The sequence below is a fragment of the Mesoplodon densirostris genome, chromosome 6 (genome assembly GCF_025265405.1).
Source record: "Mesoplodon densirostris isolate mMesDen1 chromosome 6, mMesDen1 primary haplotype, whole genome shotgun sequence".
Lineage (NCBI taxonomy): Eukaryota > Metazoa > Chordata > Mammalia > Artiodactyla > Ziphiidae > Mesoplodon > Mesoplodon densirostris.
In genome coordinates this window covers 12,553,362-12,695,886 of record NC_082666.1, presented here as the reverse complement: position 1 = coordinate 12,695,886, position 142,525 = coordinate 12,553,362, and the positions used below count along the sequence as shown (strand labels likewise).

At 46.7% G+C, this 142,525-nt stretch overlaps 3 protein-coding genes across 7 annotated transcripts; 1 reads left to right on the top strand and 2 right to left on the bottom strand.

The window, feature by feature from the left end:
* Positions 1 to 2,428: 2,428 nt before the first annotated feature.
* On the bottom strand, positions 2,429 to 25,137 carry LHX6 (LIM homeobox 6). 3 transcript variants are annotated; one of them, XM_060101186.1, is made up of 10 exons: positions 25,054 to 25,137; positions 23,830 to 23,901; positions 23,257 to 23,439; positions 22,782 to 22,903; positions 13,707 to 13,927; positions 11,527 to 11,627; positions 11,215 to 11,310; positions 10,823 to 10,997; positions 6,677 to 6,780; positions 2,488 to 2,508 (listed from the first exon to the last, which is right to left on the bottom strand). In XM_060101186.1, the coding sequence occupies exons 1-10, from the start codon at positions 25,135 to 25,137 to the stop codon at positions 2,488 to 2,490; spliced, it is 1,179 nt and encodes a 392-aa protein (XP_059957169.1). The 3 variants fall into 3 exon arrangements, with proteins under 3 accessions (XP_059957170.1, XP_059957171.1, XP_059957169.1); XM_060101187.1 differs by lacking the exon at positions 6,677 to 6,780 and having other exon boundaries at positions 2,429 to 2,508; XM_060101188.1 differs by lacking the exons at positions 6,677 to 6,780; positions 25,054 to 25,137 and adding an exon at positions 24,701 to 24,751 and having other exon boundaries at positions 2,429 to 2,508.
* Positions 25,138 to 34,604: 9,467 nt separating this feature from the next.
* On the bottom strand, positions 34,605 to 55,864 carry RBM18 (RNA binding motif protein 18). 2 transcript variants are annotated; one of them, XM_060101137.1, is made up of 6 exons: positions 55,726 to 55,864; positions 52,959 to 53,087; positions 45,998 to 46,124; positions 42,966 to 43,052; positions 41,184 to 41,269; positions 34,607 to 37,553 (listed from the first exon to the last, which is right to left on the bottom strand). In XM_060101137.1, exons 2-6 carry the CDS (start codon positions 53,069 to 53,071, stop codon positions 37,394 to 37,396), a joined length of 573 nt encoding a protein of 190 aa, XP_059957120.1. In that variant the 5' UTR covers positions 53,072 to 53,087; positions 55,726 to 55,864; the 3' UTR covers positions 34,607 to 37,393. The 2 variants fall into 2 exon arrangements, with proteins under 2 accessions (XP_059957121.1, XP_059957120.1); XM_060101138.1 differs by lacking the exon at positions 55,726 to 55,864 and having other exon boundaries at positions 34,605 to 37,553; positions 45,998 to 46,171; positions 52,959 to 53,075.
* Positions 55,637 to 112,074, top strand: MRRF (mitochondrial ribosome recycling factor). 2 transcript variants are annotated; one of them, XM_060101136.1, is made up of 8 exons: positions 55,932 to 55,946; positions 58,231 to 58,356; positions 60,655 to 60,866; positions 67,657 to 67,812; positions 72,045 to 72,163; positions 79,511 to 79,602; positions 101,211 to 101,370; positions 110,831 to 112,074. In XM_060101136.1, exons 3-8 carry the CDS (start codon positions 60,683 to 60,685, stop codon positions 110,906 to 110,908), a joined length of 789 nt encoding a protein of 262 aa, XP_059957119.1. In that variant the 5' UTR covers positions 55,932 to 55,946; positions 58,231 to 58,356; positions 60,655 to 60,682; the 3' UTR covers positions 110,909 to 112,074. The 2 variants fall into 2 exon arrangements, with proteins under 2 accessions (XP_059957118.1, XP_059957119.1); XM_060101135.1 differs by lacking the exon at positions 58,231 to 58,356 and having other exon boundaries at positions 55,637 to 55,946; positions 110,831 to 112,073.
* The last annotated feature ends 30,451 nt before the right edge of the window (positions 112,075 to 142,525 follow it).

Here is a 142,525-nt window from a genome sequence, read left to right as displayed (position 1 = left end):
ACGTCGGAGGGATCCGTCTGTCTCCAGCATTTGCTGGGCTGAGAGCCCCCCTTGGACCCTTCTGAGCCTGCAGGGCTGGCACGGGGCCCAGCAGAGCGCGGTCAGGAGTGGGACGGAGGACAGCAGCCAGCCTGATTTCCTACACAGCTCAGATTCGAGAAGAAGCCCACCATGATGCCTTTACAACGCTCAGTTTCCTAGCTGGGAAACAGAACCAGTCTTCCGGGAAGGGGTTTCACTGTCTAGCAGCCCAGATATTCTGGGGGCCAGGCCTGAGCCTGAGCCCTTAACCAGAGAGCAGGAAAGAAATGGAATCCCATCGTGCTCCGGATGTCAGTGCCAGCACTTCTACTTGCATTAACTTTATTTATTACACAAATAAGACATTTACAAAGCACAACATGAAAGGTATGTAACAAAACAGACATTGGTTTTACAAAAAAGTGCTTACAATTTTTTTCCGTGTGTGTGTTTTCCTCCTTTTGTTTTGTATTTAAATAAATAGTCTTGATGGCCTGTACGTTCCCAGGCGGTTCTAATAGGCTAGTGGAGACGTGTCTGAACCGCAGCATGCTACGACCGTGTGATCCACGCAAGGAACAGACCCTGGGGGGAGGCTCAAGGCAGAGTGGGTACTGGGTGACCCTGGGCATGGCTCGGCTGGCCGCTCACCACGTCAAAGGAAAGATTAGAGCTCCCCAGTCACCAGGAACTGGGCCCAAGCTGCTCCGGTTAACATCAGCTCCAAGGGTAGGGCCAGGCACACTCTGTTCACTGGGTGGGTTCTGAACCAAGCTGCACGGATCACATTCTGAGGGGTGTCTTTCCTTTGCCCTGAGTCAGCTGGAACTGTCTTTGAAAGGGAAAAGAAGCAAGTTCCCTTCTTGGGCTGCACCCGGGCCCAGCCCTCCGCCAGGTCCCAGAGCAAGAACAGCATATCGTTTTTCATTTTAAGTGCCAACTTCAAGCATGTGGATTCCAAACCCTTATCCAGACTCAGCGAGATAGAGAGTGCTGCAACTGATGAGTGATGTCTGCCATGGGTGAAGCCGGGACAGCAGACACCTAGGTACCATGAAGTTGCTTCCCCTGTCCTAGAGTCTCCTTCCGAAAGCAACGTATCAGGTTAATCAAAGCCGGAAGGAGGACTTGGCCTGAAATATGCTTACTAGCAGCCTCTAGTGGGAAATGCATCAGGACACCCAAGTCATTCTCAAATTACACGATTAGCTTGGGACAAACGGGGTCCCCTGAAAACACAAATCATGGTCTTGTGGAGCCCAAGCCCTTTTGTCTGGGGTGGAAGAGCTGCAGCAGGACAGGGTGGATGGGAGCACAGCTGTGTCTGGCCTGCGTTCTCAGGAGTGGGTGGGACTGGCTCTGGGCAGGGTTGGTGGGGAAGCCCAGAAGTGCCAGCTAGAATCCCGGGCTTGGTACACTCACCTAGGCAGCAGGCACCCTCTTTCTACTCAGAGGTGGGTCCAGAATGAAAGCTCTGCCCTTTCCCTGGGCTCTGTTCCCCAGCTCCCCCATGAGAGGTCCCCCTAAAGAAGACGTGGCCCAAGCACCCCCATCAGGAGTCAAGTAGCCAACAAGGGTCCCCAGTTCTAACTTTCCAAGAGTTCAGAAATGTCACCACACAGATCAAACACCACCTCTGCTATGTCTCCTGCACATATGCTGGATAACTAGGTGAAAGCAGGGTCCCCAACACACACCCCGAGTTTCCTCTTTCCTCTCCTTAAAATGGCTAGTGCTTCTCCCAGCCCAGCGTGCCGCATCCTTCTCCTGGGCCTCCAAACCAATGGGGGTCCTTGCCCAACCCCACCCCCGGCCCCCACTTTTCCCCCTGCCTCTTGGTCTGGGCAGGCCTCCATCTGTGCCCTATTGGGCCTCTCAGGGTTGGTCAGTGTCTCTTCTCTCTCTGAATTAACTTGACATAACCAGACAGATGGAAATGATAAAATTAGAACATAGCTTTCCTTTGGGGACACCCCACAAACACTGTAGAGTCTTCCAAACAAAAGCAACAGAGTGGATAACATTGGGGGTTGTCGGCTATTCAGAATTCAGAGATGGTTCCAAGGAAGTAGTAAATAAAGGCCAATATGGAAGGAAAGAAAACCTGTAAATTGGAAGGCTGTTGGCGTCGTGCGATTCAATTCGGCCTTTTGCTATTGTAATCAGCTTAAGTTGAAGACGACTCCTGTCTAAATGGGAAACACAGGCTGTTGTTTTCACCCTGGCTCCAAATTTCAGGGAGCTCTGCCTTCAGGGAGGAGGGCTCCGCGGTGCTCCTGGCGGGTTCTGGTTCTCGGCAGGAGAGGGGAAGGCCAGGCCCAGGGGCCCAGCTGGTGGTGGGCAGGATGGTGGATGAGGGGTGGAGGCAGAGCGGGTGGATCCCTGGCAGCGGCTCGGACTCCGGATTTCAGCGGCTGAGGGGCAGCTGCCGGGTGCCCATGCTCAGTTGCGGAAGTGCCGGCAGCGTTAGTACTGAAAAAGGATGACCTGCAAGAGGAGGGCGTGGGAGGGGACTGAGCCGGGGCCTGCCCCGCCTGGTAGCGCCCCAGAAGTCCTCGAAGGCATGGAGAAGGAGCAGGGCCCAGGGCCCACATCTAGGTTCAAATTCTGGCACAGACACTTACTTGCTGAGGGGCCCTGGGCAACTCACTCCCCCTCTCTGAGCCTGTTTCCTCATCTGTAAAATGGGGATGACAACACCTCTCTCTCAGAATGGGGAGGATCTGGTGAAATCCAAGAGCAGCAGCAAGTGTCTCCTGGGCACGGTACCCGGCACTGGGTACAGTGCACACTTGCATGATTTCACAGAAGCCTCATCTCAGCCCGAGGGTGTCCCACCATCATCTCCTCTTTGCAGGGGAGGCCGCTGAGGCCGGGGAGGTGAAAATCAGTGAGCCTGCGATCACACAGCCAGGAAGAGGTGGACCCAGCACTGCAACCCAGGCCTAGGCTCTAGAACAAGCTCTCTTCATTAGACCCACTGCCTCTTCCTCTCCAGGCCACCCTGACAGTTACCAGCGGTGCCTACCAAGCACCAGGCAACAGGCCAAGCCCTTCATGCAGCCAAGCACCTCGACAGGCAGGTGGCTCAGACACGCCAGGTGCCTGACACACAGTGGGTGTGTTCCCAGGTCTCAAAGAGAAAAGGTGGCTGAGCTGGGGTCCGGTCTGCCTGACTCCGGAGCCCACGTCACACGGCCTCGCCCACTCACCCCACCTTGGGCCGTGCTCTCCTCTGGTCTCTGGGATGCCTGCCTGACTTTGGACTCTTCTGAACAGAAGCTCTCTCAAGAGGGATGACTCTGAAAGACCCTTCCCCTCCATAAGCCTCAGTCTCTCCATCTGATCGATGACGGCCGGGCCCTGATTTCTAAGAGCCTTCCAAGCTCTGAACTAGGGGATCTGGGCCCATGACCGGGAATAAATGTGGTCCTGGGGGCTTCCCTGGTGGCGCAGTGGTTGAGAGTCCGCCTGCCGATGCAGGGGACCTGGGTTCGTGCCCCGGTCCGGGAGGACCCCACATGCCGCGGAGCGGCTGGGCCCGTGAGCCATGGCCGCTGAGCCTGCGCGTCCAGAGCCTGTGCTCCACAACGGGAGAGGCCACAACAGTGAGAGGCCCGCGTACCAAAAAAAAAAAATGTGGTTCTGGAAGCTCACAGGCAGGTGCGGCCAAATGATGATGTGGTGGAGGCGGAGGGTGCTACCCCAGATGCTCAGAGCACTGTTCTCCCGGCCAGGCCAGTGCTGGTCTTGATGAGTGGGTTCAAGGGGCGGCCCCGGGGGGCCCTGAGTCTCCTCCTCGCTAGGCTGGCTCAGGCCCGGAGGGACTTGGGAGAAAGCCCATGCAGTTCTGCACTGACTGGCCATACACACAGCCCGCCAGGCTGGCAAGATGTGGACAGAAAAGGTCCCTGGCCGCTGGCAGGAAGGTCTGGCAGTGAGAGGGCGGAAGGTCATGGAGGAGGCGGAGACATTTTTCTGCAGAGCCGCTGGACACGAAGTTGGGGATATGGCCCAGCAAGAGAAAAACTCTGGCTCAGCAGCCAAACCCAGGGGCCAGAAACCTTCCACGGCCAAAGCTGCCAGACCCCAGACCAGCTCATCCTTCAGGCTGAACCAGACATAACCACAGGCTTAGCTGAGAAACCAGGAGACGAGGGCTCGCCTCCAAGAGCTGAGCCCAGCCCTAATCCGTTGCAAGGCTCCCCTCTCCCCTCCAGATAATGCTCAGGCCCCTTGCTTGAAGGTGCAGGGCCTTCATTATGTGACCTCCTGTCAGCTCCCACCCCACCCAAGGCCTCAGCTGCACTAAACCCCCCACCATCCCTCAAATCCAGGTCCCTGCAAGCCTCCTTGCCTCGGCATGGGCTCCTCGTGTCCCCTGCTTCTTCCCGAGAGCTGGCCATCCCCTCTTCTGAATCCTCGAAGGCCATGTGCATCCCTCACCGCAACTGTCCTGTCAAGCTGGGATGTGGCTGCGTGCCTCCTGCTCTAAGCCACCCACCCACTCCCTGAGGACAGGGGCCACGCCAGCTCGCCTCCGCAGTCCCGGGGCCAGGTCTGACAGCATGAACTCTCTCCCACAGGACGGGGGCAGCTCCGAGGCAGGCAGTCCTAGGATGGAGGCCAGCTGTACCTACGCTCACTGTGTGACCCTGGGCAAGCTGCTGCTCTGGCTGAGACCCCGTTTCTGCAGTTATGAAATGGCGTCAACCATAGTCATCCTCCCAGGGAGACAGTGAAGGGCGAGGTCAGAGAGAGCGCTGTGTAAACTGTAAAGTGCGGCACAGAAGGAGGTCACTACTGAACCAGGCGGACTTCAGAGTCTGACAGACTTGCCGCATCCCCGGACAAGTCGTGTCACCTCTCTGAGCCTCTGTTTCCTCATCTTTACCATGATGACGCCATCCTCATATCCACAGGGTGATTGGGTGGCATCAGACAACACGTGTAAAGTGCTTCAACCAAAAGCAGCCCTTCCTGTATGACTGTCTCGGAGGGGACGTTCCTGGGGAGTGCTCACCCGCCACTGGGGTCTGTGGGATTTGGGGCTGAATATGTACTACCATTGACTTGTAAACCTACTGGTCCTACTGGGCTGTCCGTACCTCCGCACCATCTACTTGCCCCACGGTACCCAGCACAGAGCCCAGCACAGAGCCTAGCACACAGCAGGTGTTTAATTAGGAGGCAGAGTAAGAGGGGCTGTCCTGGAGGAGTAGTCCCACACCTGTCTGCCTGCCAAAATCACTGGGGCTGGGTATCACACCCGCAGATCCCGGGGTCCCATCCCAGAACTCCCCACCAGCTCTCTAGGGGCGAGGCTGGGGAATCTGCATCCCTACAAGCTGCCCAAATGATGCTGAGGCACATGAAGACTGCACTCAGCTCAAAGGCCTGGCTGGCCCTGTCTCCCTGGCCCAGCACACCCAATGACTCCCGGGGCTCCCTGTCTCTCCGAGGACCACTATAGTGATGCTTCTAAAAGAGGCCTCCAGGGCCGACCACGGTCCATGCGCCTTCACCTGGCAGCCCGAGGCCCCCGCCTCTCACTCTTTTTCCTCCCAAGCCTGTGTGCCAGCAGCACTGGATTGCTCTGGGTTGCCTGAGAGCCGTGGCGGCTCATGCCTTCCCGGTTGAACACTGAGGTTCAGACGTGCCTGCGTCCAGGAAGCCTTCCTGTGTCTCTCCCGAGCTGCGCCCCACCCCCCAGCTCCCTTGGCCTCTGCGTCGCAGTTTGATCACCCTTTGTTGTAACTGTTGGCCTCCTCGAGGACAGGGACTATGCCTTCCTCATCTCTCTGCTCCTGGCAACTGACTCGGGGCTCGCGGGCACAGTCAGTACATGGTGAATGTCGGCTGAATAAGTGAACGAATCAAGGCACAAGTTCTCATTCAGGCTCTGTGACCTTGAGCCACCTGGGCCTCAATTTCCCCGTCTCTAAAATGAGAGGGTGTCTGAGAGCGGTGGCTTTCAAGGCTCGCTGGGAAGTGTCTGGGAGCTGAGCCAGAGGTGAGGGCCCAACTCACTCCGCAGTTTCACCCAGAGCAGCTCCACCCCCTTTCATCTGCATCTTGTGTTATGGAAAAGAGTAAACAAACAGGTTCCCAGGCTTAAAACAAAGTTTTCAAGCCACTGGACTGGGCGATGTCCAAGCACCCTTCTGGGTGTCCAGTCCTAATGCTTCAGACAACCAGAGATCGGGTTCCACAAAGGAGGCCTTACCAGTTGACCACGGTCACTGGCTGGCCTGCTGTCCCCGGGCCCCACCAGCTCGGGATATTCACTCCCAACAGACAGGAATACAAAGGAGGAAGTAGGAGAAACCCGTGAGATCATGGGAGGCGGGGTGGTGTGTGATATAAGCCCTCCTCGGGACCGCCAAGTTTGAGCAAAGTTAACTAAATCCACAAATCTGAAAAAGAGAAGGCCAGCCATGGGCGGGCGCGCTGCGAGGAGGCTGGCCGTGCGCACTGAACACACTGGCGCCTGCCTGAGGGACCACTACCTCGGGGGCACAGTGGGGGCCTGAGTGTCTGGGCAGAGGGTCTGCCACAAAGTGGCATGGTGCCTGCTCAGCGATGAGAATCCTGCCAGGAAGCCATTCCTGGCAAGGTGGCTCTGACCCACCCGACCCAACCCGGCTCCGTTTACCTTCTCACCCCGGTTGGAGAGTGGCCCATCCATGTCGGCTTTGAGGTGGACGGGGGGCGCGGTGTAAGGCAGCCGGCAGTGCACCTGCCCACACTGTACCTGACCTGTGGACGAGAGGATGCCTTGGAGTCCATCCCCCAGCCTCCATGCGGGATCCCACCAGCCCCAGGCTCGGTAGGCTGGAGCCCTGGGGCCAGTTTCACCTCTACCACTTACCAGCTGGGTGGCCCTGGGCAAAATTTCAATAGGGTACCATTTTTCTACGTGAAAGTCTTTATGAGCTATAAAGTGCTACACGATAACTGTCTAGCTCACTGATAAATAAACATTCATAAATGAGTATGTACAGGCACCCCTATATTCACAGCAGCACTATCCACAATAGCCAAGACATGGAAACAACCTCAATGTCCATCGACAGATGATTGGGTAAAGAAGATTTGGTACATATATATAATGGAATACTACTCAGCCATAAAAAAGAATGAAATAATGCCATTTGCAGCAACATGGATGGGCCTAGAGATTATCATACTAAGTAAAAAGTCAGAAAGAGAAAGACAAATACCATATGATATCACTCATACGTGGAATCTAAAATATGACACAAATGAACTTTTGTGCAACAGAAACACATTCACAGACATTGAGAACGGACTTGTGGTTGCCAAGGGGAGCTGGGTGGGAGAGAGGTGGAGTGGGAATTTGGGGTTAGCAGATGCTAACTATTATACATAGAATGGATAAACAGCAAGGTCCTACTGTATAGCACAGGGAACTATATTCAACATTCTCTAACAAATCATAATGGAAAACAATATAAAAAAAGAATGTGTGTCCGTATATATATATATATATATATATACATACACACATATATATATGTGTATATATATACACACATATATATGTATATATATATATATACACATATATATATAACTGAATCACTTTGCTGTACAGCAGAAATTAACACAACATTGTAAATCAACATCGAAATTAAAAAAGTAAAAAAAGGAAAAGAAACGAATATGTACAGAACACCTCCTACATGCAAGGCTGTATCCCATCCATTAGAATCCTCCCTTGGTGCACTGTACCTTCTTATCTCCCAAGAATCACCAAGGCTTTACCCCCATACCCTAGAGGACTCTGCACTCATGTCACCTTCTTTATGATGCTCTCCCTGACCATCTATTTACAATTGCAACCCAACACCAACCCTACCCTCCCTGTCCTCCTTCTCAGCTTTATTTTTCTTCTTTAGCACTTACCATCATCTGACTTACTGTATATTTTTATTTTTTATTTGATATCATCTGTCTTTGCCAGCTATAATGCAAGCTCCAATGAGGGCAGGAATTTTTGTCTGTTTTCTAGATTCTAGATCTTTGTGGATTTCCAGGATCTAGAATGAGGCATGGCATCTAATTTGTTGAATGGGTCTCTGTACAACATCTAAAATGGCGGTGGCGGGGGTGGGGGGATTCCATCCTTATGCCTGACCCAAATCTCTCATGCTTCAGCCTCTTTACCACTACAGTGGAGAAGTCTATGGCCTTGCTCTTCTCTGCACTTCATCCTCTTTGGTCACAGGGGAAAGAGCTCTGTACAGAGACTTACAATTGATATGTAACTTAGGACAAGTCACTGTTCCTTTCTGAGCCCCAGTTCCCTCATCTGTAGAATAAGGTGGTTGTATAAGATGGGGGATTCTTAACCTGGGGGGTTTTAGGGGTCCACGAACAGCCTGAGATTACATGGGAAACTGTGTGTGTGTGCATATTTCTAGAATCTGATTCCAAAGCTTTTTATCATATTCCAAATTTGGGGGCTTCCCTGGTGGCACAGTGGTTGAGAGTCTGCCTGCCGATGCAGGGGACGGGTTCGTGTCCCGGTCCGGGAGGATCCCACATGCCGCAGAGCGGCTGGGCCCATGAGCCATGGCCGCTGAGCCTACGCGTCCGGAGCCTGTGCTCCGCAACGCGAGAGGCCACAACAGTGAGAGGCCCGCGTACCGCAAAAAAAAAAAAACAAAAAAAAAACCAAGTTTGAAGTCTCCAGGAAACTCAGGAACCTGTGGATTTAGTGAACGGCGAAGAAGACTGCTAGGGTGACCTTCAGTCCTGCAGCAAGAGGCAGCGGGTCCACACACCCTTGATGCCTCCTGCCCTGAGCTGGGTTCGCCTTAAGGGGAAGAGGAAAGGGCACCTCAGCCCCATCTCTAGGTGTCCAAGACAGTTCTAGACTTGGCCAACAAACTGTGTGGGCAGAGTCCTGGCACAGCTCTGGAGGCCATGGCCCCACTCCCCACGGGGCCACCTAGATCCGTTACCAACTCCACAGCAACTGCCGGCTGGTGGCCCAGACTCCTGGTACCTAGAGAGCCCCTGGTCCTTGGCTCCTTTAACAGATGAACTAGATCGTCAGTGAGCTCTCTGCAGCCTGAACATGTCATTGTTTCAAAAAGAAAGGGGGGGAAAGTCCCTCCTACTAAGCAGATGGTTCAGAAATGGAACAGAACAAAGAGACATGGTTTCCAACTGACAGCCTGGCGCAGTGAGCAGGACTCTACACTCTCAGCTCCACCAACCAGAGCCACTGCCATCACCACAAGGGCAGCTAGTACTCATCCAGCACTTACTAAATGCTGAGGATGTTAAGTCAATGATCTCATATGATGCTCGCAACACTGCTTTGAGATAGGTATTCTTTCCGTTTTTTAAAAGAGCTTGGATTCTTACTGTCCTCATTTTTTACAGATGAGGAAACTGGAATTCAGGGATGCTAAGAAGCTTACCCAATGTCACACAGCTAGTAAGTGACAGGGATGGGATCCGAAGCCCCACAGTCTGATGCTAAAGCCCACATTCGATCATTAAGGAACCTGGCTCCCACTAACTTACTGTTGGCCCTTGGTTTCCTCATCTGTACAATGGGATGGTGATGTTTAGAAACATGTGGCAGGACAGTGCCTGGCACATGGCAGGGACTCAGGACACAGCTGTGCTCTCCCTGACCTCCCTTCTCTTTCCCTTGGAGCCAGAGAGGGAGGGTTTGAGTTTGTGGGTATGTTGTCATCACTGCTATATTTCTGGTCATGCCCAGCTTTGAGGAAACAATCAATAGAAACAACCTCAAAGGGAAAGAAAATCTGTGATAAGCACCTGCTCAACAGCAGATTCACTGAATGTCCATCCCCCAGAAATGCACAAGGCTACTCTCTCTCTTTCCCCCAGGTTCCTGCTCGAAGGTCACTCCACCACAATCTGCCACCCCCTCTCCACCACAGTGCTCAGTCCCCACTGACATGCCTGCCCTCCATCCTTTATTCTCTCTCCCCCCTCTCCCATCCTGCAGCGTGAGCCTTGGGAGCACACAGGCTTTGGTCTGTTGTGTTTTCAGTTGTATCCCAGAAGGCACAGAGGGCACTCAAAAAATATTTACTGAACACATGAGTGGATCCTCATAACCCTGTGAAGTAGGCATTATTAATGTCCCAGTTTACAGATGAGGAAACTGAGGTTCAAAGAGGTCAGGTGATTTGCCCACGGCCTCACAACCTTGGGTACTCCTGCCACCCTGGCTTTCTTCTGCAACCCCAAACGCACCCATGCCACGCTTTCTGCCTATATTCGGTTCCTCTGCTGCCTGCACCCCTATTTCCCCACTCCTTGTGTCTCACTAATTCCTACCTATCCTTCTGGTCTCAGCCCACTGACAGGCAACATCTCCAGACACTCCCATCCAGCATCTTGACTACAGGAATTACCACAATTAACACCACACGCTCATCTATCTCGTACTGTTCCATGTCTCTCCCTCCAGAACCCAGGCTCCCCAGGACAGGACTTTAGCCATCTTGTTCTCTCCCTAGTCTCCGGGGCCTGGCACAGAGTGGATGTTTGGAAAGTATCAATATTTTTTGAACGGCTTAATGGCTTGCCTCTACTAAGGGTCGAGCCCCTCTAAGGCAGAGCCGGGGCACTTAACTCCTCTCCATAACCACTAGGTCCGAGGGACTGCGGAACCTTCGTCTGCACGCACGAGGCTCATCGAGGCCTCCCCACGCCTCCGCCGCCCACGAGCGCTCATCTACACCCCCTCTCCCACAGGCCGGGCGACCGGGCTGTGGCGGTCACTTACTCTCAATGTAGCCGTGCAGGGTGACCATGCGAGCCCGCTCGGGGCTGCTGAACGGGGAGTAGTGGATGTCGTCGGACAGGGCGGAGGGGAGGCGGGACGGCGGCGCCCCGGAGGGCGGCACGGGATGCTGTGGTGTGTGCTTTTTATGACGCGCCCGGCAGTTTTGAAACCACACCTGGAACGACAGCCTCAGCAGCCTCAGCCTCGCGGAAAAGAGCCGGACGCGCCGCCGGGGGACCCCAGGCGGGACTGCCTCGTCGCCAACTGAGGGAGGGCGGCCACGTGCGCCCCGAACCCGCGGCTCCGCAGCCCAGCTACGCGCTCGAGGGCCCACCCCCAAGGTCCCTAGGCCCCGCCCCAGACCCGAAGGCCCCGCCCACCCCCGGCCCCACCTGGATGACCCTTCGGCTGAGGCCCGTCATGTCCGCAAGCTTCTGCAGCGTCTGCGCGTCGGGGTTGTTGTCCTGCGCGAACTGCGCCTGCATAACCTGCCAGGCGCCGCGGGGCGGTGAGGCACGAGCCCGCCGAGGTCGCCAAGGCCCCGGCCCAATCAGAGGCTCCGGCCCGGAGGCCACGCCCCAGACAGCTACAGCCCCTCCCCGCCACCCGCGGGTCGGGCAGGGGGGCGGAGTCAGGAGGCCCGTTCAGCACCGCCCACTCCGAGGCCCGGCCCACACCCGGCCACTCGCGGCCCGCCAAGGTACCTGCAACTGCTCGGCGGTGAAGGACGTCCGCGCGCGCTTGGCCGGCTTGGGCTGACTGTCCTGTTCCGAGGGCACTGCCCCCTCCAGCGTGAGGCCGTTCCCTGAGGGCGACAGAAGTGGCTGACCACGCGTCCCCATCTCTTCTAGTGGCAGCCTGGAAAGGACGGGGTGGGGGGAGCTGGTCCCTGGAAGTGTCGGGAGCGGAGTTGGCTGGGAGGGGGGATCCCAGGGTCCTAGTCCCTGAGCTCAGTCTTTGGGGAAGGGGCTTCCACTTCTGAGCGTCTGCTCAGTACCAGACGCTTCTCTTTCGGTGTGCCCTTTATGTCTCACAGCCCTGAGCACGAGCGACATTATCCTCGTGTTACAGCGGAGGAAACTGAGGTTCAGAGGGAAGAAAATCCCAGCTCTGGACCTTTCGACTGGTATTCTGACAGCTGGCTGACTCTAGCGCCCCAAACTGGGCTCCCTCCTTGATAAACTGGGGAAACCAAAAAAGGTTGGAAGGATATACACCAAAGTGTTAGCAGGAGGGAGTGCAATTATGAAGACTACTTTCAATGTTTCTGCAACTTTTGAAGTTTTTTCAGCAATCACGTGTCTCATCACCTTGTTTCTCTAAGGTTTAACTTTGTTAACTGGAGTATATGTTAGTTATTCTCTTTCCATTTACATTACTTTTATAATCACACTAAATGTATTCCCATTTTAGTTTTTAGTACCTCCTTTTTTGGAATGCAAAGGTAATAACATGCTCCTTGCCAAAACCTCAGAAAATTCAGATAAGCACAAAGAAGAAAATAAAAATCTCCAGGAATTCCACCACTGTTCATAATTTTTTTAATTAGGAAAAACACTAAACAAACGCTCCAACGTACATACATAGAACGAAATCTGGGAAGATAGACACTAAAATATGAGGGGTGGTGGCGTTCAGAGTGGTCTTTATTTTCTTCTTTTTGCTTAACCATCTTTTCTTAATTTTCTATAATGGGCATGTGTGTGTTTAAGATTAAAAAGTAAACCAGTAGCCAAAACTGAGGGCTGGTCAGTAAAGGAGTTCTGAGACCATAAGCCTTCAGGTTCCCTGCGTGGTAGGAGTCTGGAGTCAGGCCTGACTGTGAGAGCTGGAGTGTAATTGGCAAGGTTGTGACTAGGAGTAGTCCTGGTTGGTCCAGGTATGGAAGGAGCCTGGAGTCACTCCTGAGCCATGGTGTGGGGGAACCTCTAGCTCCTGGACTTCCATCCCAGCTCCACAACTGACTTGCCCAGTTACTTGCAGGTAACTTCAGAGCACCCCAGCTTCACTTGCTCCCCACCTAGACCCACTCAGCCCTGATCCTGGCTGGAGAAAGTGATGGCTCTGCTGTGGCCATGGCCAAGAACACTCTGGGGACGTCTCACTAGTTCCTCCTCAGAGGCACTGGGGATGGGGCAGGCACTTTATGACTCAGCCCCCATGATCCCAGGAAGACCTGGACCCTGTCCCTGAGCCTAAGTGTCTTGGGAAATCACAGTATCAGAGCCAGAAGAGATTTAGGGATCTTTCTAGTCCAATATCCATCTTGAAACTAGGGAGACTGAGGCCCAGAGAGAAAAGGAAACTTTGTATGTCAGCGCAACATGCCAGAAGCAAAACTGAAGCTTGGGTCTCCAGACTCAAAGGCCTCTCTCCTTACAGGCCAGGATGAAACCCCACCCCCAATCTCTGGCCTGTAGCTGCTGCGGTGGGAGTTGGGAGAAGAGGGTCACTTCATCTCTCGCAGATGGGCCCAAGCCTGGTTCCAGGAAACTGGAGGGGATGAGCCTCCAGGCCAACCAGAACTGTCCAAAGGTGCAGTAGGCTGCCCCATTATGAGAATCATCTCTAGGGATCACTGAGTGCCTCTCGGCTTTACAGCACATCGGCTCATCTATCTTTGAGGTGTCCTACCATCAGCCCCATTTTACAGATTAGGAAACATAATTTGCAAGGACCGGAAGTGACTTCCAACTTTCAAGCAAATGGTGGAGCCAGAAGCGGCCAGATCCGTGTGCAGCACCCCCCCATGCTGCCTCCAGGTGATAGAGGGGGCAACTGGCTCTAGAGGAGTGTGGGCAGTCCCTGGGGTGCTGGGGGGGCGGGTCAGAGAGGGCTGGGGAGCCGAGGGGCGGCCAGTTTCTGGGCGGGGCAGGTTGGGTACCGTTCTCGGCGGCCCTCTTGAGATTCTCAATCATGGTGTCGTAGTGGATACGGCAGAGCACCTTCTCCTCGACCAGGCCAAACTCCTCGCCCGTGGACAGCTGGCGCTTGCACGAGAAGCAAGCGAAGCAGGCCAGGTGGTAGGCATTGCCACGTGCCCGCCGGACCCAGTCGCTGGCGTAGATCTGTCTGCCGCACCTTGCGCACTTGGTCCCAAATCGGCTGAAGGACACGGGGTGGGAGGGGGGGCGAAGGGGAGCGGGGGGCGAGGCTCAGACAGGCCATCCAAATCCTAGTGGCCCGGCCGTGCCCAGGTTCCTGAGGGCCTTCACGCATGCATTTCCCTTTGCCTGGATTCACCACCCCCTGCAGCCAAGTCCCACCTAGAAGGCAAGCTGGTAGGTGGTTTTTATTTTCCTCCTGGTGCTTTTCTGAGTTTTCCAAATTTTCTTCAATGATCACTTAACATTTGTATATAGTATTAAACTGCTCATTAAAATATAAGTGTTAGGGAAAATTTAATAGTAGTAATAATATAGGCAGATTTATGAGCACTTAACCACTTGCCCAGCAAGATTCTAAGTGTTTTATGCTGATCATGCCAAGTAATCTTCATTTTGCAGATGAGGACAATGGGGACCAGAGAGGGAAAGTAACTTGCACAAGGTCACACAGCTTGCAAGGATAGAACTCCTAGCCAGTATGACTCCAGAAATGAATAAACTGTAACCCAGCTGTAGAGAAGCTCAGAGTTTCTTGGAAGCATAGGCAGATATGCCCTTACTAGCTTTGTGACCCCGGGCACATTGTTCAACCTCTCTGAGTTCTCATTTTCCTTGCCCTGGGCTGAACTAGGTGGCAACAGCAGGTACGGCTATTTGTTTACTGCTTTGTAGTCTACTAAGTAACCAGCTAGTCCCAGACTCTGGAGTCCTGTGTCATTCTAACAAGACAAAAAAGCCCAGATCAAATGCCCCACTCTCCCTTAAGCCTTCCTCGATTCTGCTTCTTCCCCGTCTCCCTCCCCCTTTGTGCTGTGGCTATTTGGGTGTGGCTACCTCCACCACCAGACTGGGAGCCCCTCCAGGAAGCAGCAGTCTGATTTGCCCTGTCCCAGAAGTCAGCCCAAGGCCTGTCCCCAGAGCACCAGGGAAAATTTGTTCTTGAAGTGAATGACTCACTCTGTGACCCTGTCCGGACCCTCTGAGCCTCAGTTTTCCCTGGTGCACACTGTTTCAGGGAATGGTGCTTTCACCCATCCAGCCTCTCAAGCTTAGAAACCTAAATCATACGCTCCTCCCTCTCCTCAATCCCCCATCCAACCAATCATCAGGCGCTGTTGGTTCCCTTTCCTAAGTATCTCTGGGACCCATCTCCTCCTCACCACTGCCACCACTGCCCTCCTAAACCAGGCTCCCACCATGTGCCCCTCACTGCCAGTCTCCACACCCATCCTCCCCATACTGGCTACAGGGAAGTTTCCAGCATGCACAATTTACCCTGTCCGCTGCCCTGCTTCAAATCCTCTGGTGGCTCCACTCTACCCTCAGGATCTGGTCCAAGATCCTTGGGAGTTTACAAAGCTCAACAGACCACATCCTCTCTGGCTCCTCTCCTCCCTAACCTTCAAGATCCCTCACCCTACACTCAAGCATGAGCCCCAGTCAGCTACAGTGGAAGGTTGGTTCCAGGTCTTATGGCCCCCTCTGAAGCACTTTCCCACCCCAGGCCTTCGCACAGGCTGTTCCCTCTTCCAACCCTCCTCCCACACCCCCAGCCCCACGGCTCCCAGCACCACCTTCTCAGCAGTGATCACACCGGTCTGTAAATGTCAGGTTTCTTGGCTCTCCCCTCCACCCCTGGCATTCCTGGGGAAGGATCTAGAAGATTTGCCTCTGTGTCCCCAGAGGCACATTTCCACCCAAAAGAGCACTCGGAAATGCCTTCGAGTGCGTGGAGGAACCAGCCCAGCAAATGCGCCCCGGTTACAGCCTCGCCTGCCTTGGCAAATGCAAGCAACTGCCGGTTGAATAAACGGTCTCGGGTCGAACTAAGTGCAGCAGAGCGGAGGCCTCTGCCAGCCCCGGCTCTAGACGTACCCCCAGTGCCATGCCGCTCTGTCGGACAAGGAGCCCTAGGGGACCCTGTCGGCGGGCGGCGCGGTTCGCTCAGGCAGCGCTGCGCACCTTTGCGGGTTCGGTCAATTGCCCCCCAAACAGAAGTGGTTCCAGACCCTGGAAATTCGGCTTCCCCAGCACAGCCCGCGGTCTCCGTTCCCAATCTCTCAGTAAAAAGGAGAGGAAACCGCTTTGCCCACCCGAGCCTCCTCCCGCCGAGGGGCCAACCCCAAACTCCGAGGTCCGGCTCAGGATTGGGAGAACTTCCGGGCCTCTGAAGGGAGGAAGAAGGGCCAGCCGGGTGCAGAACCCTCGCTGCGCTCCAGGGTCCCGGGGCGCAACTCCTTCTTTGCATCCCCCTCGCCGCAACCGCGTGAAATGGGGACTCTGGCACCCAATTTGCACACGTGGAATCGGAGGTTCGGAGTGGACAAGTGACTTCGCCAAGACCACACGGAGTGTGGGGCAGGGGTTGAGGTCCCCTCCGAAGTGCAAAAAAACCCCTAGAACCTGCGAAAGCAGCCCGGACGGGAGATGCGTAGAGTTGAATCCCGGTGTATGAACAGGAAAGGGGCCTGGTCTGACCGAGTCGCATCCCCACTCCGGGCCTTGGGACCTGGAAAGTCCCGCGCGCAAGGCATAGGAACCCTCAGGCTCCGGTAAGCTGGGAGTGCGTTGCCAGGGAGCTGAAAGAGCCGGGAGGCGAAGGTCCGGGCCCTCAGAGGCAGGCAGGAGCCGTTGCGTCTCCAGCCTGTCGTGTTCCGGGATCAGTGCGCTGAGCCAGAGTGTAACACCTCGGATCCTGGCGCTTGGCTCTGCGGGATTCCTCGTTCTCGGCCAAGACGCATCCAAGACTCTCCCCGCGCATCCCCGATCTTCCCGCTCCACGAGCCCCGACGCCCGGGCGCGTTCTGCGCCTACGTTGGCGGCTCACAGTGCCCTCATCCCCTTGCTCTGAGGCGGGAGCCGCTAGCGACCCGTCAGCAACTTTGTCACCCTCCGTGTGTCACCCTAAATGCCAGGAGCTGTCCCCAGCTCTCGGAGCTCCCTGCGCTCGCCGTGTCTCCGCCCAGTCAACGAAATCATCCTCCCGCTGGATCCTTGGATGGGGTTGGGGGGTCGTTTTGCAGTTTTCGGGCCGCTCCTGAAGCGTGTCCCCCACCCGGGGAAGGGGTCAGTGGCACAAACAAGGGGCACGAGGAGGCTTACAGATCCAGGCTCTGACAAACCGACAGACTCCTTCCCAGGCGGGCTGCGAGGCCCGAGCCGCCGGATTCCGGAAGCAGCGAAATCGGCGGCGGAGACAACGAAACTTCAAGAAAGGGGTGCTCGGGAGCTGCGAAGGGAGCGCCAAAGCGATTAGGGGGCGCGGCCATCGCCCGCCACCCCCAGCCTTGTGCGCGCCCCTCCCTGGGTCCCCGCGCGCGCCACGGGGCAAAGGCTCAGAGCACAGAGGCGCTTTGAGGATGGAGAGATGTCGGACGGAGGCTGCGCATCCTGGCAACTGCCGAAAGGAGCGGAGTGGGCCACGCGCACCGCCTTGCCCTCTCTCCCCGGAGCAGGGAACGGAGACACCTGGGTGCTAGTGGCTCTGCGGAGCGAGCTGTGCGCCTTTGACCAAGTCAGGCTCGCCCTCCCGGCCTGCCTCTCCTAGATACCGAGTAAGAGCTCGGAAGTCATTGGTTGGGTGAATGAGCCTCAACGAAAGAGCCCATCGGAACCTCACTGCGACCCCTGCCCATTACTAAGCTACCCCTTTTCTGCATGAGGAAACCGAAGCTCAGAGTGGGAAGGCCAGTGTTAATTAAGAAGCTAGTGAGCCAGGGCGCTGACACTCAAACCAGGCTTCCCTTGTTTTGCGTTCGGGACGCTCGCTTGAGGGCCTTAGAGCGAGTCTACGAAGCAAACTGGGGGGATCAGAGGTGGAGTCCTTCCTATTCCTTCTGCTCCTCCCCTTCCCGGCAAACCGTTCGGAGAAGAAGCCAGAAACAACAGAACCAGCAACTAAGAGGTTAAAACGGCCCACTCCTCGGAGGTCCCAGCGCAAGGCCCCTCCCGAACGCCTCTCTCAGCTCCCCCAACATCTGTCCCCCAACAGCTGGCGGCCGCTGGGCTGCTCTCTGCCGCGGTGGGGGGCGACTTCCCAGCTCTGAGCCTCCCGGGGTACCCTCGCTCCGGGGGAGGCGGTGGGGTTCTCCCGCTGGAGTCCGCGGTCTGAGCTTGGGTTCGGGGGGGCAGGAGGGAAGGAAGGCTGCGGGTTGTCCTAAGTGTCTCGCGCCAAGCTGGGGACAGCAGTAGGCAGGGCCCCTCCCAGGCCCAGCCCGGGGCACTCTCTGAACCCCACCCGCATAAACACAAGGAGAGACAGTTAACCCCTTACTCCCCACTCCGAGGGTCAGGAGGCAAGAGGGCTAGAGACCCTGGTGACCCGATCCTGGCAAAGTTGCTCCAGTCACTGGGACTCTGAGGTCACTTCACTCCAGCCCTAGTACTCCCAGGGCCCACCCATGGAGAGTCACACAGCACAGCAGGTGCTCCCTGTGGGAGCCCTAGGGCCATGGGGGGTGGGGGGAGGAGGCCTTTGCCATTGCATGGGCCCCATCTTGCACAGGGGGGCTGCTGACATGTCTCGGCTATAGGAGAAGAGTATTGAGTATCTAGACGCAGGGATGGTGAGTCAGGCAGCCACGGGGCTTATCCCAGTTCTGCCGCTTATTAGCTGTGTGACCTCACCACTCAGGGCCTCAGTTTCCCCTCCTATAATGTAGGGATTATGACAGTAGCCTACTCACAGGGGGGATCTCAGGAGTCAATGACATAAAACAATGAGATGTAAGGGGTTAACACAGTTCCTGGCTTAGAGAAGAGCTCTGTACAGTCTCCTGACAGCGTCCTCGCCCCTGTCTGGTCCCTCTTCCACTCTCTCGCTGGTGGGACCCTGGGTACAGCACTTTCCACTCTCTCAGGACATCATCTCCCCCACTCTACAATAGGCAAGACGCTTCAGGAGGCCAGGAGCTGGAAGGGCACTGCAGATCAGTCCATGCCTGCCTTTGGAGGGCAGCAGCCACAGGTTGGTGGGCAGGAGGCAGCCGTCTGGGGTTTTGATTGCTGAGGGCAGTGGAGACATGAATGCCCCAGAAAGGAACACTATTTTTCCCCCAGGACTTTTTTTTTTCACTTCTTGGAAGAAAATAAAAAGAAAAAACAGTCTTAAACCAAAAAAGTGAAGAAATTAAAAGCAATACACATTTTCTTGGTGGTAGTTTTTTTTTTTTTTTTTCTGCTAGGACTCGGGGTTAGGGGAGGTGGGAATCTGGTTGAAGCCACAAAGGCTGGTGAGGTCCCTCTTTGGATGGCAAATGGAGAAACTGAGGCAGAGAGGTCCAGCGACCTCACTGAGGACACACAGCCAGTGGAAAACCAACCCCTTCCAACAATGCAAAGCCAAGAGCAGCAATGGACCTCTGGACCACCTCCCCACCCAGGCTCTGCAGCCTCCTGCCCCGATGAGTTTGGAGTGCCTTCCTAACTTCTAGCTTCCTGAGTCCCCAACGCTGCCAGCTCTGCCAAAGGAGATGGAAGAGGGGTCTACAGGCCAGTGTCAAGGAGGGGCAAGTTAGGGGATAGAACTGAGAGGAAACTCTTCCCTGGATAAGACCAGAGCCAGAGGACCTCGGAAGCTACCAGTGCCCCCTCCAGGGGGTCTTGGCCACTTCCTCCCTCCCTGCATCCTGTCCAGAGATCTTGGCCTCTCTTTGGGGTGAGTGCTCCAGTCCACTTCCCATCAGACTCTCGACCTTGGGCTTCAGGAAACAGAGGGCTAGAGGATCTGAGCGCTCAGCCCTTCCCTGAGCCCCAGCTCTAGAGAGGGGCTCTGTCTCCCATGCTGCCATTCCCGCTCTCTCCAGGAAGGGCTCCTTCACAGCGGCCTCCCAGAGCCTGGGCTGCCACGCCAGGCACTCAGTAGTCCCTGCCTGGCACTCCGCCTGCTTTTTTCTCTCCCTTTCTGTGGGTTTTATTATTTTTGTTACAGGTGGGACTGCCAGGGATGAGTTATGCCTGCAGGGAGACCTGGCTGGGGGAGAAATGATCAGAAGAGCCACAACTCTTCTCTCATCCCAAGGAATGTGAGCTTTTATTCTCTCCATTTTCTTAACCAAAAATCTGTTTTAGTTTTGTTTTGAGGGCTCTTGTCACTGCTGGAAAAGGATTAGCGTTCAGAACCTGCAGCCCAGAACTGGCCCATCCCCATCCTTGCTCCCCAGACTGCCTGAGGAAACGCCATCAGGTGATTATGCCTGGAATCCTGTCACCAATGGTGACAGTGGTGACGTCCATAGCACCTACACTTTAGGGAGCCTCTACTGAGCCTTCCTCCCTTCACTGGCCTCCTTGGCAGCTCAGAGAGATAACCCTGATAGGAGGACACTGAGGGCAGAAAGATGCAGTGATTTGCCCAAGGTCACACAGTGATCCAGGGTTGGCCTGATGGAGCCTGGTCTCAGTGTCTCCACAACAGCTGGACATGCCATTCCCCACCCCACCGCAGTGGGAAGGGGGACTCCACAGCCAGCGAGGTGCTAAACAGTGAGATCAGGATCTGAGTTTTGACTAATCCTTGAAGGTCTAGGAAAGCACATCAACCAAGGGGGCTTGGTCCAGCCCGGGCATGAGCTGGGGTTGGAGATGCAGCAAGGACATGTGGCTCACAGGGTGGCAGGTCTGTCCCCACCAGGAGAGCAAGGAGAGGGGGCCAGGCCTGCCTTACTCTACGGGAAGAGGCCTGCTGGGTTCCCCAGGCCTCAGCCGTGTCCCTGAATAGCTGATGAACCCAAGGAGCCCTGAAAGAGTAGCTGGCTTGTTTTGTTTTGTTTTTTTTTTTACCAACTGGAGTCAGGCCTAGAGCAGGGCACTGGCTACACAGGGACCCTAACCTCCTTCTCCTGCCCTGGCCAGCTAAGAGTCAGATGGGACAGTGGAGGGGAGACATCACACTCTGGTTACACACCACACAATGATAACCCCACTCTCACATACACACACACACCACAGCCCACATCCACAAATCCACATTCACCTCACACCGTTGAGCCCCCAATGCCTGGGTTAAGGCCGTAAGCAGAAATGCTCCCTCAGAGGGGGTCTGTGTGGCGGGATGGGGAATGAAGGGATTTCAGAATCCTCACCTGCTCACCTCCAGATCCCAGTCCAGGTGTAAACTTGTCCTGACCACCTTGCACAACACATACACACACACACACACACACACACACACACACAGTCCCGACATTCACACAGCCACACACTCTCTACACTCACACATAAACTAAAAGACAAATGCTTGTTGTAAAGGAACACCTACACTGTCCACACACCCCTCACCCTGCTCAGTGACACATTCCCCCAGCGCCACTGCACAGATCCGGACAAGACAGACACACAAGCATCCTTGAGTCCCATGAATCCCAGGCCACCTGGCAGAGCCGCCCCTCCCCATGCACACCCCAGCTGCACTGCCACTCACAGCCATGCACCAGGAAGAGTCCGTTTTTCGAACCAGGCTTCCTAAGGTTTCCTTAGAGTACCCCAGCTCCCAATGCTGCTAGCTTCTTCCCAGATTCAAGGTCCTCTCGTTCCAAGTTCCCAGAGACTCAATGCCGGGGAAGGGGGCGGCACTGCCTTCTACTGCATCCCCTGACTCAGGGGATCTTTCTGGGGCTGGGGTCTTCCCAGGAAGACAAGCCATGACCTCTCCCGAGGCAAGGATGGGAAGGATGTCGGCGGACTGGGGAGGGGGGGTGGTAGTTATAGGGGAGTAGCTTTCTCCACTTCCTGAGAAAGCCCTTGGGAACAGGCATGCGGCCCAGGAACCAATCCCACTCTACTCTCTTTGGACTCTGTAGGCCCGCTGGCCGGGCTTCAGGCCTGCTTCAAGCGTCCCGCCGGGATCGGGCCGGCAGCCGCTGCTCCTCTGACCTCGCAGTGACCTCGACCCCGTGACCGGGTCAGGCCCGAGCTGCGCGGTGAGAAGCCAGGCGCAAGCGGCGCAGAAGCGGCAGGAGGACTAGCCGGGCTGCTGTTGAGAGCTGAGCGGCCGGGACGCGGCACCGCGGCACAGAGAGCGCAGCCCAGGGTGATCGTACTCGGGGCCCTGGCTACGGCGCCCGACTCCCCCTTCCTGTCCCGGCGGCCCAAAGTCAGAGCCTAGACCCCAGAGAGGCTGAAGCCGGGGCCCGAAACGACGACGGAGCTGGGACTGGAACAGGCGCCTGGGATTCAGGCAGAACCCAGACTCGAAACACTATACTCGAGCGATGCCGGGGTCTGAGTTGAGGCGGAGCCGGAGACCGAGGTCGGGAGTTAGATCGATGAGCTTGAATATGGGTTCGGATCCGAGACCGATGCGAGGCTAGTGCTTGGGGCCGGACCACACTCGAATCCAGCCTCGAACCCGGCCGGGGTAAAAGCCGAGACCAGAGCCAGGGCAAGAGTCTGGAACCCAGCTCAGGGTCCTGCCCGGGAGAGACGCCGGCTTGGCTGGAGTAGGAGTAGGGTTGGAACCCAGAGCCGGAGCGCACCGGAGATGCAGCCAGGTCGGCTGGGATACGAGCGGATCGGGGCAAGACGGGGACATCAGAGCTCGACCAACGCGCTGGAAGTCGGAACTTGAGCCTGAGACTCGGGCAGGATCCGAGACCGAGCCAGAGACGCGACCAAACCCGAGTGGGCCACAGCAACCGGAGGCGGATCACCGGCCCGAACCTGTGCTGGCACCCGCGCTCGGCCTGGAGCTCCTGGTTCGTGGCGCTGAGAGCCGGTGGGCTGGGCCCTCGCGGCGCGCCAGAGCATTCGGGACGCGGGGGCTCCGGAGCCAGAGACAGCGCGTCGCAAAGGCGGCCTCCGCGCGCCGGTGGCCTGCCTGCGGCGACATTGCTGGCCCAGCGGCCGCAGCCTACCTGAAGTAGTCCATCTTGCAGAAGATTTCCTTGTTCTTGATGTAGCAGCTGTTCTGTTGCCTCAGCGACGTGCGACACACGGAGCACTCGAGGCACCGCACGTGCCAGATGAGGTTGTTGACCTGGGGAGGGGGTGGAGATGGGGGGCGGCTCAGCGCGGGCCTCTTTTCACGCCCGGCCCCAGCCTCCCCGGCCCCATTTGCAGACCGATACGCGGAGCTCTGAAGGTACACGGCACTTCCCCACTTTTCCTCTGTAACACAGTCTCAGGGAGGTAGAAATCAACTCTGCCCATTTTTCAGACAGGAACCCGGGAACGCAGAGAGACGCTACGATTTGCCCGAAGCCACGCAGTCAGGCAGGGCTGAGCCAGGTTTCGAATTTAGTGGACCTGGCGCCGGCATCGTTTCCCTGCAGTCCTCTGGGTTGCAACCCACACCCCGCCAACACACGCAACACTCCGCGCCTGTCTCACCTTGAGCAGATATCGGTCCAGGATCTCGAGGCCGCAGCTGGAGCAGATGTTCTTGCCGGCAGACGGCACGGAGGAGGCGGCAGAGGGCGGTGAGCAGACAGATGGCGTGCTGGGCGTACAGGGAGAGGACCGACCCTCGTCCTTGTCCAGAGGGCCTGCTAGGGCCTCAGCGTCCGACTGAGCCTGCAGTGGGGAAAGAGGGAGAGCCGCTCTCTGAGCTGAGGGCTAAGCCTGGTGCCCAGCGTTGCTGCTGCTTCGGAGACAAATCTGGGGCCTCAGAGAACCAACTAACAACGAAATGCCCCCGAAACGACAAGCCACGGGCTACAGGACAGGAATGGAAGGGCCTACTGGAGAGACAGGACGGCTCCAACTTTTAGCACGCGCTTCCTAGGTGCCAGGAGCGGTCAAAGCTCACCTTCCCGGCCAGAAAACCGAGGCTCAGAGAGGGGCGGCGCCCTCCGGCAGTCCCCCAGCGCACGGGCAGCTGTTCGGGGCCGGAAAGCCGGGTCAGCTCTCCAGGGCCCGGCCGCCGGGAGACCGGGGACCGAAAGCAGGGCCGAACGAACTCACCATGGCGGGCGGCGCGGTCCCTTCAAGGCAGCGGGTGGTCGCTTTGCAGCCGGACCCTGGCTGGGCCATCACCTGGGGGAGGGGGGAGGGAACGCAGGCGGCGGCGGCTGCAGAACTGGCTTCGCGCAGCCTGAGCCCAGCGCCTCCCCGCGCCTGTTATATAAACCGGCGCGGAACAATGAGTCCTAACTTTGTAGTGGGCATTTAAAGCCCTTCCCCACAAAAGCGGTGTCTCTCTAATGAAGCAATTTGAATTTGGATTGGATTTTTTCCCTCTCTCTCCCCCTCTCCCTGCACTTAACCCGTGGCTCTTGAAGTAATCGCTTAGTTCCCTTGCAATACAAGCCTCTGAGGGGGGAAAAAAAACACGCGCACACATACAAACTACCTGCAATTAGAAATTGTCGTGAATGCCCAAGATAAGAGGTAGCCAGAGTGTCAATTCCAACTGTCAATCAGTGAGATCCATCAGGCCGCCCAAAGAATTGCAAATTTGATTTTTTAATGGTAGTAATTAAAAATCGAATTTTTTCTCCCTCCACCCACCCCCTTCCTCGCTCCCTTCTCCTCCTCTCGACACAAAATGCAAAAAGGAGAAAAGAGAGAAAGAAAGAAAATAAAGAGATGGGGGGTGGGCGCTTGAGGAAAATAAAACCGGGAGCGTTGGGAGCATCAGCCCGTCCACCCCGCGCGCGCGGCGAAATTGGTGCGGCGATACCGACTCGGATCCAGGAGCCTTTCGCGGGCCAGTCGGAGGGAAACCCGGAGCAAAATAGGGGCTAGATCGGGGCCGAAACGGGACCAAAAAGAGAAAACGGAGGCGTCCAAAAAGAGGAAAAAGCACCCTCCAGCCCCTCGGAGCGCCCGGGACCGGCCCCGCGCCGAGATTCTCAGCCTTGCGCCCGCACAACCCCCGGCGCATTGGCGCTATCAGCGCCTATTCAGACGGACAATACCCGCCTCGCCTCCTCTTGATTCGCCTGTGTCTTTGCTAAATCGCTTTTTGAGAAATTCCTTCAACATTTGCATAATGTGTTCCCGCTTTCCGCGCCCCCCCCCCCTGCGCTCCTGCATGCTCACACACTCACATACACACGCTCCCAAGCGCACCCCAGCACCCCTCCGCTCTGCGGCCGCCCGCCACCCGGCCCGGCCCGGCTGGGTCTCGGCCCCTGTCCGACCCCGGCCCGGACAGCTCACCCACTCGCTCTCTCGCTCGCTCACCTGGTCGGTGGCGGGGCCGCCCTCGGCCGGCAGCCGGCAGCCCTCGGGCAGCGCCGGGGCGGCGTTCTCATGCTTCCAGTACATGGGCCGGGGAGCGGCGGGCTCAGCGGACGCGCAGCGCGGAGAGCCGCGCCAAGGGGGGCCACGGCCGCAGCGGGAGCAAAGGCTGAAGCAGGAGCTGGAGGAGAGCGGAGGCGCGGGCCCCGCCGCCCCGGGCCCGGTCCCAGCCGCAGCCCCCGCCCCCGCCCCGAGCCCCGGCCGGTGCGCAGCCCTGGCCTCCCTGGCTGCCTCCGCCGCGGTCTCGGAAGAAGGTCCCGACAAACTTGGAGAGGCCCCCGCCCCCTCCTTCTTCTCCTCCTCTCCCTCCTCCTCTCCCTCCTCCTCGTCCTCCTCCCCCTCCAGCTGCGGCGGCGGCTGCCCTGCCGCTGGAGCCCCGCTCGGTTCAAGATGAGTCATGCGTGACCAATCCCCTCCCCGCCAAGGGAGAGCGAGACACAGCGAGGCAGCGACCCAGAGACACACACAGACATACAGACACACAGAAACTCAGAGCTGCTGACGGAGAGACTCAGAGACACGCTGACATACAAAGGCACCCTCAGGCACACACGCACCCAGCTCTCACCACCGCCCCTCCCTCAAGGGGCACCCACAGACCTCAGGCACAGCCCCACTTACTGGTACAAGAGGGACCCATGGTCACACCTTGGGCCGAGTTGGTTTTCATATAAAGTCACACATTATACTCCGTTGATGCAATCCATGCCTCCTACGTTTGTGTACATCTGATGCAAATGATGACCTGTTCGCATCATTTACAGGAGCACAAGACATCTACACATACTCACACACCTGCGCAGCTGCCTCTGCTCCATAACAACTAAAGAGCACACCAGTTCCTCAGGGCTTGGGCTACATCCCATCCTAAATGGGATTGGGCTCGGTTGGGGGGGGGCTTCCCCTGAATTCTCCAGGGAGGGATTGCCTGGGACACCCCCTTCTTTGCAGAATTTGCTGAGCTATCCAGTCTAATGCCATCTCACCTTCTCTAGGGCTCTACTGATAGTGAGAGAGGTGGGGAAAGCGAGGAGGCCCAGGCATTTAGATAGGAGACACAGCCCCCAAAGACTCAGACACAAAAGCCTCAAACTCAAAGACAAGGCCTTACACACACTAACATACCACATACATGCACAAGTGGACACTCACAGCCTCAATGCCCTTCCCACACAAACTGAGCTTAGGGAGACATGTAAATATACATCATCTTCTGAAAACAAACATGCACACTTAGATCTGGCCCTACAGACACTACACACCCCACCTCCGCCAAGTCGCACATACCATCACCTCCCTAACTGCCCTCATTTACAAATGTAAACTCCCCACACGACTGTTCTTACATGTGTACACACATCCATAGTTAAGAGAGCACAGACTCCCATGGAGCTCCAAACCCATGGAAAACCCCGTGTCCTCGACTCAGACACCCTCAGATATACACACATATCCCTACAGATGGCAAGGTAACCATTTATAGGCAGAAACAAAACAAACAAACAAACAAAAAGAAACAGCCTACACACCTCTGCAGACACAGGATTCCCAGTAGTCACGGCTTCAGTCATGCACACACACAGGCACTTCCTAACAGACACAGGCAGACAAGGGTATCTTCCCTCCAGTGTAATACTAGAGACTCACACCTGTATCCTCGAAAGAGACAAATATCTGTTTACAGACACCAAGGTACACGAAAATGGCCCCAGCCTCAGCCAATGGCCTTTCCCACTGCTGCATTTCCAGCCATTTATTGCTCTCAGATACAGACATTCAGAGTGAAAAGTTTCTCTTTGGACCCTAATCTTTTTTTTAATATATAAATTTATTTTATTTATTTATTTATTTTTGATTGCGTTGGGTCTTCATTGCTGTGCACCAGCTTTCTTTAGTTGCGGTGAACGGGGGCTACTCATTGTGGTGGCTTCTCTTGTTGTGGAGCATGGGCTCTAGGCATGCCTGAGGCATGGTAGTTGTGGCATGAGGGCTCAATAGTTGTGGCTTGCGGGCTCTAGAGCACAGGCTCAGTAGTTGTGGCACACGGGCTTAGCTGCTCCGGGGTATGTGGGATCTTCCCAGGCCAGGGATCGAACCTGTGTCCCCTGCATCGGCAGGTGGATTCTTAACCACTGTGCCACCAGGGAAGTCCCTGGACCCTAATCTTTTCTACTAAGAGCATAATTGCAATGTGAAAGCTGGTGCATATGCACACACATACACACGCACCCTCAAACATCCACATGACCACAGACGAACAACATCCTCCTCCTCAAATATCTTTTTTGAACATAATAAACCCAGCAGCCACTCCTTGGTACTTTACTCCAGGACAGGCTTAACATTTTACAGTCATGATTTTATTATTTTTTTTCACAATAACCCTATGAGGTAGTGTCTCTTCTTGTACCCATTTCACTGATGAAGAAACTGAGGTTCAGAGAGATCATGTGATATGTCCAAAATGGTGCCACATGGCTAATAATTGTCAGGTCCCAGAACTCAAAACCAGATTCATCTGACATCAGACTTTATGCTCCTGATTTCTAGGCTACATACATGACCATGTCCACTCTATGCATACACACAGACACACATGTGCCCCCCCCCACACACACATTTTCCATATTATCTGTCAAAAGACCTGGATATGACTCCTGGCCTCATCATTTACGGGCTAAGCTTGCTTTGTCATCTTCAAAATGGAAATAATGGTCGGGCGACTTTATCTCCTTGTTCTCCTCCCCTCTGGGTAGCTGGGGGAAGCGGGAGGTCATTGAACATTATATGAAGCTGCACATATGTCAGATGTGTGAGTGCAGAAGGACTCCAGGAAAGAAGAGGCCATGAGGATGGTACTGGCTTTGCAGGCAAGAGGTGCGGAGAAGGCTTGAGCTAAAATGAAAGGGCAGATGAAATATGGATGCATTCATGGGAGAGAAGAAAGTATTCCAGGTAGAGAGATGACAGCCAAGATTCAGAGGCTGGACAAACAAGCTGTTGTTGTCCTATGAGAAGGAACATGAAGGATTCACACCATAATTATTATTATGGTAATAATAATAATAATAATAATAAAACAACTGTTTATTGAGCACTTATGTGCCAAGCACTGTTTTACATGCATTATCCTCTTGACCTCTTGCAATAACTCTCCATGGAGGTTATATTATTATACTTATTTCATAGTTGAGGAAACAAGCTTCCAGAAGCCTCATTTCAAGCTCTAGCACTCAGACTCCAGAACCCAAACTCTTACCTACTATGCAGTTCTGCTCCTGAATTCTGATATGGCACTCAGAAAATCAAAACTAGAATAACAGGCATTAAACTCAGTAGGGAAGCACAAATACTCTGGAGTCGAACTGCCAGGGTGCCAGTCTTGACATTGCCCCTTACTACCTGGAGGACCCTGGACAAGTTATTCAGCCACTCTTCAGTCTCAGTTTCCTCATCTGTAAAGTGGGAATGATAGCAGAGTGCACTTCTTATGCTTGTGAAAATTAAGCAAATGATTCATGTAGAAGGGCTCAGAACCGTGCCTAGCACACAGAAAGCAACCAGTAAATATTAGCCATTTTTACTATGGACTGGCTGCCTTTTCCAGTTGTTATTCTAGTAGGTGCCACATCAAAGAAAATTTTTATGGAGGAAGGCAGGGCATAAGTCAACCAAAGAATCAAATATTCTCCTGAATAACTGCAGAACCATTATTCCAACCCAGGGCTTGCCTGACTTCAAAGAGGACAGAAGTGAAATTGATCTGAAAGAGAAATCTCTTCCAGCAACTCCTGACTCCAGCAGGAAAGAGAGTCCGGATAGGAGTGACCTTGGCAAAACCAGGATTAGCAAATTCAGTACATTCTATCAGAATCCTGGGGTTCTTCCTATGGGAGACTGTGGGCAGGTCACTTAGCTTCTCTGAGCCTCAGTTTCCTTACTTGCAAAAAGGGAATAACAGTACTTACCTCTCAGGATTGTGGTGACAATTAGCCATATATTAAAAACTAATATTTTAAAAGTGTTGCCTCTACTTCTGGCACAGTGTAAGTACCTTACGTGTAAAACGCCATCAGTAGCCCACATACATAATGTCATCAGCATCCTACATGTACAACGTCCTAAGCACCCTGCATGTATAATGTCTTCTAGTTCTCACCTCAGTCTTTCTCCTGGTCACTAAATAGGATGTGGTCATCCCATCCCCTGGGGTGAGTTTTGCAATCCTCCTCCACCTGAGTCACAGTCCAAGATTTGGGTTTAAAAAGAGGCTTCATTAGTAACTGGTGAATTCTGTGGGAGCGCCCCCAGCAGCGGTTCCGCCCCACCGGGGAGTAATTCTAGGAAGGTAATGTGAGCTGGGGGAGGCTGGAGACCCAACTTCACATTTATTTACTCTGACAGCTAAATTGGTGAGCACGGGGGGACATCAGATGAAAGGCATTTCAGAGTAAATACTAAATACAATATTTAAACATACGGGTTGTGACAAATGGGAGGAGGTGACAGGAAAAGACACGGGCAGCGCTCCCCTCCCTGGCTCAGGACCCAGTCCTCACCTGTCACCTTCCTGGGCACTTCCTGTTTGAGTAGAGGAAAGAGCACAGGATGCGGTACAGACCACATGACCCTAGGCAAGCAATTGACCTCTCCTGGCCTCGGCGTCCTCATCGGTAAAATGTGTGTGTGTTATTTGAATCAGATGATTGTGGAAGTGATGGAGAGACCACTAGCCTTGGAATCAGATAGACCTGAGGTCAAATCCCAGCCCAGTCACTTCCTGGCTGGGTGAACTTGGACAAGTCACTTATCAGCTTCCTAAACTCTGGGGATAATAACCTCAGAGGGTACATGAGATAATCAGTGTGCAAGGGCTTTTAGACTTCAAAGTATATTGCAAATGTGAGCAGCTGTGATCACAAAGTTGTTCAGTCCTCTTTCAGTTCTGACGTCCACTGTATCAATTCAAGTCAGCAGACATTTATGAAGCGCTGACTCTGTGCCAGGCTCCAGATGAAGGACAGGGAACAGTAAACCATGAGGAGCCCAGTCTACAGGGCGAGAAGAGAGCCAGCATTTGCAGTGTAGTAGGACAGGTGCTACACAATGGGGAGCACAGGTGCTAGAGAAGCAAGGAGGAGGGGCATTGAAACTGGCTCACGGGGTAGGGATTAGAAAAGTCGTCCTAGAGGGGGTGACCTTTCAGTGCAGTCCTAAGGGATGAGTAAGTCTGAGGCAGGCTAGGGCTGGGAGGGGTTGGATCAGGATGGAGGGTGGGAGCCCAGTCAGTGGTTTGCAGGGGCAATGTTGAGAGATGAGCTGGGGAGGTGGCTAGGAGCCAGATCGGGGAGGGCTGAGCGCTGAGTGGAGGAGCTGGGATTCCTCTTGAAAGCTATGGGTCTACGAGTCAACAGTTCTACAGGAAGCAGCGTCCTGTCCCTGCAGACGCAGCATGGTGCAGTGGTTAGGGAATCTGGGTTTGGAGCCAGGTCGCCTGAGTTAACACCTGAGTCTATTACACACTGGCTGCGGGACCTAAGGTGGGTGACAAACTCCATGAGCCTGAGTTTCCTCAACCACAAAATAGGCCTTAACAGAGAACCGATTTACAAGTGCTGTGATGATTCCAAGAGAGAAAGATGAATCTCTGAGTTGAGAGGTTGGCACTGGCCTGGCATCCAGTAAGCACTCAGTCACCGAGTGCCATAGTCATTGTAAGAAGAGGATGTAATGGGGCACAGGAGGCTCTAGCTAACTGGGGTGTCCTCAAGGGGCTAGATGTCCCCTCCTCAGAGAATTCTGCCCTGGCTACACTGTTCAAAATGAATCTCTCTTATTAATCTTTTTCCAGCAGAGGGTAGATGAGGCTTAAAAGTAGGCTAGCCTGGGATAAGTCTTGTATAGCATGCTAAGGCATTTCAACTTCAAAATATAAACTGTGAAGGGCCATGGTCAAACTGCGGCCTTGGAAAGATGACTTAAGCAGTGGCTTGAGGACAGATTTGAAGGGAATGAGTCCTTCCCTGAGTCCTGAAGATACTGCAATAATCTAAGGGAGAGGTGATGAGGCAGCTTCAGGGACAAGGATGGAAAAAGGGCATATAATGAAAAGCTCACTATCATATGTCACTTTATTATGTTATATATGATCATATATTATATACATTTATAACTATAACAGTAACACATCCAGTTTCCTAATCTTTATATATTTAAGCTGTATATGATTTTACATAGGATCCTATATAAAATATTGATGTAATATATGATTCTATATAACATCATATATAATTTTAATATATAAAGTTGACTATTTAGGAGACTGGATTTGGGGAGTGGGGGAAAGAAAAGTGTCAAAGAAAACTCACAGGTTTCTAATTTTTAATTTATTTTTAATAAACATTATGTTGTTCCCAAAGACAAGGAACACAGGAGCAATTGGGGAGCGGCAAGGGGGAGTAACGAGCTCGGTTTTGGTTCGGGTACCAGGGGAATATTCAGGTGGAGGTGCCAGGGGTGAACCGGACAGATGGGTCTGTAGCTCAGAGGAGAGGCTGGGACTAGCTCAGAAGAGAGAACGGAACTTCAGAGACATCAGTGCAGGGATGGCAGTTGAAGCCAAAGGAGTTGAAAATTTCCAACATCCAGGATTAACTCCACATACAGAAGAGAGTCAACTGGTGTACTTTCCGAGTTCACAGGGAAGCAGCTTGTCCTCAAGGCTCGTCTATTTTCAGTGAGAATCATTTTTTAAATTATAAATAAATAAATCTCTATATAGATAGAGTGATGAGTCCTAAAGCAGAACCAGGCACTTAAGAAGCAGAAAGGCAATGAACTGCCTTTGTGGGGGGTGTGTGAGGATGGGTAGGGAGGTGTCTGATAGACAAATGGGGTCGAGGTGCACAGAAGAGACTTTGCAGGTAGAAGGAACATCTTATACAAGGACACGGGGAACTGGAGGTTTTATGGTGTTGGGGTGTACAAGCAGTTTTGTCTGGTTAGGGGGAGAATGTACATTGGGGCACACTGCAGAAGGCCTCATACTCCTGGCTTATCCTGTGGGTAGAGGTATTCAGAAGTGTCTTAACTCCCCTTATAATGAGCTCTTGTGATCACTTCACTGGGCTTTGTTCTCCCTCCGACACTCTTCTTAAACCTTTTGCCTGGCTAGTGTTGAAACACCCTTCAGCGCTCAGCTCACCTGCGGCTTCCCCTGGGAAGTCACCTCTGCCCTCACCTCCCTTTCCGGCTTGGTTAAGTGCCCGCCTTCTGCGCTCCTGCAGCTCCCAAATCTTCCCTTTCTCAAGGCACACGATAGTGCACAGGGACCATGCCTCCCCTCATCTTTACACCTTCCACGCCTGCCGTGTGTAGATGTTTGAGGAATGAACCACTTTCCTTTTGCTGAGGTCGCTGGCCAGAATTTTTTAATGGGGAGAGGCCTGTTTTCAGCAAAGGTAAACTTAATTTTATTTTTTAAGGCTAAATTTTAGATTCTATTTCTACCTTAGAAAGGTCACAGGGCATATCAAAAATAAAATGCCATTCTGTATAATCAGAAATCCTAGCCAAGTAAGACTGAAAGCAGGGGAAGGAAGATGCAGCCCCATGTCCTGGGAGAAATTCTGAGACGTCTGTTTTTTTTTAACTTGGGATTCAAGTCTCTCTCCAGAGACCATTAAGGAGAGCCTGCCTGAGAACGAAACTAACCCAGAGGAAAACACAATCAAGAGATAGACAGATTCCTGACCATATCATTCGAACACCTGGGCTTTTTAGTTCCCTGAGCCAATAAATTTCCTACCAGAAGGTAGCTGGAGTAGGGTTTTTGTCACTTGAACTGAGTCCTGACTAACCTGCTTGCACAGCTGGGGCTAGAACACCAAAGCTCTTTGGGTCTTAAGTTTCCTCCTGTACAGTGAGGGAATTTAGCCTGCGCTTGTATAGTTTTTTTCAGTAGTGATGCTACTAGACTTGGACAGCCAGTTAGGGGGTCAGAGATGTGATAAGGAACTGACACCATTCTCTCGCCTCTGTGCTGCTTTTATTCTCTGCTTTTAACACCGGAACTGTTGACACTGCAAAGGTTTAGAAAGACATTTCCACAAATGGAATATACTTTAGAGCAGCGGTTGGCAAATATTTTCCATGAAGGGCCAGATGGTAAATATTTTAGGCTCTGTGAGCCATACAGTCTTTGTTGCACTAAACTCTGTAACTGTAGTGGGAAAATAGCCATGGACAATATGTAAATGAATGGACATGGCTATGTTCCAATACAACTTGTAGATACTGAAATTCAAAATTCATCTAATTTTCATGTGTCACAGAATAGTATTCTTGACTTTTTCCTCAACCATTTAAAAATGTAAAACCCATTCTTAGCTCTGTGGGCTGTATGAAGAGGGCACAGCTCAGTTTGCTGATGTAACGAACACCAGACTAGGATTCGACCTAACGTTCTTCCGTTAACTACATGATCCTGGCCAAGTCACTTTGTCTCTCTGGGTTTGTGTTTTTTCCATCTGGACAGTGAGGGGGCTACTTGGGATGGCCTTTCAAGGTCCTTCAATTCTCAAGTACCACGATTCTGATTTTTCATCAACAAATATTTATTAAGCCTCTATACATACCTAGCATTGTTTTCAATGTTGGGGACAGGGCAGTGAATAGAATCCTGCTCCCATAGAACTTACATTCTGACGGAAAAAAAAAGAAAAAGAGAGAAAATGAGTTTGTATATGATGTTGGGCAGTGATAAGGGCTATTTAGAAAATAAAGAAGGGGAAAAGGATTAGGAAGTGACAGGGCTGTGATTTTAGAAAGGGAGGTCAAGTAGCCTCTTGGACATTGACCTTTGAATGGAGACTTGAACAAATGAGGGAGTGTGGGCTCTGTGAGCAGCCAATGCCAAGGCCTCGTGGTAGGAGCTCCCTGTATTCAAAGAATAGCAAGGCCAGTGTGGCTGGAGCACAGTGAACAAAAGGGATAAATACGCTGTAGGGTCAGGCAGGTTGTCAGCGACAGGTCACTTAGGGCCTTCGGAGTTAGGTCTTTGGATTTTATTCTAGGTGTGATGGAAAGCCCTTGAGAAGGGAATGGCACACTCAGATTTGGAAAGGATAGCTTTGGCTACTGTGGAGGCAGGGAGATAATTAGGAAGGTACTGCAACAGCCCAGGCAAGAGATGACAATGGTTTGAACAAAAATGGTAGCACTGAAACGTGGTGAAAGTGCTTGGATTCAAGATTTTTTGTTTTTTCAAGATGTATTTTGAAAGTAGACTTGGCAGGATTTGTTGGAGGACTGGGTAGGAGGAGCAGAAGAGAAAAAGAGAAATCAAGGATAAATATGATGGAATCAAATCAAATTTTAGGAACATAATGATTACATAAAGGAAATATTTAACATTAACTTGTAAGGTAAGAATTAATCCTATTCTTTTATATAGTAGTATTAAAAAAACACAGATATACTTGGTGATTTAGAAATTAACTGTACATACCTTAATAGACAAGGGACAGCTCTAGAATATATGGTTTTAAAAACTTTGGCCGTTGATTTTTGATATGCTTTGAAAAATCTTTCCTCATGTGATTCTTTTCCCTAATACTGAGATGCCAATTATAGAAAATCAACAGGGTAGGGTTATAGTTTGCATTTGATAAAATAGGAGCTGAGATTAAGAAGATATTTCCCTCACTTCTTCACTCTTGTACAAATCAAAATTGTGACTTAATTTTAGCAAAACAGTAAACCAATAAATAATTTTAAAGTACAGGTAACTTCATAACAGTTGACCAAGTTAACAGTTACATTTTACAAGCCTTTCATCAAACCGCTTTCAGCATATTTATGACACACACATTTATTCTTTTGAAACCCCTACTTTGAAAGAGGGCCTAAGCACATCATCACACTTCAGGGGACTTTCATTAACAACTTCTTTTCAAATAGATTTATAGTGAGAACAGCTAGTCTCTTTTCTCATCTCTAACAGAAGTAGGCAGGCAGAAAAGGGGGACAGAACTGCCTCTGAGGTCTGAGAAGGCACTTAGAAACAGCACCCCGCCTGGACACACTGGCCCACGTCCTGAGGGGAAACAAGCCTCCCCAAGAGCCTTGGTTTTCACTGCAGGAGGTGGACGAGAGAAGACACAACCGCAGACACTGTCTTGCATTTATTCACACAGAGGAATAAGAATCGGTACAAATAACAAACATTGCTTTAAATACAAATAAATAGCTCTGGTTTCTAAAGGAAACAACTCTAGATAATTCAATGTTAAGTATTTTCTAAGTTCCTATTAAAAATAGAAGACATTTTGCATTAAATAAGTCCTACTCCACCATAACTCTCTGAGGACTTAAGGATAAAATGGTGAATTGTATGCTCTCAGAAGTCACCAGAAAAATGGGAGATAATGCTCCTACCTCCCTGACCTATCCCCCAAATGGAAAGAGAATTACTTGCATCTTAGACTGAGCTCATAAACGCAGGAAGTATTTAACATTTAAAGATATCTGAAAAGTTTTACCTTGGGAAAGGTGATAAGAATTTCTCTGAACCAGTTCTGTGAATTCTGAAGCCTCACTATGCTGCAGTTTTGGTTCAAGTGTCTTAAATTCATTTATGCTCATAGGAAGACTTAAGTTCCTATAATGAAGGCTTCCTCTTGCTAGGAAAAATGACGGTAAACAGTCTGTACTCACTAAGAGTGGCACGTTGGGTAACAAAGTGATTTACCTGGTAAAGAAGCAATGGTGCTGCCCAATGAAACAGTCTGTCAACCTTGCACCAAAATGACCAACCAACACTGCTGACAGAAACACACTCCCAAATCTGTTGATTTCTTTTTCTTTCTCTATTGTTATATTTAAAATGTTCACAGAGGCAAAAAATATCTGGGGAGAAGTAGGTTCTAAAAATGAAGAATCATTTTAAAGTCATGCAGTCTTTCAAGCCTTTAAAAACCACATAAAACATGAGGTCATTACAATCTCGGTGCCAGAGCAGTGCCTGCTCCATTGACTTTCTGTGTCCACTGCATGTCCCCACCTCACCCCACATAAGAGAATTTGATTTCTTCTACTCAGACCTCTACACAATTATTCATAAATAATATGTTTGTTAGAGATCAATATAGCAATGTTTAAGTTTTCAAAGAAATTTTGCTTTTCTATTTAGATTGACCATGATACAATTCCAAATAGAACATCCTCATGCTATTAAAAACAATCTCATGCAATAAATGCAGTTTTAAAAGTCCCATATTAATAATGACATTTGGTATTATAGAGGCAGGATTATTTAGATTCTTAAAAAATGATCCCAGTAGAAAAACTGGATTTCCAAACAGAACTTCCGTTGTGGTATAAAATGCTAAATTTCGGGGCTTCCCTGGTGGTGCAGTGGTTGAGAGTCCACCTGCCAATGCAGGGGACACGGATTTGTGCCCCAGTCTGGGAGGATCCCACATGCCGCAGAGCGGCTGGGCCCGTGAACCATGGCCGCTGAGCCTGCGCGTCCGGAGCCTGTGCTCCGCAGTGGGAGGGGCCACAACAGTGAGAGGCCCGCGTACCGCAAAAAAAAAAAAAAAAAAAAAAAAAAGCTAAATTTCATTCTACAGTTTTGTCAATGCAAACAATTTTTTAAGATATACACCATGTTTTCCTAGTTGGGATTTTGAAACAATAAGCATAATTCTTAAACAAATTACCACAACATTTGCTCAAAGAAACAGCTCTTTTTGCCAAGAACCTTTTCTTTTAGTCCAGTTGGAGGGATTTCCATAGAGAATTCTGGAACAGCAGTTCTGAACATGATTCAAAAATCTCTCACTTCCCTCCCTGTCTTTTACTTCTTCTTTATGTTGTAAAGACACTTGAGTACAGAAAAATGTTTTTTTTTTTTTTTAAGACGGATATTAATAACTTAAGTTTCCTGATTTAAATAGTAACATTTTTTATGCTTGCCTTTCTCTCTGGCACACTATATAATGTTTCTGGAGTTACAAATCCAAACAAACCAGCCAACTAGAGCATCCCAGTGTTCAAATCACAGTTTTGGATACAATCCTATTTATTCTGGATGATGCTCAATTCCACACATACTTCAGGGAAGAAACATCCATAAGAACATCCAAAGACGTTATGTTACCAAATTCTAACACGTGACTGTGCTCTGTCGGATAGTACCATTCACAGCTACAAGCACAAAGGCAGAGGATTTCAGGTGTGGAGACCAATTTGCTTTTGCTGTTATGGTAATTCATAACCATCATCTTCGAGATTTCCAAGCTGTTCTAGAATAAGGAGTAGTCCTTTTTTTATCTGGTGGCTTGAAGTAGGAATAAACAGGTGCTGCTGGATACTCTGCATCAGGGTTTTCTGCCATCATTTTCAGCTTTGCTTCAATGGCTTTTATCTTTGCAGTGACACTGGAAAAAGGACAGCAGAGGATCAGAGTGGGTACATTCAGAGAATACCTGTGTCTTTCATCTTCTTTGTGCCTCTTAAGCATATCAGAGTAGCAACAAGATACTCAAACACAAACATGCAAGCATTTCATAGAAAACACATATAAAGGGCTTCCCTGGCGGCGTGGTGGTTGAGAGTCCGCCTGCCGATGCAGGGGACATGGGTTCGTGCCCTGGTCCGGGAGGATCCCACATGCCGCGGAGCGGCTGGGCCCGTGAGCCATGGCCGCTGAGCCTGCGCGTCCGGAGCCTGTGCTCCGCAACGGGAGAGGCCACAACAGTGAGAGGCCCGCGTACCGCAAAAAAAAACAAACAAACAAACAAAAAAAACACATATAAAAACAATTAATGTTCTCATTTTAGGAAAGAGATCAAGTCTGGTCCATCTATTAAGTTTTTTCTGTAAGACACTGTTAGAAGTACTTTGCATATTGCTACATTTAAACCTCAGACACCAACACTGATCAGCACCTTAGTGTCTGTAGATAGTAGGCACTCAAAAATAATTTGTGTAGGAATTCAAAGCAGAGTCTGGAAGAGATGTGTACACTCATGTTCATGGTAGCATTGTTTTTTTCATGGTAGCATTATTCACAATAAACTGTGGAAGCAACCCAAGTGTCCATCGAAGTATGAATGGATGAGCAAAATATGGTATATACATATGCTACAATGCGGATGAACCTGGAGGACATTACGCTAAGTTAAACAAACGTTAAAAAGTTAAATACTGTATGATTCCATTTACATGAGGTACTTAAATGAGTAGTCAAAATCACAGAGACACAAAGTGGAATGGTGGTTGCCAGGCACTTGGAGGAGGTGGGAATGGGGAGTTAATGTTTAATGGGTGTAGAGCTTCAGTTTTACAAGAGGAAAAGAATTATGGAGACAGATAGTGGTGCTGGTTGTAAATTATGAATGTATTTAATACCGTTGAACTGTACACTTAAAAATGGTTAAGATGGTAAATGCTATATTATGCATATTTTACCACAATTAGAAAAAATGGAAGAAATGATTCATGTACGTTATATTCTTCACTTTGCAGATAAAGAAAACAAGGCATAGAAAGGTTAACTTAGCTAGTGTTATACCGCTAGTGAGTGGCAGAGTTGAGATTTGAATACAACTGGACTCCAGAGCCATACTATGAGTTATTATACTGTACCACCTTCTGAATCACTAAATAATAATGGGAAAAAAATCCTGGAACTCCTACAAAGTCGCTGTTTACTGACAAATGTGTGTTTAGGCTATCATTTAGAGTGCTTACAATGAGCCAGGCAGTGCTCCAGCATTTTACTTATATTGTTTCTAATCCTCGCAACAATATTGCAAGGGTTTTGATCCACATTTTACAGATAAACAAATGCATAGAGGTGGGGATTCACCCAAGGTTCACACAGCTAAGAAATTGTGGAGCCAGGATTCAAGCCCAGTTTATCATCAAAGCCCTTGCTTTTTCCTCTCCATTAGGTTGGGAGCTGAGTAGCCATGTATTAGAGAGAAGGGGTGAGGAGACACTGCAGAAGTTGTGAGGAATTCCCTTCTGATCAAGGTCACTGCTATCCCTGGACCAGAATGCAAAGCACTTAGGCAGAGTATTTTTTGGCCCACGACTCCCTTTGTTTTCCATTCTGATGCTGTCAATGGTCTACAGTCCAGGACAGAAACTTGGGAGGGAATGTGCACATGGCCTTTTAGAGATCCTCAAAAGGCATACATCTGCACATACTCATGACTTTACATCAGCAACGTAAAATTAAAAAACTAAGTTGCAATAAAAAAGAACCCTGAGGTCTCACTGAGATGCATTCCAGCACCTTTTTCCATTAATGGAAAATTAACAGCCAGCCATTCATTCTGTATGAGTCACAGGGAAAACAACCTTCTCTAATTAGGCATAGATGTTAATCGAAAGATGTAAACTGAGGTTCTCTGGATTAAAAAATAAATGGAAAACACCAGGCTAGATTATCTAGTAAAAAGAGCAAACAGTGAAAATAAGAAACTAAAGACATGTTCACTGTACCACGGAGATCACCAAGCATAGATGCAGTCGTCCCTTCCTAACAGGAGTTAGATTTATGAAAACCTCCATGAAACCCATCTGTGATCAAGGAGGTTTAATCTCATGGAGAAAATAGGATAGCCAAAATAAGTTCCCAATGAATCTACAGAAGTCATTGGTTAGGGGGAAAAAAATTGGGAGTATAAAATAAAGCAGCACGAAATTAAGAAATATCAATGATATTAGACAAATTAGTAACTATAAAATTAATTTTAATTTACGAATTTTATCGCTCCTGAAAACATTTCAGGATCACCTTCCCCTGCAGTTTAATGAGATGCTTGTACATCTGTTTTGTTTGGTGCAAATATATAGGAAAGTTTTTTTTTTTTTTCCTGTCTGGCCCTCTGTCCGAATAGGCATCATTTTCCTGACTTTATGACATTGTTGATTTTTTTTCATTTTTATTGGGGTATAATTGATTTACAATATTGTGTTACTTTCAGGTGTACAGCAAAGTGAATCTGTTATACAAATATATATATATATATATATATATATATATCCACTCTTTTTTAGATTCTTTCCCCATATAGACATGTTGATTTCTGATCCTTATGGAACACTGATGATCTTTCACATATCTTCTTCCCCTCCCCTGGAACAGGCTTTAGAACAGTAGTCCTGCATTTACAGCCTGGAGTTTCTTTAAAGCAGTAATTAAAAGACTGAATTTTTAAGTCCAGTAAACCTGTCTTTGAATCTGGACTCCGCTATTTGCTACCTGCGTGATCTTGGCCAAGATATTTTACCTCTCTAAACTTCAGTTTCCTCATTTGTAAAATGAGTACAAGTGTACTTTTACCAGAATTTTTATAATTCAGTGACATACGGCATGTAAAGTGTTTAGCACAGAGCCTGCTTCACAGTGAGCTCAATAACTCCTGGCTTTTGTTATTGTTAACATTTCTCCCTAGGCTACAATGCAAAGTAAACCCCTCTACTTCTGCTCACCCATCTACTTAACTTCCGCTTTCTCTACTCAACCCTCAATTCCTTCTGTTTTGAATTAACTCCAAGGAAGGAAATGATAATTTGTACTTACTAGAACCAAAACTGTTATATTTGCTGAAATGGTAGATAAAATTAAAGTGCTACAAACCCAAATTGTGTATAAAGGAACTCATAGTTGGGGAGGAATTCGTGTATAATGACAAATGCTGAAGATAATCAAGGCCTTATTAAAATGCCTGTTCTTATGGCAAGGACTGAATCTACTTTACCTTTGTATTCCCAGTGCCAAGTATAATGGCAGGTACATGGTAAGTACACCCAGCCTCTTTTGAGTGTATGAATTCTGTAAATGGCTGGTACACACTCTTAGGGGTACGGGAGGAGGTGAAATGTATATATTCTGGAGACTAACTGAACACACTTCTCAGCGTGTCAAAAGTTAGTAGATTCCACTCTAAATTAAGAGTCCGAAGGTTTACTAGAACGGGAATGAAGGTTAGAATGAAGAGATGGCTCAAGCTCTTGCATACCTGCTTGCGTCTTCTTAGAGTACACTTTCTTACCTTAGGTTAGACTGGGTGGGCTCAGTGCTTGAGGATGGCTCAAGACTAATTGGAAGGACCTTATCATTCTTGTTATGATCGTATCTCTGCAAGTAAGAAAAAGGCAAATTACCTCACCTGGGCAGAAACCAGCCCTCTACTGCAGTGCATGTGCTCAGAAATCCTAATCCCATCCGTGTATCGTTAGATTCTTTTTCGACAATCTTAGGACTGCTTTATGTTTAGAATTAATGTAGACGTCCAGACAGGTTTGGCCTAAAAGTTATAAACTGAGAAATTTAGAAGAGGCTTCCCATCTAGCCATTAGTCCTCCTTATTTGGTAGGGAAAGAATTTCAGCCTTTAGATTTGCAGATGATACAGACACACAGCAGGATTGCCCTCTCACATTCTTACTCTGTCATACATCACCTCTTAGAATATTTATTTTGCTTTATTCCAAGCACTTTAAAATTTTGCTAGATTTTTGCAAAGTACCAACCATAACATTCAACTCTTAACAGATCTAAGTGGAGAAGAAAAGTAGTAACAGCTTTCAGCCACTGATATAGAAACCATTCTCCAGGAAGAGTAGTTTATTTGATGTCAGGTAATTATATACTTCTTTTAAAAGGTAAATACAATATTAAAGAGCAATCAGGAGCCTCTGGTCGAAAAGACGTGTAGGAGAAGAGAACTGCAGGGCACAGAGATTCTCAAATGAAAGACAGAACGAAGGATGATTTATTTCTCTTGCGTGTCTTTTCAATGAGATGCAGAATGAGAAAATGACAGCCAGTCTGGCAAATGAGACTTGATTTTCTTTTGAGTAAAAAAGCATTTGGTAATTCTCTTTGCTGTTTCTATTTTTAAGGCAATGGGTCCTAGAAATTGAGAAGGCTCTGTGATTACCTGGAATACTCATAAAGATCCAAAGGGTCTGAGCTCTGTTTTTCAGCTTGGACACTGAACTCAAATGTCTTATTTCTGTGACTCTTTACTGGGAAGCTTGTTGGGTACAGTCTCTGATCAAAACTCATGCTCATTTAGCTAAAGACTGAGGCTCCAAATCTAGTTGTCACAAATCTTTTTGTAGGCAGGTCTGTAAAGACCACACTGCAGGAGGAAAAGAATCAACTTTGGGGATTACTCCAGTGCACATACTTCACCTGTGCTGGCTGTAACAGAAGACTGTTCTTTTTTTTTTTTTAAAGTGGTTGTAGCTTTTCCAGTGCATTTTCCCAAAAGAACAACTAGGAGATGAACACGGCAGTTCACCACTGCTTGGGCCTTGGAGTCAATACAGACACTGCAAAGTCCCACAAATAACTCTTAAAATCTCTGGAGTAAGGAAATGTCAGTGCTTTAAGCACTCTTACAAACTACCCATTTCGCAAGCATTTAGAATAAACAATTTAAACTCTCCAAAGAACTGAGAGGCTGGGAAGAGTCTAAAAACGCCTAAAGCAACTAATTTTAAAAATAAATACATTTTTTCCTCCAAAGAACAACCCCCACCAAAAAAATGATAGAGGTCTGAGTATACATATCAGTCACATGGAAGAATCAATCAAAAACAGAATCTGTGGGTATGCGGAGAGAAACGACGAAGGAACTTAATCCCTCCTGAGATGTTTCTCAAAAGAAAAATCTGGCAACACACATGGTAAATACAAGTAGGAGACCAGAGTATGACTGTTCCAGATGTGCAGAGGCTTGGATGCAAATGGGCAAGTGGACAACTGTCTTTCGGAAGATTCATTTAGGATGAGCTGATGCTGTCTTTCTAGCCTGTTAGACTTACCTTCACTTGCGCGTGTGCCCATCGCACCACCAGCTTCTTAGACAGAGCCAGCTTGCCATTGAGACACTGGATGGCTTGTTCTGCTTCCTGTTCAGGAAAGGGATTAATGTTAGTCAAAGATTCAAATGCCTCACCAGCTTTGATGGCTGAATTTCTGTTTTGTTAAACAAGGGGCAAAGGGTTTACAAGAAAAAAAAAAGGCAGAATAGTAAAAAGGGTATGAGTTTTTGCAATCTCAGTCAAACAAAAATTCAAATCCTGGCTCTGCCACTTACTGGCAGCGTAATATTTAGCAGGTCAGTTAATCTCTCTGGATATTATCTTTTTCACCTGTAAAATATGGACATTGCTTGTTCCTCAGTGGTTGTGAGGAGTCAAAGACCACATGTAGAGCATGGAGCATATGGTAAGCACTCAACCAACGGCAGCTTATTAGCTGACCATTGTGTTGCCTATTGGGTGATACCTTTCTACATACTTCTGTTAGTTAGAGTAGCACCTACTATGTCAAGAAACTGTACTCCCCCAGGGACTCTGAAACTATATCCTGGACTAGGGCTTATACTCCCTGAATCCAAAGTGAGAAACAGTAATGGCTTCAAAGGATATGGGAATGAAGGAAACCAGGCCGGAAAAAGCAGGAGTGAGTCAAAGAGACTACGAGCAAGGTATCTCTGTGGGCTAATCTCTGCACCTGGTTTTCAGAGCCACAACTTCCCTGACCCTTTCCCCATCAGATATAGGAGCAACGAGGTTGAAAGGAATTCCTGAGGCTGGGTAATAGGCACTCTAGGACATTCCCAGGAAGCCTGGCTGTACTTTTCCATCCTGCCAAGCCTTCTCTGCTCCATTTGTATCCATGAGGCATTCGGCCAAGCGTAACCCACGTTTACTGGGAATGAAGAAGCCCTTAAGGAACAGGAAGAGGAACAAGGAGAGTCTGAGGCTCAGTGTAGGACATTCCAGTCTGGTTTTCCCAGTGACTCTCTTATTCCTCTGGATCCCGCCGGCATGACATTCAACAAATACCTGAGTACCTACTATGTGTCAAGTGTTCATCACTGGCATCCTTGCCTCACTATGGCACGCAAAGTTAGGACAGATGAGACATTTTATTCTTAAGTTTCACTTAGTGAATTAGAATTTACGTGACACTCTCCATTAATTCTGTAGCATCAACAGTCCCAAGATGACAGCAGGTGATAAATGTTTTAAAAAATAATTTCCCGTCTCTGTAACTTGTTTCAAAATTCATGTATCCAACAATATTATTATATGCCAAATGTGTTTTCATATAAACCCTCACCTGTTCTCTCAACTTCCTAAAAGGTAAGGAGGGTGTGTGTTTTTAATCCCCATTTTTAGATGAAAACTGAGGTCAAAATAAGTTAAAGAGACTTGCCCAAAGTTAATAAATAAAAGAGTCAGAAATAACAGGCTTTGTGACTTCGAGTTTAGTGTCTTTAAACCGGCACCTGTCCTCAACATGACCACTGATTTTAGCTGTCTGTAAGGATCCTCAACGTGCTCTATCATTAGGAAAGAATAAAGTATTTTAAAATGCTAACTATATAGAGCACATTTTCAGTTCCCTCAAAACAAACCTTGAACAATTAGAACAATAATGAATCACTTACTGCCTATCACGTTTGCAAAAATTAGGGGAAATTTAAAAAAAAAAATCCCCAGCACTGGTAAGGACAAATGACACTCTCAGTTTCAGAACATCCTGACACATCACTTCTTGACGGCAATTTGGCAGTCATATTACAAAAAAAAATTGTGGCCTATGTGATACCACTCCATTTCCATGAATATAGTAAATATGTACATAGAGCTAAAGAGATGTTCACTGCACTGCTGACACATGTGGAGATTAGTTACGTAAATTACCATATGTTCACGGAATAAAATATTATGCAGTCATCAAAGATGACACTGGTTAGTTTTTAAACTGAGGTCTAAATAATAAAATGTATTATAGATATAGATCAGTGAATTTTTACATATATCTACAGCTACACCAGTGAAACCACAATATGATACAGAATGTTATCTTGATGTGTATTAGATGACAGAAAAAATTTTAATTTTCTTTCAGTGGTAAATAGGATATATGATTCTGTTTCTGTGTTATAAGCTGCACATATTTTTCTTTTAAAATTGTGTACATGTGTTTGTGTGCGTGTGTGTGTGTATGTGTGTATGAATGTGAAGAAAGAAGAAGGGACTACAAAGATATACAACTAAATATTAAAAACTGATTATTTCTGGGTTTTAGGCTAATAAATGAAATTACTTATCTATATTTTCATCTGTAAGAAACAGGTATCACTTTTGCAGTAAGAAAAACATCCAAATACAATTATTATTAATAAAACAATAACTAGGCAATGTTCTCACACATAACTAATAAAGTTATAGAGCTATAAGCACTGTCCCCATATTTAATAACATTCAAATTCAATTCCTTTATCAATGCATGTCCCCTCCAAGGACTAAATTTTAATACGGATCCATGGATACATCATGGTTGAAGCTGGAGGTTCTCTTTCTCTGTATAAATTCAAATTTGTCCACATTTATTCTGAGACATTGAGAAGAAGGATACACTTTTAAGAAATAAAAATAAAAGAGAGTTTGTGGGCGGCTCACCACAGACAGGGAGGGCTTCTGCACCACGGGACAAAACTACTGAAAGAAAAGGAGGCTTTGTTGGCCAGCCACTAAAGGAACAAACAAAAGAGAACAGGGAGGGGCATGTCCATGTGCTTAATGTGGGCATCCCAAAGCATCTGGACAGAAAAGTAGGTCAGCTGCCTGAGACTGCCAGCCTGGGGAGGGTAGACCTTGAAAGCTGTTCACTAATTCAGTTGTTTACCGAGGATCTCCTTTAGGACTCAGAGCACAACACAAAGAGATGAATCAGACATGGCTCCTGCCCACAAGGAACCACTATTCTAGTAGTCAAGAGGGATGCACAGATAATTATGAGAGTATAAGTACTGGGAAAGGGGGAGAAGTTCAATTACCTGCTTAGTTTCAAAGTTAACGAAACAGTACCCTCGAGGCTGTCCCTCCAAAGCACCTGACTTGTGGAAGAGGAAGTCGAACTGCTTCACCGTGCCAAACTTCTGCAGGAGCTTGAGGAGGTGGTATCTATGGAGAAAGAACAGCCCCTGAGACACTCTGGGAATTTGGTCAGCCTGCGAGATAAAAGCAGGAGATAATTTACCCCAGTGATAAAATCTCACATCACTGCCCCCTGCCTTCCTCCAAACTGCCGTGTTAGTTTATTTGGCAAACAGAGTTGTTTGCCTCTATTTGGAATGGGAAGTAGAATTGTCATGGCTATGTGTCTGTCCAGCACAAAAATACTAAACAAAAAAACCACACCTAACAAACAGCTGTCTGGCCCACAAGCACCGTTTGTTTTTCTTTTGGAGAACAGCTCAAAAATAGTGTCGATTTATTTATTTTCAATTTCTTGGCAATGAAATAGTATTTGTGAATAACTACAACTCCATCAGAAACACACACCCACACTCCAAATGCAAAAGCCAACCCTACCTCAAAAATAAACAAAGTAACACATATACATTCACACAAACAAAAAAACAATCCTGGAAGACTTCCCCATTAGCTTTCACAGTTAATCATTAGCCCCAAATTGCACTTGAGACAAATTCTGCCAAAAGCCAAACCACAGCTAGTGGCACTTCCATAAGTGCTTGAGAGTTTCCATCCCTGATGTGACCGAATGACAGGACCCCGTGGAACCGCAACGTGACGGAGGCTGGTCTCACACAGGCAGGGGAACCTGGCCGGTCCTATAAATCACCCCACTGCAGGTAACTACCCAACCTCAGTTGCTTCAATACGATTTATGCTCTGGAGTGTGGCTGAATAAAGAATCTAGCTGGCCAAGGAAGGCATTTACTCCCGGCAGGAGGTTTATCCCAAGCTCTAGCTTGCCACTCTGCCCCTCACCCTCTTCTTGGATTCCTTTCTCTAAAACTTACTTGGTTTCTATAGAGCTTTTAAGTTATTCAAACAGATGTGGCCTTAACAGGTTGCTGTGGCCAATCTCAATTCCGACTTCCTGTCATCTGATGTAAGGGTGAGACAAACCAACAGCTCTCCCGTTTCCTTTTCCTTTGGCCTTCCTCCTGGCATCCTCCACGCTATTCAAATGGAGTCAAGGCTTTCTCTAAACAATGCTGTCCCTGTGATACTAAAAAGGTATCAGCCCACATGCTAAATCTGTTATTACTGGGAATTCTACCCCACAGGGAGTCAGTAAAGCTGTCTTTACAGCCACATTTATATTCACATTGTTTTCTAGGAGAAAACTCATCAAGATTTTATTCTTGAGTAAGAATCTCCTTTGGGAGGCAGAAAGATATGAAATGGATCATAAGCTACACTAAATTTGAGACTAATGCACATCAACAAGCAAGCCCATTATCCCGGATCAGGTCCTGACACAGTGGAGCAAGGAAGACATAACACAGGTCTTATACTGGGGCAGGGTGCAAGGATCCCAAGGCATACAGTGGATATTAATCTGGTCTTTAGATCTGTTTTGAAAGAAAAAACAACCATAACCCTCTAGTTTCCAAACTCTCAAATCCTATCACGATACCTCAACTGCTGGTGAGAATGAATGAGGTGATTCTTCAGGGGAAAGGGAGACACCTAAAGTGCAAATTTCTGGTTTTACTTGGTTTTCTGAATACGCTTACAGCAAGGGTGGGTCTCTCAAGTGCACAGATGGGCTAGAAGAATCTCTCTCAGGGTCTTTAATTCACAGCTGCTTCTTCCACTTACTATACCCATTCAAACCTCAACACTGCACCAGTTGCCATAAATGGTGGGTCATATCTGTTTTTTAAAAAACAACCTAAGGGCTACTGTGGGCCGGTCATCTTTTCATTAACTCCATTCTGCTTAATAGCAGGAAGGTAAGGCGATCGGCATTTCCTAGGAAATGAATTTTAATTTACTCAGGGAAAAAAAAAAAAAAAAAACTCCGACAGATTATTCTTTGAAAAGCTAACAAATGCGTTCTGCCCGAGAAGTGCGACCTTAAGATTCCAGGAACATCTGCTTAGGTCCGTGTCTTTCAACTTCTCCAGGATTTCTTTCCTTGTTTGATAATTTCTTGAAATTATCGGAACACCGAAACAAAAGGAATGAAATGTTTACTATTTTGCTTCCTGGAGATGGAGACTGCAAGCTCTGATAGTGAAAAAAGCCTGAAGAATCTTGCTTTCACATCTGCAAGCACTTTCATCTGCTGCTGAAGTATGGGAGAGCTCGCTACTCATCAGAGCCTTGCTTCACTTAATGAAATGTGGGCCCTGCAGCCTTCGGGAGCCGGAGAATTAGTACACCAGTCCCATACATATTTCTGCAACATAATTAGTGTTTTCTGTAATGGGTCTTTAAAATGGCCTTCCTGCCTAATGGCACAGAGGGAATTAGTCTATATGAATTAGATTAGGTTAAGACAGACACCTACAAACGTGTCAAGTATTGTAGTATCAGGTACTTGGACTATCCAAATGAATACAACTAAGTCTCTGTCTTCAAAGACCTGACATTCTGGTTCGAGGAGAAAGAGATGTAATCAAACAATTTTAAAAGTGTGAAGCTTGCACACAGAGGTATGTACGTGAGGACACAGATGAAGAGGACCAACTAGGCAGGCAAGGTGGCAGTTAGTGAATACCCTGTGTAAAGACATAAAGGTGAAAAAGACTGATCCAACGGCAGACAGTGGGGGCTCTTAGACAGTAAGAGAAGAGGCTGAAAGGCAGGCAGGGGACAGGTTGGGAAAGATGTTGTGTGCAGGAGGGAATTTTAATGTGATGCTGTAGGTACTGGGAAGCCAATGAAATGACATTTAAGATTCTTTTTAATGCACAATTTGTTTTAGAGAAAATTTTTTTCATAAACTTACAGAAATTATTATGTGGTGGGTCTTTATGTTCTATGCCTTATATGTTTTTAAATGGTCTTACTTTGTTTCAAATTTTAAAAAGCAAATAGTAAAGGCTGTTTTATGCAAACCAAAGCATGAGAAGCAGCACACGTCATGGAGGAAAAACAAGGAATGGGCTGAGAGAGAAGCGGGCGTGTCTTCAGGGGGAAACACTCTGTTCTTACATGCTCATGCATTTATAATCCCTTGAGTTTAGCTCTGAAAGTCTACATTAGAAGGACATTCCCACCCAGGTGGCTCTCCATTGCTTTTAAGTTTACTTAATAACGCCAGGCCTGACCTCCTCCTCTCCACAAACTATGCCTCTTTCCAGCTATTCCGCTGGCCCGTGTGGACATGATTCTTTTCCATTTCTCAGGCAAGAAACGTCAGGATCATCTTTAGCTCTCCGCTCCTCTTAAGTCACCTTCTTTATCTCGCTGACTCCACCCAGTGGCCTCCAAGCTCACTGTCTCTCTCTAGGTGATATTAATGGCAGGTCCGCAGCTAATCTTCATCTTCAGTCTTTGCCCCTCCTATTCATCCTAAATACTGATGTCTGATTTTCCTACTAAAACATCACTTTCATGATGTTGGTCTCCCGCCAAACACCCACGAGTCTCTTCTACGTGAAATTCAAACTTGTCTGAATAAATTTTATAGATCCTGTCTTAACCTGATAGCATTCTCTCTCTCCAACTACTATTTTCATTATCGTTTAGTATTCAACCTCCCCTTTAGTCAAAAAGGTCTTCCCGATATTCGACTCATCCGTAACAATACTCCTTATTCCTACTTATATTCCTTTATTTATGATTCACCCTCCATCCAGAATGTTCTTTCTTTTAGAATTTCTACTGGCTTTGTCCTCTCGCATGTTTCTCCTTATGCATAACGCAGTGGCTATTAATTTGGCTTTCTATACAGCACATTTAATATTTAAAAAAGAAGGCAGTATTAACCCTCTCAGAAGAAACCATGGTATGGAAAATAGATGTCTAAAGACATTAATTTGTTCAGCTCCTCTATTGAAGGCACTAGTAATGATATTTAAAGTTGTTGTTTTTACTCTTACAGTTAGACTGGGTCCCATAACATTTAAAGGAAGTCCTTACAATGAAAAATTTAGAATACTTTAGGTTATGACTGTCCAGTTACAGGGGTTGTTAGAATATTTGTGCAAAGAGCCCTCTATTAGGTGCCAGGAACTTAGTGCTATCATTAACTACCTAAGTGAACTGAGTCAACTCCCTCTACCTTTCTTTACTTATAAAGTAGGGAAATGTTGTCTGTTCTACCTGCCTCACAAGACTGTTGCAAGCTTAAATAAGAGGAACTAATGGTTAGAGCTAGGAGACATTTCCAGAGCATTTAGTTGAACAGTCTCACTTTATAGGTAAGAATTATGAGATACAACATAGTTGAGAGGAATCCAAATATAGTGGCAAGAACATAGGCTTGGAATCTGCTATCTCCATAAATAAGAGTATGTCATCATTCCCTTAAATCCAGATCTCTAAGATCTATTTAGTTATACAGATATTCCTGGCATGTAACATGGTCCTAAAATGGTCAGTATTGCAACTACAAAGTGAACAGAGTACCAGGGTGGTAGACAGTCGGTCAGCAATGCGTATTCTGTTGAGAAGAGGCTGATGGACATCCTACTATAACTTGAACACAACTCAGATTAGTACCAGGCACACACGCACGTAAGATGAATAGAATTATTATAAAATAAACTTTGAAAAACTGAGTGGAAAAGGTTTTTTTCTTTAAAAAACTTTTGTCAAGAGTCATTAGAACTTCAGAGGTTTGGATTCAAATAATATTTTCTGAGATTGGACTATAAGCTGGGTACCACATGTTCACACAAGTTTCATCATGCAGCCCTTCAATGTTTGGGAATGACTGTATTTTAATAATTAGTCTAGGTCCATCGTTACCTACATCTTGAAAGGAACAGGATCTAGAAGTTTATGTATTTCAAAAACTTGGAAGAAAATCACATATTTCTACAAGATGAGACCTACCTTACTATAATGTTAGGTTTCTTTGCTGTAGTTAAGTAAATTAAATGAAGTAACACTATGCATTTCATGCTAACCATAAGCTACAATTGGTAGTTATGTCATTAAGAAGGTATTTAATAAATCAGTTTGTTTATCGAGAAAATATTTTAAGACAAGGAATCCATAGATGAAATACAGTAGAAATGATCTCTGGTAATACAGAGGAGGGAAGTCACAGGTGGAGCCAGCAAGGCCCTGATCTGTAGTCTAGTACTGGATGTCCACCTTTGTCCTGGTATGAGAAGAGCAGAGATACCAGTGGGAGAGTTTTTGATTCAATGTTCCTGTTAATGCTCTAACTAAAGAAAACGTTCACATACTCCCACTTATGACATAAACTGAGGTGGCAGATGCCCATTTGAACCTTCCTGTCAAGCAGCAGGATACAATTATAACAAGAGTATCATTACAGGGAACCGCAGCTGAAACAATGAACATTGTTTCCACACTCCAGATTTCCATTCAGACAAGAAGAGGTGGGAATGGAAACCACTCTTGGAAGCATCCTCTCACAGCCTGGGTTTTAGATGATGGAAACAGCTTCTCTGTTTAATTCCCTCATTAACTGAGAGCTCGGGCAGGTTCACACATTCATCCTCAAAGCCGTAAGCCATAAAGAGAGCCGAAATAAATGCACAGTCTATATTTAAGGGCCCTCGTGACCAAGGTAACATAATTAGGGGGCAACACACCTTAAATACCATCATAATTTCTAGAAGGACCCAACAGTGTCTACACTTAGCCAATTTGAGCCTGAGCAGGTTTAAGCAACTGAACATTCTGTCATGATCCTGATATGTTAGTTTACATCTCTTTCCTCTCTCAGAATCCCAACTCCGTTATACGCCTCCTCTCACCCCAGACTCCAACAAGCAGATTCCCTTGTTTCCTCTCTCCTTGCTTTTAACACTATTCCACAGGGAGTAACTTCTAGGACTGAGGCTGTAACCCATGCTTGCTTTAAGTGTTGACCCCAAACGGCTCAATCCACTCACGCTTGGCTATCCTGCCACCAACCACCACCTGCCCCTACCAAACGACTGGGGGAAGGAAAAACCTCTCAATTCTCTCTGCTAAGAAATTTCACTCCACTAAGGAAAGAGTGGGGAGTCAAGACAATTCAATGAGCTTTGTCACCATGGACAAGGCACTTCTATCTCTTGGGCTTCAGTTTCCTCTGCTGTAGGATAAAACAGCTGGAATATATCAGAGTCTTTCAAGGGTGCTCCACGAGTCCTATAAGTGACTGCCAAAGAAAGGGTGACTGCGGCCCAAAGGCACTGGGTACAATACACCTTGTCCTCCCTTTAATCAGAGCAACTCTGAGCTTTTATTTTATACCTAGGTTCTGTACTTTAATAAGACAAGGCTCCTCAGATTTAGAAACTTTGAAAACTGCCTAGCATGGCACTTGGCACAGAGTAGGCACTCAAATCATTTAATGAATGAATGAAAACCAAAGTTACTGGGGTATCTCTAAGATTCCTTCTGACTTTCCTTGGTTCCATGGCTGCTTAACATGAATTAGAGTCAAGTGGTACCTCTCTGCCTTTTTGTGAAAATACTGATACTTCTTCTGCTTGTTCCTTCATTTTGGGGAACGAAAGTATGCCCATGGCTGGTTTTAGGAAATAATTTCCTAGTCACTGGGTACAAGGATTTGAAAGAGTTGAAAATTAGGAGAACATCTTAGGCAAGCAGGAAAAACAAGTAATATGTGGTTTAAAGGGTATCCAAGTCCGTGTCTATGCAGTAGAAGGTCCAAATGTAAGAAAAATGACAAGATGACAGACTATAACAACATAGTCCCTTCAAAGATAATTAAAACGTAAATAAAAGGGCCAAAATATAGCCTATATCCCTTGAAAATTCTTCTGAACATCCTCACAAGCACCCCAATTTTGTAGGTAATGAATTAAAATATATTAGACTCACTCTGTGATTTTGGGGTCCAGGTTGCCAATCCATAACCGGTGCCCTTCCTGTAGGGAACCCTCTGAAAGGATGGATGCATTCTCCAGGGGAAGAGTTTTGGTTTCTGCTTCCATCAATCTCTACGAAATACTAAAGGAAATGTGAACATTCAGACAGGAAAGGAGCAACATGTTGTGAACATGAGACTTCAAATTCAATTCAACAAACATTTATTCAAGGAGGGCATGCCCTGGGCAGTCCTTCAAAGGCTTCAGTTATTCCACAAACAGGGCCCCAGCACCAGTTCCCTTGGGACAGCTCCTCCAGCAGCCAGAGAGCAAAAGCTTCCATTTAAGGTGAAAGGGGTGTGGTTCTGTGTGTAGAAACTAGTGTTTCTCTTCTGAAGCCAGAGGCTGACTGGGCAGGAGGCCAAAGTCTCTACTACTACATGGTACTCCAATTCAACAACCGTCACCCAAAGTAAGCCTTGGAAACCACCAGAAAGTGAGTCTTAATGACACTTAAGGGTATGGGTGGGGAAGAACAATAATAAGTAATCAATTAGCTATTATCATGTCTAATATTTTGGGAGACACTGGGATGAAGAGACTAACTTGCTCCGTAGTTATTCCAGTTCCATTATTTACTAGTTCTGTAACGGTGGGCAAGTTACTTAACCACTCTGTGTCTCAGTTTCCTCATTTGTAAAATGGGGATAATAAAGAGCTATGCAGATTCACTGAGTTAATACACCAAAAACATGAAGAACAATAAATGCATGGCACCTAAGAAGCATTCAATTAATGTTAGCTTAAACTATTACCGACTTAGGTCCTGAAATGTCTCATCTCACAGCCACAAAAGGAGGATGAGGGTTACGATGCAGACAGAAGGCCTGGTTTCAAATTTTGGCATTTCCATTGGAAGTCACTTCACTCTTAGCTTCAGTCTCCTCACCTCTACATAATAAACCTTGCCCTGCTTATAACTCAGAGTTGCTGAGAAGACCAAAAATGACACAACAGATGTAAAATAAAGCTTTAATGTATGATGTGGTAGAGGAAGAAAAATAAAAGGGCTGGGAAGATGGCAGGCTGTGACAGACTTTAGAACTCCCTGCTAGAGAAAACATGTCCTGTAAAACCAGAAGTGCTTCCGAGATCAGTGTTGCAGGAACTGTGTCTTAGTAACAACAGCTGACATACTGAACACTGCCATTACCTCTTATTCAACTCAGCACAGCTTATACAGGCTAGCACACAGCAGCCCCTAAGGTAATTGTTTGTTAAATGTGTTTATCTACCTCCACACATGAGGGTATTTTTCTTCCTCTCTCATTCACATGTTCAATCTGTTCCATAATGTGAGACAAGCAACTAATAACTGCTAAGCCCTGGGCAATGTGCTGAAAATAGAGAGATGAACAAGCCATAGCTCTTGCTCCTACTTCCTGGGAGAAAGGTAAAACAGGCATAAAAAGAATCCCAGGTGTGGAAACTGGAGAGGAGAAATACTTTGTCCTTCCCTTCTACTTACAGATCATTCATTCAAAAAATTTTTATAGAACCTCTATTTTCCAGGCAGTGTGTAGGTACTGGGGACAGAGCAGTGAACAAGCAAGGTCTCTGCCCTCTGGATGCTTATACTTGGAAGAGGGGCAGGACAAGACAAAAGCAAAATAATCAAGATGTAATTTGTGATAAGTGCTGCAAACACAGTTAAGCAAGGGGATTTGACAAAGTCTAGGGATGGGCTACTTTAGAATTAGTGGAAAGGGAAGACCTACAGGAGATGACATTTGAGATGAGACTTGAAAGATAAAATCTTCTGATACTCATGCCAACAGGAAATAGTATCACACGAGGGAGCCATTTTTAGTGGGAAGAGTGCAGGATATGGGGCCAAAAGAGAGGCACTCAAATCCTGGCTTTTGCACCCAGTTATTTTGTGACTTTAGAAAGTCATGATTTCCCCTTAAGTGTCCCCTCCTCAGAAAAGCTTTCCCTAATAGAGCACAGCATCCTGTTAGTCTCTATGACAGCTACCTTTTTCTTTACACATAATACCAGCTCAATGTATCACATACTATTTTATCTTCTGTTTCCCTCACTAGAATGTAAGTTACTGGAGGGCAGGGCCTTACCCATTTTGATGATTCTATTCCCCGCACTTAGTACACTGCCTAGCTCCTGGTTGGTACTCAGTATTTACTGAATGAATGAATGAAACAAGCCACTTCCCCACTCGGAGCCTCAGTTTCTTCCTCCTTTCTACAAAGGGCATAATTATCCCTATCTCAAGGGTTATTATGAGGCTTAAATATGACAATACACGTGACAGCTCGGCACAGCACTTCTTGAGGAACGGTAAAGTGTGGTAAGTGATTAAGATGCCATATGACAATCAAAATCCTTTGGGTTCGCAATGGCGACAACCTCTTATAGTCACAGAATTCACAAAACGCTCCCGCCCACACCCCCTCCCCCGCTGAGCTACAACGACCCTGGAAGCCACGAACAGTCATTTGGGGAAACTGAGGAGCAGAGAAGCAGGCGCTTGTTCCTAAAAGCTAAGGGTAACGGTGGGGTCAAGCCTGGAATCCCGGCTTTCCGATCCCTGGCCGCGAATTCCCATATGCGATGGGTCATTACTCGGATTGTTATTTCCGGGCCAGGAGCGGGACAATCCGGGGCGGGGCCTGAAAAGTCGTCTCTCTAGGGCAGCCTCCTCTGGGAGTCCCTCGCGGGGCCGGCGCTAAAATGCAGAGGCGCGTCGCGGCCGGACTCACCTCGTCACCTCGGCGTAGTCCCCTCGGCTCATGCCCCCAAAGCAAGCCCCGACTCCGCGGTCAGACAGCCCTCTAGACGCGTCCACCTCAGCGCCGCCAGCTGCCAGGCCGCCCGTGACGCACTACGCCTGCGCCGCCGCCCCGCCCCGTGACGTCAAGACGCCGCGACGCCGCCGTCGCTGCGGTCGTGCGAGTCTTCCTAGTAGACTGGGCGCTAGCTGGTGAGTGGCCTCGGCACGGCCTCGAGGCACGCGCGGGGCTCGGGTGCCAGAGATCTCTACTCAAGGACCTCTGGGGGACTGAACACCCGGACGCGTTCCATTCGTTCCGGCTTGACCTTTACGGCTGGGGGCGGGGCTCATCTCATCAGCTAGGAACTTCCAGGGTGGGAGGCGGGGCTTACTAAATAGGGGCAGCTACTTAGTAGCTTGCCACCTGGCTGGAGCATTTAATTTTCATAACAATCTTTTAGGGGTAGGTTTTTTTTTTTTATAGAATTAAGTCCAGACCCTTTATTTATTTGGCCGCGTGGCATGTGGGATCTTAGTTCCCCAAGCAAGTATCGAACCCACGCCCCTTACTCCCAGGGGAGTAGGTATATTTAATCCCCCATGCTGGAGAAAGGGAAGCTCAGAGAAATAACTTCATCAGGGTCACGTGGCTAGTGAATGATGGCGCCCAAATTCCAAAGCCTCAACTTTTAACCATTACTCTGTGCGGCCCAGTGGCAAAACAGTTGTCATTTGAATAGCCCTTCTATATTTATAAAGTGCTTTTGCAGCTCTTATCTTATTCGATCGTCCTGATAACCCTGATAAATATTATTGTCATCTACAGCTGAAATTGAGGCCCAGAGATTTTGACCTATTGAAGGTCACATACCTAGGAAGTGCTGGAACCAGCACTGTTTCCCAGGTCTTCTCTAAGCTTGATGCCTTTTTCCTGTCACCCCACTCTCTCGCATTCTCAGAATCTTGGAGAGCTTTATAGTTAGATAGAAGGAAAACCTAGTCTGACCCTTCGTTTTGTAGTTGAGGAAAGAAAACCTAGGTAGAAAAAATGACTTGATACAAGTCTCAGGTCATCAGCAGAGCTTATACAAATGCTTTTTGAATACAGGGTAGTTATCAATCTAAAAAGGATGGCTGGCAGGGAGTGATGAGATAGGAATATTGGAATCCAGCCCTCCTAGCTCTTAGGCAAAAGCTCTTTCTCCACGTGTTAAAGTGTCTCATCCTTCTTTTGGCTGTGCCAGGGACATGATCCTGCATAGAGTCAGATACTATAAATGCCTTCACATGGCACTGGATTTAGAGAACATGCCCTATTATCTGTAAGTGAAAAATCTGGCAAACCAAGAGTTAATGGAAGCAGTGGGAAGTAGAGCCTAGGACCTACTGTCTGAGGCTTAGATTTCAGTTTTGGTGCCAGCATTGTGACCTCGAGGAAGGACTTATATCTTTATAGACTTTCGCTCATGGATTCTTCATATTTATTCAGTGTCTCCTATGTTCAGGACTGTGGTAGGGACTGGGGATGCAGCCGTGAACAAGACAACCATAGATTAGTCCTTGTACTGCTTATAGTCTTATGGAGGGAATTAGACAATGGTCAAATAACTACACAAATACTAACTGGTATTGTTAAAGTAAGTGCTATGAAAAAGTACAGGGTGCTATGAAAGTGGGCTATAGGACATTTGACCTATTGAGCTAGAGGAGATAGCCAAGGAAGGCATCCTCTGAGGAAGTGATGCTTAAGCTGAAATCTGAAAGAAAAGTGTGAGGTAGTTCATTAAAGAGGTGAGGAAAGATCATTCCAAGTAGATTCAACAGTATTTTTGAAGACCCTGGAGCAGGAAGAGTATTCAAGGAAATGAAAGATCAATTTGCTTATTTGTAAAATGTGGGTGATTATCACAACCCTGGTTACTGTTGAGAACCAGGTAGCACATGAAAGTATTTTATAAACAGCAAGGGCCTGCGTGTGTGCACACCCACATTTATAAAAGTCTACATATCATAAGCTAATATACAGCTGGATTGGTAGGGGTTGCTGGGACAGTGGATAAACTAGGACTTTGTGTTCCTCATCTATTTCGTTACAGAATTAAAGTGCACCTTCTGTGAAAAAACAGGAAAATTCAAGTTTTGAGAACCTCGACTTTGGATAAAGAATATGTGCTTCAAGTAGTTTTAAAAAATATTTCAACAGTTGGAAAAGTAATGCCAGTAATTATACTGCCTTATGTACACAATCTAGGATAGTGTTTAAGAGCACAGACTCTGGAACAGAAGTGCCTGAAATAAAATCTTGGGCGAATTATTTATCTTGTGCCTCTGTTTCTTTATCCGTAAGATGAGTATAATAATAAGCAGGTTATCGTGAAGCTCAAATGAATTAATATATGCAATATATCACTTAGAATTGTTTCTGGCACATAGTTATCACTATATGATTATAAGCTGTTGTTTCATTATTATTGTTATAATTACCTTTTTAAAGGCTCATTAATGTCACCATGAGAAAGATGCAGTGGAAACTGTAGCTCAGAGAGGCTGATGATCTCCCTAAGGTCACACAGCTAGTAAATGGGCAAACTGAGATTCCAGTTCAAGACCGCATCCAAAGGTCAGATATTTCCTGCTGCATATTTTTTTTCTGAGTGTAGGTTAATTTTGTTGTATAATACTTGGGCTCCCATAATGGTTCCTTTCCTCGACCTTACTTCTCTGCTGAACTGAGTGTTAATATGCATGTTCTTAAGGTAAAGGGTCCAAGGGATTGCCTTTATTGACCTTCCACTTTGAAGTTTCCTGACTTCTGTGCAATTAAAATATACGCCTTAAGCATTTCAGCAGTGTGGTTTATTTATAGAGTCGTCTTCCGGTTCACGTGTACCGGGTCTGCTTTTGGGTGAGTTTTCTGTCAAAGGTTGTTTATTTCTACCCCATTTTGATTTCCTGTTGCTTTGTGGATTGGTATTATGACCTGCAACAGGAACACCAGGAAACCTGTCTTAGTGAAACAGCCAGATTGAGACCCTGTAGATTAAAAAAAACCACACTATATTATACAGCCATATTTGGATATAAGTGTGGGTTAGGCATTGGCTGTATTAGGCAAAAACCTAGATATAGAAACCTCACTTAGAGGCACATTTCTGTGAACAGTTTTGCTGCTACAGGGCAGAACTATTAACTCCATGCCCTTGGTCAGTGACAGTCTCTTTGAGCCTCAGCTTCTACATCTATAAAAAGGAGATTATTATACTCTCTTTGTGGCATTTTTGAGCGGATTAAATGAATAATATGGGTAAAGCAGGCAGCCCATTAATAGTAGGTATTAATAATGTAAAAGGGGAGAAATTTTTTATTTTTTTATCTAGCTCTGTCTTTACTGACGTCCACGCACTGATCACTGACATTTAGCATCTCTTGCTATTAAAAATTCCATCAGGAGAAGTTATTTGCCTTTGTGCAACTCATTTGCTTTTCTTTAAAAAATAGTGATAGTGATAGCCAACTTTTATTAAACAGGTACTATATTCCCGGCACTCTACTAGGTTTTTAATTTGCATTCACTATCTCATTTTACTTTAAGAACGGGATTTTTGTTCTCATTTTGCAAATGGGGAACGTGATGCCCAGTAAGTGGAATGAATTGCCCAAAGTTGAAATTTATATCTAGATGTGACTGACTCTAGGCTTCCTTGTACTTTAGTAATGACATGTGCGATTTCTTTGTTGTGTCTGACCCTGGCATGGAAGTCTTTGAAAGGAAAGGTGACAGCTGTCAATAGGTACCCTTTTGGGAAACTCCTGCTGTCTGCTAGAGACTGTGCCAAGCGTTTTACTGACATTAACCTATTTATTCTTCCCAAACCTAGGGAATAACTATAATTATCTCCGTTTTACAGTTGAGGAAATCAAGGTGCGGAGAGGCTCAGGGGCATTTAGTCAGTGGTGGAGGTGGGATTGGATTCCAGGCCTTCTGGCTGCAAAACCCATGCTCTTATTCCGTCTGTTATACTGCATCAAAATTTTAGGCTGAGATTTTTAATTTTTTTAATGAAGTATGGGGCTGTTTTTCAAAGACGGTATCTTCCAGGTATTTGATGCTAATTGTGCTTAATTTTTAGCTGAGTAATAATAGCCAGATTTCTGGCAGAAGCTATTAATGCTACATTTGCCAGTAAGCTAGAACTGTGTTCTATCCCAGAGGTAGCTGTAGGCTCTAGCATCTTTTCCATGGTCAAAGCCCTCAGAAGTATAATGTGTAACTTGTGTTAACACCAAAGGAGGGTGGCATTTCCCAGAGCTTTAGTTCTATAACATGGAAGACCTCAAACCTCAGCCATGCTTCAGACTCACAGTAAAGTGCATTCTAATTGGTAATCGGTGCGTAAGGAACCAAAGAAAATTTTAATTCAATGCTGTTGTGTGAATTTTCCAGTCATTTTATGCCTGTTGAAATGATTTTATTTCATTTAAAGTCTTCCAGCGCTCTGCCTTTCCTCTTTATAGTATAACTTTATCAAGATTTTGTGCCTTTTTCTCCTATAAGGGTTTAATTACCATCGTGAGGGATTTAGTCTGCTCTACATTTACTTAACTCTGTTCCCTGTGTGCTAAGGGGCATTTGCTGTAGTGGAAAGAGCATGGCGATTTGGAGTCCTACAGACTGTGAGCAAGTTACTTAAATCTCCGTGAGCCTCAGTTTCTTCGTAGTATAAAATGGGGCTAATCATATTAAGTTGTACAGATGTTGGGAGGAGGATTAGAGATAATGTATTTAAGTTACCTAGCACATACTCAAAACTGATTGATAGACTCGAGAGGATTTGCTTGCTAACTGGTACAGATTATTTTCTGAAGTTGTAATAGGGTCTGATTTACTTTGATCTCCTTTGTGTCTTGTTCTTTTTAGTGGGTGTTCACAAGAATTGTCTTCAGTCATGGCCTTGGGTTTAAGGTGCTTCCGCTTGGTCCACCCTGCCTTTTGCAACTCCCTTGCAGCCTTGACCAGACCTGTTGCAGAAGTTACGCTGAAGACAGTGAGTGGAAGACAGAATGACCACGGGCAACACCTGGCCTATCCAGCTGTACCAATCCGGCATTTCGCTACCAAGAAAGCCAAAGGTAGAGGCATGACCTCCTCACCCCTGTCTCATATTTAGCCCTTGAATTATCATAGCTGGAAGGGATCTCAGAGATGTTCTGAATTTCTCCCCATGCCTCATGAGGAAATGGTATCTCAGGTGGTTCAGTTGATTAGCTTAAAAGGTCACAGTGACAGAGTTGGTATTAGAACCTGTTTTGTCATTGCCATGCCGCCTTTTTGTTATTATGGCTCAGAAAATGCCTAATTTCTTTTAGATTTAGAATTGCAGGTATAGGTGCCAAGCAAATCCGAATACTTGTGGCAGGGATCAACCTGCCTTCTCCTTATAGGAAGATCTGCATTGGAAATAATATTAAAAGCAGAAGGTTGTTGGGTGAGGAGATACTAGAGCCATGGATTTAGATGGATGATCTTAATGGCTTGTGTCATCCAAGAATGAGACCTTGATACAACTCAGGTCTCAGCTTATATGTCGCTTCCTCAGGGAAGCCTTCCCTGACCTCTTAGGCTGGGTCAGGTCCCTTGTTACATGCATTTGTGCACACTGTTACTTTACCTTTAATGTACTTAAGCACAGCACTCATTAATTAGTTAATTATTGTTTGTTATGTCTTCCATACTGGACCCTGTGAGGTCTATGTCTTTCTTGTTTAGCAACTAACAGAGCCTGACACATAGTATGTATCAAAAAATTTTGTTGAAGGAATGAATGAGTGACAGAAAATTGTCAAGCAGACCTGCTATTTGCAGTGGTGGGTCAGGGATTCCACTCTTAAGGACGGTGCTTGAAATACCCTACTGAATATTTTTCCCACTGCTTTTCTTTTATGGTTTCATGCAGACCTTTTCCTTTTCTGTTAATAGGAAAATTAACAAGTTGCCAAAAGAGCTTTAATGCATAGAAGCCTTATATTCAGTTAATAACTTTTGATCTATAGGTTGCATTATATTTTTTTAAATTCACATACATTTAATAATTTAATTTCATCCCTATAATTATCCATTGAAGGAATTGTAATTATCCAGTGAAGAAATTCTTCTAATTACCTAGTGAAGCACAGATTTCACCATTTTGCAAATGAGGAAACTGAGGTCCATATGTAAGACATTTGCCCATGATCATATCGAGTTAGTGGCAGAACTGGAATCCAGGTCTCCTGATGTCCACAGCATTGAAGTTTTCTAGTGCACTAGACTTTAGCTGCAGCATATAAGCAGCATCTTTTCATATTTCATTGGCTATTCAGTTTTTGTCTTCTTTGATTGCCTCTTAAAAAGTTGGTTGTTTGACTTTTTCCTTTAGATTTATTGGATTCTTTCTATATTAGGAATGCTGATCCTTTGTTGATTGTATATGTTGCAAGTATCTACTTTGCCTTTTTACTTTATGATGTCTTTCATTGAATATAAGTTTCAATGTAGTCATATTTTTCAGTTCTTTCTTTTATCATTTGTGCTTTCTCTGTCTTGTTTAACAAACCCTCAACTATCTGAAAGTCATAAAGCTATTCTTCTGTATTTTCTTCTAAATCTTTTAAAGGTTTTTACTTTCCACATTTGGGTTTTTAATCCATATGGAATTTATTTCTGAATATGATGTGAGGCAGGGAATCTAATTTTATTTCTTTTTAAAACGGGTAATAAGTGTGTCAACCTCACTTATTGAGTGGCCCTTCTTTACTCCCAGATTTGTAATGCTTCCTCTGTCATATGTCAGGTTTCTTTATGTGTATGATTTATATCTGAGTTCTTGATGTGTTGAACTACTCATCTCTCCCTGCACTAAATTCCTTAATGCCTGAATCACAAGTCTTGAATCTAGTGATACAAATCTTTCCCCTCAGAACACGCTAGCTTTTTCTTTTTCTTCTTCTTGGCCTTTTGCTCTTCTCTATGAAACTTATATTGTCAGGTTTTCTCCATAAAGATCTTGCACAGTTCTTTAATCAGGTTTATTTCTAGGCCATCATCATTTTTGTCACTTTTGTATATGATGTTTTTTAAAGTAAATTTTTGAGTGATGTACACAGAAAAGTACATATATAATTGTAAGTGTATGGCTCAGTGAATTTTCACAAAGTGAACACAAGCATGTAACCGTCACCCAGATTAAGATATAGAATGTCACTTGTACTCTGGAATCTTCCCTCGTGTCCTTTTCAGTTGTCACCCTTCAAAAGACAGCCCCCTCTCTTGACTTTACCACCACAGATTTGTTTTGCACTTTTTGAACTCAAGATGTATTCTTTCATGCCTGGCTTCTTTTGATAGCAATCTACATGTGAGATTTGTCCATGTTGTTGCCTGTAGTAGTTGTTGGTACATTTTTATTTCTTTATAGTACCCCAGTGAATGCGTACACCACGATTTATGTGTGTTTTCTATAGTTGAATTGCTTCCAGTTTTGAACTAAAATAAATAATGCTGCTATGAACATGCATTTTGGTGCCCATATGTATGCCTTTCTGTTGGGTGTATAACAAGAGGAGGATTGCTGAGCCTTTGGTTATGCATATATTAAGTTTCAGTTCAGTTTCAGAACATACAATTCTCCAAAGTAGTCATGTCAGGTTACATTCCTTCCCAGAGTGTTTTAGCTTTCTATTTGCTAAATACCCACTGTACGCTTGTGAACACTTGGTATGGTCAGCCTTTTTAATTTTAGCCATTCTGATGGGTGTGCAGTTATATCTCATTATGGTTTTAATTTATATTTCGTTGATGAATAATGATGGTGAGCACCTTTTATTTGTTTATTGGTTATTTGGATATCCTCTTTCCAGTCTTTTGCCCATTTAAAAAAATTGACTTGTAAGAATTTTAATGTATTCTAAAGATAAGACTTCTGCATATATATATATGTATTGCTGATAATAATTGCCTTTTCACAGTGTTTTTTTAATGAACAGAAGTTCTTAATTTTAATGTAGACCAGTTTATCAATCTTTCTCGAGTAGTGCTCTTTTTTTCCTTTTTAAGAAATTTCCCCCTACCTTAAGGTCATAAATATATTCTGTATTATTTTATACAAGATTCATTGTTTTAAGTTTATATCTTTTTAAAAATTGTGTGTTCTATTTGGTTGCTGGTGAATAGGAATACTTTTTTTTTTTTCTTTTTTGGCCATGCCATGCAGCTTTCAGGGTCTCAGTTCCCTGACCAGGGATTGAACCCAGGCCACAGCAGTGAAAGCCCAGAATCCTAACCACTAGGACACCAGGGAACTCCCCAATTTTCTCTTTGTTCTTGAGTTAGTATTAGTAAATTATATGTTTATAGGAAGTTCTTGGCATAAAGTTGTCCATAATAGTCTCTTAAGATTATTAAAATCCCTACTGTTTTGATGACTGTGTCCCCTTTTTCTTTCTTAGTATTATTTATTTGTGTCTACTTCCCTTTTTAAAAAAAAATTATTTATTTATTTATTTTTGGCTGACTTGCGTCTTCATTGCTGCACGCGGGCTTTCTCTAGTTGCATTGAGTGGGGGCTCCTCTTCCTTGCGGTGCGCGGGCTTCTCATTGCTGTGGCTTCACTTGTTGCATAGCATGAGCTCTAGGTGCGCGGGCTTCAGTAGTTGTGGCCCGTGGGCTCAGTAGTTGTGGCTTGCGGGCTCTAGAGCGCAGGCTCAGTAGTTGTGGCGCATAGGCTTAGTTGCTCTGCAGCATGTGGGATCTTCCCAGACCAGTGATCGAACCTATGTGCCCTGCGTTGGCAGGCGGATTCTTAACCACTGCGCCACCAGGGAAGTCCCTACTTCCCTTTTTTAATCAATTATTTTTGACAGAAGTTTGTCAATTTTATTCACCTTTCTACAAAAAGAGCTTTTAATTTTTTTGATCTCTCTTTTAAAAAACTTTATTGACTTCTGTTCTATATAGTTTACTTCCTCCCATGTTCTTGTTCTTTTTATATCCTTTGAGCTGGACAGTTAGTTCATTAATTTTCGACTTCTTTTCTTGTAAGCATTTAAGGCTGTAAATTTATAAATACAACTTTAGGTACTTCCTACAAGTTTTTGTTGTGTAGTATTTTTATTATTGTCATTTTAAATATTTTAAAATTCCACTGTGCATTTTTCTTCAGTCCATAAGTAGTTTTGAGGCTCAGAATTGTTATATTTTTCTGGTGAATTTCTTCTGTTTTTATGAAGTGCTCCTCGTTGTTTCTAATAATGCATTTTGTTGTAAAATCAATTTGTCTTAAATTAATATAACTACACCAGCCTTCTTTTGATTAATACTTGCTAGGGTTATAATTTTCTGATGCACATACATTAAACTTTCTGTGATCTTATATTTTTGTAAAATCTCTTGTATATATTATATACGACTAGATTAAAAAAAATCTTACTGAGAGTCTCTAACTTTTAACTGGTTCTTTGGTCTGGGTACTTGTATTTCTGTTATTTTATACTACCTCTTTATTGAGGTTTTCATTGTTTCTTCTTTTCTCCTTTCTATTGGATTAATCAAGTTTCTTTATTCTTTTTTCATCTCTGCTGATTTGGAAGGTATACATTCTATTTCTTATTGTTTTGGTGGTTACTTTTAATTTCTTTTATATGTTTTTATAAAAATAAAGCACCTAGGGCTTCCCTGGTGGTGCAGTGGTTGAGAGTCTGCCTGCCGATGCAGGGGACACAGGTTCGTGCCCCAGTCCGGGAAGATCCCACATGCCATGGAACGGCTAGGCCTGTGAGCCATGGCCGCTAAGCCTGCACGTCCAGAGCCTGTGCTCTGCAATGGGAGAGGCCACAGCAGTGAGAGGCCCGCGTACTGCAAAGAAAAATAATAAAATAAAATTTTTAAAAAAGCACCTATGGAAAAGTGCAGCTATCATAAGAAAATAGCTTGATAATTTTCACTTATATAATTTTTACTTATGTAATCAGCACCCAAACCAAAAACCAGAGCATTCCCAGCATGTCAAAAGTGCCCTTTTGCTCCCTTTCAGTAACTTACCACCTTCTACCCTTTGCAGGTAACTATTATTCTAACTACTAATGATATAGTTTTATCTGTTATACTGTTTAGTATATGCTATTGTATCTGGATTTTGCACTGTACAGTCTGGATTCTTGTGTCTAGCCTCTTTGCTTAACATCATGTTTGTGAGATTCATTTAAATTCTTCTTTGTAGTTGTAGGTCTTTTCCTCTTACAGTTGTATAGTATTTCATTCATAAAGAATATTTATCCATTCTAATATTGATGGGCATAACTTAAAATTTTTAACATGCATACTTGGTTTAACACTAAAGTTGAAGATATTATTTCCATTGTTTCTTGCTTCTGTTGTTGCTCTTGGAAATTATTTCTAGCTTCTATTGTCGCCATTATTCTAAATTTTGATCCTTTATGTATAATTTGTCTTTTCTCTGGCTGTTTTCACAATCTCTGTCTTGGTTTTCTGCATTCACAAAATGTCTAGGTATGAATTTGCTTTTATTATCCTATTTGGAACTTGTGTTTCTAAATCTGAAGATTCACCTCTTTCATCAGTTCTGACAATTCTAAGCCATTAGCCTGTTAACTTAAGACCAGTGAGATTTCAAGCAAGATGGTGATACAAGCAAATAAATGTTCAAAAAAATAAATCACTCTGCTGCTAACTGGTTGGTTACTTTGGGCAAAACATTTAAATGTCTTGTGCCTCAAATTTCTCATCTGTAAAACGGGGACAATAATAATCTCTGTTTTCCCTCCGTCAGAGAGCTGCTTTGAATATCTAAAAGAAGAATGTACAATTTGCATTGCAAATTGTAATATGGTATACAAATAGCTCAGGATCTAGCTCACTGTAGATGTTCAATAAAATTTGTTGTGAATGATCTCAATAAATGTTTGTTGAATACTTAATAAATAAACTAGTGTAGGATAATATTATTTAAATATTTTTATTCTTTTTCTCCTTCCCACACCCTCCTTAAAGAAATGCAAGACTATTTGTAATACTCATGGGAGTGATCTATGCATATACACATTATAGATGCATATGAAAAATCGCTATGTTGGTTTAGATATAAATTAGAATTTTATTCAGTTCTCAGTATTGTTGCTTTCTAAAATATACGCCATTGTCACTACTACCAGTGGTGTTTAATGTTGCTAAACTACTGTTGTTTTTATTGTCTGTACCAGCCATCAGATACTTTGCATATCCTTGTCTTATGATTCATTTTTAAATGAATTAATATATTTTATGTATCTCCAATTACATTTTATGAAGACAATTTAATGGAAAGTTCATGGGTTTAAAATTAGGCACATCTGGGACCAAACCTTGTCTTTACTATTTCATGACCTTGTGACATTAGGCAAAGTCACTCTACCTTTCTCATCTTCTGTTTATTTTTCTGAAAAATAAGGAATTCATTCACTTATGGAGTGTCTGCCATGTGGATAGTGCTCTTTTAGGTATTTGAATTACTTAATTTGTATCCTTGCAGCAACCTGGCAGTATAGATATTATTCCTGTTTCATAGGAAAGGAACCTGATATCAGAGAAGTAGAGTAACTTGCTCAAGGTCATAAAGGTTGTATGCATTATAGCCCATATTTTCACCTGGGTGTCTCATTATAAAACCTGTGCCTTCACTAATATCTGAGAAAGTGCTTTGTGTGATGCTGGGTCCCAGGTTGACAGTAAGTGTAGGCTCTTTTTTAGGGCCTACACTTAGTGACAATGTTCTGTAATTTTCTAGCACTTGGCTTTTTTCCCTGCACATAGTAGGTATTTCTTAACTCACTGTTTATTGTCTCTGTTTATGCTGCTGTTTTTTTAATTCATTGAATGTTGACTTTCTAGCCAAAGGGAAAGGACAGTCCCAAACCAGAATGAATCTTAACAGTACCTTGGTTGAAGATATAATCAGCTTGGAAGAGGTGGATGAAGAAATGAAGTCGGTGATAGAAGCGCTCAAGGATAATTTCAATAAGACTGTCAATATAAGGACCTCACCAGGTTAGTGACTGAACCTGTGTTTTGGAGAGGGGCATAGTGGCAAAAACATTGCTTTGGCAGAGCTGGGTTTTAGTCCTAGCTTTATCACTTACTAATTGGTGACCACGGGCAGTTACTTTACTTCTCTGGTTTTCAGTTTCCTTGTCTAATTCCTACTTTCTAGCTTTGGGATGGGTAAATAAATGAGGTAACATGTGTAATGGTTCTAGCACAGTGTCCAGCACATATTAACACTACATTTATCCATTTAGCAAATACTTGCCTGCTATGAACTAGGCATTGTGCTGGTATACAGTGAACAAAATAGGTATGGTCTTTGTTCTCATGGAATAATACTCTCAAAAAATGGAAATTTTATTATTGCTGTACTCTATACACTTGTAGGTATTTAGTCTCATAGTAACTGACATCTTTGGTCTGATTTTTCCAATTTGTCCTATTTGGCCGTTCTTATAGCGTACTGGGAACCAACTGGCTGGAGACCTGCCCACCTGAGGCATTTCTGTACCCCTGAGCTTGACCAGGAAGATTCCGTTTGGGTTAATAACTTCCTGAAAGTGGCTTTCCTAAGTGGGAAATGTCAGAACTGTCTAAGAGAACTGTTTGCAGATGTGATGGAAGAAGTGAGTTGTCAGCTAATGGTGCAGGCAGGCAGGAAAAATCCAATTGCTGTTAAATTGGCCTTTTGGAAATTGTCATCATCCTAGAGTCAAGCCCGGGACCCCCTCGGAAAGTATCTGTGGGAGCTTGCACTGCTCCCACTCACATCTTGCTTGGGGTAGTTCACAAGGAAACTAGAAGGTATTTCATGAACTTGTTCTTAAGAAAACCAAGTGAAAAGTATACGGCTTCATTTATAAACACCAGCAGAAACATACAGAGTTCAGAGACGAGATCCAGTGTGAAACCAGAAGACCATTCCGTCATTTGTCAGCCCTGGACTGGGGCATTTCTGCCTTTGCTGACAGTAGAGCGTGCCATTCAATCTCTCCCAACTGTTTATTTTAAACTTGCTTATTATTTTAGGTATGAAGCTGATAAAGTGCTTTGTCTCCCCTGTGCTTTCTGCCCTGTTAACATTCTGCAGCCGAAACCAGAGAGCGGTTTGAGAGGAGCTCGGGGAGAAATGTGATACTTAAAATTAGCCAGCAAGCTCCACTCTTGTTGAACTTAAAAAGATGATGGGCCTGGAAAGAGGTTGGGAGTGTAATTTGTTAAATGTTAACCTCTGCGAAAATGAGGGGCAGGAATGAGGCTGAGGGAGATTCTCGCTGGGGACAGATTGAGGGAAAAGGATTTGATGCATTATGTCGATACGGATTTAGGGAATGGGAACCACCACAACTGCGTACTGAAAAGCCCATGTTGGGACTTCTGTGGCAAAGGATCTTATGGCAAATCAGGAAGGCTGAATTAAGATCCGTTTTCAGAAGGCCTCCCATTGGTATTTCCTCTTTGCTTCTTTCTCTTCAGGGTTATGTCTGTGCAATGTTCTGTGTAGAAATTTGGGCCATGAAGAGACTTGGGTGAAACAGGCTAAAGACTGGCTAAAGACTTAGCCAGTCTTTTATTTTATTTTATTTTTTTGCTAGATTCTTCCATACCATCTTTCATTACTATCTGAACCAGCAGGCACTTTTCCTCTTACACGTCCATCTACCAGCAGTTTCTGTCTCCAAGATAGTTGATTGCTTTTAATAGTTGTCTAAAATACAGGTTTATTTCTTTGTTCATTCTTGTCCTCTCATTCATTCATTCATCCATCCATACATTCATTTATTCATCAAAGCATTATTGAGCACTTATTCTGTGCTGACTAATAGGTGCTGTAGATACAGAGAGAAAAGACATTGTCCCCACCTTCCAAGAGCCTAGATCCTAATGTGAAGGGATAGACAAGTAAACCAACATGTGTAAAACCATATAGCAAAGCAGAGTGGTGAAGACCATGGCTTTGGAGTTGATCACACCTGGGTTTGAATTCAGGCTCCATTATTAAGAGCTCTTGTGACCTTGGACAAGTTATACTCTGTGCCTCAGTTTCCACATCTGTAAAATGATGGAGCTGTCTCATAGGGTTATTGTGATAATGAAAGCAAACAAATTACAGAAAGCATTTAGCACCATGTCTTGCCATGGGAAGTGTTCAGTAAATATTGGTTGCCATTATTGTAGAAGTATGCATAGCATCCTCGGGAGCTCATAAAGGGTTTGTAATCCAGCCTAGGAGGTCAGACAGGATTTCTGAGATTAGATACAATCATAGCTGAGTGTTAAAGAGTGAGCAGGAGTTACCTGAGCAGAGAAGGGCATCCTCAGTAGAAGGATCCTTAGGCAAGAGAGAACAGGCTGTATTAGAGAAATTGTAAGTAGGTTAGTTTGGTTAAAATATAGGAGAAAGTTGAAAAGTAATAATAATAGTTAGCATTTATTGGGCTATTACATATGCCAGGACACAATTATAAGTGCTTTCCATAAACTCTTTCATTTAACCCTCATAACAACTCTGTGAGAGAAGTATGATTTTAGTGCCCCATTTAGAAATCAGGAAACAGACGCCCAAAAGGTTGAAGGGACCTTCCTAAGGTCACACAGTCAGGAAGTGGCAGGGTTGGTATTTGAACCCAGGTCACTGGTTTTCAGAATCATGGACTTTTCCAGATTGAAGCCAGTGATGTCAACAGCGTTCTATCTTGTGATGGTGAATTGAGTACTGTGCTTCAAATCAGATCTTTGGGCCATGGTATGGTACTGCATTATTCTAACAACCATTTGCTGGGACAACTCCCAATTTGTTTAAAAAATTGACCTCCAGCCCCTGACCCTTTACTCTTTGTGTATCAGAATGAGCCATCTGTGAGTGGTTCTTAAAGTGAATGGTAATGTTTCCTTCTAGTTTTCATTTGCATAGGAAATCAGGGAGTTTGAATAACACCCTTTTTCCATCTGTAACTATATACTTGCCTTCTTGACAAGAAAATTTTGCCCAGGGTTTTCCATAATTCAGATAGAGACAAAGATCAGATCCAGGATAACAGTGAAGTGGTCATAGTTGGTAGGGGTTTTTTTTTGTTTGTTTTATGTTTTTTGTTTGTTTTTCTTCCTAAAGGGAATCTAAGTGCCAAAATCAAGGTGGTATCAGGGAGCAGCTCCCAACCTGGCTGCATGTCAGAATCATGTGGTAATCTTTAAAAAAACTACAAGCTCCCCCCAAATCACAGGCTCCCAAGCCCCTGCAGAATCAGGCTGTCTGGGGGTGGGGCCCAGGAATCTACGTGAAAAGCTCCCTGGGGATTCTGACGCACAACCAAATTTGAATTCCACTGATACGGGAAAGAGCCTTGATGAGAATTGGAAGCAAGCACACCTGAGCTGGAGCTTGGCTCTCGCTCCTTTTCCTTCGTTAGCTCTGTGATTTGGCCCATTTAACCTCCCCAAGTCTCTTTCTCTGGTGTCAAGTGGAGACAGTGATAGTGTTACAGACTAGTTGTGAAAACTAAAAGGCCTAATAAGTGGTGACTATTTTTATGTTTATTTTTGGTGCCTGTGGTATACTTGCTTGTTTATATTTAGTTATAATCCTCACTTTTTTTTTTTTTTTTTTCGGTATGCGGGCCTCTCACCGTTGTGGCCTCCCCCGTTGCGGAGCACAGGCTCCGGACGCGCAGGCTCCGGACGCGCAGGCTCAGCGGCCATGGCTCACGGGCCCAGCCGCTCCGCGGCATATGGGATCCTCCCAGACCGGGGCACGAACCCGTATCCCCTGCATCGGCAGGCGGACTCTCAACCACTTGCGCCACCAGGGAGGCCCTATAATCCTCACTTTAATCCTGTAAAGTATTTTTTAATTGAGTTGGAAACCGAGGTACCAAGAACATGACTAACTTGCCTGAGGTTTCATGTTAGTAAACGGCAGTGTTGCTGGAGGGGTGACCAGCCCTTTCCAGTCTCAGCTCTCAAAGTCACGTGTCACAGGAAACCGCTCAGGGCCAGGCAGAGCGGGACTGTTGGCTGCCCTGGTGCTGGTAAGCAGTTGCAACCTAGTTTTGTCAACCTTTCAAAGCTCCTTCCATCACATGACGCCACTGCTCCTGTGGAAGCCCCTTGAACCATCTTGCCACATTAGTAAGGGATCCCTAAACATCAGTTGAATCGGAATTGATAGAGACTTAGATATGGGGCTACTAAAGTCCTTCTGAATTCGAAGACCCTTTATTTCATTTTTCTTTTAGGATCCCTTGATCATATCACTGTGGTAACTGCTGATGGGAAATTTGCTCTAAACCAGATTGGCCAGATCTCCATGAAGTCGCCACAGCTGATTTTGGTGAATATGGCCAGCTTCCCAGAGGTAAGGTGGCCTTGCTAAAGGGGTCCTTCTCCATGGTCTCTTTTGGAATGCAGGAGGCTGAGTCGAGTCAGGAGAACGTGTTCCCTCTAGTTTGGGATGAAACAAGAGAGAAGGCATAATAATGGGAACTTCAGGATAAGAAAAGCTCTCTTCCTGTTTGTAAATTCCTTTTCTGTTTAACTCAAACACTATAGAGGCCAGGCGAGTAATTTGGATACTGACACGGGCCCCATCTAAGACGAACGGTAGTGGCAGTGCAGTGATGGGAAGGGCCGGGGTAAACTGTAGCTCCCGTGCCCTGTCTGAAGGGAGCAGCCTTTGCCCAGCTCTTGCTGATCCTTCCCGGGCAGAAATGCAGGCCTGGTAATTAGATATTACCAGGCGTTAAGATGTTTGTTTACAGAAGAAGCCAGTAACCCCAATTTTTATATAAGATCTTTGTTAAATGTTGATAACTAATTCCCTTTTTTGTGTGTTTTGTTTTAAGACTATGACAAAACCTAATGGGCCACGTTTGCTCTGTGGGCCACCAGTCTGTGACTTTTGCATTAGTATTTGGAGCAGACCTTTCCAGGAATTCACATTCCTTTCAAACTGGACTGACCATTGCAGAATATTGCACAGAGCACAGTGCTTCCAAGGCTGGAAGGTGGGTTGCATTAGATCATTGCAACCTGGAGGCTATGATTTTAAGTCTGGTTGAGGAAGGTAAATGGGTTTTTCCTTATTGGTCCAGTAAGAATTGACCTGGATTGGGAATCCTTGAGGACCTGGAATCGGGTCCCACCTGTCCCGCCAGCTGGCTGTTTGACCTTGTGTAGGTTGCATCACTTTCTGGGTCTCCCATTTCCTCATCTGTTAATATGAGGTAAAGGAATCTGAAGTCTCTCCCTATTCCGACGGTCTGTTTCAGTAGTTCTAGCCCAAAGACAGAGACCAAAGTTGAAACTGCTGGATTTGACAAACTGGGTTAGAGATAATGAGTAAGAGAAAGCCCTTGCTATGAGCAGGCTGTTTCAAATACAAGGGCTCTTGTAGCTGATGTGCTGGGCACATTTGTGAGGGGTATTACTCACTACTCCACCAATCTGTTCTCTATACGGCAGCCTGAGCGAACTTGTAAAGATGTCTCTCGGATTATGTCCTTCCCAGGCACCGAGTTTATCAGTGGCTTCAAGTAATCTTTAAGTAAAAGATGACTGTGGCCTAGAAGGCTTTGCATGAAATGGCCCCTGCCTGTGTCTGCAGATTCTCCAGTCTTGTGCCACTGTCACCCTTGCACACGGCTCTAGCCGCACTAGCCTTTCAACTCCTCAAACCCTTTGCATCCTCAGGGCCTTTGCATATGCTCTTTCCTTTGCTCGGAACGCTCTTGTCTGGCTAATTGCCACTCAAATTTTGGATCAGAGCTTACATATTACTTTCTCAGGGAAGTCTTCCCTAATCTACCCAATCTCAATTATTCCTCCACATTCACCACTTTTACACAGCACAGTTCTTTTTCTTCATTGTACTTGTCATTATCAATAGTTATACAGTTATTTACATCTTAATTTCCCAGCTCACTTTCACTAGATTGTAAGCTTGGAATGTAGGACTCATATCTAACTTGCTCTAACTTACTCCTAGCACTGTGCCTGACACATGGATGCACTCAGTAAATTTTCCTCAAATGGATGAATACGTGTCATTAGGTTGATGGAAGGGAGACACTCATTCCTGGTGTCACCGAGGAACAGAGTAATGGACAAAAAGGGAACTGTCAGCTCTTTCCCTTCTGGCCCCTCTGAACCACTGAGGCCTCTCTGCCTTGTTCATCTAATCCCACAGGCACTGCGGGCCAATTTAGGGAATAGCCTCCTAATTACACAGTTTGAAGACCTCATCAGGCAGATTGCTTTTCAGAGCCAGCCACTTCTGTTATTAAATAGCAAATGGCATTCACAGAAGAAGCACCTGATTGGCCACCAGAGCATCTTATGAGGCAGGAGGAGGTATTAACAGCTTAATTTTTTCTTAGGAAGTTGGAGTATAGCTTCATTTTTCAAGCAAAGCATCTTTGCCATTTCTCCAAGTTGAAATTCTGTGGGTTTTGAAAAAAAACATTTACAGTCATCTCACTAGAGAGGTTCTTTCCAAGGCCAGAGTGAGGAAGTGTGAGTTACATTGTCTTTTGAATCCCTTTATCTCATCTGGTGTATATATTAAACAAATAGCTCCAACTAAACATTTCCTTCCTCCAGTTTAGAAGCTGTCCATGCAGTACCCAGGTTTATAGCTTCAAAATGCTGAGCTAATCCTCACTGTGTTTATATAATTCCTTTCTGTTTCATATGCGGTTGGCTTTCTTCTCAAACCTGAGCATTTCTGTGTCATGCCCTAGAGACATGATGCAGATTTACATGCAGAATCTTTTCAGATGCATCAGGGACAGAAAACTGCGTTGCATTTGTTAAGCATGTGTCCTGCTTGATAAATGATGCAGTTGCTGCCGTCCATAAACTTGCCTGCAGCTAGAGTTAATGATTGGAAAAAAAGAAGGGAGTAAAAAAACCACAGCATGATTTGAACAAGGCAAATGAAAAAAAAAAAAATTCTGCAGGCTCCATTATTGCTCTTGTGGCAGTAAGAAAGCAAATGTGTGCTGAGTGTCTACGGTGTGACCAGGCACTGCTTTCTCATGTTTTGCTTCATGTGATCAACACGGATACTCTTTATTTTTTAATTATTATTATTATTATCTTTATCATTAAAAAGTGTTTTTATTTATTTTATTTAGTTATTTATTTTTTCACATCTTTACTGGAGTATAATTGCTTTACAATGGTGTGTTAGTTTCTGCTTTATAACAAAGTGAATCAGCTATACATATACATATATTCCCATATCTCTTCCCTCTTGCGTTTCCCTCCCTCCCACCCTCCCTAGCCCACCCCTCTAGGTGGTCACCAAGCACCGAGCTGATCTCCCTGTGCTGTGCAGCTGCTTCCCCCTAGCTGTCTATTTTACATTTGGTAGTGTATATATGTCCATGCCACTCTCACTTTGTCCCAGCTTCCCCTTCCCCTTCCCTGTGTCCTCAGGTCTATTCTCTAGTAGGTCTGCGTCTTTATTCCCGTCCTGCCCCTAGGTTCTTCATGACCATTTCTTTTTTTTAGATTCCATATATATGTGTTAGCATACGGTATTTGTTTTTCTCTTTCTGACTTACTTCACTCTGTATGACAGGTCCATCCACCTCACTACAAGTAACTCAATTTCATTTCTTTTTATGGCTGAGTGATATTCCATTGTATATATGTGCCACATCTTCTTTATCCATTCATCTGTCGATGGACACTTAAGTTGCTTCCATTTCCTGGCTGTTGTAAATAGAGCTGCAATGAACATTGTGGTACATGACTCTTTTTGAATTATGGTTTTCTCAGGGTATATGCCCAGTAGTGGGATTGCTGGGTCATATGGTAGTTCTATTTTTAGTCTTTTAAGGAACCTCCATACTGTTCTCCATAGTGACTGTACCAATTCACATTCCCACCAACAGTGCAAGAGGGTTCCCTTTTCTCCACACCCTCTCCAGCATTTATTTGTAGATTTTTTGAGGATGGCCGTTCTGACTGGTGTGAGGTGATATCTCACTGTAGTTTTGGTTTGCATTTCTCTAATGATTAATGATGTTGAGCATTCTTTCATGTGTTTGTTGGCAATCTGTATATGTTCTTTGGAGAAATGTCTGTTTAGGTCTTCTGCCCATTTTTGGATTGGGTTGTTTGTTTTTTTTGATATTGAGCTGCATGAGCTGCTTGTAAATTTTGGCGATTAATCCTTTGTCAGTTGCTTCATTTGCAAATATTTTCTCCCATTCTGAGGGTTGTCTTTCCGTCTTGTTTATGGTTTCCTTTGCTGTACAAAAGCTTTTACGGATACTCTTTAAAATTAAAGTTTATTCCATTTTATAGATGAGGGAACTGAGGCTCAGAGAAGTAGAACCTCTTCTGCAGGTTCACGCTGTTGTGGTAGAGCCAAGATTTGAGCATGGGTCTGTTGGACTCTAAAGGCTGTGCTCCTTTCACCATCCATTGGTTAATTCCACAAATATTTTTTGAGTCCCTGCAAGTCAGCTGTTGACTGGAACCCAGATTGTCAAGGATTTGTTCAGCTGTCTACAAAAGTTTCATCGTCTTTTGTCCTGTAGCGTAGACAAGCACATAGACGCGAATGAGTTAGGTTTATTAGTTTAAGAACAGTAATAGCAGACATTGCTAATTGATCGCAGCACGCTTGCCTGCCTGACCCCAGGTGGGGTCTGTGATCTTTCTCGACCCAGTACTCCAAGCAGCTGCAACCAGTGAGTCAGTGTGATCACTGGAGAACAGCCTACTTGTGGGCATCCCTTTAGTGAGGGGATAAAAGCTAGGAGAGGGAAATGCGATAGAAGTATATGCCTTTTTGTCTGAACCACGAGTAGTTCAGAAGTCATGTTGGGAAAATGACTGTAATTCCCTGAGTTTCTGTATCCTTCCATATCAAACTAAAATATACATGTTTAGAGTATTTTAGAACTACCTCTTTTAGTAGATTTCTTTGCAAATGAAACCTCTCTTGGTTCACATTTTTTATGCATGTGAAAGGACACAGAACATGTATAAAATAAGGGTTTTTTTTGTGTGTGGGGGGGGTTATAAACATGAAGTAAAAGTAAGGAGATGAGCTTTTCTAGCAGGTCTGAGTCAGTGCATTAATGTACTTACTCAACAAGCTTTTACTGAGCACTTACCACACACTAGGCCCTGAGCCTTGGACTGGGAATATGTAAATACTGAGACATAGTTCCTGCCCAGCTTGGAAGCAGCAGTGGGTACTCCCTTGCTTGCCTGGGAAGGCTGTGTGGCAACACTTGGGTCAGAGGGTGAAAGGAGGGTGGTGGTGGTGGGGTGATCCAGCTGAGTTATCAGTCAGCCAGTGAGAAGCTTCAGAAAAGGAAGATTAGGAGACTTGAAATCAGGCCGCTCCTTCAAAGTGGTCATTCTCCTTTTATTGTTAACTTTAGAAATCTGTGTTTCATTTTATTATGGAAGATGGCAGTTTTCTTGCAGAGGAAAATTTCATTTCTTCATCCAGCTCTTTTATTTACCTTGGCCATACCCTTTATACACCAGACCTAGTTCCAAATTCTTTCTGGCTATTAGAAAAAAATCAAATTCCCTGTGCCACAATTACTGAATACATTGAGCTAGGGGATCTGGAAGGTAACAGAGACAAAGAAAGTAACATCACTGGATGGAGAGGTAACTGGAGGCATGATGGGCGAGGTCTTCACTCCCTTGCTCTTGGTTTTCAGGGACTGTATCTCTTGTATGAGGGATGTGACCTTTACCAGCAGGTCTCTGCATTCGTAAGGAAGGGACTGTACCTGGTTATGTCCAAGGTCCCTTCCAGCTCCAGTAGTCTATGGTCAGAGGTACATTTTAAGAATTTACAGTTTTGGGCTTCCCTGGTGGCGCAGTGGTTGGGAGTCCGCCTGCCGATGCAGGGGATGTGGGTTCGTGCCCCGGTCCGGGAGGATCCCACATGCCACGGAGCGGCTGGGCCCGTGAGCCATGGCCGCTGAGCCTGCGTGTCTGGAGCCTGTGCTCCGCAGCGAGAGAGGCCACAACAGTGAGAGGCCCACATACCGCAAAAAAGAATTTACAGTTTTAAGCAGTGGACACACTGTTAAATTCTGTAGCCCGAGGGGATGATTTGTCTGCATGTGGAATGCTGGTTTGTCTTTTTGACCTTATGATAACATGTCATGTCCCTGTAGAATTCAGGTCATTTAAAAATGAAATGGATGTGGTTTTTAGGCACTCCCTTAAAAAACAAAACAAAACCTGGAAAAGTAAAATAGGTGTGCAGCAAACCCCATTTATTTAAACCAGAAAGTCTAGGGAGGAGCTCAAGGCTGGGAATTGGCTCTGTGAATCCAAGCAATGTGGATTGGCTCTTGTCAAACCTAAAATTCTTTTGAAAATGTCAGAGGCCTTGTTTTCATGAATTCCACATTGTCATGCCAGTGAAATTATCTGTCTTCCACACTGCTTTCTTTTATGCTTTAGGATTGCAAGCCAGGTGTGGTTATAATGTTGCTTGAGGTGAGATGAGGCACTTGGGGGAAATCAGTGTACCAGTGTGCCACCTGGCACGTTAGAGAGCAAGGCTGTGTCAGAGAGACCCTGGAGGATGTCAGGACAGCAGTGCATCAGGGAATAATATTCAGTATTCTGAAATAAGCCATAATGGAAAAGAATATGAAAAAGAATATGTATGACTGAATCACTTTGCTGTACAGCAGAAGTTAACACAACATTGTAAAACAACTATACTTCAATAAAATAAATTTTTTTAAAAAAAGAGGGACTTCCCTGGTGGTGCAGTGGTTAAGACTCTGCGCTTCCACTGCAGGGGGCATGGGTTTGATTCCTGTTCGGAGAACTGAGATCCTGCATCCCGCATGCCTCGTGGTGCAGTCACCAAAAAAAAAAAAAAAAAGACAGCAGTGCATCAGCTAAGTGATGATATCAGCTCGTCGTTATTTGGGGGTTTTGTGCGTTCTTCATTTATTGAATACGTTTATATAATAGCGCCCCTTGCCTGGGTGTTACAGGCACCCCGGCACAGAACAAGATGCATGGCTCACGTTACCTCATTTATTCCTCTTTGAGGTACAGTACCGCAGGGTCTCAGATTACAACATGGAGGCTCAGAGAAGTCAAGCTTGTTGCCCAGGGTCACATGGTTAGCAGAGCTGGGATTTGAGCTGAGATCTTTCACGCTACCTTTCTTGGTGCACACACCAGCAGAGATTCATTGCTCATGCCACAACATGAGTGAGGTTGGTGTGAGCATAGATGCGAATGAGTTAAATTTATTTACTCATTTCAAATCGGCACTGGTATATTTTGAGTGTAAAATGTCAACTGGAATTTTTAATGTGTAAAATCTTTCAGCTGTCTTTACACCAGTCTTTGCACAGATCAGCCCTCCTCCCTTGAGGATTTATTGTGGTTTTGATTTGTGTTGCCTCAAACCATTGAAATCTTTTCAAAGAAGCAGAGCTGTTTTCTTTTTCTTTTTTCTTTCTCTTTGCTTTTTCCCTCCCGCAGTACACTAGTACCAGGAGTGGACATAGTTTGCTATTCAGCTTGATCAAAGCACTCTACACCAATGTAACTTCCTGATCTTACTGGTAACAGAACTAAATGTTTCCATGTTCTGCCAAGATGGGTTGCCAGTTATCGATGGAGGGCTTTTGCATCTGGTAATAATTATTTACTAATTCTGTTTACCTTTTGATCTGGTTTTCAGTGTACAGCTGCAGCTATCAAGGCTATAAGAGAAAGTGGAATGAATCTGAACCCAGAAGTGGAAGAGACGCTAATTCGGGTACCCATTCCCAAGTACGTCTGGCTGAAATTCACATATTTTGACGTAATGGGGCAGTTGTCTTTGGAAGGAAACCAACACTCCATGATCCTTTAGACTGATAGCGTACTTTACCTGTACGTCTCATCCTGGCAGACTCCAGCATCTTTTGAGATCCGGTTTACTTATTCAGATGCAGCAGTGAATCTGACAAAGTTCTTGTCCTCATGTACTTTACATTCTGATTGGGAAGATAGGACACATAAATAGAGAAAGTCATTCCAAGTAATGAAATGCTGTGAGGAGAGAAAAGGCAATGTGATCCAGTAGAGAGTGCCTTGATGAGAGTGATGGTGGCAGGGACAGCTTTAGCTGGGGAGGACTCTAAGGGAAGTCACATTTTTACTGACAGTTGAATAATGAGGAAGAGCCAGCCTAGGGGAAGAGCTTTCCAGGCAGAGTGAACAGATAGCCCAAAGGCCCGGAGTCCGAAAGACCTCGACACTTGTAATCTCTAACCCAAGTTCCTTGAAGAGTCATTTTCCCATTAATCCTCACTTGTTGAAGAATTTTAGGCATAAGAACAGAATATTGTTAATTACGTAAATATATAGAACTTAGAGTTCCAAATGCATCAAATGTATGTTTATTTTTAAATTAAAAAAGAAATGATAAGACCTTGGTATATTTGATGAAGAGAAAGCCATTGTGTCTGAAACACAGTGAGGGAGGGAAAGAGTGGGGCTGGGGGTGATGGGCTGGTGAGAGGACGGTGCTTCAGGCATTACAGGCCGTGGTGAGGAGTGTGGGCTGTGCTCTCATTGTAGTGGGAAGCCATTGGAAGCACTTAAGCAGAGGAGTGATATGATCTGATGTTGACTTTTCAGAGGTCTCTCTGGCTGCCAATTAACAAGTGGAATGTAGGGAGACAGGGCAGACGCAGGGAGCATAGTCGGGAGGCCACTGCAGTAATCCAGGTGAGATACAAATCTTCTCACGTTCCATAGCAGGCAGAATCAGTTTCTCCTTCTGTAATCTCATTTCTTAGTTGTTTCTAAACCCCTGTTCCTACACAGTGCCCCACATCTAGCAAGTCCCAAATAAGTGTTGAATTCATTCATTCAGTCACTCAACAAATATTTATTAAGCACTAACTACATGCCAGGCCCTTTCCTAGTTGTTGAGATAGGGCAGTAAACAAACAACAAGAAGTCCCCATCCTCCCAGGGCTTTCTTTATTGTCGAGTAGGCACAGTAAAAAGAAAAACAAATAACTACGTAATGTAATGTCAGGTGATGATAAGGACTATGAAGAAAAATAAGCAGGCTAAGGGGATAGAGAGAGTTGGGGGTTTTATTGTAGGCAGGAAGGTTCAGGAAGGAAGTGACGTTGGAGCAGAGACCTAAGTGAAATGAATGAATGAAGCTTCCAAATAACTAGAAGTGGAGTGTGACACTTGTTGAGTCATTGTGTGCCACACATCATCCCGTGCTCCTTTATATAGATTGCCTCATTTGTCACGCAATCTCTGTAAAGTAGGTTTTTCCCCAGGTGTGGAAATTTAGGCTCAGAGAGGTAAAGTAATATCTCTGAGGTCACACAGCTTATGCTGAAGCTGAGGCCTAAACGCAGGTTTAGTTGATTCTAACGCCTCATGATGTACCTGTGCTAGCAACAAGAATTAATACCAACACTGAGAGCCCAGGAACTTTCCCACTGAACTTGTTTCTTGCTTTATGGCCAGAAAATGGCCTCCTTATTCCATTGTGTACTCGGTACTCTGTAAGTCAGAATTAACACTCTGCTTTGAAATCATGTTATTTGGGAGCAATATAACCTAGTGTTTAAGAAGCAGATAAACCTGAGTTCAAGTCCAGTACCTGTTTGCTTGGTTAGTTCATTGATTTGCTTAGCAAATTTTCTACAAATGTGTAATGTTCCAGCCTCTGTGCTGGGTGCTGGGGATGTACGTGGACCTGATGTTTGCCTTTGTGGAATTCAAGGCTGTGCCGGGCCCCTTGTTTATATTACCGGCAGCTTACTTGTGGACTTTACTGTTACCCATAGTTTATAGATGAACAAATTGAAATTCAGAGAAGTTAAGAGACTTGCTGAAGATCACATGGCCAGTTAGTAGCAGTCAGGATTTGAATCCTGAGTTTTTCTGTTACCAAGTCCAGGCTCTTTCTCCTGCACTCTCTATATATAGATGGGTAATTCTGGAAAGTGCCAAGTGTACTCATGGACATCAGAAGCAAGACTTGCAAGTGGAATGGATAGTAGTCAGCAGCTTTATTTTTTCGTTCTTGCTCTCCTGTCTGTGAAATCTTGGAAAAGCCACTTAACCTCCCTGAGCCTCGGGTTCCTGATGCACAGGATGGAGGGGTTGTTCTCAGTGGTCTGCCAGGTCCCTTCTGGAGCTCCAGAATGCTGTGATGCTGTGAATTTATGCCACTAAATGCTCGTTGCTGACTTGGATTCTTCTTAGAGTGGCCCATTGTAAATCATATGTTTCTTTCAAAGAGCTCGTTGATATAACGTGCACCTCTGCAGCCCCACATGAGTTAATGATTGCCCTTGTGCATTGTATATAAGTTTGAAAGATCAGTGAGTTTAACTTGAATTTCCAAAGACACGGGGATCTGTTACATTATATTTTGCATTATTTTATGTTGGTTAATGGGTGTAATCCAAGAGAAAGTTGACGGACCAAAACCGTCTGCTCCTGCAAACCTCATTTTTTATATACTTTCTTCCCTTTGACAAGGTGGTAAGGTCATGAGGCCCCTCACTGAATTATACGTTTGGTAGTTTTCCAGATAAAAAATGAATGATCTGTTCTTTATTATGGAGGCTGTGTCATGTGAGAGGATAAAGGCTGATTTAGATGTAAAGGGGACCAAGGTTTTTATTTGGTTTTGGCAGTAACTTCCATATGACTCTGGGCACGTCACCCTAACAGCTTGCTGCCTTCTAGCTCCTTATTTGTAAAATAAATGAAATAATACATAATGATAGCTAGAGCTTTGGTGAGATTAGCAGAGAAAATAGATTAAGTAGCGTGATCTCCTTAGAGGAAAGAAGCTATATAAATGTAAGATACTAATATTATCTCAGTAGACAAATTTTTCCATATATACATAATTTGACTTTAGGAGAAAAGGGAAGGAGTGAGGAAGGGGACGGATATGTTGAGTACCTACTATGTACCAGGAACTGTTAGGTGCTTGACATATACAGGAAAAGTGGAAAAGTCTAACGGTTAAATTTGTGCCTTGTATCACAAAAGCATGAAATTGAGTTCTGACTCTTCTGCTTTTTAGCTGTGTGACAATGGCAACTGTCTCTACCTCTCTGAATCTCAGAGAGCTCTTCTGTAAAATATTTATGGGACTGGCCTTATATAGTTATTGGGAGATTCCAGTGAGATAATGTGCACAAAGCTTTTGATGTTTAGCAAGCACCCAGTTAATGCTAGCAAATGTTCCTTCATTCCTTTTCATAAATAGATAGGCGCATCCCTCCCTTCAAAGGATGGGGAAACTGAGATTCCAAGAGCTGAGGCATTGGCTCCAGGTCACGCAGCTGGTAATTGGCAAAGCTGCAAGGAGGAAAATAACACACTAAAGCTTATGTTAGGAGTTTGGGAGGTGGGAGGGAATCAGAAGCATAAATTCCCAGTTTCTGATGCTAAAATTTCAAGTTTAGTTCTATAAAAATTTACCCTTCCTGGGCTTCCCTGGTGGCGCAGTGGTTGAGAATCTGCCTGCTAATGCAGGGGACATGGATTCGAGCCCTGGTCTGGGAGGATCCCACATGCCCTGGAGCAACTGGGCCCGTGAGCCACAACTACTGAGCCTGCGCGTCTGGAGCCTGTGCTCCGCAACAAGAGAGGCCGTGATAGTGAGAGGCCCACGCACCGCGATGAAGAGTGGCCCCCGCTTGCCACAACTAGAGAAAGCCCTCGCGCAGAAACGAAGACCCAACACAGAAAAATAAATAAATTAATTAATAAACTCCTACCCCCAACATCTAAAAAAAAAAAATTTACCTTTCCTGGTTGATTGTGATTCTTCCTCTGCCTAATGATAGTCTGCAAGTTTGCTTTTTTGCCTTCACTCTGGATGATGCCCAGAGCTAAGTTGTATTTTCAGTTGCAACAGATCTCAGCTGGTACCTCACCCTCATCACACTCCTCTGATTCTTATATTCTTATTTAAATGAGTCTACTGAGTACGTGACTCTTCCTATAATCTGCCTCTGATCATTTTGGGAGGTAGGCGGAGAATAAATCCTAAAGCCATAACAGGTCAAACTTGGAGCCTGGGTGGTGCATATCACCAAGCCTTCTTTTCAAAGCCTCTGCGAATCCAGCTGTGTGTGGGGCTGTGTGCAAGTTTTTCTCCTGGCTGTCCTCAGTAAAATGACATTGGACCTTACAGGCTCTGGGTTACATTCATCCGCAGTGACACTGTATATAGCTTTTGTTTTCTTCTCTGGCCAGTGTTCTTCCATTTAGAGCAGTCCGTCAACTGGACGGATTCTTTGAACATTCCTGTTAATCAAGATTCACTGAAATAGTTTCTTCTATTTTTCTTTCTTATTTATGTAATCAAGTTCTGGGTCCTATTTATAAACCACCTGCACTACAGGTGTAATGCCTGGAGGTACTGTGCTGAATGCTTGAGGGTTTCTCCCTGAATTCTCACACCACCGCTCTGAGGCTGGGAGACTGCTCTTTTGCCTACTTGCCTGATGGAAGACCTGAAGCTACCAGGAGTCAGTGCCCACTGTCATAGGGCTACCAAGGGGAAGAAGCATGATGGAACTCAGGTCTTATTTACTGCCTTTTTCCCTGTTCTTTTCTCCGGATAGCAGCTTTTTCTGGTATATCAGTCTTGCACTTCTTAATCAGGGACCCTGAAACGTTTTGAGCAGTTTATTTTGATCAGAGGCCCCACCCCATTCACATCTTTATTATGCCCCCCAAACAAACAAACAAATACTCCCTTACTTACTGTTTTACCAAATATTGATGAGAAAACCACACAAAGTAGAATGAGGGTGCTTTGGTTTGAGAGCACTGAGTTCATGTCTGGCTTTAAAGAAAGCTGTAAGGAATCATGAATTCACCAAAGAAATGAAAGTGCTTAAGACTGACTCATTCCCCAGTGAAGTTGCATCCTTCCTGGATTGTCCTCCTCTTTCATTATTTCTTGTCAGTGTCTGCGTTGGTTTTACTTTAAGTAGGATTAAATAAAAAAGTACCTCCATCCTATTCTCCATAGAGCACTACTTTTAGCACCATGATTTTCCAGATTTTTTTCTGTGCAACTTCAGACATGTGTAAATCTCCTTCTCCATCTTTCTTATAATGGTATGGGATTATATTACATGCACTCTTAGGCAGTTGCTTTTCTTTTTTAAAAAACTTATTTATTTATTTATTTTTGGCTGTGTTGAGTCTTCGTTGCTGCACGCAGGCTTTCTTCTAGTTGCAGTGAACAGGGGCTACTCTTCGTTGCGGTGCATGGGCTTCTCATCACAGTGGCTTCTCCTGCTGCAGAGCATGGGCTCTAAGCACCTGGGCTTCAGTAGTTGCGGCACGTGGGCTCAGTAGTTGTGGCGCACGGGCTTAGTTGCTCCACGGCATGTGGGGTCTTCCCGGACCAGGGCTCGAACCCGTGTCCCCTGCATTGGCAGGCAGATTCTTAACCACAGTGCCACCAGGGAAGTCCCTGCAGTTCCTTTTTTTAACTTAATGCGTCATTGCTCTCTCTGAGGAGAGTTCTTCCTTACTCTTTTTAAGGGATACGTAGTGCTTGCACGTTATGTATAACATTAAATCGTTCTCAATTGTTGAATATCTTGGTTGTTTAAATTTTTTTCTCTTTTACTAACAGCGTCATAATGATCTCCTAAGGATCTTCCTGTTCTTCTGCTGGGAGTGGGAAGTGGTAGAGGCGGGACTGTTACTGGGGAAGAAGTGAATGGAATGTGGGGGGCCTTGGTGTAGCTTTTGTTCCTTGATTGTCTCAGTGCTTGTTTGCACCAGTGTGCTGCATATTGCTGAGCTTCTTGGAGGCATGGACACTTCAGGGCCAGACAACCATCTGCAACACACCTGAGTGACACCTCCAGTGGTCCTCAGAGCCAAACTTGACGTCAGTCTCTTAGGAAACCCCATTGATATTTGAAGGGCCTTCCTGGCTCACTGCATGGCAATAATAATATTAAACAAAGTGACTACTTACTGAGTGCAAACTATATTCTAGGCCTTATGCTATATTATTTAAGTCATTCTGTTATTCCCTATTTTTTATACATGAGCTAAGTAAGCCTGAGAGAGGTTAAATAACTTGTTCAAGTTCATTTAGCTAATAAGGATAGAGTTGTGCAGGATTTAAATATGGGTCTGCTTGACATCAAAGCCTATTCTTAACGTCTATGGACCTCTGAGAGCACTTTTTCTTTTTGTAATAAGGGGCAGTAATTGGTACTTTAAAATTTAATTATATACCAACCCAAAGCATGTGGAGCATAAATTGCCAAAGCTTAAATCAGGATGCATAATCTGAAGTAAATTTATGTGCCTCTTTTTGGTGTGAGAAGCACTCTGGAATATAAAGTATTTGTTTTGTTTTGTTTTTTTTTTTAGTTAACTTTATTGAGGTGTAACTTACATATAAAAAATGAACCCATTTCAAGTGTACATGATGATAAATTTTGACAAATATAGGTCAAATATATATCTTGACTGTAACCACCATCTCAGTCAAGATATAGACCAGTTCGGTCGTCCTGAAAGTTCCCCATGACCCTTTGCAAGTCCTCTGGCCCCAGGTGACCACTTAACTGTGTTTATGAGAATATAAAGTTTTTATGCTGAAATGTGAAACTTCTAGGGTATTTGTAAATTTATTCAGCAGATATTTATTAGCACCTACTATGTGTCAGGCATAGTTCTAGACATGGAGGACACAGCAGTGAATAAGCTAGACAAAGCCTCTGCCTTTGTGGAACTTCTACTGGGGAAATGGACAGTAACACACACATGCAGTGTGTGTGTCAGCTGGCCATAGTTTTCTCTCTGTGGAGAAAAATAAGACAGTGAAAAAAATAAAGGATGTCATAGATGGAGGTGGTGAGCTGGTGCAGTTTTAAGTAGTGTGTTCATGGAAGGCTTCGGGGGAAGGTGATAACTGAGCAGAGAACTGAGGACATGAGAGAGCAGACTAGGCTTATACTCAGCACTAAGGCAGAGGAAGCAGCAAGTGCAGAAGCCCTGAGGTGAGAGTCCACCTAGGGTGTTCAGGGAATAGTGAGAACACTCGTGTCTGTAGCAGAGCAAGGGAGGGGAGAGAAACAGGAGATGAGGTCAGAGTGAAATGGAGAGGCCAATATCATGTAAAGTCTTTCTATTAGTCAGTGTTCTCCAGAGAAAAAGAACCAACAGGATATATATATATCCATACACACACACACATATATACATACATATATGTAGATAGATAGATGGATGGATGTATATGTGTGTGTGTGTGTGTGTGCATAAAGAGATTTATTATAAAGAATTGGCTCATGTGAATATGGAGGCTGACAAGTCCCAAGATCTGCAGTCTTGGGAGACAAACTGGGGACTCAGGAGAGCTGATGGTGTGGGTCTGATCTGAGCCTGAAGTGCCTGAGAGCCAGGAGAGCTGATGGTGTAGTTCCAGTCTAAAGGCCAGGAGGCTTGAGACCCAGGAAGTGCTGATGTTTCAGTTTGAGTCGAAGGCAGGGAAAAACCATTGTTCCAGCTTGAAGGCAGTCAGGCAGGAGGAATTCCTTCTTATTCAGGGGAATTCCCTATTATTTTTGTTTTAATGCAGGCCTTCAACTGATTGAACAAGGCCCACCTATATTGGGGAGGGCAGTCTGCTTTACTCAGTATATTGATTTCAATGTTCACCTCATCCAAAACACCCTCATAGAAACACCCAGAATAGTGTTTGACCAAATATCTAGGCACACTTGTGACATATAAAATTAACCATCATAGTCCTAATAGACCCTTAAAAGGATTTTGGCTTCTACTTGCAGTGAAATGGGAAGTCACTGGAGGATTTTGAGCTGAGGAGGGACATGATCTGATTTAGGTTTTGAAAGGGTCATTCTGCCTGATATTTTGAGAATTATACTGTAGGAAGGCGAGGGTGAAAGCAGGGACTGGTTAGGAGCTATTGTAGTAATCTAGGTATGGTGCCTGGACTAGTGTGGTAATGGTGTTAGTTAGAAGTGGTCAGATTCTGGGTACATTTTAAAGGAAAAGCTGCCAGGATTTGCTGACAGATTGGTTGTAAATTTAGGAAGAAGGAACTCAAAGATGACTTCAAGGTTTTTGGCCTGAGCAACTGGAAGGATGGAGTTGCCATTTACTGAGATAGGGCAGATGTGGGAGGACAGGCTGGGTGTGAGGGAAGAGCAGGTTTTGTCCATATTTATTTTGAGATTCTACTAGACATTCAAGTGGAGAGATCAAGTAGGCTGTTAGCTATGTAAGTTTAGAGTTCTGGTGACAGGTGTGGGCTCAAGAGAGAAATCTGGGAAGCATGAACATGTAGAAGAAGCCATGAAATTAGATGATATTATTTTAGAGAGTAAATACTGATAACGAAGAGAAGGGTTTGGGAACTGAGCCTTGGACCGTCCACATCAAGGTTTATGGGTCAGGGTGATAAGGAGGAACCAGCAAGAGAGACTGAGAATAAGTGGCCATAGAACTAGGAGAGTGTGGGGTCCTGGAAACAAAGGAATTGTTTTAAAGGGGAAGGACTCATCAGCTACACCAGATATTGCTGACGGGTCAAGGAAGAGAAGGTCTAAGAATTGATCATTGGATTTAGCAACATGATTTATTTATCAGTTAATCTCTGGGTATAAAGGAAAGTACAAGGGCTTTGGGGTTAGACAGACCTAGGTTCAAATCCCCGTTCTCTCATTCTCTGGGTATATCAGCTTGGGTCCTTTGAAAACAGATGCCAGGACAGAATTAGATGTTCAAGAGATTTATGGGCAGAAAGGCCTGTGAAAGAGACAGGGTGCGGGTCTGCCACTGGTGAAGAAAGGAAAAGAGGAGGACTGGGTAGAAGACGCCTCACACTGCAGTACATTTCTGAGAAGGCCAGCCGGGCTGATGGGGCGTTCCTGAGCGAAGATTGCCCATCAAAGGAGTCCCTGTGCCACGAGTGGCCATTGGCTGACAGTGCCCTGGGGAATGTGCTCACTGTGGTGACCTTGGGCAAGTCAGTAAATTTTGGAAGCTTCAGCCTCCTTATCTGTAAAATGGGCATTATTTCTATGATTTTTTTGAAGAATAATGGGATGTTATATGCGATACTCCTAGTGTGAGGCCTGGTGTGTCATAAACTTTAATTCCTTTTTCTTATAGTATTTGTTATTATGTAATTCTCCTGGTTAAGGAGTTCTTGGAAACATTCTTTTTCTGATTATTTGGGAGTAAAACCAACGATATTTTCTTTCTGTTTGCTGACTGCTCTTTCAGTCCTTAACACTCTCTTTCCCTCTCTTCCTCACTAACACCCTCCCCAGCCCCATGTTCATTTTTTCTATCTTTTCCTCCATTTTTAGGGGTGGGAGGAGTTGAGTCATTATGTTGTAATTATCTTGGAATTTAAGTTGCTCAGGAACACACTGTAGTTTGTTTGTTAATGAGTACTTGGTTTGTTCTTTGAATATGAATTACGGTGACCAAGACCTCCTGGAAGGTATATCCCAAAGAAGCAAATCCCCTGACTAGTCCTGCCTGTGGTGTGAGGTTTGCATAGTATTTCTGGAAAGGCCAAGGGACCTTGGCTCTTCTTGACACCCTCAGCCCACTGAACTGCTCCCCAAGGCCTCACAATTGTTGGATAATTGCCATCATTGGCTCCCACTTTTCCTTCAGGCGTTGTTAGTGATGATAGACCTTACGCCTAGGCCAGGCTCCTGCCCTCAGACTTTGTTCCAAGGTGACAGCATGGAGGAGAATTCTTGGGATCGGACCAGGCAGTTTCACCAGATTACAGTTAAAAGCCCACATTTTATTTATCGTTTCATAAGCTGATGAATATTTGAGTTGTTTCCACTTTTTGGCTATTACGTATAATGCTGCTGTGAACATGCTTTCAGTTCTCTTGGGTATGTACATACGAGTGGAATTGCTGGGTCATGTGATAAGTCTGACTTTCTGAGGATCTGCCAAACTTTTTCACAGGGACCACACATTTTACATTCCTACCAGTAATATTTAAGGATTCTAATTTCCCCATCTCCTTGCCAGTACTTATTGTTGTTACTGTTATTGTTATTATTATTACCATGCTAGTGGGTATGAAGTGGTATCTCATTGTAGTTTTGACTTGCATTTCCCTAATGTTAATGATGTTGAGTATCTTTTCATGTGCTCGTTTGCCATTTGTACATCTTTAGAAAAATGTCTATTCAAGTCCTTCACGCAGTTTTTAAATTGGGTTGTTTGTACTTTTGTTGTCGAGGTGTAGGAGATCTTTATATGTTCTGGATACTAGACTCTTATCAGATATATGATTTTCATCTCTTTAATTATAAAAAATAATACACATTTATTGCAAAAATTCAAATCCTACAGAAAAATAAAAAGTTATTTTATTGTTCCCCAAATATTCTTCCCAGAAGTAACTGTCGGTAAGTTTAATATATATCCTTCCAGATTTGAAAAGATGCACACACACACATACACACACACACACATATTTAATTTACATAAATGGGATTAAGTATCTGCAGTGCCACAACTTGCTTTTTTTGTCTTAACAGAATCTTCTATACATCTTTTCATGGCGATCTCACTGTTTTTGTGCCCGCAGAGAAGTACCGTTTTGAGATGGGTATAATACAGACGAGGAAACTGGGGTTCAGAAAGTTAAGTACTTTGTTCAGGGTCACAGATTAGAAAGCAGAGGTGTCATTATTCAAATCGAATCTGTTTCCAAAGCCCATGTTCCTGCCACACTATCACATTGCTTTTCGGGCTGCTGACCTGGAACCTCCCTCCTTCTAGCTCAGTGGCCTCTTTGTCTAGCTCCTGTATTGCTCTGTGGATCTCGTACCAGGGATAGTGTGTATAAGGTGCACATTCTAGGAAATATTGATAATACCCTTTTTTTCCATGTCGCATACATATATACCTTTAGTGATGGTGAAAGAAAAAAAAATCAGAGGAGACCGCCCAATGACCTCATTTGGGCTGGGGCAGCCACCAACTGCGTTTGAGCAACTGTAGCTGCTTTTCCAGCCCTTTCCATGCCCGCTGCCTGTTCGCCATCACTGCTTTCCAGGACCGTTCATTCATTCATTCTGCTGGAGGACTTCCAGCACAGTACGTTGTTTCTCTCGACTTCCAAGCCTGGCGAGCCTCCGTGCAGTTTTAGAATGGCTGCTTTCTCTTCACCCAGCCTGTGGCTTTTTAGGAGAGCTTCCTACTATTCAGGTCCCAAGTGTGTGGAATGAGGGCCCCCTCCCTGCACAGATGTTCTGTTTGAAACACACAAGAAAGTGCAATCAGGAATCAAGAGCGGGGCCTCCCTGGTGGCGCAAGTGGTTAAGAGTCCGCCTGCCGATGCAGGGGATACGGGTTCGTGCCCCGGTCTGGGAGGATCCCATATGCCGCGGAGCGGCTGCGCCCGTGAGCCATGGCCGCTGGGCCTGCGCATCCGGAGCCTGTGCTCCGCAACGGGAGAGGCCACAACAGTGAGAGGCCCACATACCGAAAAAAGAAAAAAAAAAAAAAAAAAAAAAGGAATCAAGAGCGGAGCATGGGCTGCGGAGAAAGTTGTCATCAACACCTGTGCAGAAGCTGCGCCCAAAAGGACAGGCTCCTCCTCCCCCTGCCCCTCTTCTGTTGTCACGCTTTGTGTCCTGCACCTACTTACAGAACCTGGCAGTTGGCCGCTGGAGATCAGCTCCCTGTTCTACTGCCCACCTGTAGGGACTCGCTTTCTCCTTTCTCCCCGCTGTGCTTAGACTTGTAAGGAAGCTGGCGGAGTAGCAGTGAACTGCGTGTCTAAGCAGGCCTTAGTGAACGAGCAGTGCTCTCCACGTCACTGCAGCTAGTAAGATTAGCTGCTTAGATTTGTCTAGCACCAGCAGGGAGACCTGGAATTCACGAGTCAGGCTGCACTGGCCTCAGATCCCAGGTCTACCAGGAACTTGTTGTGTGGCCTTGGGCAGGTTACTTGATGTGTCTGAGCCTGCCTTTTCTAATCTGCAAACACCAGGTCATAAGACCACTCATGTCATAGGAATGATGTGAAGGTTCACTCAGCTAATGCACAAAGTGTGCGTCACCTCAGAGCCTGGCACGTGGGAAGAGCTCTGCAAATGTTAGTCACTGTTAATCTGATTGAAGGGGAGTGGATGGCACTGGGGCTAGAGGACTAGGCAGTTACCCGCGGGCCCTTGCTGCGATCCTGTTTCCTCCTTCTCTCCCTATCTTGCTTTATTTTCTTCATAGCACTTATGTGTCGGTTTATAGACTTACGTGTACTCTTTCTCTCCTTCACTAGAATGTGACTAGGCCATTTGATTTATCTCTTGTTAAAATAAAATACAGTGTGTGTTTGTGAAACAAACAAAAAAAAATGAATGTGAGTAGGTGGAGCTTCGTCAGTTTGGTTCATCGCTGTATCCCTAGACCCTGAAACAGGAGCTAGCGCGTAGTGAGGATAGTACTGCAGTCAGTGTGCCCACTGCGGTTCCAGGTGCTATTGGTATACTAACTGCTCTATTCATAACAATCTTTTGAGGTAGGTATGTCATTACCCCGATTTACAGATGAAGACGCTGAGTCACAGGGGAGGGGAGTTCTTCGTGCCCAGTGTTACTCGGTTAGTAAGGGGAAGGACAGGCTCAGAGCCTGGGCCTGTAGCCACTCTGCTCTGCCCTCTCTCTCTAGTGGGAGACTTCACTGTTATTTTTATTACTGATCTGATGGACAGCTTTTAAAATAGTCAGTACCTACACATGCAGAATTCTTTAACCAGCATCTGTCATTCGCTCTTAACACGAACTGTGGAAGAAGAAAGGTAACATTTTTATTACTCCCCCCGCCCCCATTTACAGGTGAGCAAACAATAACAGATAGTGTTTCTTGAGCGCGTCACCATGACCGGCACATTTAGTAACTCCTTTAATCCTTACAACAATCCCATTAACTTAGTGGTATTATACACATTTGACAGATGGGAACACTGAGGCAAAGAGGTGAAAGTACTTGCCCAGGGCCATCCGTCTAAGCAGTGATAGATCTGGGCCTCAAACCCTGTCAGTCTAGCTTCAGAGACTGTTCTCCTAAACACTTCAGTAAACACCCTTCTTTGTGATCTAGAGAGGATAAGTTAATTGTCCACGGTTACCCAGCCTCTAAGTGGCAGAGCTGGGAGTGGAAGTCAAGTCTGCCTTGACCACCAAACCTGTGCTCTTTGTCCTGTACACGAGAGCTGAGGTAAGAGTTACCTCCACATATCCCTGGACTTGGGTTTCCAGCCTTCTGTGGTGACAGGGAAGGAGAACATGAGTGACTTCATCAAGGTCACTCAGCTGGGAATGTGGAGTTGTGACCCCTGACCTCAACCTCATCTCTCTTTCCATCATGCTGGGCTGTATTTCAGGATGGCATGTCTGGTTTAGCCAGGCCTCAGTCACAGGACAGGCCTTTGAAAGCAGGTGGTACCCACTTGTGTCCCCAGAGAAAACCGAAGGTACTGCTGATGGTAGAAGTCCTTCCAAAGTGTGTGTATGATTTCCTTTGGGCTAGAAGGACATCTCGTGTCTTTATGAGACATGTAAGACAGGCTGGTGAGCTGGTGGGGTGGGGTAGGGTGGGGATGGGGGGTGGTGAGGAAAGAGGGGAGGGAGAATTGTGTCCCTAGGAGCATAGGAAGTCTGGCTGGGCTACACAAACAAAAACATTTCCTTCGGGGCCAGCGGCCCCAAGGCACTGGGCAGCGCCCACCAGCAAACAATAAAGCAGGGCATGTGTCTGCTGCTGATTGCAGGCCGATGCGTTGTTGGCGGGGAGTCTCCCAGCAGCCCAGCGCGGAGGTGGGCAGCAGCCTTTCTCTTGGTGGAGCTGTCAGAGATGCGCTTCCACAGGCTGTTTGTTCCCTGGAAGTGAGGCACCCTTCTCCCTCAGCCTCCTGCCTCCCGTGGCCCCCATGCCCGCCCTCGCTCTTCCCGTTCTGCCCCTCGCTGCCCACCAGCCACTCGGTAGCCTAAGTTCCTAGTGACTGAATCCATTTTGACTGCCTTCTCCCCGAACGCTCGCATCCTGTCGTCCCCCAGCCTTGGAGATTCTGTAGTAAGGGAAGTGGCCACCCCGCACTGAGCTGCTGCAGTGCATACGCACTGGCCATGTGCCGAGGCCTTGCCACCATCATGTCATGTAATCCTTGCTTCCACCCTCTTAGTAACATTCTTACTTCTATTTTACACATGAGGAGACTGAGTCAGGGGAAGTTGAACAGCACGCTCACGGGTCTGAAGCTAACAAGTGGCAGAGCAGATGCCAACTTAGGTCTTCCTGGCTCTAACACGTGTCCTTTCTACCTTTTAAAGTCCCCTTTTTTTTTTTTTTTTTCTTTTTGCGGTATGTGGGCCTCTCACTGTTGTGGCCTCTCCCGTTGCGGAGCACAGGCTCCGGACGCGCAGGCCCAGCGGCCATGGCTCACGGGCCCAGCCGCTCCGCGGCATATGGGATCCTCCCAGACCGGGGCACGAACCCGTATCCCCTGCATCGGCAGGCGGACTCTTAACCACTGCGCCACCAGGGAGGCCCTAAAGTCCCCTTTAAGTGACCAAAGATCCTTTTGAAGTCTGACATATTATATTGGGCTGGCCAAAAAGTTCGTTCGGGCTTTTCTGTAAGATGTTAACGAAAACCCAACCAAACGTTTTGGCAAGCCCAATAACTGGTTTTTACTGCACTTGCCACGCTGAGCATAGCTTCCTCTGATGTACACCTGATGCATGGCTTTGCACATGTCCCATTCTCGTTGAAGCCATAGGAAGTATCATTTCAGTCGGGGGACTCTCTGCTTTGTGAGTTACCAGAGGGGCATGCCCCTCGGCTTATTGTTCACGGGAACATGCTCAAGGAATCTTGCAGGAAGCCCCCATCCAGGATGTTACTGGAAGACCCGCTTGGTGGAGTTTGTACAAACAAAGTGTGACCCTCCCAGCTCAGCCAAAACCCCTGCCTTATGCGGGGAGGCTCTCTGACCCTGGTGGAAAAGGCTACTGTCTTCATCACCCAGCCGAGAAGCCGCTACAGGCTAGGCCCTGAGCTCCCCATTCACGGGCCTAGAGGCTTCTGGGCAGACTTTCGCCATATCCTTAGATCTGGTTTGTACATTGGTTTCTGCACAAAATACAAGTCTGATCACATTTCCTCTGCCTCACTCAGACGTCTGTGATATCCCACGTTGTTCTTAGAAACAATCTACTAAGACTCTTTCTTTTTCTCTCCTTTTTTTCTTTTCTTTTTATTGTGGAGAGATATACATTAAAAATCTACCGTTTCAGTTATTTTTAAATGTACAGTTCAGTGGTATTAAGTACATTCACATTGTTGTGCAGCCAATCTCCAGAACTCTTTTCGTCTTGCAAAACCGTAAACTCTGTACCCATTAAACAACAACTTCCCGTTCCCCGATCCCCCAGGTCCGGGATAATCGCTATTTTACTTTCTGTCTCCATGAATTTGACTATACCAGGTACGTCATATAAGCAGAATCATATAGTATTTGTCCTTTTGATTCTAGCTTATTTCACTTAGCATAATCTTTTCAAGGTTTATCCATGATGTAGCATGTACCAGAATTTCCTGCCTTTTTAAGTCTGAATCGTAGTCCACTGTGTGTACCTACCCCATTTATGTGTCCATTCATCCATCAGTGGATCTACTAAGCCTGAATACGGCATTGAAGGGCCTGCGTACTAGTCTCGCCCTTGCCAGCCCTGCCGGCCTCCTCACTGGGCACAGTCTTTCTCCTCTGCTTTCTGTGCTGCGGCCACACTGCCTTTCTTCAGTTCCCCCAGAACTTTACCTGGAAAAAGGCCTTCGTTTTACACGGGCCATTCCTTCTAGTGGGAATGATCTTCCCTGGCTTCTCCACTCTTCTTCATCTTAACTTGAATATCCCTTAACTTAAATATCTTCACATTTTCTTCTGGAGTCCCACAGGAGAGCTTGCTTAGCCTCCTTTCCCCTGCTTATTTTCATAGAGCTCAACATGTCTTTATTACGTTTCTTACCACTGTAACTTATTGATTAATTGTGCATGTGTTTGTTTAATGACTGCCTTCCATGCCAGACTGTAAACTCACTCTGACATAGTGACTGGACTGCAGTAGGTGCCCAGTAAATAGCTGCTGAATGAAACTACAAACGAAGTGAATGAATTAATACCAGAAAGAGAAAAATTCATGGCTATATGCTGGGAACATTTGGATTTTTAAATGTACACAAGATGTTAAATTACTAGTCAGATCTCAAAAAGTCATCTTGCTGGAGCACAGATTGTTTGCCCTGTCATCTCTCTGTTGATAAAAACTTCCATGAATAAACTGTTCATTATTTGAAGATGCCTCCACAGTTGCCAAAACATAAACAACAATAGCAGCAAAGGCAGCTTACATTTTCTGATTGTTTCTATCAGGCTTTGTACTGTGTACTTTCCATATATTATCTCACCTAATCCTCACAAGATCTCTGAAAGGTAGATGCTGGGGGTTTTGTTTGTTTATTTTCACTTTCTATTTCCAGATGAGAGGACCAAGGCTCAGAGAGTTTAAATCGCTTGCTTAAGGTCACTCAGCCAGTAAGTGGCAGGTGCAGAAGTGGAGGGGCATCAGGGTGGGATGGAGCACCATCCCCTCCCCTAGCGCCCTTCCTCTCATTAACTGAAAGAGCTTTTTATCTGTTTTATAAATGGGGCGTCTGCCTTGGTTTTCTTTGAAGTCAGGGTTTTGTGGCTAAAGAAGAATTTGGAAACTCCAGGTCTACAGAACAAATTTGACCCTGATGCACTTTTTTCAGCCTCATGCCTTCCTGCCATTACATCTCCCACTGTGCTTCTGCCTGGAGTGCCCTTTCCTTTCTTCTGCAGCTGATGAGTTATTCTGCGTCTCTGGGACATTTTCCAAACCTTGAGACAGAATGAGCTGTACTCTCTGCATGCTCCTCCTGCTGAAGGCCTGTCCATACGTCCTAGCAGCAGTCGTGCTCTTCCTAAGTAGAGGTTGACAAGTTTGTCTACACTGCTGGACTGAGCCTCTGGAGAAGTTGGACCAGGCCTGCCTCGTCTCTGGTGCTCCTCAGCCCAGCCCGGGATCTGGCAGGGAACCCCGGGGCCTCAGCCAGTGCTTGATGAGTGAATGCATGCCAAGTGCAGAGCCGGTGCTCAGAACCAACCGGCTGAGCCCAGAGCCTGGAATACAGCTAGCCTGTACTCACAGAACCCCGTGAATGCGAGATGGAGACGATCAGATGTATTAATCACTGGTTTGGAAAGGAATTAAACTATTTCCGTAATATAGTATGTTTCTTTTCTAAAACAGATGTGCCCTCATTGTTTCATGAGGAAGTAATTAAGTGTGTTTGATTAAAACATTCATAAACACGATCAAATTTATTCAAGGCTACTATATGCTGCTATCTTTATTGTTGGTACTTTATATAATGTTGTGTGTGCATCTCCCAATCACCCTGTAAGGTGTTTTTATTATCTTCATTTTAGAGATGAAGAAACTGAGACTGAGAGAGATTAATTAGCTTGCCCAAGGATAGTCAGCTTCTGAGTGATAGATACAGGAATAAAATGTCTGTCTTGACTTCAGAACCAGTGCCTTTCCATCATCCTGACTGCTTCTGATCTTGTAATTTGGATACCTTCAGCTCAACACCCGGAACCTGCATGCAGAGATGCCTCTCTTCTTCTCAGCCCTTCCTGTGCCTGGCGTCCCCTCCCCCTCCTCCCCCCGCCGTCCCCCCCCCCCCCCGCTACTGCACTCCCCTGTCCATTTCCTTAGAATATTGCCTCTGTATTTGCATTCTGAAACTGAAATATTTTTGTCAGTGTCAATAATTGAATACTATTATATATGGAAACTGGTGTTAATAGTGTAGTAAGGTCACATTTACATTAATAAATATAAAAAATACACTTTATTAAGGCCAAATTACGTATATTATGAATTTGTTTTCTTTATATAGCCATTTATTCTTAAGGGTTTTTTGAGTCCCAGTTTATGTTTTGTTTTGTTTTTTGTTTTTTTTTTTTTGGCGGTACGCGGGCCTCTCACTGCTGTGGCCTCTCCCGCTGCGGAGCACAAGCTCCGGATGCACAGGCTCAGCGGCCATGGCTCACGGGCCCAGTTGCTCCGCGGCATGTGGGATCTTCCCAGATCGGGGCACAAACCCATGTCCCCTGCATCGGCAGGCAGACTCTCAACCACTGCGCCACCAGGGAAGCCCCCAGTTTATGTATTTTTGAATGTGTGATTTTTTTTCTCCATGTAAAATATAAATATAACAATGTTGTGAAAAAGAAGTTGGTGGATAATTTTTTTATTTTATTAAAGATTATCTAAAAAGCAGGCTACCTATTTCAAGTTACATATGAAATATAAGATTGAAATACTTCTCTGTAGAGAAGTTAAAAGGTTTCTTACAGACTTAGATGCATTTATTTTCTGCCCCTCCTAGTATTTCAGCAGGATTAAGTTTTTTGAATCAGTGGATCAAGTTTTAATTTTCCTGTTCCTTCCTTATACTGACATATGCTTTGGCAGAACAAAAAAGAGACCTAAACATGTCAGCATGATTTTTGTTCAATGAATTAAAAACCATAAAAGTAACAAGATCTGATCCAAATCCCTAAACTCCTGACATGGTGGTTTTGTCCTTTTCAGTCCCAAGATTCATATTACTGACTTTGAAAAAAGCTTTGTGCCTGGAAGCAGAAGTTACGGCAGCAGCGCATAATTTATTTGAAATAGATTGCAAGGCGTAGGCAGCATGGAGTAGTGGGAAGAATACAGGCTAGAAAATTCTGGATTTGAATCCCAGTTCTGTCACTCAAGCCCATCTGTGTACCTCCATTTCCTCGTTGGAAAATGGGGGTTTTAGAATCTAGTTTGATAGGTTGTGAGGCTCAGTGAGGTAAAGTGCTCATCTGGCATTGAGGGGCTCAGTAATGGTAGTAATCAGGATTATTTTTATTTTGAGAATGCTTTAAGAATTTGAGAATTTTGAGAATTCAAACAGCTGGATCCAGAAGGATTTATTTATCACATAGCTGTCCACTTTGTCCTCAGAGCTTATTCTTTCTCAAAATTCTTTAATTTTTTTTCTCATCCTATCAGGAAAAAAATACCAGGTAAATGCCACTAAATCTTTAACACCTGTTTGTCACTGTTTCACACAGAACATATACCCAGAACTTGGGATTATCCTTACTAAACCAAAACCATGTAGATATGAGGATCAGGAACCATATGCCAGTGATCTCCAATTCAGGACCCAGGAGGCAGGGGAATTTTTTTCATACTAAGACCATTGGTTTTTTTGTTTTTTTTTTTTTTTTTTGCGGTACGCAGGCCTCTCACTGTTGTGGCCTCTTCCGTTGCGGAGCACAGGCTCTGGACGCACAGGCTCAGCGGCCATGGCTCATGGGCCCAGCCGCTCCGCAGCATGTGGGATCTTCCCGGACCAGGGCACGAACCCATGTCCCCTGCATCGGCTGGCAGACTCTCAACCACTGCGCCACCAGGGAAGCCCAAGACCATTGGCTTTTGAGACAGGCCAGCCTAGGTTTGACTTTGTGTAAGATAACCAAACTTCTTTGGACCTTATTTTCTTCATCCATAAAATGGAGTTCATGATCTTACACGACCCTCTGTGATACAGCTCTCCAGCCTCTTTTCTTGTTACTCCCTTCTCTGTTATCTGTGCTCCAGTCAGTTCCTCACATGAACGTGATTTCGTGGTAACTTAAAGCCTTTGTACGATGCTCTTTCTTCCCCCTGGAGATCCCTACCTGTACTGGCAACTTTGCCCTCATTCTTTAGATCCTTGTGGTATATTAGTCAGAATAGGATGGGTAGTGCTATAGTAACAAGCAACCCCCAAATCTCCATGGCTAAAACAACAGAAATTTATTTCTTGCTCATGATGCATGGGGCACTGTTCATCTTAGTCTCTCTGGGGCCTAAGCTGATGGAAGCTCCCTCCCAACTTGCACTGCAGCCAACAGAAACAAATGTGGTGCAGAGCACGCTGGCTTATAAACCTTCTTCCCTGAGGCAACAGCCATTCTGCTCACATCTCATTGGCCAAAGCAAGTTGCACAGCCACACCGAACTTCAGAGGGGATGGGGAAGTGCATTCCTACTGGAAGGAATAAGAACCAGAATATTAGTGAACAAACCTAATGACTACCATGCTTAGATATTATTTCCTCAGGAAAGTCTTCCCTCTCCAAACTGACCCATTCCCGAACTCAGACACGCTCTATTGTAAAGGTCTGTTTACTTAACTCTCTCCCTAGCTAAGCTCCCTCAGAACAGGACAGAGGTCTGTCACCTTCATCATAGCACAGTCTGTACAACCAGCACTCTGACAGGTAGCAGGCACTCAGTGCCTACACGACCAAGAAATGAAGGCAGGACAAACATGCTAGACTACTTTGCTGGCTTGTTGTGGTGATTAAATGTGAAATAGGAATAATAACTGCTTCATACAGTTGTTGTAAGGGTCAATTTACAAAAACTTATAAAGTGCCTGTCGCAGGTGTTTATAATAGGCCTTCAATGTGCTCTTTGTTATTATGATGAGGATATTAATAGTAAAAATAACTGACATAAAGCATTTTTAATGTGCCAGACACTCATGGGTACTTTATGGAAGCTAACGGGTACAGTGGTTCTCACATGTTGTGTCTGGGTCAGTGTTGAGGTGATTCACAAGTAATTTGCTATAATAATAGTTAAGATTCTGAAGGTTGCTGCTTATTTGTTTCGGGTGATTTATAGGTATAGAGATGATGCTATTTCTGTAGCATCATCATCCATTGGCACCGCCTTCTTTAGCTGGAGACAAAGGGGTGGAATTATAGCTAATAGTTACTTCCTTTTATTGAGCACTTAAAATGTGCCAAGGTCAGTGCTAAACAATATACACACATCATCGCATAATCAATCTTCACACCACCCATTTAAGTTAGGTACTGACTATCCCCATTGTACAGATGGGAACTCTGAGGAGGGGAAGTCAGCTATGCATCTGGTAAGGGACATGGCCACGATTTGACTTCAGGCCTGCCTAGACTCCCTGGCTCATGCTTTTAAGCAACACTCTTCTTACTGGCTGTTCTCAGCTATCTCAGCAGGAACTTTCCTTGACCTTGAGCATCCCCATGGGCATGTGTCAGGAACGTGAAGACCCTCCACCGGCAGAGAGTAAAGTTACAAACTGCTGAGCTAGTGGGCAAAGTGATGTTGAATTCTTGGCTGGCTGTTAACATGTGGGATGATTTTGTTAAACGTTCTTTTTTCTTTTATCAGAGTAACCAGGGAGCACAGGGAAATGCTGGTGAAACTAGCTAAACAGAACACCAACAAGGCCAAAGACTCTTTACGGAAGGTTCGTACCAACGCAATGAATAAGCTGAAGAAATCAAAGGACAAGGCCTCGGAGGACACCATTAGGCTCATAGAGAAACAGGTACTGTTGCCAACAGATGTAGTGCTTATGTATCTGACCCAGAAGATCCCTTGTTCATGTCTGAAGTGAGGAGAATGAAAATGGAATACTCCTAGTTCTTTCACTGATGTGGTCGGTATTGGCTGAGTCTCTGTTCTGGGCCTGGCCCTTCACTGGACCCTGGGATTAAGGAGGAGAAGAGGAAGCTGCTGACCTTCCACTGTGTTCCACGCTCTAAGCTGAACGCTTTACAGCACTTCATTCATCCTCGTCACTACAAAGCTGTGAGGTGGGTGGAGAGGAAACGGAGGTCCACAGAAGGTAGATAACTTGCCCAAGGTCACACTGCTGGTAAATGGCAGCAGTGGGATCCAAACCCAGCAGACTGATCTCAGAGGCTATACTCTGATGCTCTCCTGTCTATGCTTGGTTGTCTGGGTGTGGAGAGTTGGGGACTTGGCACTGTTCTTAGTGTGCTGAGTAGTGGCACCTCAACACGTCTTAAAGGAGCTACTGGAGTAAAATAGTGAGAGGTGAGGGGGAAATGTTGAACAGCATGTGTAAAGGTATGGTGATGGAAAAGAACACCATTCAGTTAGATAACCGAGGCTTGGACCCGGGATGACACTGGGAATGGACAGAGAAGACACAGTGGCCACAAGAATGCCATGTAGCAAAGTACCTCAAAACTCAGTGATTTATATATCAAGCATCATTTCTTATTCTTGTTTCTGTGGGTCAGCTGGGATGTAGCTGTTCTAGGCTGGGCTCAGTGTACCTGCCTTCAGATCTTGGATGGGGCTCAAGTCTGCTGTACATCTCTCCAATCTTCTGGAGTCAACAAGCTTCCCAGGGCATCTTTTCATGGCAACAGCAGATACCAAGAGCATAAGCCCGGCTCCTCAAGTACATTTTAAGCACCTGCTCTTGTCACAACCCACAGGCCAAGCAGATCTCACGGGCTAAGCCCAGCACCACTGGGGCAGGGAAGTATTATGTTCATGGAGGTCCGGGGGAAGCAGTGAATACTTGTTGAACAATAATCTAATCTAATCTATCATCACAGCATTCCAGTCACTTGAGGAGCTAATAAAAATATGTATATCCTCCCCTCCCCTCCCCCTCCACTCCCAGAGACTGAGTCAGTGATTCTGGGGTGGGGCCTAGGGCTATGCCTTTTAAAATGCTCCCCAGGTAATTCTGAAACAGGAGCTCCCTTGAACAATTATTTTTTCAGACAGTGGGACCTCACACTTGTGTTCAAAAGATGACTGCGGTGGCTGGGTGGAAAACGGATGGTAAAGGGCAAGACCGGAGGCTGTTGCAGAAATCCAACCAGGAAATGATGGTGGCCTGAACTTGAGTGGTACCAGTGCAATTAAGACGGGAAGATGAATTTACCAGTCTTGAGGAGATAGAATTTTTTTTTTTTTTTTTTTTTTTGCGGTACTCAGGCCTCTCACTGCTGTGGCCTCTCCCGTTGCGGAGCACAGGCTCTGGACGCGCAGGCTCAGCGGCCATGGCTCACGGGCCCAGCTGCTCCACAGCACGTGGGATCCTCCCAGACCAGGGCACGAACCCGTGTCCCCTGCATTGGCAGGAGGACTTTCAACCACTGCGCCACCAGGGAAGCCCGAGGAGATAGAATTTTTAATGTTTAGCATAATATAAAGGGCTTTCCCAAAGCCTCCTCGTCCACAATAAAAGCATTATCTTAGGAAGATTGAACAGGACTGTGGGCAGGATGGGGAGTAACAAGGGAAGATGCGGGAGGCTAGGAGAGCCACTCGGGGCTCATCAGGAGGAGGCCGTAAACTGGCTAACTACTCCCTTCTCTTAGACTCGCACTTAGAATGCTAGTCGTCGACCAGGCCCAACAGTCACCCAGGGGAGAATTTTAGATGGATGCCCGGCCCACTCCTGCATTTTCTGATTCAGTAGGTCTGCCTAGGAATGTGCATTTTTAAAGAACTCCCAGATACGCAAAAGCAGACAGGAAAGGTAGTGACCTGGAAGCATTGCAGCATACCCCTGTAATGGCACCAGTGTTAGAAAGAGGTGGTTCCGCACTTGATGTCTTATAACCTTGGAGAAGTTACTTGACTCCTTGGAGTCTGTTCGTTCTGTACAAGGGGATTCGTAATTCCTCCCTTGAAGGGTTGCCCTGGGATGCTAGAAGTACCATTAGAGTAGGTGACACCTAGCCCCTCGGAGTGCCCTTCCTGACCTCTTTGTTCCCTCCTCTTTGCCTGCATCAGCTCACAGAGGTTCAGAGACTAGCCCGGCCTTTTCTGAGCACTGCCCAGGCCTTGTAAGAGTCTAGCTGGGGCAGCTCCTTGTCTGTCTCCCAGGGGATTCCATCGCTGCAGTTGACACTTGGCCTTTGTGTTGCTTCCTGGTGGTGAGCCTGTGGACCCCTGGGACCTGTCAGGCACTCCTCACTCAGCAAGTCTGGGCATCTGCCTCAGGGACCAGAGCCCACGCTCCTTGAAAAAAGGAAGAATGATCAGATATCCAGCAATCTCCTTTTTCTTTTTTGTGTAATCTGTCTTCTTGTACTTTTAAAAAAATTATTGAGGTAACACTGATTTATACTACTATATGTTTCATGTATACAACATTATATTTCGGCTTCTGTGCACACTACAGTGTGGTCACCACCAAGAGTTTGGTTTCCACCCGTCACCGTACAGTTGACCCCCTTTACCCATTTTGTCCTCCCCCAGCCCGCTTCCCTCTGGTAACTACTAAATCCATTCTCCTTACCTGTGTGCTTGTTTTTGTTTTGTTTGATTTGTTCGCTGATTTTGTTTTTTGGGTTTTTAGTTTTATTATTTTTTTACACCAGCACTCTTTTTTTTTTTCTTTAAATTTATTTATTTTTATTTTTGGCTGCATTGGGTCTTCGCTGCTGCGTGCGGGCTTTTCTTTACCTGCGGCGAGCGGGGGCTCCTGTTCGTTGCGGTGTGCAGGCCTCTTGTTGGGTGGCCTCTCCAGCTGTGGGGAACGGGCTCTAGGCACGCGGGCTTCAGTAGTTGTGGCTCGTGGGCCCCAGAGCGCAAGCTCAGTAGTTGTGGCGCACGGGCTCAGTTGTTCTGCGGCGTGTGGGATCCTCCCGGACCAGGGCTCAAACCCGTGTCCCCTGCATTGGCAGGCGGATTTCTAACCACGGCACCACCAGGGAAGCCCCTATACCAGCACTCTTGATAAAACCTACTTGACAAAGATCTCGCCCAAAGCCTTCACTCATTAGCACCTGCCTTTTCACCTTCCTCTTCAGATTAGACTTTTTTATTCCGTGCTTATCACTGTTGATTATTATTATTTTCCAAAATGAAAATAACTTTATTAGTTTTTTCCTTATACTAAACTAATAGGTGTTTAGTGTATATTAAAAAATTAAGAAGAAAGTAATTGCAATCTGATCACCCAGAGATGACCCTTGTTAACATTTTCTTGCAGGCCTTCACGTTATCTCTGTAAACACATATGTAATATTACAAGAAAAAGGATCATACTATATATATTACATGATATATCCAGTGCAATAATCTTTATTATTTAAGATATTACCACTTAAATATTAGTTCTTACCATTGTTGTTAATAACTTTATTTACTGTCATATAGTTAAAAGTTTGCACGAGAAAATATTCAGTTGGGACTTCCTGGGGGTCCGTGGTTAGGACTCAACACTTTGACTTATAGGTTCCGGGTTCGATCCCTGGTCGGGGAACTAAGATCCTGCAAGCCATGTGGTGTGGCCAAGAAAGGAAGGGAAGAGAGAGGGAGGGAGGGAGGGAGGAAGGAAGGAAGGAAGGAAGGAAGGAGGGAGGGAGGGAGGGAGGAAATACTATTACTGTTTTATGCCTAACCTTTATGGATTTTTTTTCTCCACATATCTGAGTAAAGCCACTATAATGATGGTCATTCTTATTCTTTCATTCAGATAAGTGTTTTCTTCATCCCACACTGAAGGGATATGTGAAACAATGTTAACATTTTTGGTAATGCCTTCAAATGGGGATCATTTTGTTTAACTTCTTACAGAAAAGCTTGAGTAAAGTAAATATTAATTGTCTTTTTGCGCACTTCATTTTGTTCTTTTTCCCCAACAGAAGGCACCGATCTGGAGTTTGGGGTGTGATTTTTTGTTTGTTTTTTTATTTATTATTTTTTTTAAATAAGCAAGGCAGGGGCTGATTGTTGCTTTATCAAAAAGTTTTTTAGGGCCTCCCTGGTGGCGCAAGTGGTTGAGAGTCCGCCTGCCGATGCAGGGGATACGGGTTCGTGCCCCGGTCTGGGAGGATCCCATATGCCGCGGAGCGGCTGGGCCCGTGAGCCATGGCCGCTGAGCCTGCGCGTCCGGAGCCTGCGCGTCCGGAGCCTGTGCTCCGCAACGGGGGAGGCCACAACAGTGAGAGGCCCGCATACCGCAAAAAAGAAAAAAAAAAAAAAAAAAAAGTTTTTTAAAATGTATTTGTTTACTTTGTTTCTGAGCAGTGTAGGCTCATTGTAGAAAATGTAGAGAATTCAGAAGACTGTTCTTAAAAATGGAGAAAAATTCACCCCATAGTCCCACATTTGGGGATATTTCTCCTTCCCCCCTCCCCTTTTTTAACTACATAGTTTTTAACATGATTGAAAACTTATAGTTTACATACAATTTTGTATCCAGCTTTTTATTTTCTGTTTAGCATTGACTATTAGCATTTTCTTTTCCTTCAAAAAACTCTTTGTAAACAGCCGCATTCTGATGGTTGCAAAACAGTCCATCTTGTGGTTATACCATAATTCACTTTCATAAGCCCTCTTGTTGAACGTTTAGTTTGTTTAAACATTTTTTGTTATAAATAAGGTTGCAGTGAATATTTTTATAGATAAATCTTTGTTGAAATGACTTCCCTAGGGTAGAGTCTCATGTGTGGAATTACGGCATAAAGGGAACGCATATTTTTAAGGTTCTTGATACGTGCTGTCTAAATCACTTGCAGGGTGTTTAGAATATGCGTATTTAAAAAATTTTTTGCCTTTCTAATCCCTAACATTTGAACCTAGAATTTTTAATGTGAACTTAAAATGTTGCTCATCTTAGAAGTATTGTTTTTACTTCCACACTCTGCAGAAAAGATTTAATTATTCTTTCTATAAATCCATAACCTTTCTAGAGGATAATATGGTGGTATATACCAAAACCCATACAATTTCTGATTCGTTGACTTAGGGATTTATTTAAAATAAGTTATCGAGAATCTTATCTACAGCAGTATCCACTGATGTATTATGTATAATAGAAAACTGGAAACTGTTTAAATTTCTGATAGTAGGAAAATAGCTTGTTTTACATCCATTCGCTGGAATCTCTATATATAGACAGTTATACTTTACAGATACAGTAAATGCTTTTGGAATGTATTTTTTTAAGGTAGGTTACACTATAATATCCCATTTTTATAATGAAAAAGTATCATGTATGTGAAAAAGTTGGCAGCTTATTTAGTTCAAAATGTTAATGGTGGGGCTTCCCTGGTGGTGCAGTGGTTAAGAGTCCGCCTGCCGATGCAGGGGATGTGGGTTCGTGCCCTGGTCCGGGAAGATCCCACATGCCGCGGAGCGGCTGGGCCCGTGAGCCATGGCCGCTGAGCCTGCGCGTCCGGAGCCTGTGCTCCGCAATGGGAGAGGCCACGTCAGTGAGAGGCCCGCATACCCGGAAAAAAAAAAAAATGTTAATGGTGGTCATTTGGATTATGAACAATTGTAATTTTATTCTTTGTGAAATTTTCTTTTTCTTTTAATTTCCAAAATTCCTTTGAGTCAGATATTTTTAAACTGTATTATAAAAGTGTTTCATCTTTGGTATATAAGAATAAAACGATTCAGTTGTAGGTCCTATTCCTGCAGTCATGTCTGATCCCCACCTCTCCTCTACAGCCTTCCCAACCCCCAGCCCAGGCCAACTCTGCTGAAGAAGGACCGGGGTCTTCCCACTTGGGACTCTGACATCTGTCAGCCTGCTGTTTCACCTTCACTTTGGTTTGCTATAAATGGGTCTGCTCAACATTAAAGCACTTGGCAGAAACCACCAGTAAATCTGGCCAAGATCCTTTCACTGCCGCTTTTTTCTGAGAAACAGAGCCGCTCTGAAGTGAAGCTGGGTGCTAGTGGGGCTGAAGGGCTCCTAGCAGACTGTGCAGGCAGGCAGGCAGGAAGGCTGGACTGAGGGAGGCAGTGGGTGGGAGCAGCACCCACTGGCACTGTGGGCGTTCTGAGCTTTGCTACCCAGGCCTGCCCCAGGGGTGCACTGTGTGCTCTTAACGGTCTCCCTTTTCTGTCTCTGCCTTTCATTTTCCTGAACATATAAGGAGCCAGCGTGATGATGATGATGATCATGACCATGACGGTGATGATGATGTTGATGGTGACGTTGTCATCTTTATGAGGCAGCATGTTGTAATGGAAAGGGCTCTTGCTCTGGACTCAGACTGGGCTGTGTTCGAATTCTAGCTCTTTCACTTCTCAGCTGTTAAGGTCAGCAAATGGCTTCACCTTTCTGGGCCTGTTTCCTCATCTGTAAAGTGGGAGAAGTAATGCCTATCTCACAGGATTGGTAAGAGGACCAAATGACACAACATACTTTAAAGCAGCTAGTATGGTTGCTGGTCTTCAGTAATTGCCCTCTTTGTCCATCCTCCTCCTCTCTCTCTCAGCCTTATGGCTTTGAATATGGGAATGGGATTAACTGCTTTAATGAGCCTGGCACAGCCTCCCTTGAATGAGAAAGGACTAGGCCAGGTTCTGTGGGCTCCCCAAAGGGAGCAGCAGCATTAAACTGGCAATCAGGGGTAGGTGAGTTCTCGGCTCAGTCACACCACTGACTTCTTATGTGATCTTGGGCAGGTTAGTTAACATCTTATGCCTCGATCTACTCCTCTGTAAAATGGGGATAATACCTGTCCCACCTTCCTTATAGTATAGGTATGTAACGTTGTTGGATTTGAACGAAGTAACAGAGGACAAAACATTTCTGCATAGTGTGAACTACTACTGTGCAGCTGTCAGGTGAAATCATTAATATTCACAGTATATTAAAGGGAGAGAATAATAATATTTCATACATTTTGAGGATTATGTGAAATAATGCATGTAAAGTTTTTAGCCCATTGTGTGGCTCCTAGTAAATAGATGCTGTTGTTGGTGTCCTTGTTGCTGTTAATCATCGTTATTGTAAGATGGAAAAGATGAACTTGCAGGTGGACTGTCCCAAGGGCACTTTGTGCCTATAATATGGCAGAGGGTTAGTCACTATTTTCATCAATGGATTAATTTGAAAAGAAGTCAGAAAGTGATAGTAAAAATCAGAGTAACACAAGCAACATTTGCATAGCAAATAACCAGTTTAAACGTACTTGTATATTCATGATTTTGTTTAACTCTCACAGTTACTCTCTGAGGAAGGGACTAGCATCCCCATTTGAGAGATGAGGAAACTGAGACACAGAGTGGGAACTTGCACATTGTCACCCCACTGAGGATTTAACCCATGATGCATGTTATCAGATTGTTCCTGTAGGTACTCTTCCTCCCCCCAGTCCCAGTCTCTGTCCCCAAACACCATTTTTCCAGAGGAGGCTTGCAGCCCTTGTTCCTGGCCATCCCAGGCTGCCATCCGGCAGGTGCTGAAATACTGCTGGGCACCACGCCACACCCCATGCAAGGCGGCTGCTGGGGTGGGGGCACAAGAAGCCTGCCAAGGGTTTGTGTCGGCTGAGTGAGGAGGCCCAAGCGGCTGTTTCAAGCTGGTCCTGTTCTGGAGTGCCCAGCAGCCCCAGTGGAAAGCCTTGCTCTCCCCACTACAAAATATGCAGCTGCTGCTATGGCAAGAACCTGGCTGTCTCCCTGCCTGGAACCAATTGCTCCAAATCCTTTCCAGTGCATTTATTTCCCAGTTCCTGGCCAGGGCCTGTGGTCTGCAAATAAAGATGTCACACAGCCGCTGTGCTGCTGAGCACACAGATCCTGGGCACCACGTAGCCCCCTTCAAAGCTTCCTGCCTGAGGCTTCCTGCCTGAGGTCCCTTTAGACATGAGAGGGAGGCTGCAACACTCACTAAATTTTGTACTGTGTTTTGTTTTTCATTCTTTGAGGGAGTATATGTTTATTGCAGAAAATGTGGAGAATATAGAAAAGCACAGAAAACTAATAATTATTCATTTAGCAAATATTTCCTGAGCACTTGCTGTGTACTAAGTTTTATGCTAAATGTGACAGATACCGACATGAATAATACATTTCCTGTTTTCCCATCACTAAAAGATAATCACTATTAACATTTTGACACATTTTCTTTTAGTTTAAAAAATATGTGTATTTTTAACGTATTTGAGATCATTTCTACTATGTATATGCACATTTTGTATTCTGCTTTTTCTTTAATTCAAGGGTAACATGAGTGTGTTTCCATGATATTATAAATAATATCTTGAAACATTATTTCTTTTTCTCTGATTACAAAAGCAATACAGGCTTGTTATAAAACAGACATTTCAGAGGTATATACTGGAATGTTATTTATATTTATACCCTCTCCATGAGAAATAGACAGTCTTAACCCTTTTTAACAGCTGTATGTATTCAATTACATGTGCTGTCATTTTAAATTTTCTGATTTATGATTATAAGCTTTGGTATATATCTTTGCATATAGAACTTAAGAACATTTTCTCGGATTCCATTTATGTGGTAATTTCCCAGTTGAGAGAGTTTGGGGTTAAAAAATGGTAATAAGAACATTTGCATCAATTTGAATTCCTTTCGGTGATATGTGAGTTTATCCATTTCACCATAGCTCTGGCATTGAATATTATAATTAAAAACCACAACATCAAATTTTGTTAACTATGATAACTAAATTATATCTTGTTTTAATTTGCATTTCTTCAGTGTCTATTGAATTTTCCATGTTTGTTAACCAGAGGTACTTCATCTTTTTTCAGTACTTTTTTTCTGCTTGTCTATTGGGATCTTAATATTCTCCTTATTAATTGGTATGAGGGCTTTATATAGCAGAGTGTCTGAGGTGTAGGGAATTCTAGATGTTCATTAAGGGACAGATAAGACTGGCTTCTCTGCACTCTGTAATAATAGTTAACTATTTTGGGCTGTGCAGTCAGACTGCCTGGGATTAAAGTCTGTCATTGCTGCGTTCTAGCTGTGTATCCTGAACAAGTGATTTTAACTGCCTCAGTTTCCTCATCTGTGAAATGGGAATGATAATACTATCTCATGGTATCTATGTCTTGCCGTTAGGAGTCAATAAGAGTATGTATACAAAGTTCTTAGTATAGTGCCTGGCTGGGATGCAATTCATGTGAGCTTTTGTCACCATTATTATTCCCCAGATAACCTTTCATAGTTCTGGAATATTTCTTCCCCTCCCCTTCTCAGCCCCAGTTATCAGGTTGTCTCATTTTGTGTTTCTGCAGATCAGCCAAATGGCCGACGACACAGTTGCAGAGCTGGACAGACATCTGGCAGTGAAAACCAAAGAACTCCTTGGATGAAAATCCCCCAGGGGCCAGCAGTGCTCCGAAGCCCAGTTTCTAGTGGATCCCATGGGTGGTAAATTGGCACCTCTCTACCCCATCCACACGGAAGGCTGTCACCATGCACTTGTCAGTCCTTGGAAGGCCCAGCCTTCCAGTGGGACACTGTTGATTCTCTTCCTCCTGTCCTCTGTCCACCCCATCTGCTCTGGACCTTCTGGCCTTGGTGGCCCTCAGAGAGTCTCTGTTGCTGACAGAGGGCCTTTACTTGGGCCATTTGCCTTGACTGTGACGTCACCGAGCTGTCAGGACCATTGGCAGGCTTAGCACTGCCTGCTCCTCATCTTGGTAGCCTCCTTTTCAAACAATTAGTCAGGCCCTGTCCCCACCTTTGAACTCTGCTTGGGCCAATGTGGGCCTTCACCTGTGCCTGGATACCTTTGCTAGAGGCCCATTTTCACCAAACAATAAAATCTAAATAAATTGATTGGAAAGAATAACAACCGCAAAGGAAAGGATGGAATCAGTCTGAATTAATGATCTCTGAGTACCTATGTGTAAAGCATCCAGAGCAGTGCTTTTGCTTCTCAGTCATCACACATGCTCTTTTCTCTGCCTGGACTATTCTCCCACTCCTCACCTGGCTGGTCCTGTTCATCCTTGGCTCTCAGCTTGGATAGCACTTCCTTGAGGAAGTCTTCATTTTTCCCCCAACCTAGGACGCCTGTTATTGGCTCTTCTAGCACTGTCCACTGCTTTTATCTGAACCTTAATTGTTCTTTTTGATAATTAGTCTGTATACTTTTAGTTTCCTTAGAAGTTAGCATAATGCCTGGAACATAGTAGGCATTCAAATGTGCTATGAATGAATTGCACATAGTAGCTACTCAACAAATGCTGGCTTCTCTTCCTTTCTTTCTGGTCTTAACACAGTTATTCTGTCATTTTCTACTCTTTCCTTTGTCCTAAACATTTACTTGGTAATGAGATCCCTGTCCCCAGGGCCTACCTGTTATTGATGGACAAGTGGTTTATTGTGGCTCATCTTTGGGTACAAGGTTAAGTTAGTTTCTCCCCCCCAGTAATTTTTTTTCCTTTGTTCTTTTGTTCATTCATTCATTCATAATATAGCCATCATGAGCTAGATACAGTTCTAGGTAATTTTTTTTTTTTTTTTTTTTTTTGGCCGTACGCGGGCCTCTCACTGTCGTGGCCTCTCCCGTTGCGGAGCACAGGCTCCGGACGCGCAGGCTCAGCGGCCATGGCTCATGGGCCCAGCCGCTCTGCGGCATGTGGGATCCTCCCGGACTGGGGCACGAACCCGTGTCCCCTGCATCGGCAGGCAGACTCTCAACCACTGCGCCACCAGGGAAGCCCCTAGGTAATATTTTTAATCTTCACAGTAAACTCACAAGATGCGTATTATCTCCATTTTACAAATAGGAAAACTTAAGACTTGACAATATTAGATAACTTGCCCAAAGTGTTAGGGGGTTTCATGATTCATCGTCAGTCTCATTCTACAGAGAGGGGAGAGCTCAGAGAGGTTACGTTTTTTTGCTTGGGGTTACACAGCTAGCAGCTGGCAGACCTGGGGTCACACTGAGGCCTGATCTCAGTCGTTCTCCTCCCACTTCGTCCTGCTGCTGTCCCAAACGGTGAGCACCAGCTTTGTGCCAGGTACTGTGCTCTGTGCTGGGAATGCAAAGATGGGTGAGATGTGACCCTGACCCCTGTCTTTGAGAGGTGCATGGTCACTGGCCTGAGCTGCTGTCTATGATGTCTTGGGTGGAAGGTAGGAAGTTTATTCCAGTTCTGCCAGATGTCTGCCTTGAGAAAGGAACCCACTCTGGCAGCAGCAGGGCCCGGCTGCCTGCCTTCGAAGCAGCATCCAAGATATCATTGCTGTTTGACTCCTCTCAGACTCTGTCCTGTGCGAGAGGTAATAAGGATTGCACTTCTCCCTCTGCTTGTACTGGCAGAGCAGCTGCAGGACAGCCAGCGGGATTCAAGGTCAGAATTAGGTCAAAGATGAAAGAAGCGAACCATACTCTCCTGCCCCTCTTACCTGTCCTCAGTCCAACCCCATTCACCAGCCCTGAGCAGCCATCACACGATCGGAAGTCAGCTGGGGGAGGGACAGGGATAGAAATAGCAATCAAGGAGCCTTTTTTGGAGTAAGCCACATGGCCGGGGCTTTGCAGCAGTCTTTTGTGAGTGGCCGAAATCCCCCAATCACTGCAAATGTGCTTCTCAAAGATGCAGGATTTTTTAATAAACAGAGGAAATGATAAATTATGTTGTAACTCCACTCCAAAGGCATTTGGTTCTTAACAGCCAAATCCTCTGTAGTCTTTAAATAAACAAAAACTTATTTGGTGAACAGACCGGGGAGGGGGGTAAGGGCGTGGGAGGAGGCGGGAATGAAAGATTTTCTGTACTTGGGTTCCACATGTCAACAATTTCTCTCCTGTGTGTATGTTGGCCAAAGCCGTATATCATGATAAATGAATAAAGGAAAACCTGGAGCCCAGGGCAGTCAGACAGCTCAGCAAATGGCTTTCAGCTGATTGCTCTATTTCAGTTGACATTTATCAGAGAGTTTCTCTGCTACTCTGTGTGTCAGGCCTGCAGTGGTGGCAGGGACAAGAGTGAGACTACCTGTTTGGATGGGCTGAGGAATGAGTAATGCTGGAGCAATTCATTCTCCCTCCTTCAGTCTCTCTCTTTCAAAAAGGAAAGCTGGCTATGGAAATTCTCACACTTGCCAGAAGAATTAACCACCTCCTCTATTCAGTTCAAACCACCTCCTCTATTCAGTTCAACGGCTTTCAAAGTCCCATGAAAAATACAGGCCAAAGAGAATTTGAGAACTTTTTTTTTCTGTTTATTTTTTTCTTCTTTCTTCTACGTGTGTGTGTTAAAATTACAAAAGAAAGGTATGTAAGAAGTTAAAAGAGACACTTATCACAAGTCCTGAATCGTACTCCCTTTAACAATTAGATGTGTATACTTCCAGACCTTTCTCTATGCATGTATAATTTTAAAAAAACAAGGATGGGAACTATTCTGTTCCTATTTTGAAGCTTGCTTTTTTTTTCCCCCAACATATCATGGCCATATCATAGCCGTGTGTGAACAAGTAGATAAAATTCATCCTTTTTCATTGTAATACAGTGTTCCTATGGTATTCCACAATAAGGATGTACTGTAACTTATTTTACTATCACTCATATGATATTTTAAAAAATAATTTCACATGCATTGGAAGATGTTTCTACTTTAAAAAATTTTTTTTTTTTTTTTTTTTTTTGAGGAAAAAGAACCCCTAGTCTAAGTTTATCTCTTTGGTAAGTTCTGCTCTTTATCTCTTTGCTAGATTCTAGTCAGCCTCAGACTAATGTATATTAAGTGTCTCTGTGGACCAGGTACCATGCTGAACACTTTACATGCATGACTACATTTAAACTTCAGAACAATCCTAGCTGGTGTAGGTATTACTCCTATCTGTGTTTACATATTGGAAAACTGAGGTTCAGAAAGGGTATTTAACTTGCCCAAGGTCACACAGTAAGTGCCAAAGTGAAGTTTGAGACTCAGATCTGACTTCAAAGTGGGCTCCTGATCAGTGTGCTTCGGTTTGTAAGTCTTCACTGAGCACTTACTCAGAATGCACCCAGCACTCTTCTGGGCCCTGAAGGTGATATAAGAGAAGCAGAAAGCTCGCTTTGATAAAACAGAAAGCTCTTTCTAGTAAAGGACTGCATGTAAAACAGTACAGTGGCTGGCACATAGTAAACAATGAAGAAATGGTAGCTCTTATGGAGCCAGTAAAGATTACATATTTATACCTCCCCTGTTTGACAGACTCCTCTAGAACGTGTCATAGAACCAGGGAGAACGCGGAACGACCACCCAGCAGTGAATAATAATAATAACAACAATAATCGTATTGACAGCATCAGTAACCAATGTTGGCTAGGTGCTTTTTCATTTTCAAAGTTCTTCTACATCCTTTATCCCATAGAAACCATTGGACGAAGCTTTGCAATTTCTTTTGCTCTAATGTCAGTTTTCATGATGTGTATGAAAAGGTGTATTCTGTATTTTGGTAGGGGAGTACAAGTTCTGTTACATCTACAGGAAATGTATCTTATAGATTATGTTGTTTGGATTTTCTGTATTTTTACTGATTTTTTGACCCCGGATGAGACTTGGACTGAAAGTGGTATGTTTTAGCCTTCTGTTAACGAGCATCTCTATTTCTTCTTGCATTTCCTATAATTTCTGCTCTGTGAAAGCGCTGGTGTGTTGTGGTGCTGCAGAGATAGTCTGACTCTTATCTTCTTCGCCCCATTCAGTGCCAGGAGTCTGAGTTCTGTCTTGTCATATATCAAGATCACAGCCCTTGCTTTCGGTTTGTTTAAGTTTGCTTGGTGTATCTTTCCCATTCCTTTCTTTTTAGCTTTTTTGAATCAGTGTTTCAGGTGTATTTCTTTTGTAGAGTTGGGTTTTGTTCTATCAACCATTCTAAAACTCCTTTCTTATTTTTATCTTTATTTTTAATTGTAAAATACACATTACATAAAATTTGCCAATTTTAACCATTTTAAAGTATACAGTTAAGAGTGTTAAGTACATTCACATTGTTGGGCAGCCAATTTCCAGAACTCTTTTCACCTTGTAGAACTGAAGCTCTGAACCCATTAAACAACTCCCATTCCTCCTCCTCCAGCCCCTGGCAACCACCATTCCATCTTCTGTCTCTATGAATTTAACTGCTCTAAGTACCTCATATAAATAGAATCACACAGTATTTGTCTTGTTGTGACTGGCTTATTTCACTTAGCATAATGTTGTAGCATGTGTCAGAATATCCTTCCTTTTTTTTTTTTTTTTGCGCTACGCGGGCCTCTCACTGTTGCGGCCTCTCCCATTGCGGAGCACAGGATCCAGACGCGCAGGCTCAGCGGCCATGGCTCACGGGCCCAGCCGCTCCGCGGCATGTGGGATCTTCCCGGACCAGGGCACGAACCTGTATCCCCTGCATCGGCAGGCAGACTCTCAACCACTGCACCACCAGGGAAGCCCCTATTCTTCCTTTTTAATGCTGAAAAATGTTCTATTGTCTGTATATATGAGACTCCTTTCAATAGGTGACTTCAACCCGTTTATATTTACTGATAATACTGATATGTTTAGTAGAACCCAGTTACTCTTTCTTTCTGTGCAATATTAACACTAGGTGACTTGGTGGGGGTTTTTTGCTTTTTTTTATTTAGTTTTTTTAATATACAGCAGGTTCTTATTATCTATTTTATACATATTAGCATTAGGTTGAGAAGGGTTGCTTCTGCAGAGAGGAAGTTACTGTTTGTTGAATGAATACATGAGTGATGATCCTTGTCTCTTATATTCCTTTCTTCTGGTCTCTGTTTTTTGGGGTTTTTTAAAAATTTATTTTTGGCTGCATTGGGTCTTTGTTTCTGCTCACAGGCTTTCTCTAATTGTGGCGAATGGGAGCTGCTCTTCGTTGCGGTGTGCAGGCTTCTCATTGCGGTGGCCTCTCTTGTGGAGCACGGGCTCTAGGTGCGTAGGCTTCAGTAGTTGTGCAATGCGGGCACAGTAGTTGGTGGCTTGCGGGCTCTAGAGCGCAGGCTCAGTAGTTGTGGCGCACGGGCTTAGTTGCTCCACGGCATGTGGGATCTTCCCGAACGAGGGTTCCAGCGGCTGTCCCCTGCATTGGCAGGCGGATTCTTAACCACTGTGCCACCAGGGAAGTCCCTGGTCTCTGTTTTAATCAGTCCTGTGCTGTTAGGTTAGATCAACCTGAAACATAGCCTTTATGATGTGACTCTTCTACCCCAGAACCTTCCATGGCTCCCCATTGCCTGCTGAATTATGTCCAAACTCTTCTCCCTGGCATTCAGTAACTTCTGCAGTCTCTCTCTTTAGCTGTGATACACCTCCCATGACTACTCTATTAATACAGCTAGTGCCTACGCTGAATGGAATTATTAGCTTTTCTAACATTTTGTGCTGCTTTCTTTCACCTCCATGTCTTTTCTTTGCCTGGTGTGTGCTCCTTTAAATCCCTGCCCAACCCAGTAGGCAAAATTTCTATCTAACCTTTAAAGGCCTTGGTCCCACGTCCTTCCTTGCACCAACCCATCCATTTCTTTAACTATTCCTCCTCATCCTGACACCTACGTATGCATATTGAGCATCTCCACTTGGATGGGCCTTATGCACCCGAACTCCGCCGGCCCTGCCTGGATGGCACGTGCCCCCCAGGCTTGCTCCCTGTCCTGCGTTTCCTCGGAGTGGCATCACCTCCACCCAGGTGCCGAGCCGGGACGTCAGGAGCCACCTGTGCTCCCCGGCCCTCACCCCCTCATCCAGTTAAGTCACCAGGTCCTGTCAGTTCTGGCTGCAAAGCGCTCTGCTTTCCTTTCTGGGTGCACCCTTGAATGGTGTGAACCACCCTTGAGTGGGGCGACCCCGGGAACAGATGTGGCACGTGTCCCAGGCGGGCCTTGCTGGGGTCTCTGGCCCTGCCTCTGAGAGCACCGCTGGCACTAGATGAGCCTTGTGTAAGTCCCCTGAAGGGAAGTGCCCTGATTTTTAACCTTCGGTCCCCTGACAAGCACAGTGCTGGGCTCAGAGCAGGTGTTAAGGAAATGTTTGTCCAGTTGTAACGGGCCTGCCAGGCCTTGAATACAAATGAAGTCAGTTTATATCAGTAATCCATAGTTTCTCTAATTACTCTCACCTGCTTGCTGAGCCCTCCAGCCTTGTCTGCTCTGTAGGCCTCGGGAATCTCTGGGCATCTCCTAACGGCTTCCTCCCAAGCGTCCAGGATCCCCGGCACCCACCATACTCCTCTCCCGCCCAGGCTAGCCTTGCTGGCGCCTGTGGCCACGCATGCCCCTGGAGCGGGCTCGCCTGTGCTCCTACTGGGAGTGTCAGCTTCGGTGACAAGAGTGCTGGCTCCCGGGCTTGGGATGCCTGAGCATGTTAGGTGGGGTCTCTGAAGAAAGGGGGAGAAGTTTCCTTCCCTAATCCCAGACTGCCCTCGGGATCAGCTGAAATCACCACGTCTTTGCTGTTAAGAATAACAAGTCCTGGGCTTTTGCTATGTATTAGGCAACTCTAGAGATTATTAGTTTGCTCATTTTAGAAATGAGGAAACATGACGCACAGAGAGGTTAAGTTACTTGTTCAAAGACACACAGACCAGAGGAAGACTTAGAACACAGGGAGTCTGGTGTCTGCCCGCCTCAATACAGTATTTTAAGTAAGAGACCAGAGGGGCTAGAAAGGACCTTGTGAGGTGCTGAAGTGGCCAGTGAGAGCTCGTGGGCTGTCCCAGTTTTGCCCTTTCCACCGTCAGTGAAGGTCCTGCCACTTCCCTATGGGTACCAAGGAAGGGCTTGGGCAAGATCAGTGGTTTCCACCTCAGCCAGAGAACCGCTGCTGCCCCCGACAACATTTGCACCCATTTGAGGCAAAATAAGTAAGACAAAGGCAATGTAGCAAATGTTTCCATGAAGTTAAATTTATTTAACTTCAAGGACTATTCTGTATTCTTACATCTTGCTCGTCCTACTTTTGTTTTTGGTGTTAAAATATTCTTTCTCTAAGGGAATGGTAAGAAGTTGGTAATACTAAAAAAAAAAATCCTCGCTTAGAAAACTCAACAGTTGGTCACCTTCTGTTGGTCCTCTCCAATTTTTTTTTTTAACCGTACGGATGCATGAATCGCAAAGTCTGGGAGCTGTGGGACCTCCCGCCTACTCCTAGAGCTGACACCCCCCGAGGCTGTCATCCCAGGGAAGCCGGAGCTGTAACCTGGGAGAGAAGCGAGGGAGGGAGGCGGTTTGACCTTTGTGGGTGTCAGGGACCCCGTGGGTGAGCAAGCAGTGGCGGTGAGGCAGGGGTTAGCACAGGACAATAGTCAATCAGCAGGGTTCAGAGACCCTCCAGGGAGGACGGATGAGCAGGGAGAGGTGAGTCAGAGAGAGGAGAGAGGGAAGCAGAGACAGACAGGGAGAGACAGAGAGATGCACGCAGGGCCAGAGGGAGGGAGGGAGAGGGGCAGAATCAGAGACAAAGGCACGCCCGCGTGCACACGTGCACGTGTACAGCACAGGGATTGGCAGGTAGAGACAGATAGAGACGGTCACAGAAACAGCAACACATGGTGACAATGAGACCATTAACCAGTATTCCTAAAGAGAGACACTGGATAGGCAGAGACAGAGACACACAGGGAGCTAGAGGAATACACACAAAGAGAGAAGGCGACAGAAAGCCAGGGAGAGAAACACAGAGAGATGGTTTAAAAAAATAAAAAGGAAAGAAAGAAAAGAGAAATGGAAAGAGACACACACCTAGACGCAGGCTAAGCAAGGCAGACAGAGACAGAGACGGGGAGAGAGTGAGCCAGGCGGGCGGCTTTGCCGTGCGGGGGTCCCAGGTTTGCAGCGCAGGGTGTGGGTGGAGGAAGAGGCAACACCGGGCCGGGGCTGCAGGGACCAGATAAGGACGCCTGCCAGAAGAAAGCAGGGGAAGGAAAGACGTTTACGAATCCCGGGGGGAGAAAGCCAGGGAGGCTGCCCCAGGCCCGGGAGAACAATGGGTACTTGACTTCAGTGGGTCATTAATGAGACAATTAATGGAAAGCGTAACAGAGGCCTCCCCAGGGAGGACTTGGCGAGTGGATAAGTGGAGTTATTGTGAAGGCCAAGCGGGTGGTTCTAAGTGGGGGGGCCTGTCCCCACAGTCCCAGATGTCCAGCATGCCAACTGCAGATTCCCAGCCTGAGGCATGGGACCCCCCCCCAGCTCCCCACCAAGTGCCCTGTGCTCCCCCACCCTGGACCCCTGCCAGCCCCCAGAGGTGGCCCCAGCCTCCGTATCCCATGCTTCTGCTGCTGTTGCTCTCTCTACCTCGAGTGTTATCCCTTGATTATCCGCATCCTTGGAAACCCTACCCATTCCAGGGATAAATAAATGTGGTGCATCCATCCAATGCAATGATGAGTCAGGGCCATATGTTTCAATAAGAATAGGGCTCCCGAAACATATTCTAACGGGCAGTGGAAAAAGCAAATGGGGTCGTATAAACAGTGTGACACCACTTATGTAAATTAGAATGACTGGAACACAAAGCAGTTCTTTTTTAAACTATGCCTGTCTTTATTTTGCATTATAAAATTGTCTTTTTAAAGGGAGGGTTGTGAAGGGATACTTTCCAAATTCATAATGGTAGATTGCTACTGGAGGGTGGGGGGATGGCTTAAAGGATACTTAATGTCATCTCACATATATAAATATAGCTGAACACTTGACAGTATGGTAACTTGGGGTTGTGAATATAGAAGTGGTTGTTACCTTCTTCTCTATCTTTTTTTTTTTTCTATACTTAAAAAAATTTTTTTGAGAGAGACAGAGACAGAGACATCCTGGCCATCCTCCAGACCCAGCTCAATGCCACCTCCTGCAGGAAGCCTTCCAGGAACTCACCTCCCAATCAGATGTGGTCTCCCTTTGCCCCGGTGCCAAACTCTCAAGGCTCACAGCACTTTCCCTCTTGTGTTTCCCTTTGTGACTGTGTCTCCCATGGGCTGTCTTCTGCACTGGGCTCCTGTCAGCACAAGGCCGGCGTGGAGGTAGTGCCCAGGGATGCCTGTGAGACTGAAACTCACTCTCCTTCCCACTGCTATAGGAGGCAGCCCACCGAGCTCTGCTCACATCTTAGACCCAACACACAATTGGTGTTGGTGGGGGAGGGGGGTCCTGAAAGTCAAAACATGGCTTCCAGAATGTGGATCTAGGGAGGGGAGCAGCTGCCATTCAAAAATGTTCACGGAGGAAGGAGGAGGTCTCGTTTACTGTGACCAGAAAATCTTCCCACCCTGGTCAGCTGACTGTAGCACCATTGCTAACAGAGCCTCAAGCTAGAGTCCCAGCAGAGCCCCCCCTACGTCCCCAGTGGGGCATAAAGGCATTGGCTCCTTCTACCCAAACCTACCCACTAAGCCCCCGAATTCAACCCAGTGAATCCCAGTTGCTGGTAAAATGGAGCCATTGTGGAGGTGGCAGGAAGGCCCAGTCCTGGCCCACCCACCCGGGCAGACATGGGCCCATCCATCACAGCAGCGCCATTTACTGAGCGATTCCTCTATTCCGAGCTACATTATCTAATTTAATTCTCACAGTAACCCCTGTTTTACAGGAGAGACCTTAGAAAGGCTGACTTGCTCAAGGTCACAGGATGGCAGTAAGGGTTAGAGCTGAGACTCCAGTCTCGTGTCTGGGTGGCCGGGCTCCTTACTTCTAGGCAGCTCCCTCATTGTATAAGGGATACATTGTATAAGGGATTGTATACATTGTATAAGGGATACATTGTATAAGGGAATACATTGTATAAGGGAATACTGAGGCCCAGAGAGGGAAGAACTCATGCATTAACAGCATAAGTGAATGCCAGAGCTGGGACTTGATTCCAGATTTTGCGACTGCTTACCCGCTCACCTGCCCCAGGCTGCCCAGTGGAGTCTACCATATAGCAGGATTTTTTTTTAATTTATTGATTGATTGATTGATTTTTGGCTGTGTTGGGTCTTCGTTTCTGTGCGAGGGCTTTCTCTAGTCGCGGCGAGCAGGGGCCACTCTTCATCGCGGTGCGCGGGCCTCTCACTGTCGTGGCCTCTCCCGTTGTGGAGCACAGGCTCCAGATGCGCAGGCTCAGTAGTTGTGGTTCACAGGCCTAGTTGCTCCGCGGCATGTGGGATCTTCCCAGACCAGGGCTCGAACCCGTGTCCCCTGCATTGGCAGGCAGATTCTCAACCACTGCGCCACCAGGGAAGCCCTATAGCAGGATTTTTAATCCACTGGGCTTGGCAGTGTCATTATGCCTTCATGGGACGTAAAACTGTAGGGTTTGGGGGAGGAGGGAGGGACCTTGGAGATCATCTTGTTTGATTCCCTCTTTGTCGTGATAAGGAATTTAAGGCCGAAGGAAGGCAAGTGACTCACAGGGCCTCTTTGATGTCAGGAAGTCCAGGCCAAAGAAACCAGCCTCCTGACCCACGGAGTCCCTTGGGTTCTCAGAACATATTGACCCCAACTTTAAAGCCCACTTTAATAATCGGTACCTTGGTAGCCAAACCCGGAGTAGCTTGGAAATTATAAACTAGAATGTCGAGGAGAGCATCGTCCACACCGAGATATCTGTTAAATGCTGAATACATGAATGAATGAATGAATGAATGAATGAATGAATGGCTGCCAGGCTGATTTCTGCCTCCCGCCTGGTTTTCCTTCCTCTGTCAGATTAATCATCTTAAACCAGCCTTTGCCATGACGTGGCCCTGCTCAAGAGCTGGATAGCTCCCCATTGCCTGGATAACTGAATCACCTCCTTCGTTCCTTCATTACGGTGGAGGCCCCTCCGACCCGTTGTCCGTAGAGTGACCTGTTCAAAATGCAGATCATGCTGCTCCCCTTCACAGCTCCCTATAACCTCCAGACAAAAGCCCCAGATTCTCACCCCGAGGTCTTAACTGCAAGGTTTGACTTGGACCGTCTTTCCAATCCCACCTCACAGCAGGCTCTCCCTTCCTCTGGCTCCAGTTGGCCCTGGCTGTGACTTCTCTCAGGTGCCCACACGTGCCTGTGGCTTCAGGGACATGCCATTCCTCCTGCCTGGGGCACTCCAGACCCTGCGCCACCTGGCTCACTCCTATACATCCTTTAGATCTCAACCTAATGTCTCTGCTTCCAGACAGCCTTCCCTGACCTCCCCAGATGGGATTCATACCCTCCGTTGGCGGTTCCCCACAGCCAGTCGTCTGTCCCCAGCACTGCACCATCCCATTTGATTATACCTAACATCTTCAATGCCTATATTCTGCCCAGACTGTGAGCTCCGAGTGGGCAGGGTCTGTCTTATTCACCAGCCCGGGCTTAGTGCCGGAACAAAGCCTGGCACACGCTGTGTCCTCAATAAGTATTTGATGAATGATTGAAAAAGTAGATTTGGCTCTTTGTTGAAATTGATTTATTTATTCAACAAATATTTATTGAGCATCTACTACGTGTCAAGCATGGTTCTCCACACCCCACAGTGGTGAATAAACCACCACAAAGTCCCTGCCCTCATGGAGCTTACAGTCTACTTGGAAGAGGCAGACATTAGAGAGATAAAGAAGTAACACAAGGCCAGGCATAAGTGCTATGAAGGGGAATAAAGCAGGGGTAAGGGAAAAGCACTCAGTGTGTAGGTTTGGTGGGAGGTTGCCAGTTTCGATGGGGTAGTCAGGGAATGCTGCATGGAGGAGGTGACATCTCAGTGATGAGCCAGGGCTCCTGAGAAACACAGAGCCTCTGCCTCCCTTGGTCAGGCTGGGCCCTAGGTGTGTCCAGGCATGATAGTCCCAGATCCCCAAACCCTCCCTGCCTCCCAAGGGCGGAAGCAAAAGGAACCCAGAAGAGGACTTTGGCCAAGGTTTTGAGGCGGGTGTGGAAGCCCAGAGCTGCTCTTCACAGCAGCCATGATTGGGCTCTTTCTGCATGGCGAGAGGTGGCGACTGCTTTGTGCACCAAGGACTTGGCTGATTGTGGCCGGGCGATTGACACCCACAGACCGCGGCCGCCAGGGTTTACCGCGCACGCCAGCCCCGCGGCGGGCCGTGCGCAACGCGGCAGCCCAATCTCGCCTCCTATATTCAGAGTTGATTAGACGCTATTTCTGCCTGGATTTTCAGAAGGCTCAAGAGCTTTTTTAATCACTACAGTGGCTCATTACGGTTTTGCAGTGACACTCATGTCCTTCAGTTCTCTTCTCAGATTAGATTCTATAGTCAGATGAATATTGGATGATTTCATTACATACAAATGCAATCAACAGTTTTGCATAAATTTCTTCTCTTTTCTTGAGTTTCAATTGACCCCAGCACCCATGGTGGCAGGCACGATCCACATGCAAATGAGCTGGGTTTGCAGCCGCGGAGAGGGGCCTGCAGGAGGCGGGCACTCACACCAGACCGGGAGGGAGCCGGGAGGGAGCTGGGATGGCTCAGGTTTGGGAAAGGGGCCTGGGGGGAGGGGATGCCACCGCGGCCAAGGCGGGGCACCCCCTTCGGATGATGTTCCTGTAGGTAAACTGAGGCACGGGGATGCTCAGAGCCGGGCAAAGAATGGAATGTGGAGCTTCAGGCCTGGCGTCTGGGCGGGGAGGCGTGCCCTCAGGATGCTTGGGGACGTGTCTACTTGACCACTGGTGTGGACGTGTTTCAATATTTTTACAACTGGCAGGACCTTAACAGTGCATTCCAGCTGAATGTCAGCTCTGACCCGACGAAGGCTGCTGCTGTTGCTGGTAGTCATAGTATCATCATAGTCATCATCATCATTTCTCCTGGAGGCCTCGAGCTATTGCCCTGCGGGCGGGCGATCAGCAAAAGTCTAAAAAAGGCACACAGGAAACTTGGGAGCCTGGGGCAGCTGCCCTTGCCTCACTTCCTTGATTTCTCTCCTTCTCTTTTGGGTGAAGGGGCAGGATATTCTCGGAATTGGGCCTGGGAAGGCTCCCAGTCTCTCCCTTATCTGGTGATGGAATCCTTTCCACCACCTGCCTGTGGACGCACCTGGCAGCCTGTGCTTGTTCTCCCCTGGGGCTGAGGAGCTCCCTGCCTGCAGCAAGCCTGGTCCAGCTTTCTCAGCTCCTTGCTGACCAGGTGAACCTGACCCCGTACCCTGGGCCCACAGCCCACCTCTGCTCCCTCCTCTCTCTGACCCGTGGCACCCCCTGAGGTCTACAGTGCGGACTGTGCTCTGCTGAGTCACCTTTCCTAGGGCTGGGCTTCTCAATTCCTGCAGTGTCTCCTCCCAGGAGGTAGCCTCCAGCCTCCTACCAGGTCTGTCCTCCAGATGCTCCTGGTGGCTGTCAGGGTTCATAGTCCAGGCCTGGACTCAACACCAGGCATGAGGCTGGAGGGTAACGTGGGGATTAAGCTCTGTGTGTGGTCAGGGGACCCAGGGCCAACAGCTGTGCACCTCAGGGAGCGGGCTGGGGGTAGGGGAGAAGCAGGAAGGGAACAGGATGTTCGGGCCTGAGGGTCGGCAAGGACAGGGGTCTGTGCATCTCAAACCTCACTTCCTTCAGGTAGGTTCTTTTTTCAAAGCTCCCATGTACACAGACATGGCACAGACAGTGTAGGATCAGGGACCCAGAGAGAGGTATGTGGATGCACAAGTGGTCGGGTTCCCATCCCATCAGGGATGTGACCCAAGCTTCAGTCTTCCTCATGGACACGATGGAACTTCGAAGTGGATAGAGCCAGAGCCACACCCATGGGCATGGATGGGACACATCTGTGCTACCACAGCCCCAGGCTCAGGCCCTTGCCTATCACTGCCCTCTACTCCCCAGAGTGGGGTTAGAGAGATCCAGGAGTCTGAACAGAAGCAGGGGAGCCCTGTACTGCTCCCATGTTGCTGGTGGGACCACTGAGGTCCAGAGAGGGGAAGGTCAGGCAAAGAGCCACACAGCATGAAGCCAGAGCCTCCTGACACGGTCTGAGGCTGCTTCCCCGCTCCCTCTGGCTGCTCCTGAGGACCAGTCCCTTGCCATTCTGTCCTGTGCACAGTCACGAAGGGCCCTTCTTCCCAGCTGAATGGATCCACCCCTCACTGCCTGTCCGTCTGCCGTCTGCTGCTTTTCAGTCTCCCCAGGCTCTTCTTTCTGTTTGCATCTCTGTGTGCATTTTTTTCCCTGTCTCTCTCTGTCTTCATCCTTGAGTCTGTCTCTATGTCCCTTCCTCCCCTTTCTCTCTCTGCCCCCATCCCTCTTCCCATCTCTCTACATCTGACTGCCAGGTCCCTTTGCCAGGCCACATCTGCTCCTTGCTCTCAGCTGCTGTGTGACCAGAGCTGGCCTCTGTCTGGGGTTGGAAGATCTGAGACCCCCTGGGCTGTCCCCCTTAGATCTGTGGTCCCTGGAAGGAGGAGGTTGGGGGAGGGAGGTGGTGTCTGAACTTTTTGGGGCCTTCCTGCAGTGGCCAGCACTGGGCCATTCATTTTCTCTCCCAGGCAAGGACAGCAGGAAAGCAGCCATCCTTCTTTCATCACAGAGCTATTCTCACGCCAGCCTGGGAGAGGGGGCTGGGAGGTGGGCTAGGCAGTGTTGAAGAGGGCTCCCATTGATTCCGCAGTCAGGTGGGGGTCATCCTATCCAGGCCCCCAACTTTCAGCTGCCGTCTCTGGTGCCCCCCCCCCCCCCCGTGGAAGCTCCATGACTACCCATCTTCCCTCCAGGTCCTCCTGGCAGAATGTACCTGGTCCACCAACCCAGTGGAAATCTGGTTTGTACCCACCTTGCCACTTTTCCCTGCTCACCTCTGTCTCACCCAGGCACAGAGGAGTGCTTTCCTCTGATGGACCTGCTTTCTGACTCTGTGCCTCGGTACATGCAGGGCAGAGAGGAAAAGGCTGGGCTCCAGAGGCTGGCAGGTCGGTGCCAAATCCCAGCTCTGCCACCTGCCAGCTGGGTTGTCTCAAGCAAGCAACTTAACCTCTATGAGTCCGGTGTCTTCCTCCATAAAATGCAGATAACACTCCTTCCCTTGCAAGGCTGGCATGAGGACTTATAATTTATGTGAAAGTACCTGATCCAGAGCTGGGCACAAAGTAGACACGTGCTAAAGCATTTGTTGTGAAAAAACGAATGTGTAAATAACAAATGAATAGTAGAATTGAGACCTGTATAAGTGGGGTGTGGGGAGGGAATGCCAGGTGTCAGGAATGGCACAGGCAAGGGCATGGAGGTAAGAGGTCTTGGAGAGGGACCAGGGAGCCATGAGTGCTCAGTACGGATGCAAAGTCCAAAATCCCAAAGGGAAGTGTCAGGTAGCAGGGACGGGAATGGTCAGAGGATAAGGAACTTGCTGAGAGTCAGTGATGCACCAGGCAGCTAAGAGTAACTGTAGCAGCAGCCGTCAGGAGTAGAGGCCCTGTGCTGAAGCATTTACAAGCATCAGCTCATTTAATCTTCACAACACCCCTGTGAAGGAGATGCTATTATTATTCCCACTTTACAGATGAGGAAATTGAGACCTGGAGAAGTGACAGCTAACAATTGTCCCCGCCAGGATTTTTTTTTTTTAATACTCCTTGCTATGAACTGAACTGGGTCCCCTCAAAATTCATATGTTGAAGCCCTAACTTTCTTTTTTTTTAATGTTTATTTATTTATTTATTTTCTTATTAGTCATCCATTTTATACACATCAGTGTATACATGTCAATCCCAATCTCCCAATTCATCACCTGCCCCCCCACCCCCACCCCCGCTGCTTTTCCCCCTTGGTGTCCATACGTTTTTTCTCTACTTCTGTGTCTCAATTTCTGCCCTGCAAACCGGTTCATCTGTACCATTTTCAAGGTTCCACATATATGCGTTAATATACGATATTTGTTTTTCTCTTTCTGACTTACTTCACTCTGTATGACAGTCTCCACCTCACTACAAATAACCCAATTTCGTTCCTTTTTATGGCTGAGTAATATTCCATTGTATATATGTACCACATCTTCTTTATCCATTCGTCTGTCGATGGGCACTTAGGTTGCTTCCATGTCCTGGCTATTGTAAATAGAGCTGTAATGAACATTGTGGTACAGGACTCTTTTTGAATTATGGTTTTCTCAGGGTATATGTCCAGTAGCGGGATTGTTGGGTCATATGGTAATTCTATTTTTAGTTCTTTAAGGAACCTCCATACTGTTCTCCATAGTGGCTGTATCAAGTCCCCACCAGGATTTGAACTGTGGCTTAGTCTGCCTCCGAAGCTGGTCCCTAGGCCCCTTCCAAAGGAAGGACCGCCCCCTACAATCTCTTGCCTGGTGAGGCCAGGTGAATAAAAAGGCTTAAAAACACGTTTGGTTAGTGAAGGAGAGTAAAGAAGGCATAATCGGAGGGCCCAGATATCCAGAAAATAGATGCTTGGTGCCAGTGAATCAGGGAAGACTTCCTGGAGGGAGCTGAGCACAGAGGCAAGAGTCATGGCCCAGAAGTGAGACTGAGGTGGCCCTGCTGGGGGTGTGGGCATGCTGACACAGGGGTGACACTAGAGCACAGGGGCTCTGCTACCGGACAGCATGGGGCTCTTGACCCGGATCTGCTTTCTACTGGAGTCCGTGTCCTTGGTCCCACCTGGCCCGGCTGGGCCCTCCTCTTGCTAGTCCCGAGAGAGTGGGAAGGGCAGGCTTCTGACTACTCCAGACCCGAGCCCCCTTCCCGGCTCTGCTACCCTCTTGTTGCAGGGCCTTGGCTGAGATGCCTCCCCTTTCTGATCCTTACTTTCTCCACCTGTGAAATGGGAGTAACTGTGCCCACAAGCTGAGTGCAGCTGCAGGTCAGAGACACGGGCACAGCTAGCACAGGGCCAGGTGCAGAGGAAGTGCTGAGCCATGTCAGCTGCTGACCCCCTCCCCAGGGCCCCCAACCCCTAGAGCAGCCCCAGACCCCCAATTCAGAGCATCAAAAGCCAAAAGACAGGGTGCGTGCTGCTGTGGTCAGACTCTGAAGCCAGACTGCCTGCCTCTTTCTTGCAAGGTGCACTTGAATACTTAACCTAGTTCTGTAGTTTCCTCATCTATAAAATAAAGATTATACCAGAAGCCCAGAAGCCCTTATCTAAAACCTGTGAAGTCGGAGGGTTTCAAAGCTTTTCTGATTCTAAAGTCTATTACAGAACACACCCCATATACTGTACAACCTCCCCATGGGGTCTAGGGCATTTCTTATGATGAAATTTATTCACATTTTTTTTCAACAAAATGTGTGAATATTCATACCAGGTAGTGAAATGAAGACCAAAATAGTTTCTCCTTAGTTCAGGTCGCCAAACCTATGTAAAATCTTTTGATCACTGAAAGTTGTAGGATGTCAACATTGTGGAGAAGGGATTGTGGGCCTGGAGTGTTTGCCTCACGGGGCTGACGTGTGGATAAGATCAGTTACTACACACAAAGTATTCAGAACCACGCCTGGAACACGTGAGCGCTCCCACATGCTATACAGTGGGTCCCTCCCCTGCTCCAAACCCTCCCATGGCTCCCATGTCCTCAGGGTAAAGGGCAAGCAATTTCGAGGGAGGCCCTCTGTGATTGGAGCCCTAACTCCAGCCTCAGGGCAGACCCTGCATACCCTAAACTTTAGCTTCATCAGCTTTTTTCAGTTCCTCATACACACTGGGCTCTCTCTCTCTGCAGGCTGTTGAACTTGCTGTATCTTCTGCCTGAAATGTCCCCCTTACAAACACCCTTTCTTAATTGTTTCATCCTATAAGTCTTACAGCCTCACCTAAGCAGAAGTCACATGACAGGAGAACTGCCGGTCTCCTCTGCTGGCTGTGATGTCTGGGAAAGCAGTGACCATGTGCACATTCTTCTCTGGCATCCAGTTTGTGTGAATGAATGAACCTCCTCACCCATCAATGGTGTTGCCACTAACTCGGGGACTGAATACGTGCTTGCTGAATGAATAAATGAAACACAGCTCTGGAGGGAGGATCCCACCCCCATATGTACCCCAGGAGAAGATTCTTGGAATGTTCTTCCCTTCCCCCACCCATCCAGGTTTCTTAAATGATTTTTTTAAAAGGGACCCAATCCATGCCGGGGGCCAGCAGGGCCCCCAGGATGGAAGGGCTTGGGGGGGAGGCGGCTTCAGTACATTAGGCAGAAAGCACTTGTCCGGGGTTGGTAGAGGCCTCTGGAGCCCAGGGAGCAGGGGGCGGGGGGAAGGGGCCTCCAGCACTCTGGACAATTGTTGTAAAATAAACTTCATAATCAGGTAAATGCGTTCGTGCAGGGGATGGTTCCCGTGCAGCTGCAGGCGTCCCCCCAGGCCCCGGAGGGGACCTGTCTAATCTCAGGGTAATGAAAACATGGGTCCAATTATGGTGGAGGGCCGAGGCCCGAGCCGTGGACGGAGTGGGGAGCTGGGCCCCTGGCAGCGGAATTAGAACATTTAAGCTGTCAGGCCGAATCCGGGAAGGCCTGATTACCTGGCCCGAGAAGGGGCCGCTTTGGTTTGGTGTCGACTATAATTTCCTGGCCACCAGCCGTGAAGCCAGGGGCCACCTTTTCTCCTCTGCGATGGGGGTCCAGGTCCTGCATCTCTGGCCTCCACCCCTCCAGACCCACTTAGAGACCTTAGGCTGGCCTGGGTCTCCCAAGCTGCCTGTGCGGGGCAGAAAGAGGAACAGGTACATGAGTGACACGTGCTGGGTGTGTGTAATAACCTGGACACAGGTTAAGGAGGGTGTGTACACTGGCCATGTGTGAATGACACGTGCGCAGGAAGTGGATAGGGAACAGGTAGTGTGGATATCCTGGTTCTGTGTAAATGATGCATGTGTCTGTGTGGATTACGTGCAGCTGATCCAGCACCGAGGTGTGTGGGTGACTCATGCATGTGGGCTGTGTGTACAGGATACCCGTGTGGACGTGTGCACATAGCAGGGCTGTGGCTACACAGGTTATATGTGGTGTGTGTTCACAGTTGTATGTGCTGGTCTGTAAGTGCCACGAGAGCAGGGATCAAATTTGCCTTGCTGATTGCTGGCACCTAGCTGGCTGCCTGGCTGCGTGGATAGGTGTTGATGATATAAATGTTGAATGAATTCACATCTGTGTGATAGGTACATGGGAGATGTGTGATGCATGTATTAAAAGTAGGAGCAGATGGGGCTTCCCTGGTGGCGCAGTGGTTGAGAGTCCGCCTGCCGATGCAGGGGACACGGGTTCGTGCCCCGGTCCAGGAAGATCCCACATGCCGAGGAGCGGCTGGGCCCGTGAGCCATGGCCGCTGAGCCTACACGTCCGGAGCCTGTGCTCCACAACGGGAGAGGCCACAACAGTGAGAGGCCCACGTAACACACACACAAAAAAAAGTAGGAGCAGATGGAGTCTGCATGGTGTGTGTGCCTGCTGTGTGCGTTACTTGTCCCCATTGTGTGATATGGGGGCAGGAGTGGTGGAACACTTCGAGGGCCTGAACTTGAACTGTGTGGCCACACAGACCTGTGCTCCAGGCCTGCCTCCTCCACTTACAGGTTGTGTGATCTCAGTCAATTCACTGAACCTCTCTGAGCCTGACTTTTCTCATCTGTAAAATGGATAATAACAATAAACACTGCAAACTTTCACTGAGCACTTACTATGTGCCTGGTACGGTATTATTATTTCCATGCATTGTTATCTTACTGACGTTTCACAATAACCCTCAAAGTAAGTACTTCTAGTGCCCCCATTTTACAGATGGGGAAACTGAGGCTCTCAGAGGTTACATAATGGTGAAGCCAGGATTCAAACCCAGGCAATCTGACTGCAGTGTGAGCTTTTAACTGCCAGGTTAAACAGATAGTACCTATTTCGTAGGGTTGTCCTAAGATAATCCAAGTAAAACACCTAGCACTGTATCTGGCACATAGTAAGTATCCTGTAAATATTATTACTATTATTTGCATATGATACATGTGTATTGGATGTATAAACAGGTACAAGGCAATATATGGGAAATGTGCATACAGTATATTTGTGTGGGAGAGACTTGTTGTGGGAGAGGCCTGTGTAGGTGTGTTTGTGAGAGGGGATAGTATAGGCATCCATTTACGCAAGGTTTACGATACATGTACTCGGGTATATGCTTATGTGATATATTTTACATAATGAACACAAGGCGTAAATAAATGTGTTATGACTTATGATATTGACAAGTGGCTTATGAAATTAGAAAAATTACATACTTGAGGTGTGTGATATATATGAGCCTGTACATGAACGTGGACCCTCTATTTGGGGGCTGAAGAATATATGTAGAATGGTGTAATGATGGTTATTTGGGTCCAGGCATGGTGGTAGATGTGTACATGTGCACACAGCACAGCACATTTGTGTGTGCAGGGAGGTGATACATATAGATACAGATATGCATGTAGTAGACATACATACTGTATAGACACAATGTGATCTTGTACGTGCACATGTATGTGAAGTGCTTACACATGGTGTATATATAGGCTCATCGATGTAAACAGTGCGTGTGTGTGTAATGCACAGACTTGGGAGTATACTGCATATCCTTTTGAGAGGTATACATTTGTTTGTGATTCATGTTCTGTGCATCTTTGCTCAAATGTCGTCTCCTTGGTGAAATATCTATAACCATCCTATTTAAAACAGACCCTATTTCCCATGCCAGTCCCTTCTTTATTTTCTCCAAAAAAGTCTCACTTTTAAATACACAATATGATTCAGTGATGTGTGATGTTCACTGCTTTTTCCCTCGCTGAAGCCTTAGCTGCAGGAGGCCGAGGGCTTCTCTGGGTTTTGCTCACTACAGAATCCCGGCGCCTAGCACAGGGCCAGGCGGGCTGGAGACCCGCGGGCGTTGGAGACCCGCGGCGCAGCTCCGTGGGGGCCTGTGCAGGATGGAGTGCACAGCACGGCCGGGCACCTTTGCGGACCCACGGGAGCCTCGTGCTCTGCGCGCGTTGAAGGGGCAAACGCCCACCAGCTGCCGCCGGGCCAGCGCCGGGCCGCCTCCGCCCCTGCCCGCGGCCCCTCCCCGGGCCCCGCCGTATCCCGGGGCGCGACCCGCCGTACCGGCGCGGCCGGCGGGGCTCCGGCCCACTTCCCGGCGGTCGCGGGGCGGGGAGCAGGCGCGGGGCCGCGGCGGGCCGGGCAGCAGGAAGCGGCGCATTGTTCGCGGGCCGCGGGCCGGGGCAGGGAGTTCCCGGCCCCGCGCGGACATAAAAGGAGAAAGCAGCGCCCGCCGAGCAGCCGGCCGGCCAGCGGTCCGGGCGGCCGGAGGAAGCGCGGCCCCGAGCTCCGCTGACCCCGGCATCCGCTCCGGGGAACGCGCCCCGCCCCTGCGGCCCGCCAACCCCGGGTTCGAATCCCAGCTCGCCGCCGCCTCCCGAGCCTGCGTTTCCTCCCGTGTGAATGAAAACAAGCCCCTGGAAGCCCACCTCCATGAATACCCCAGGCGCTCCCTGCATCCCGCCCGCTACCCCTCCAGTTGGCTTGTCCCACTAAAAACCTAGCCCTGTGCCGCAGTCCCTCGAGAAGAAAAGGTACGCGGTGAAATCCGGGCTGCACGGGGAATGTTTTACCTGCTAAAGAACACCCACCAGTGTAGCTTGAGCAACACCCATTTGTGCAAAAGGCGCTGCCCATGACAAAGGCCCGAAAAGACCCTCTTCAGGATGGAACTTGGGTTGCAGGCTCTGTTACTGATGGGGAAACTGAGGCCTGGAGGGGAAAGACTCGCTCAGGATCATTACAGACACAGCATCCAGGAGCCTCCTTACAAATGAAGGGTCTTTCTCCTAGTGCTTACCAGGACGGCCGTTTTTGTGATTGTCGTTGATTGTAAGATTGATGAACTGAACAGAGTTACTGGCGTGTGTCTTTTCAAAGCGGCTTTCCATTTGCTACTCATCTGATCCTCCCATCCCCTCGAGGTGGGCAGAAGTAAACCGCAGCGCAGAGAGGTGAAGTGTCTTGCACAAGCAAGTTGGGGGAGGGGGAGAGGGGCTTGTCCCTGGTCTGTTTTAGGAGATGTTAATCCCTACGACTCTGGCACCATACTCTTGGGTGGGGATGTATTTGCGGAAGGGCTAAGATCTAATCAAGGCAGAAAAAGTAAGGGATTAGCAACCCCACCCCGTTCCAGCCCAGCCCACCGCAGCCCACAGCACTGAGTTTTACCCTCCAGGCCTGGATAGTCCTCTTGCCTCTTTGAAGGAAAAGGTGAAATCTTCATTTCAACAAGGGCCCTGAGAGGTTAAGTGACTTGCACCGGGTCACACAGCAAAATGGCTATGATGCAGAGGCCTTTCACTCACAGCCAGACCTCTCTTTCTGGGGAGAACCCTCTCCCTGAGTCCTGAAATTTTGGAAACCTGTCCTGGGGTGCCTTCACCCTCTGGGCCAGGAGATTCTGATTATGGAGAAACGGCCTTCCCTCCACCCCTGCCCCCGCCCAGCCCGGGAATCCTACACCGGGGGTAATTGAGATCAGATGCGGCAGTGACCCACGGAATGCTCCCCAGGAACCTGGAAGCATTTATTGTCTGGAAGAGAGTCCAGGACCCACTCTAGGCCGCCCTCCCTCCCTGCCTCCTCCCCAGGCGGCTGAAGGTGGATAGAGGCCCCGAGGAGCCTCTGGTGCTGCCTGGGGGTTAGTGCAGCCGGCCTTGATGAATACGACTGCTGAAAGCGCCTTCCTGGCTTCCTCCTTCCTGGGGATACGGTTACAGGGGGCCAGACTTCCTGCCCAGCCGGCCCAACTTGCAAGTATGGATCTGCAGGCTCTCCAGGCCAGCAACTCCACAACTCCACCCCCTCACCCCAAGCAGGGGCACCGACAGGCCCCATCTCATTCAGAGCTCAGCTCAAATGTCACCTCCTCAAGGAGGCCCTCCCTGACCACCCCATATGAACTAGCCCACTTACTGGAAGTCTCCCCCTGTCACTCCGTTGAATTTTCTTCATATCACTTATGTCTAGCTGGTGGGGTCATATGTTTTCTTATAATAATGTTTATTTCCTTCCCCCCCTCTCCCCCCAACCAGAATGTGAGCCCTGTGAAGGCAGGGACTTTCTCTTGTTCACTATGGCATTCTGGGGCCGAGAACTCTGCCTGGGACATAGCAGGCGCTCAGTAAATAAAAGCAATGAATTGAACCCCTGCCGTTGGCCTCTGAGCTTGGAACTTGACCTTGAATCTCTGCTCTGAGCTGGTTTGTCTGTGTCTGAATCTCACTTCTCTGGTACAAAACTCCAGCTTCTGATGCTCACTCTGCGGCCTGCATTGACTGACTCTACCTCCCATCTGGGAGCTCCCAGCTGACCTCTGACCTCACATCTCTGATCCCTCTTCTTTGCTCTCCCCTCCCCAGCCTCTGCTGTGTGACATTGGGCAAGTCTCTTGCCTTTCCTGAGCCAGCAGGATTCTTCTTCAAACAAAAGCTTACATAGGAGCCCAGAATGTGAGACATAAAAGGGTGAAAGGCAGGAAGGGGACCTGATCCCTGTGTTCCTGGCTTTTGTCGTGTGCCCTCCTGTTGTCCCCAACACAACTTTGCAGTTCCCTACAGCTCTGAAGAACCCTGTAGTTTGAAAACCCCAGATTCGATGATTTCTCAGTCTCTTTTAGTGTCATAATTCCACAATGCCGTTACTTAGCTGTCTGTCCGGTCTTCAGCGTTCACTTAGTCATTTGTTTATCCATTCATCAAACATGAATGGGCCACAGTTGTTGCCAGGATTTGTGCTCATCTCTGCTCTCCAGTGTCTTGTGTCCAACTTCTGGTCCCCTTCCCTCATTCAACAAGCCGTCTGGGAGCACATTTCACGTGCCAGGGCCGTGACATCTTAGAGGATTTGGGCAGGGTGGCTACTGACCACTACGATACCTTCATGTGACCTTGGAAAAGACACTCCCTTCTGGGCGCATGCAGCCTTGCTGGACCCCAGCTTCACAACAGAAAGTGCCCTTGAGTGAAGAAAAAGGTGACTATCTTCTTGGCAGACAAAGCCCCGCATGTGGGCACAGGCTGGCTGGATTTCAGACACCTCGCATCGTGCGCAAACTTCACAAGTGGCTCCATGGATGTGTGACCTGTGCTTGGTTTAATGCTCTACTGTAAGTGTTGTGAAATTTTAGAAAATTTTTGAACGAAGGGCCCACTATTTCATTTTGCACTGGGCCCTGCAAATGACACAGCCAGTCCTGTTCCTCCACACAGTAGGATCACACAGAATGGGGGAGGGGAGGGGAGTGAAAGAAGGCACTGGAGAGAGAGGGAGTGAAGGGCCTCGAATGCCAGGTTGAGGGGCCTGGACTGTCCTCTATGTGGCTTGGGAGGGTCCCCAACCTCTATTCCAACTAGAGTAGATCAGTATAAATCTGTTCTCTGTTTTGTACATGGGGTGGATGAGGAGCGCTTAGGATTTTGTTTGTAAAAAAAAAAAGATGTTGCCTCTACAGATATGTTTGGAAGCCATAGCTATTAGGGTTAGAAGCCAGAGAAGGAGTTAGAAGTCCCTCTGCCAGCTTCTGGATCCCTTGAAGGGCTTGCGCTCTTTACAGGCAAGAAACCTGAGCCTTAGAGAGGGGCAGGTGTGGGTCACAGGCAGTATTAGAACCCAGGATTCCTGCCTCCTAGATCAGGGCTCTATTGATGTTGTACCTGCAGGAACTCGGGTTCAGAACCCCCTAGATGAGGCCCCTGGCCCATTTTCCCAGGTCTTGCCAGTGGGTCTGCATCCCCAGCAGAGAAGTTCCCTTTTTCCTCCGCTAGACAGCCTTCCCGGAAAAAGGCGGCCTCTGCTACCACCTGGTGGCAACTCTGGGGTAGGGGCAGGTGTCACTTTGGCTCTGGAGCTAGCCGCAGTCCTGGTCCAGACAAGGGACCCTGTGTTATGGGGAAGGGACGGCCCTGTTCTCGGTCATTAACCTCTTCAAGACTCTAGGACCATTAGTAGTGGTATGACCCACCCCAAATCTGTTCCTCCTCTGTTCTCCCCTGTCTCGGGGACTTAGCACACTAATTGTCTAATCCAGAAGCCTGGGAGTTACCCTCGGCTCTCCCTGCTCTATTACGCCCTAAATTCAGTCTGTCCCCAAATCCCGTCAAGTCTACCTTTTAGGTAGACCAGGAACGTGTCCATTGCTCTCCATTCCCAGGCCCACGGCTCAGGTCCAGCCACCATCTTCCTCACCTGGTCTGCTGCAGTGGCCTCACGTATGTTTTCTTCTCTCACTCGGACCTGTCTGCCATCCACTCTCCATGCTGTGTCCAGAGGGACCCTGCTAAAACCCACAACTACACACGTCGCTCCCTGCTTAAAGCCGTCAATGGTTCCCCGTTGACCCCAGGACAAAGTTCAGCCTCTTTACTGGGGAACCCTCTCGGGGAACTGTCTCCTGTCGGCCCCCCTCTGATCCCCCTCTGGCTCTCCCCGTTGGGCCTGGCTGCCTGCTGTCAAATCTCACCCACCTCTCATTTGCCAACCGTGCAACCTTGGTCAGGTGACTTAACTCAGTTTCCCAATCTGTAAAACAGCCTTGATGGTGACTGTCCCTACTTCAGAGGGTTATCGTGAGGAGTCAGGGATTGAAGCTGCAGTAAGTTGGGGCCAACTACAAGGTCAGAGGTCATAGTCTGCACACAAACCTGCCTCACTTCTGACACCAACGGCGAGTTCAGGAGGTGCCCTCAAGTTTGACAATCCACTACAAAGACGAAAGGATACAGATGAAGATCAGTCTAAGGACTAGGTACACAGGGCCACACAGGTCCCCCAGCCAGTAAGGGCTGAGGCAGGACTCATGCCTCATGGAGGAACTGGCACTCGTAGCCTCTTGAAACAAACTTACTGCCAGGGAAGGCGATGGCAGCTGGTCCACCTCCGAGGGGCCAGCAGGCAGATCTGTGCCTGAGATCCAGAGGCAGCGGCAGGGCCAGCGGGGAAGCCGGGAAGCAGACTTCAGCTTCACATGCCCGAGGACCTTCCAAGATGCAGACTGCCTGGTGGGTGGGAGTGCATGTGCTCCAGCCCTTTGAACTCTGTGCCTGGGCCGGGGACGTAGCCTGCCTTGAGATCCAGCAGGGGCTCAGATTCCCCCTCTGTCTCCCCCCAGCTCTGCTGGGCCCAGGGTTGGGGTGGGGAGAGGGGTGCTGGGGAAAGGGGAAGGAAGAGCCAGCCCAGGCGGAGCTCAGCAGAGGAGGAGGAGGGCCCTGCTTTCCCAAGGCCTCTGGGAGGGAGCTGGACCAGGCCGAGCTGGGGGTTCTGAGGACCAGGGCATTCCTGGAGTTGGGACAATTCATGTGGGGAGTGACCTGCCTGAATTTGGCCTCTTGTGCAGATGGGGTGAGCTAGGAGCCCATAACAAACTCCACCCCGAGAGCCTGCTGGGGAAGGAGCCGGGTCTAAGGACCAGGAGCCCCAGATTCTGGCTGCTTCTCTGCTATGTGTCTTCGGGCAAACTGCTTCCCCCTCTGGGCCGCAGTCTCCTGATCTGTTCAGTGGAGGGTTGGGCCCTTTCTACAGAGAGGCAGGAAGCGGGGGCTTCCAGGAGGAGGGTGGAGGGTACTGGAGGTCAGGTCAGAGCCAGTGCTGGTGGCGTCTGTCCATGTGCCTAGAAATTCATCCCTCCCCGACGCCTCCCCTTCCCAGCTTCTCTCTGCCCACCACACAGACCACAGACTTCTCCTTTCTATTTTCAGACATCCTAGAATTCTGAGGAAGACTGGCCAGTGCCTTCCCAGGAACTCTGAGCTGCTGAGGGAGCATCTCACAGCAGTTAGAGGTACAGCCAGTCATGGTTGAGGAGGAGAAAGCTGGGACCTCATTTCTGGGCTGGAGCAGGGCCGTCTCCCTGGCTGGGCCTCGCTTGCTTCCTGCTGGAGCCTGGACTGACCAGGAGGCTGATGGGGGGTGTGGCCAGAGATTGCGGTCCTGGCGCTGGGCCTGTAGGCTCACCCTGACGGAGACCAGGACGGTCTTGGGGGGCTGTGCCTGGCTGGGCGGGGAGCCTGTGGCCAAGGACCCAATGGCGGGATTCTGGATTCAGTCTGGCTAAAACCCCAGTCCTGACCCTCACAGGCTGTGGGTCTCTTGCAGGAGGCCAAAGCCTGGCTTCCTCCTCTCCCCTGGGCCCATGAAGCCTTCCCTGTTGTGCTCTCAGAATTGTGCTTTTGTGCCATGTTGGGTCCTGACCTCAAGAGGTGGGAAATGTCGGGGTCAGAGGTGAATGACCCTCACCAGAGGGGTAACCCGGTTGCCTCTTGTCTCCTTTCTACCCCTCCCCCCCCCCAGGGAATACACTTTACTAAGAGAGAGACAGACAGACTGACAGACAGGGAGGCACTGCTCTGAGATGCTGTGCGAAGTCACATAATTCTCTTGGTCTTGGAGATGGCTTCCGGGGTAGGTGCTACTGTCCTCCCACCCACCTCCCAGCCAGTCTGGTCCCCCACCTTCCTCCTCTAGGTTCAGAATCTGGGGTCTCCAGCTCAGGAGGGCCTCATTTTCACTCCACTAACTCTGAATGATCTTGAGCAAGCCCCCTGCAGCCTCCAGGGCTCAGTTTCACCATCCATAAAATGGGAAGATTGGCCTAAATTCCCTTCCAACTCTAGGGTGTGTGGTTCTGATTTCTTTCCTTCTAAGGGAAGCAGTTTTAGCTCATGCATGGGAAGCCTCAGGCCTGGCTCAGCAGCCTGAGTGGTTCCCAGGCAGCCCGGGGTGACTATGGTTCTCTCCGTCGGGAAGAGGCAGAGGGGATGGAAGGAGAAACAACTCCCCAGCTACAGCTTAGTACATGCAGCAGATTGTACCAGAAATAGAAACAGAGACAGGAGGAGAGTCAGCAAGAGGAAGGCTAGCCACACGAGATGGTAAAAGAGGAAGAGAGCATCCAAGATAGAGATGATGAGACAGGGCCACCCACACAGAGAGAGAATGACAGAGAGAGACAAGAGAGACAGAGACGAAGACAGAGCGATAAGGCAGGAAAAGGAAGGCAGGACCATAAAGGAGTGGCAAGAGAGCTCGGTGGATGGGGCAGAAAAGCCAGCGACAGAACCTCTGCTCCCTGGGGGTCAAGCCAGATCCTACTTTTGCCTGCAAGGTGCCCAGGTCTGGTGGTCCCTCTTCTGCCCACCAAATTTCTTCTGGGGCCGGGACCCTCCCTGCTGCCCAATCTAAATGTCTGCCAGACCTCACCTCCCTGGGGGCAGGGTGTGCAGGGCTGAGAGCCCACACAGGCTTGATGTCTCTGAGGCTTCACGGCCTCGGCGTTTCATGAAAGGGGAGGGGTAAGTGGTGGGGAGTCAGAGATGAAGGTTATTATCTGTAGGGGGATGTGGTTAGCACAGGGAGAAAAGCAAGGAAGTAGATAGTCCGAAGGAAACTCTTCCCATCTTCTTTGAGATCAGGTATTAATTCAGTGTCTCACTATTTAGGGAAGGATAGGGAATCTGCCAATGGGGGAGGATTGGGAAGCAAGTATTTCGTGTCAGACAGAAAGAGGAGATGCAAAAGGAGAAGCATCGAGCTGGGTAGGGAAGGGTTGAGTTGAGGTGAGTTGTGGTGAGTTGGGTTGAGTTGGGTTTGGGTGGGGTAGAGTTGTGTTATGTCACGCTGGGGTGGGTTGGGTTGAATAAAGTTTAGTTTGGTTGGATTGAAGAGAGCTGGATTTGGGTTTGGCTGAGTGGACCTGAGCTGAGCTCATGTTCCTTGAATTGAATTTAGTAGAGTTAAACCGAGTTGGGTTGTGTTGAGATGGGTTGGTTTGGGCTGAGTGGAGTGGAGCGGAGTTTGGTTGAATTGGGTTGGGTTGGATTTGGGTGGGTTGGGTGGAAATAAGTTGAGCTGGGTTGACTTGAGTTGAATTTAGGAGAATGGAGGTGGGTTGAGCTGAATTAGGTTGGGTTGGTCTGGATAAGAAAGTGAAAGATTCCAAGTGGACAGGAGTAAGGAGGAATCCAGATCCAGCATAATGTAAGTTTTGCTGCCAGGGAAGAAAGGTGAAGTGAGATACCAACAAGCAGAGACCTGGTGAAGGGAAGTAGCTGAGGTGTGGTCCATCCCAGTGTTTCTCCAGCTTTCTACCGCTCTGCATTTCCACTGCTATGGAGGCTCACTAAAGTTGTGACTTGAATCTTGGCGTGGAAAGGACGGAATCTCATTGCATAGATGTATGAGCCCAAGTGTGTGTGTATATCCCCAGCAGTACCCCATTCTCTGTCTTCTGTGCCTCTGAGGCTCACCCCATTATCTGAGATCTCCTTGAGAGCAGAAGTCTCCAGCAGCCCATCTGGAGGTTGGCCAAGATGCCATCTCATGAGGCTGGAATGAATTTGAAAGGAATCACAGAGCAGTGAGGTCATTCCTGTGTGCTGGGTGCTAGATACCCTGGGAGACACCCAGTTCCTGTCCTGAGGGTTTAGATTTGGGGGCTCTGGGGTGTCCTCAGAGCCAATGCTCCTCTCCTCAGAGAGTGAGAGGCTGTGGGCAGGCAGTTGGCCAGTCCTCACTCACCACCCAGTTCTTTCTTGTGGTCCTGCAGTCCTGGCCGCATGGCTGGGCCTCCTCGCTCCCCAACCCCTTGGTGAGTCACATACAACCCTCCCCCCCACCACACACACGCAGAGCATGGACAGCCCCATGAGAGAACCCCAGGTTGGATAGACGAGAAATTGGTTCTTCACAGCTTCAGGGGCAGGTTGGCCCCTGCCTGTCCAGGCCCTCTGAGAGCGTTCATGCGTTCATTCATGGCTTAAAAGTGTGTATTTGCAGGGGGGTGGAAAATACAGAGAAGCCAGAGTTTGAAATTTTAGAGCTACAGCTGAACAACTGGAAGACCCTAACCAAGTTGCCTCACCTCTTAAGTGAGGTTCCTCATCTGTAAAATGTGCATAACCTTCCTTTATAGAGTAAGGGAGACAGTTAAATGAGATAACAAATATGAAAGTATTTGTAGACTGTAAACTCCTGATTGTGTGTGTGTGTGTGTATAAGCGATAGTCATTCATTCATTCATTCATTTATTAGCTCATTTATTTAAGAAACAGTGATACAGAGCTCATTAAGCCTCAGGCAATGTCCTAAGCATTTTATAAGAATTAACTTGTTGAATCCTTATAACAACCCTATGAAGATGGTGCTGGTGTTCTCCCCATCTTACAGATGTGGAAACAGAAGGGTTAAGTAACTTGCTCGACACCATACAGCTAGTAAGTGGTAGAGATGGGATTCGCACCTAGTCCTCTTTGACTCCAGAATGTTTCATTTGTTCATTCATCAAACACTTATTAAGTGCTTTCTTTGTGTCAGGCCCTGAGTCCACAGAAAAGCACCAGGCTCGGTCAGCGTGGTGTTCTGGTTCTCATCCAGAGGCAGATGTAGACTCCTAGAGGGAGCGCAGGAGGTTAGAAATGCATGGAGCAATTTTTGGTTGTTGCCGTGCCTGAGCTTACCATTAGCCGGCTAAACTTCCTGCCCTGTGTGGGGAAATCTTACACAAAATGTCAATAGTGCCCTGTTGAGAAACACTCAAGAAAACAGTACTGGCTTTGGAGTCATTCCAGACCTGGACTGAGTCCCAGCCCTGCCATTCCAAGACGTTGTGACTTGGACAAGTCGCTTCACCTCTGCAAGCCTCAACTCTGAAAAATGTGGTCTGCTAAGTGCCCAGAGGTATCTGGCAAGCCTTGGTTGTTCAACAAACATGAACATCCTTTCCTGCTCAAGCAAACACCAGGAAGTACAGAGGAGAAGCAGCTTTGGATTCCAGCATCCCTCCAAACCCTTCTCCCTCCCTCTCCGGGCGGCTCTGAAGCCTGCCAGGCTCCGGAAAGGCAGGGGACCTCTCACCCCCATAGCCCTTCCCTCTTCTCTCCATCCAGGCTCACGGCCAAAGGCAAGAGAGCCTCCCTTCCTACCAGCCCTGAGGTTTCAGGCAAAAGTCGCTTACCTCTCTGAGGCTTGGCTTCCTCGTTTGTCACATGGGGAAGCGGAATGCTGGTGGACGTCAGTTGCCTCTG

What these genes read in the sequence shown, in the direction of transcription:
- LHX6 (XM_060101186.1), bottom strand. Translation starts at nt 25,137, where the DNA reads ATGTACTGGAAGCATGAGAACGCCGCCCCGGCGCTGCCCGAGGGCTGC. An exon ending in TCAGCCGAAGGGTCATCCAG is followed by an intron (nt 10,998 to 11,214) that starts GTGGGGCCGGGG and finishes CTGTCGTTCCAG; the next exon opens with GTGTGGTTTCAAAACTGCCG. An exon ending in TCTCCAACCGGGGTGAGAAG is followed by an intron (nt 2,509 to 6,676) that starts GTAAACGGAGCC and finishes CTCCTCTTGCAG; the next exon opens with GTCATCCTTTTTCAGTACTA.
- RBM18 (XM_060101137.1), bottom strand. Translation starts at nt 53,071, where the DNA reads ATGGAAGCAGAAACCAAAACTCTTCCCCTGGAGAATGCATCCATCCTT. An exon ending in CTGGACCCCAAAATCACAGA is followed by an intron (nt 46,125 to 52,958) that starts GTGAGTCTAATA and finishes CTTTCTCCATAG; the next exon opens with ATACCACCTCCTCAAGCTCC. An exon ending in GGGCACACGCGCAAGTGAAG is followed by an intron (nt 41,270 to 42,965) that starts GTAAGTCTAACA and finishes TCTTACTTGCAG; the next exon opens with AGATACGATCATAACAAGAA.
- MRRF (XM_060101135.1), top strand. Translation starts at nt 55,756, where the DNA reads ATGCCCCCAAAGCAAGCCCCGACTCCGCGGTCAGACAGCCCTCTAGAC. An exon ending in AGTAGACTGGGCGCTAGCTG is followed by an intron (nt 55,947 to 60,654) that starts GTGAGTGGCCTC and finishes TGTTCTTTTTAG; the next exon opens with TGGGTGTTCACAAGAATTGT. An exon ending in CGCTACCAAGAAAGCCAAAG is followed by an intron (nt 60,867 to 67,656) that starts GTAGAGGCATGA and finishes TTGACTTTCTAG; the next exon opens with CCAAAGGGAAAGGACAGTCC.